We start from the raw sequence: 116,317 nt of genomic DNA on the forward strand, positions 1-116,317 counted from the left end.
TCTGATCACAAGGAGTGGAAGCAGGGGGAAACAGCTAGTCCTGCTTTGTCAAAAGGTAAGAAAATGCACCTGTAAGACTCACTAAATAATGCATTGTATTGTTTGATCCCCCTAAAAAAAAGTATGAAAACAGCAAATTGTCATTTTATGAGGGATTATGTTCCAGATTTCCTGCGCAGTGCAGTATCCAGGAGGTTCTTGGTCCAGACCAAGAAATATTCTGGCAACCAAACCCCCCCCCCCATTTAGACCAAATCTGTGCATATCAATGTTTCAAGAATGAGCCCAGTTATTTTGAACTGTTTTACATTCTGGAAACAGTTTCATAATCAAATCAAGACAACCACACAGATACAAACACATGGCATCAATGTCCTGTCCTGGTGTGATTGTCAGAATCAGTATGTAAATCCTCCATTCCCTTACTAAATTAATGGGCTGCATTAGAGTCAGCTACACTTATCCCTAAACCTGATGGGTTGAATCTCACACAACTACTTCTATCCATACTAATAAGGCACTCGCTGAAACACGAGCGACACATTAGCAATGTTTAGCCAATACTCGGATAGCGCACTGAAGTTGCAGTTGGTCCCACACACACACACAACTCAAACACTAAAGAGTATTCCCCTGCAGACACTACACAGTTAATACTACAAACTCATGTACAGTATATATCTTTTTCTAGCTTATGCTGAGATAAACAGAAAGATGAATGAGCCAAGAAGCAGTGCTGCAGTCAGCACTACCCTATTTCAGGATCAGCTGGTCTTAAGATAGCATCCACTGTGGGTTGAGATTAAGACCAAAACAGGCAATAAATAATGCACACGCAAAAACAATACTTAAGGCAAGAGTCAGCAGAGATGTAGATCTACTATTACTACTACTATTAATTACTACAGGGAAGTATGCTAATCTGTTAAAATGTTGTTCTGATCAGAATATAATCATACGTAGCGAAGACAACATATTTCTTTAAACACCCAATAATGCCAGCGGAGAAGATAATGAGAATATGAATAAGAGTCACGTACAGGCATGCATAATCAGCATCACAGCGAATCAGATCTAATCAGCAAGACAAAGTATCAGTTATAAAGACTTATCTGTCCTCCATACATGTTGGTATCTTCCAGATAAGAGGAGTAAATGTAGTGTATCATACTCACCAATCATAATCCCCATCAATGTAAACAGGGAGCAGCATTAATCAGGGCGATGCATTCAAAGATGATTATCTGGGAAGTACATGGTACAGCGTATGTGTCTCTTTAGTTTTCACGCCGGCTCTCTGACAGTCATTTGTAAAGAAATTAACAAGGAATGGAAGCAAAAAGGACTAAAATGTGTGTGTTTGCGTGAGTGGAGGACAGCGCAGGATGTGTCATCTGAGGGAGGAGACAGAAAAGGCTGTAGCAGCGCACACATGGCACACAACGACATCCTGACTTTGTCACTAACTCATGAGCGTAAACTGCACAGCCCATTTCATTACTCACACAGCCCAGTAACCCGGCCTCTATGGAGACACACACACTGCTCCTTCGTTATTAAAGCATGCTCAAACGCTTACAAGGCTGCAGCCTCACACACCGTAAGATTTCACTGCTCATCAGAGACTCTTGGACAAGGATGAAAATGGATTTTGACATGGCATCCTGCAAAAAAAACGCTGGCCTTAGCCCTGATATCATGTGTAAGAAGTCAAACACAAAGGCACCAAGTCTTGGCTCTGCAGCAATAATGGAAATCTGGGATACACTAATACAAATACGGATCACTAGTCACACACTATGCCAGTTCCACTATTATTCTCATCTTTCCACACAATGAAAATATGAAATCCTGAAATGCACTTTTGTATAGTCTACTTTCTGTTCACATTAGACCAGCAAGACACTTTTTATAAAACTTTCTATTATTCTATTACCTAAACACTGATTTCCCACATTTCAGCTTAATAAATGTCTTTAAATGACGTTAGCATTTAGCTTAAGTACAAGCTGTGTGAGGCACACACGTAGCCTCATGCACTTCCTGCTCATTTAAGAAATCTTTGTATATGGGCTGTTTCCAGGTCGAGCTGCAGAGACAGAATTAGACCCTTTCTTGTCCGCCAGTTGTGCTTGTCTCATGACATCATTCACTGTCTGTGACACACAGCCATCTCAGATTCATGTCATCTCGCCCTGTTCAGCAGCTCTTTGGTTTCCACATACAGCGCTGGACACAGAGAAAGATAAGAAAGATATGAAAGCATTGAATAAATGATCAGAACAAATAAAAAAGTAAATAACAGAGTCTTATCTATTCACGTTATAATGAAGCTCAGCTAGTTTATTTAAAAACTGTCTAGTTTTTAGCAAACATGGGATAATAATAATAATAATAATGATGTGAAACATATTTCACACTTTGTGGCACCTTCTGCGATAAACAATGGATGCTATAAAAAAAAATTCAATACTTTTCTTTCTTGAGCTTTTTTTCATCAGTTTGAAATTTAGCCGTTTTAAATAACACCTTCGTAACCCAAAGCTGACAGTTTCCTCCCTTAAGAATATATAACGGCAGCATCTTGGTATTGAACTTGTCAGACGGAGCTGTAACATCACAGCATTTAACACAACCACCGCTGCGCCTACTGAGTTTCAGCCACTTCAGCTGAAAGTTGACAGCGCCAGCAAAAAAGGCAAGGAAGGAGGGAGGGGGTGGGGACGGGAGATGAGGTTAAGAGGTTGAGTGTGGGAAAAGGAGGGGAGGAGAGGAGAGGGGAGAAGGGATTAGAGCATCAGAAGGTATAGTGTTCCTCTCAGAGATGACGGGCTGATGGCTGCTCCCACAGGACTGACTGGAGGAGTAATCCCACCAAATGGAAGAGTTTAACAGTTACCACCCACTGAGAGAGATGCACGGCGACACACACACACACACACACAGACACAGAGTCACACAAACACGTGCATTTACACAAACATCCACATGCAGGTACACAACATGCAAACAAAACATACAAGCCAGGAACAATATTTAGTATACATATACACGCAGACACACGCAAACACATGTGATAGTAACTGGGATGACTTGTGCAGAAATATAGCACATAAATATCAATAATTAGAAAAGGCAGGTGTGCATACCTAACAGAAAATAAGCCAATCATTTTTGCAGTGAAATATTTCAGTTCAGTGAAATCCTTGAACATAAAACATGTCTGAGGATTACACTGAAATAAAACATGCTCAGCCTGACTCAAACACGCACTGCCTGGTGAATCCTTCAGACTGCACCAGTGGAAGACACTGTGCAGTGGGGTGTCAGGTGAGGACGCCCGACACCCCACTGCACCCTCCTACTCTGAAGCTCTCTGCGCACATCAGCAAAATCAAGCGCCGTCGTGTGTTGCTGTTCTCCCGTGTCTGTGGCGGATTTGGACCGGTGTGACCCCGCTAACACATCAGTGCTCTAGTGGGTTCGTGCCGTGTTAGCTGGCAAGCTCAAATAATTAGAAGCACAAACACGCCAGAAAGAGGCAGACTAGAAGAGAGAGAGAGGCAGAGAGGGATGGGATTTTGGTGGGGTTGTATAATGATGCCAAGCTAGTGAAGGGTTTTATCTCAGTGAACCCATAAAGCATCAGGACAAACCACACTTTATTTGACCATTTCACATTAGAAATAAACACACAAGGAAATTATTATATACTATATATTGTCATTGTCCATCAAACAGCTTGATATTTCTGGAAATTATAGTTTCAGACATTAAGTTACTCTTATGAAGATAAATTAAGGACAAAAAAAGCTTGAAACAAGTGAAATGAAACATACAACCTGCCTGGCAAGAAGATATACTTTTTCAGATTAAAAAACAAGCACATATTGCCTTGATTTAAGATACTTCATCTTACTTAGATTTCACTTTGTGCACTGCATGTCCCAAACATTTTCTCATGTAGGCTTATTCCTCTTGAAATAACTTATAATACAGTACAATCATTGTACAAAAAAACTGTATGATATTGATGCTAGTACTCTTTTAGATTAACTAATTTGTCAGTTGTTTTCTTGATGACATGTTTAGTATTAATCTATTGTTTCATTATGTGCTGCCATCATTAATATTGACCTGCTCTACAGGGTTTTTAGGGGATAAACAATCGGTATTGTTTGCATTTGTAAAATTAGCTTTTTCTGTAATTACTATTGCATTTGAACAACCTGTCTGCTATTGAGTTAGTGGATTAGTGAATTGATTTTCAGTTCGGGGATTGAACAGAGATAGCTGGTCGTATGTCTCAATTATGCAACATCATAAATGGAGAGGATCTCCACACACGAAACACACACAAACTTCCTTCCATCATTTCCTGGAGACTTACCCTCACCATAGCCTTAACCACTACTTGCCCAACCTTAACCCTTACCCTACATAACTAAACCTAATGTAGTATAATGATTTAGGTTACTGGGATTTGTGTTTTGTCCCCATGAGGAAGGCAAGTCCCCACAAGATGAGTAAAACACACACACAGGCACACAGGCACACACACACACACGCACACACACACACACGCGCACACGCGCACACGCACACGCACGCACGCACACACAGGCATCCATGGCTCAGGGTCATATGAGAAGAACAGGAGTGACCTTTAAGTGGGTGAGGTGAGGCAGAAGAAAAGCTGTTCCCCCATCTCACTGACCACAAACTGTTTGTTCCTCTTTAGATAATGGACCTTCAACATTCAGGTAGGTTTCCTGAGTGATTGACAAACCGCCCTCCTGCTGACCTCGTCCCTTATTGTTTTCGACAGACTTGGTTCAATTGAAGATCTGAGCCACAGCTGGAGCATGAAACAGGCTTCATGGTCACAGTTAATGGGCAGCTATTGATCCTGGTAAAGGGCATCGATATGTGATCGAAGGTTCAGGACCACAAGTGAACAAACCACAAATGTAACCTTCATCCTAATTCCAAACCTAGCTCAAAACCTACCAATAAACTAGTTCTTTTAGTTCTTTCCAACACACACTAAATTCATTACTTTCATTACATCATCACTCCTCTGCCCGCAGTATGCAAGACACATTTCCAGCAAAGGTTGGAGACAGCAGAGTTTTTTTGATGAAAGCGATGAACGCTGTGAACGGCACTATATGAATTATCACAGTAGCAAGGAGACTGCATCTGCAAAAGAGTAGAGTAGCCGTCAAATTAGCTGCATTGTGCTTCAGGCCAGGAAGAAACAAAGCCAGTGAAAGAAGTCCCCATAGCAAATGAATCACAGTAATTAATCCAGTGAACATACAAAGGGTTCATTTGCACTCAAGGGGATATCAGTCAGTGCAGGTCTGTTCATTTTATGAATGGTGTTTACCTGTTCCGGACATGAACCCTTCACACAAAGAGTACAATATGTAACAGTTAGCCCAACATTCATTCAGTGGGTACTTAGAAAGCTAGCATAATGGCTAGCCTGATTAGCAGTGAGCTCATCGTATAAAAACTCGCTTCTGAATCACAGTCACAAAACTGCTGTAATAAAAAGATCACCTACAGACAATGCGCCAACAAGAGTATTTGGGAAGTGGATTAAAGATGCCTGCCAATATTTGCTTAGTCACAGGTGAGACAAATAAAGGCTCAATTTAGCAGAGTCAGCTGTAACTGCTATCGAGCTGTGCTAGTGTCAGACCAGTCACTCTCCATCTCACCTTCTCTCTGTAATTGCAGGTGTTGTTGTCTCACCTCCTCCAGCAACACCACTCTAATTAAAACAGGTTAATTGCTGTCCACGACAAACAAGGCTGGCGGCACCGCGAGTAATTAATACCATAGCATTTGACACCAGTAAGAGCATTTTGTCTCTGTCACACACATACGCAGGACCAGCTGTGAATAACGGTCACCAACATGTGTGGGAGAACAACGAGGAAACAAAGTACAGTATCATTATGTGTTCAGTCTGCTTACAAATTAAAGACAATTACACAATTACAGTATTATAGTTTACGCTCACACAAATTGGTGCATGCATGCATTCACCAGCTTGTTGTGTTATACCCAAAGTGGGGTTCCTTTGGTTAGTGTGAGCCGACGAAACTTGGTACAGAGAAGAGGTCAAGTGCACTGAGGCAGTATTGGCCACCATCGATTTATACAGCCCATAATCCAAAAAAGGTTGTGACACTGTGTAAAACATATACAAAACAGAATATGATCATTTGCTAATCCTTTTTATCATAAATTCAGTTGAAAACAAAGACTATATATTTAAAGTTTGACCTCATTCTCTTTATTGATTTTTGGAAAAATACGCTTATTCTGATTGATGCCATCAATATGATTCCAGTTTAAATGATCAGTCGATTAATCAAATAGTAAATCGTCAACTCGTGTTTTTTCGGAGATTTTACAGACCAAAGCAATGAACTGAGAAAACAGCCAGCAGATGCAGCGCTAGTCCTCTTCTTACAGTTCAGATTCCCTGAACACATTACTTTCCAGAATCTTTTCGCAAGTAGATGAATAATTAAGCAAAACATGGGGTGAAGTGTATAATTTCAGACGGGGTAATTCAAAAGAATGCAAAATATGCGCATATTAGCACATTAATTTCCCCCTTCATCTCGAACAGTGCGGGGGTCATAGCCCAGACTCTCTCCATTATCTGTAGCGGACAGACAGGAAAATGAAGGAAGAGCAGAGGAGTTAAAAAAAAAAAGAAAAAAGAAATCAGAAAAGTGGACTAAAGAGTGTGAGAGAGGACAGTCTGTGGTGCCTTCCAGTGTGGCCATGCACAATGTTGAATTTCTATTCTCTGTGAGATGAAGGGGAGCGTCAGTGACCCTCGCTCCCTCTTTCATTCCCCCCCAAGTCTTCCATCTCTCAACAAGAGAGGGTGTGTACTGGTCTTCATTCTGCTGGGAACCGCAGAACACTTCACACCTGAGCAGCACATCTCACACATACATATGAGAGTCTTAAATTGAAAACTCACACACACACACACACACACACACACACACACACACACACACACACACACACACACACACACACAAACACAAACACACACATTAAGTGCATTGGATCAACTCATAAGAAAGGAACTAATGGCAAAAGCATGACATCTGCACGGCGTGCCCATGCAAAGAGGTGACCTTGCAGATAAAAATATGTGCACATGTGAGCTGAAACTGATCTGTCCTCCTGGTTCAGTGATCAGACCCCCCTCAACAGACCGCATAGTATCTATGGGCTGGGACACACCCTTTCCTACTCCCCGTTCTCCCCACGATTAAAGCTGACAACACTACGGCAAACTGGTTTCTCCTCTTAAGCTTGTTCGCCACTTCCTCTCTCTGTAACTGTCTAAATATTTGCTTTGATAACATTTTAATGGGGAATGAATTTACATACGGAACCCAGAGTCTGTCTGCAGGGAAAAATCTGCATGAACGGACTCTGGGGGAACAAAGAGACGGGGGAGAGGAGAGAGGGGGCAATTCAGCACACAGATCAGTTCTGTTAACAATCAGAATCATACATGGGAGAAAAATGTACCATTTATATATGTAAAATATGTAGATGACTACCAATATATGTGTATTCTTCCTCACATGATTCCAGTATGGCCACTTTCACACAGAGCATAAACACTACTGTGTATTTATATGTTTTGAATACGGTTTGTACATTTAGATGTTTTTTAGGGCTTCAACTAATGATTATTTCCATTATCTATTAATTAGGTAGGTTATTTTATTTATTTTCATGGCTCCAGGCATGACAATTTCAGTCCACCACTTTGGATCCCGGGCGAAATATTTAGCCTCAGCCTTTGTGTTTTGTACTAATTATCAAACTTTAGCACGCTAACACGCTAAACAACAATTGTGTAGTAAACATCACACCTACTGCACATCAGCATGGAAGCACTGTACTTGTGGTTATGTTAGCATGCTGAAGTTACCATTAAGCACAAGTACAGAGCAAGTAAGAGCGTCATGACAGACTCTCAATTAATCGATTTTTAATGGATCACTATCTCCCAGAACCAAAATTGCTTATCCAACCAACAGTCCAAAACACAAAAATATTCAATTCACAATTGCATAAAACAGAAAAAATCCACAAATCATCAAATTTAAGAAGCTGAGAAAAAATGTTTGGCTTTTTTTAATTAATTATATAATTTGGAGTCAAAACAAAATTTTATGCCAATCGACAAATCGCCTGATGGACTGATTGTTTCGAGCACTAGTTTCATTTATGAGATTCTGTAAGTCATAACCAAAACATACAGTGTGGAAATAACAAATTTACAAAGCCTATATAGTAAGCATAATGTTGTGAAAAATATCTAAAAAATAAAACACAGGGAGTAGTTTGAGTTTTGCTCTTTGTTCACATGGGATGCTATTCCATCACTTGTTTGTGATGAACATATGTGATAATCCTGCCATTGACCATTCAGGAGTTAGACACAGAGGCATCTCTGGAATGTCACACAAGGTCAGCGTCTGGCAAGATACTCAGCTGCCAAATATCCAATCAAGTCCATCTCCCTGCCTTCCTTCACGCAGCAATCTACAAAGCAGTGTTGGAAATCCTACAAGCAATCGCCCTCAAAAGAAAAATAAGCACTGTCTCGAGTAAAAGTGAGAGTTATGGTCGTGCAGGGATAGCAGGTCACTGAGTTCAAAGGTCAGACCCCTAGACTGCTGTTTGACCATGGATGAGAGGGGGGTTGCAATGTCTTAAGTAGGCCTTTGAATCCCTCTGGAGTCATCTCTGCACAGCCTGCACAGTGTAGTCACATCCTACAGCCTGCTGAGGGTGGTCTGCTGGGCTCAAAGGCTGCTGAACCATTTTTATATACATGATACAGAATCCAAAAACTTGAACATTTCTTCTTTCAACTTTCTTGCCAAAACTTAGAGAGTAGGCGAGAGAACAGCAGAAAAGAAATTAGCTGTCAAATTTAAGAGCAATGAGGTGTTCAGGAGCTCCTTTCTCATGATCACATGATACAGAGCTCAGGGGGCAGAGGTTAGGTCACAGGGGCCTTGTAATTAGTCTGTCTACCAACCAACCATGTCTCATAGGATAGGCACCATTTATGGCATCTCACCCCTGACCTATGGCTCCTAGTCTCTAAAATATCCCCACAATGTCAGTGGTAGACGGTGTACCGGAAGGCGAACTCTCACCCCATAGAAGAGAAGAGGGTCACAGAGGAGTGAGCACCAATATACCTGCAGAGGATCTGAGGCTAGAGTGCAGAATAGGTTCCTGTGTTTGTTTCAAAACATGCATCTGTGTGCACGCGGTTACCAGACTGTGAGTACTACACTCACAAGAGAGTAACAACCGTAGCTTAAATCATGCAAACCTGTGCTGATACAATTACAACTGAAATAATTGGTACAACGCCAGTTCCAAAAAAAATGGGGATGATGTGTTAAAAGTAAATAAAAACAGAATGCCGTCATTTGTGACAACTGTTTTATGAAGTGTTCCTGAGCTCATGTAGTAACATCCTTTATCCAATCATGTGTTCACAAAGTGTTGAACCTCGCTCCATCCTCGCTTGTGAACCACTGAGCCTGTCCAGGATGCTCCTTTCACACCCAATCATGATACTATCACCTGTTAATATCAACCTGTTCACCTGTGGAATGATCCAAACAGATGTTTTGGGAGCGTTCCACAACTTTGCCAGTCTTTTGTTGCTCCTGTTTCAACTTGTTTGAAGTGTGTTGCTGCATCAAATTCAGAATCAGCAGATATTTACAAAAATAATTATGTTGATGAGATGAAACATTAAATATATTGTCTGTGTACTGTTGAGTACACAGACAAGTCTATGTCTCCTGCACTTTCCCAGCTTGGGATAAATAAAGTCTATCTATCTATCTATCTATCTGTCTATCTATCTATGTCAAAAAGGATTCAGTAAGTTATATTATTTACTTTGTACTATCATTATTATGGAGACTAAATAGACAGATTAAAAAAAAAAAAAAAGAGGCTGAAATATCCTGACTAGTATGGGTCAATCTCCAAAAACACTGGATCCTTCATTTCCCACAATGCATCTTGATAGTATCTTTCATTACCCCCTACGAACCGGGTAAAACCTTGTCTTTTAAACCCCAGTTTGTAACGACAGCTTTCTGTTATAGACATGTAGTAATCTCAAACTGAGATGATTCCAATGACAGCATCAGTTATTTTCCTCAAACTTTGGAGTGATCATTAATTGATAATATGCTGTATACTGTTAACTGCAGTTCTAACTACAATCCTCCAGGCTGAGACAAATTGCTCAGTAGTTGAAAGTAAATTCCAAACTTGACTGACAGCCATTTAGCCTCTGTCACATCTATTAAGAACCCACACACCTCAGTAATTGCTTTTCATTTTCCAAATGACTGATACCCAGAAAAGTGTAAAAAATATTCCATCTCAGAGAAATAACCTGCAGAGATTGAAGATGGGTGGGAAAGTAGTACGTATATAGTGTGCAGCTGTAAAACAAGTAGAAGCCTGTCCAGAGCGTTTAGCTTGAGTGCAGGGCCATACATCTACTGCTGCAGCCCTGGAGGGGAACAACAGAAAGCCACCTCCAGAAATGTGGCCACACCGGTTCTCAGCAGTGCTTCGGGGCGCAAAGCTGGATGCATATGGGAAAAAAAAGAATACAACCCTATAAATGCTCCCAGAGAAACTGCACGTACTAACAATGGCATAAAAACACATGGCAGAAAAGTGCACTTCTCTCCACTCAGGTTGAAAAGAACGAAGAATTTCTACCTCTTTCATCTCTCAGTGAATGCCAGTGGGGCAGCCGATCTGACCGTATACATGTGGGTGTTGGATATCAGTTAATAGCGGGACATTCTCCTCTTTCTTTTTTATACGACGTACACACACGTGCGCACACACACACTTACTGCGACTATAGGTTGGCAACAAAAGGTCTGAACCCTGTAAGACTGGTTCACCGGTGATTTTGTTAGACACACGCAAGACCACTGTGCCGTGCGAAGCCCTGAAGCCAAGGCTATTAAAGGAGAAACACACCTTAAGCAACCTGAAGGCTTGCCGTTGAGATGCAGTGACAGTTATGCTCTGAGGCTTACATAAGTATAGCTTATGTCTGTTTTGTGTTGGCTCGTTCTAGGGTTTGACTGGATATGAAGGCCTACGCTGTGAAAGTGAAGGCTGATGCTGACGTTTTTGCTGGTATGGTTTTATGAATATTTAGAAAAAGTCTCTTGGAAGTCCTTTGAAACACCACGTATATAAGAGACTGTTTTCATTTGTGACCCTGTATACTGTGGACCAAGTACAAATGAAACATTCAGAAAACAGGGATTACACTGATTATTCACAAAAGTCTAATGTCACGTTGGCGTGACCTTTCGAAATTATATTCCGTCAACAGCTGGACAGACAGATCTCATTGTCTTTCTCATTCTATTCCATTCTTTTACACCGAGCTTTGTTGGACCCTCCTGCTGTCACGGCCTCTCTCCCTCACTGTCAGCAGCGTTGGTAGTCTCTATTATTCATCACCTCCACTCCCAGGCTATTTATACCAGCTTTTACAGTCAGTCTGTCTTTCCGCTCTGCTGGCTGCATCTGTCTACACTAATACAGATATTTCAACCTGTGTGCGCAGTTTTGGGCTGCCTATGAGTTCTTGGCCTGAAAAGGCATCACTAAATGAAAGCACAGTGGAGAAACACATGTGCACACTGACTTCCATGCATAAAGGCTCATACATCCTGCTACCTCACACAAAAATAGAACCGCTTTATATATACAGTATCTCTATAAAAAATGTAGCCATGCCACTGTTAATAACGTACCTGATGAAAACTGTAAAATCACTGACAGTTTTTACTGAAAAATAACTGCAGATGCTGATTTTACCATTAAAATAACCAAATTTTTATGTAGCGCTGTCATCAATTCTGCTGCTTGCCTGCAAAGCTGTAGGCAGTAGATTATGTGCAACTGAGAAGAGAGCAGAGAAAGAGACACATCTCACGTCGCAATAGATTCGACGTCTTGCTACAAATTTTCAGAGCTAAACATTTCACGTATGAATTTAACTACACACACTCTGCAGCTCGCCTCTGGATCGCTCCCTGAGGTATTAACTCCATTGAAGGCCCTCCAATATCTCATTTCCCCTGGAAAAGAGCAAAGAGTGCCAAGTCACTTCACATGGTAGTATCTGCCATTCCCATGAAAAGAAAAAAGCTTTTAGAGCATGCAGTTTCTGCAGACATACGCCGGCTATCTGTAGGAATGGATGTGTGTGCTGTATGAGTGTGTCCTTGTGTGTTACTGTGTGTGTGTTGGCCAGTGCAGGGCACAGCTGTTCAGTTTAATATCACGGATGAAGAGCGAGAGGACCAAGATTCAATTTCCAACCACAAATTGTCATTTTATATTTTAGCGGGCATATCTGAGATGTTCCTGAAATGTTATGTTTTTATGTATGTGCAACAGCAATTAATAATTGAATAAAAATATCATTTTACAGTGCAGCATTGCACTGCTAAGGGCATTAACTTGTGGCCAGTTTCAGCCACCGGTATGTACTGCTACACTCCTACAATGTAAAAACATGCAAATTCCCAAAAGAGCATTGTTTTTATCTTGATGATAAGGACAAACGTGATCTGATTCGTCTGTGATGGAGTAACAAACCTGCACTTTTTGCAGTGACTTATGAAGAGCAGTGAGGCCCTCTAGAGGATAACACAGCTCACTGCACACTCCAGATTAAAGCTGATCACAGAATCTGCAGTCAGGACCTCCAAGTGATTCCCTACCTGAGAGTCTGAGGCTTGCAGTAAGTAGCACATTAAAAATCACCTCTTCATCTTAGTTGCTTTTAATGCTTCATGTTGGTTTTTTTTTTTTTGTTTTTTTTTTTTGGTAATGTCGACACTGGGCTAAAATATCCTATTGCCCAGAGTATTAACCAGGTCCAACGGTGCTTGAGATCTCAGGAGAAAAAAAATGTGTCCCAGTAAACATCTAAAAAATGTGTTTTTCTCACCTGAGGTTTGGTATGTCTTGTGATGGACTGCGCAGCATCATGACTGAAAGACCACCGGTGAGCACACATGGACCCAGATTAGAGAACAGGGTCCTGCTGTAAAACTGCACATTAAGCAAGTACAAACAAAAACAGTCAAAACTGAAGTTTAAATCAGTTGTGTTTAGCACCTGTCCATTTACCTTCAGTTCTTTATCTGGAATTTAAGCTCTCTGCTCCTCGTTTGTTACTTTGGCAAAGAAAATGTAGCTAGCCCGCTACTCCCAACTCACTCCTCATTGGAAAAGATTAATTTATTTCGTAATTTAAACACGCTAGAATTACATTTGCTTACTTTTCGTTAGTCAAATGTCGCACACACGGATCTTTGGTGGGTACAAACAGAAATAGAGAACAACGAGCCATAGAGAAGCTGGACTACTGAGTGGAGCCAGCGTTAACTGACCGTCAGTGTTAGCTGCGGTGACCGCTCACAGGACCCCTGAGGACCCGTACCCACAACCCCTAAACAAATCCCATGTGATGCTCGGAGTATAGCGGGGACAGGCTAGCAGCTAGCTAGGACATAACATGTAAATACACCAATTCATGTCTTACCTGAAAGGGTATTCCTTCTGTTTCGGCGGATGCCATCTGCTATGACTTACACCGGTGTGACAAAGAAATCTGTGACCGTCACGTTCTGCGACACCAGGTCCTCGTCCAGATACTGACAGGTGCGTTGCTCTACACACGGCCAGATTAACTTGTTTGGGGGCCCCTGTTGCCCCCAAGTTTCCATCAGGTACGGATCTGACGAACGCTTCGTAGGAAGGAGAAGTAGATGTGACTAAAGAATACAGTGAACACAGCTCACTATAGATGGCTGCTTCATTGTACCAAGTGACCCAGACACCAAACAGAACTCCTACACTCCTACCTATGTTTCTGTACATGTATGTTAGCCAGTTTAGTTTGTAGTCATTTCAGGAAGTGCAGCTTCAGAAAACTGCACTCTGTTAGCAAACTTACACTACTATGATCAGGTTTTCTTAGGGGGGGGGGGGGGGGGGGCTTTCTGGGGAGTTATTATAACATGGTTATTCAGATTTTAACCTAAGTAAATGCTACAGCAGGCATGCCAAACCTATTCCACAAAAGGCTGTGTGGATGCAGGTTTTCCTTCCAACTAATCAAGGGATCACTTAATTATCAACTGAAGACTGAGATCAGCTGATTAAATGAGTCCAGCCTTGTTTGCTCCTCCTTGGTTGGAACGAAAGCCTGCAGCCACACGGGCCTTTGTGGAATAAGTTTGACGTGTCCTGTACTACAGTGTCACCATTTGTAGAAAGAGACAGTAAAATATTTAATCTCTATTACCTCATCAATTTTGTAATAATGATCAAAATACAGCAATTGACCATACCAGGAACATACGCAGTGGCAGTTTAACTGAAATTCCTGATCAGGTCACAGAATACCAGCGTCATCACAGAGGTCACAGACCAAACTTCAGTTACAAAAGCAAACAAACCCACAACCGTAACTAACGCCAACAATGGCCCCGCCAATTTAGGGGAGTCACTAAGCCTTGCACAGCAGGGTCCTTGAACCAACAATGGTATGTAACCACTCATGTTAGATGTTCCACCTGTTTATGGAGTAGAAACATCCACTAACCAAAATATCACAGACACGAATCAGATTGACTGACAATTTAACGGTTAACTTTGCAAACTGTATAGATCTGTTTATTACTTGTGCGTTACCAATTCTTTGGGACCAAAACTAAACAGCAGACATATAAACCCATACATACAATTGTCATGAAGAACAGACAGGGTAAAGCATCAACTCATCTACTCTCTTGACTAGTCAATAAAAAGCAAGAGTTGTGAAAACGACAAACTGTCACATCAAGTAGCTAGGTTGGTCTTATTAAGTGCTGTGGGGGAAAAGTAGTTTCCAGTGCTCCATGTTCTGGCAGATTGTCTACTGGGCGATGCCAATGACTCCACAGGCCAGACGACCACCGGCGTTGCCCGTCTTTAAACTCTCCTCGTTGCCTCCTCTTCCCAGGTCATCGGCCTTCTCGTGGATCTAAAACACAGCACAGAGGAAGCAACGTCAGAAAGATTCTCACCATATGAGGAACAAAGAGGAACAAGTTAACTCTGGGCAAAAAAACTTCAGGCTTACTGGCCTCAAAATGTTTGGTGGAAGTGAAATGGAAAATGACACTTTTCCTTACCACCATGGTTCTGCCAATGATTGACAAGGGGCCAGTGAGGGTGAGCATCTTGTCCGTGATGTCTATCTTGGCAACATTATCTGATCCTGCGCTCACATTCCCCAGGTCTCCAACATGCCTATTTACATTTAAAAAAAAAAAAAAAAAAAAAAAAAATCAAAACACATACTTGAGTTGAACCCACCTTAACAAACACCCAAACATACATTGAACTTGCTCCTGTAATCATATGTTAGTCACAGAAAGCAAGGCTGATATTTTAACAGACACTAATACGATTCTCTTGACTGACAGTTTTGACTGAAGAAACTTTAAGTTCAGAAAACTACATACAAACATGTTGAAATTAAAGGTTTGTAAAAAGTAGACAATGTTTTTGTGGAAATGTTTTTGTTGCTGTTGTCCTGTGAAAAACAAACCTTAACATCCTGCCTAAGACCTGATCCTCATTTACAATCCCATATGTGTTCTGTTTAAGGTCCTCAAATTCGTGTCCTGTTCCACACGTTGTGCCAATATCGTGTAGCTTTCTTCAAGCAGACAATTTTCCTTTTATACAGGTGCAAGTAGTAAAATCAATTAAACCATTTGTAACAGCTGCTTACTATTTATTGTTCAATGAGGCACAGTCCCAATGTTTGCACAGACTCAGCCCGAGCCCACACATACAGATTTTTATTAGAAACAGGGGTTTTCCTTCTTCATTCTCAAAAAATAAATAAAAGACAAAATCTCATCCATACAACCACTGCTCTACTAATTAATTAAGCTGACTCTTATCACGAAGCGACAGTAATTATTCAACTTTTATGTTTCAGCAACAATTGATGGCTGTTTTATTCTGGCCGAGGACCTTTACTGCATGTCGTATCGCGTTCCCTCTCTGTCCCCATGAGTCCTGTCTGTGCCTCAACAATTGCTATCTAATAAAAAGGCAATGAAGTGTTACGTAAAGTTACTTTTGCTCCCCTCCAAAGAATAAAAGCCACAAAGTTCACTAACAGAAAGCAAATGACTAGAGCTGCTTTTCCATTAAACGCTTCTATTAATATTTTTCAATGAAGCTTCAAACCCCAACAACTCAATTTGACTAAAGTGATTCATTATGTAAATTCTGGAATTTTTTTTTTCAATAAATTTTGACTTTCAGACTTTACATCATAGAGTTATTGGAAACTGGATCACATGAGTCAGAAACAATCCTGCGCAGCCACCACAGGAATCTAATTCTTCAGACAGTTGAGTAGTAATATCAGTGTAGCCTAATCTTTATCAACAACAGTGCAGAAATTCCAGGTTTAAACAGAATGAGTAGACATGCATAAGAAAAGCAGCACAGCATTCAAATACTGATTTAGAACTACTGGGTACAGCCCTTCAAATCACTGCCAGTTGACTTCTGCATGTGACACACAGGCCACATGAAACTATGCAAACGCTGTGGAGTTGTTGCTGAACCAGAGTAAATGTGACTTATCTATTCAATCAAGCAGACCACTAACTTCCAGTACAACAAATGCAAAGTAATCCAAGCTTTCTTTTGTCCCTCGCTGTTATACAAACACTTACACCAGAACACATCCTCCCGTTTCATGCGGTTGCTGATCAAATATGTCTCTCAAAGTTTTACAGAGTCATCATTTAAAATCAATGGAAGCTTTAAATCTGAGTCTGGATTTTGATGAATGTTAATAATTTGTATCAGCTGTTATAACAGGCATTACCAGGCATAATGATGTGCTGAACATTAAAATGACAGGACTCACCTGTCTGCATCAGTAGGACCTGCATGATTCTTGTTGTTGGGATTGTAATGAGGGCCCGCACTGATGCACCCTGGGAAGGAGAAAAGAAAACAAACAATCTTTATCATGAAACACTTCAGATTCAAAGTGTAGAGAAGCTAAATCCAGACAATGCAGTAACATGAATTTGCAAGTTCTGCAATTTCAGAAATCTGATTAGATGCTCACCGTTTGTATTGTCTCCAAAAGCATGGACATGGAAACCATGATCACCAGGCGTAAGTCCTTTAATTTCTCCTGTCAGCTTCACAGGGGCTGAATCGTTCTAACAGATCAAGACAACATGATTTATCAGGAGAATACTAAGACAAAAGAGCTGTCAAAGCCAGGTGGCTCGAAGGACTCAAGGCTCACGTAAACAAAACAAAGATGATTTCCACCTGATTTGCAGTCCCTTGGCATTCTTGTTAGTAATCCAAAACTAAATATATTGGAAAATGTAAAGGAAAGCCGTGCAACTTGTATTTCAACGATGAGACGTCAGTACCAAAAAATGAAAGGGGGGATTTATCTACTACAAAGGACATTAAAATGCCAAGACAAACATAGACTTGGACATTTGATACTTAATATTTTGACTTGATCACACTGATCTTGTGTAGACTTCATAAAATTTACCAATAGTTGATTAATCAACTATAAAAATAGCTGGTGATTAATAGTTGACCACTAAGCAACTGATTGTTGCAGCTCTGGTGTAATCACCTGCTCTGCTTATGATAAAAGACTGACGTTTCTGCTTTATGAACAACTTGATTGGCTGTATCCAAATAAGTTCTCAGATACCGGAACTGTATTCTGTAAAATTAACGTAAAACCAGGAGGTGGCATCATAAAACAAAATAAAAAAATATGCGTTCAAACAGGATAGCCAAATAGACTCCATAACCAATTTAACTTGACTAAATGTTTAACCCCATGGTCAGATCATAATGGATGGTGGGGGCATTCAATACGAAGTGTAATTGTCTTTAGGCAGCCAAGCTAACTTCAACCTCGATCACACATGGCTGCTGTCCAAGCTCTTATCAACGAGGCCAAACATTCGTGATAACTGCAACAAGGAGGGCAGGCAGTGACTCAGCAAAAATGTAATCAGCCTAACGTATGCTATTGTTATAAAATGCTACCATTGGTGATGCACATTTTGAATAACTAGGTTTTCAGCCACAAAAGGAAGCGCTTCCTGGCTTGCTGTGGTTAAGCTAACCACACCAGACTGGAAATGTAACATACTGACACTCTAAACATTTAACTGATGCAACAGGCGTTTCCAATACACACTGTGTAGAATATTAACAGATGGCAGGCCTGGCAGGTACAAAGGTTATGGATTTAAAGACAAGCCATTGTGTTTTTTGTTTTTGCTGTTATATTAGCTAGCTAGTTCATTCACGTAAGCAGCCTATTTTGAGTAGAGTGACAAGTAGCAGGTACTGACAGTGTCCACACTTAACGCTTACGTTAATGGATGTTTTGCAACGTGCAGACTAACGTCTCCAATGTTTTGCATTCAGTAAATTTGCACAGTTAGGTGGCCTACCCAAAATTATCAAGGGTTTGCCAAATCTGACCAGGTTCGATTACTTGCCATTCAATTGTGGCATGTACCGTTAGCTAGCTAGCTAGATTTCGCTTTACAAACCGATGAAATTCAACGACTGGCTTGTGCATGGGGAACTTAGCTAGCCAACTTAGCATTTGAGCGCTACCGCTAAATCCCCGGGCAGATTCATTAAAATTACTGACTAGATATTTTCCTCTAGAAGCAACGTGGCACACATTACCTCCTGCTCAAAATAAACGACCCCGGTGGTCTCTCCAGCTCCTTTCAGCACGCAAACGGCTTTCATTACCATCCTCGCAGTAGTTCCAAAGGACGACCAAGTTTCTGTCGTACTTGCTCTTGTGACAACAAACGAACTTAAGTGCACGAGGGGTGGGCGTTTAGTACGGAGAGCCAATCGGAGTCAAATGCAATCACATATACAAAATGTGATTGGTCACTGACTATTACGTTGAAGAGCAGCCATAAAGCATGTGAACAGATCCCCAGCAATCGATTCACCAGTTAATATGTTAAAAAAAAAAAAAAATACTGTTGACTATATAACTGGCAGTTATGCCATATAATATGAATTATTTTATCATAATGTCAGATGTTTCTATATATATCCATATATATGGTGTCATGTAAAATAACTGAACTGGGGGGCAAGGCTGTCAATAGGCCTCTTCCATTCATAGGGAAAGTAGCATTGCTAAATTATGCTGATCAGTACAGCACTGGTACAAAGATTAATTCCATCCAACTGTGTGGGTTGCAGAGTTGGCTGCCCCATTAGTGTTTTGTTGCTGAGACCTAAACTTAACAAATAATAATCATAATAACTTACCTGTTTTACTAGTTGTAAAGGGTTAGCTTGTAGGCAATAGCTGAATTACTCCTAAATTCTAATAAAAATCTGACTTGTGAAATTTAAAGACACCATCACATCAAATGTGTGATGGAACATTTTGAACATCTTCATTTTGCAACAGCTAACAGCATGGCTTAAGCACAGAATTTAATGTGAACAAGGAAAACTATTTGGTAAAAAAATAGTTTATTAAAAACAATTTCCTATGGCTGAAATATTGAAGATTTTATGTCCATGTCTTTTGTATTTTTAACAAATCATAGAAACATCTGTCAACTTTCAAACCATTAGGAGTTAAAAAACGTTAAAGCAAACGACCTCTCTTGTTCCTTCCAAGTCAGTGTCTCTCAGGTAAACGACTCTCAGATCATAAACAACAATTACCATTACACCTTTGAATCATCAGTGATACAAGCATATTTACAGCAGTGTGTCCCAAGCAAAACTCATTTCCTCACTTTAGTTTTGCCCTTGGTGTCTCTGTGTTAAAATTATTATTATTATTACGAGTTGGGCTTGCAGAATCTGGGCTTCAAATGTTAACAATGTTAACTCATAGTATGTTTTCAGAGAAAAAGACACTAAGTTTGAAAGGTGAGTTTATCACAGACAAAAAAGAATTCAGCCGCAGGGTTACAGTTTGTTTTCATGTGGCAAAAACAAATTTAAATCCGAGTTCGACTGATGTACGAGGCAAATGGAAATGCTCTTTTGTCTGATCCGAGAGATTGCCCTCTTCCTTCCCTACACACGACAAAAACAAAAGACCACTATAAACAAAAAGCTTATCGAGTCTGCCTGCTAAATTGTTTATACAAAATGCTCCAAAATCCAAGCTTTTTTTCTTTTGTGGAGTACATTACTTTTAAAATAAACTTGTTTGATATCCCCGTTGAGTCTACAACAGGTTCTATTTCATTTTCTTAACTGAAAAATAAAAATATACACATTTATGCAAGGGTGCGAAATTTAGACAGCAGAAAAAATTACTAAGTATACACATCCTAGAATTTTGAATGGAATTTCACATCCACTTAATTTTTATGAAGCAGATGTTTGTTTTGACAGTCAATTTTTCAAAACTTTCTAAACCAAGATGAAAATCTACTTTGCCCAAGGAAAAGGTTTTTTGTTATGTTTTCCAGCAGTTTTTGAATGTCCGTTGTTCACCTGGGTGCAAGTCGATTTCTTTGCAAATGCATATACAGTACTCCTCTTTATATGTGCATACCTATACCTGTCTAAATATCCAACTTCTGAAACAAAGCCAACTTCTGTGCATAACATCATCAAATTACTTTACTGCCTGAATATTCCAAGGGAACTATACCCCGACATACCTGGACGTACTTTTCCTTTTGCTAATATTGTGCATGATTCGTTACTTTTGTGCATTTAATACTCTTCCGGTCTGAAATGCATCTTGGCCCATCAGTCACAATGTTTGTTAAGCTAAGAAATTTGATTATGCCACCATTAAAGTTCATGTCCTTTTGGTAGAGTCCTGACAATAGTTTGTGTTTGACCAAACACAGTGATTATATGCACACACAAAGAAAAGACTTTCCAAACAACTTATACATAAACTGACACCTGGATAAGTACAGTATGATCAAAGAATGTGAAGCATTCTTGGTTCCTGAAATAATATTACAATAACAGGAGTGTCGTTTTTTTCATAAGGAATTGGGTCCAATTCCTGTTATCAGTAAAATACGACTACAAAATTACAGTCAGAGTCCTTCAGAGACTAAACTCGGCTTCTTATCAGTCCCGTGTCCAGTCCTATGTAAGAGTCTCAGTACTTCTGGAACATATTTTTTAAAAACTTAAATAAAACCATGTATTGAGAGTGGATTTTTTTGAGCACACTGGCCAGTAAATGTGCACATGTCAAAGATTCAGTGATCAGTTACTGCACCATGTGTCTGGTGGAATGGAGACAATACTCATCTTTATTCTGTCTGAAATAAAGTGTGATTCAAAGGGTGAAAAGTGAGGATGAAAGTGAGCTCAGCAATTTGTGTGAGAAAAGTACCAGGCCTAATTATCGGTGAAGGTTATCTGGACATCCAGAAGAATGTCTTAACTAATTTGTACTTTTTCTTTTTTTAAATAACATACCATTTTCAATTCAAACACCTGCAAGCTACTAGATGGGATCTTAAGGCCACCATAGTCCTTTCAAAGCTATGCCTTACTGGCTGTGATACTGCAATGAGGAGACAACAAGATAAAAACAAAGAAAAATAAATGGTGCCTCTATTATTCAGTGTTTGACATGACATTTTGGCAAATTAAAAAAAAATAAAAATGAGTATTTTAACATGTTGAGGAGTGCCTGCTATCACACGGAGTAGGCCACAAAGTAAAAAATAAACTTGTGTCACAGAAATCAGTTGTTCCTCCATCTGCAAACCAACTTGACTGAAAAATATTAAAGTTGAGCTCAAATTAACTTAAGATGGCCAGAGCTAAATTAACATGCAAACACTCCATTGGATCTTACAACTTACAGGAAGGAGAACAGATCGAGACACAGATGCAACACCAAATTTGACCGTAAGCCATAATAGTCTGAAAACAACCATTTTCAAATGTGTGGGAGATGTTTGTTTTCAAGAAACGTGTTACTGCCCAGAAACTGTTAATTACCAATTGACAAACTGTGATTAGTTATTCATCTGCCAGGAGTTGAGGCTGGTTATCATTGTGAAAAACACCGTTTTAAATTTTTTTTTTTAACTTTCAGTGGTTCACAGCAGTCTGGCTGCAGGAGCAGCAAGCCAGTCTATGATGCTGCTTCCTGTTTTGATTCTGTGGGCTCACTTTGAGCCGAGGGTAAGGGCTCAGAGGGCATCGGCTCCCCTGCAGCAGTAGTTACCTCTGGGGTTGGAGCTAAAAGTTCTGATTCGTCCTTCTTTTGAGAAGCTTCCACACTTGGTTCTTTACTGGTTTCCGCGGTGACCACAGGGGTCAAGCAAGGTTGCTGTGTACTGTTAGAGGTCCGAAATCTATCCATGTTTTCCAGTTCGGCCAATCGATCATCTCTGTCCCACCGCGTGGTCCTCTCTCGTCGTTCTGATCGCCTTGGCCTGTCCCCTTCTTTACTTTCAGCTCCTCTCCCTCTTTCTCGACTCCCTCCTTCTCCCCTTCCTCTTTCTCCTCCCTCCCCTCTCCCTCGCTCCCTCTCACCATCATCACCCCTCCCTCGTTCCCTTTCGCTATCCAGGGTGCTTCGCCTCTCCCTCCAGTCCCGCCTGTCTCTGTCCCGATCACGGTCTCTGTCCCGATCGCGGTCTCTGTCCCATCCTCCTCCCCGGTGATTGCCTCCATCTTCCTGCCAGCCTCCGAGCCTGTCCCTCCCATCCATTCTATCGCCACCTCCCCCTCTTCCTCCATCACCAAACGGACGCCTTCCACCTCCAAAACCTCGGTCCCTCTCTCTATCCCTGTCTCGATCCCAGTCTCTGTCCCTCTCTGGCTCTCGGTCCCTGAATGCAGGCCTGTCTCCCCTGAATGATCTGCCATCCATTTCTTCTGGCCCCTCCAGGCCCCGAGGACCCCCTGGTCTGATAAAAGGAGGTGGAGGACCTTGAGGAGGAGGGCCATGCCCGTGTGGAGGGAAAGGAGCCCTCACATTATGGGGAGGGGGCATCCCAAAGCCTCCTTTAGGTGGAGGGGGTTCATGGTGCATCATTTGAGGGTGTGGCCCTCTGGGTATCATCTGTGGGGGCAAGGGGGGCATGTTGGGGTGAGGGGGTCGTGGCCCATGGGGTGGAGGGAAACGTTGCATGTGTGGTGGTGGGGGAACTGGAGGACGCTGGAGTGGGATTATACCAGGCCGGGCACCAAGCAGACCACCAGTGGGGGGTTGGAGGTTTCCTGGAGGTCCACCTACCTGGTTACCTGAAGGGGAAACAAATACAAAATACAGCTTTAAGTCTAATTCAACTTTCATTACTGTCCAAAAGCACCGTAATATCCCATTCACAACAAATTTGACCATTTAAAAAGCACTAACTGGCCTAAATATCTGGTCCTGCATTTCCACTTGATAAATAAAATACTGCGTGTCCACCAATCAAAGACTCTTGAAGCACTATTCTGTATTTAATAATGAAATCTCACCCAGTTTAAGATCCTGCCAGTTCGGCGAAGCTCAACAGTAATTTTACAGCAGAATAAGAAACAACAGAAGCACTTTGGTGAAAAGTCCAGAGAGGAAGACAAACTAACCCAAAGGTGCCATCTGGTTGTTGAAGATGTTCGGACCCTCCAGGACCTCGTCATTTTTCCTGTTGCCCAGACCTGCTGGGTCCTGAGGCGGGTCTTCAACTCCCCCTTTGGAAGAAGGTGGGGGACCTAGAGGCATTGCACCTGGAGGAGGAAAACCTGGGAGAAGAGGGGTGAGAGGAGTTAGAGCGCTTCCATGCCAGTCTGGTTTGGCACAAGCGAACTCTGGTGACAACTGACCTCTGAAAAGGTGGACTGGTGCAGTTTGCTGTGGTGGACCAACAACAAGATTTCAGATATCTGTACCTCACATAAATCAGTCTGCTCAAAGCTACATGTCAAGGAAGCAATCTCATGAGAAATCTGTATAAATTTCTATAGATTTATGCAAAATAATTTGGTAACTACAGGAACACGCACGTGTACAAGGCAAGCACGGGTGAGAGGATTGTCCACAATCAGAGAGTGAAAAGGAGTTAAAACAGCATTGTGTTGGGCTTGCGTTCTAGACTATGTATTTTGGCAGTTTCTTCTTAAAACGTGAGCAAAACGAGACGGCTCTATTTTGTCCCATTTTTTCATTACCTTCAAAAATTATTTTTTCATGAGCTCTTGTGACACCAGATAACACAAGTTAGCATGAGGAGGTGTGAAGTGTCACAGGAATTTGATTTCCACGCATGGGTCCATGAACAGCTGATGATGAAGGATGACATTCACAATAACTGGCCAGTGAATGAGTCGCCAGCCAATCCATATCGCTTCTTGGTTTGTTTATAGTAAGCCGGTGTGGCAATGTATCATTCAGGCCAAATGACTTGAACTACAGGTGTGAAATCAACCTTAATTTGTGTGTACATTGCTGATGAACATCATCAATGGGCACTGTGTCAGACAGAGAAACTGAATGAAAGCCAGTGAGAAATGGTTTGATGGCAGCTGTAATAGGTGCTACCTGGTGGCATCTGCATGGGATTGAAGCCAGGTCTGATGAAAGGAGGAGGGGGGACGCCTGGGGGGAAGGAAGGCGGAGGCATGCCTATGGGACCAGGAAAGACGGGAGGCTGGAGAGAACCCACACCAACCATTGGCTGCTGCATTGGAGGAACCTGAGAACATTTACAGGGATTTACTGAAGATTTCAAATGAGAAACTTATTGGTTATACTTCCCAGTGGCACTCTGGAGAAACACAGGAGTTAATCAGCTTCATCAAAACAACAAAAAAAAAACAAACAAAAAAATCATCTTATCCACACCAGCTTATCATACTACATACTTTCAACAGTACATCCATATTAACATAGCAGAGACAGATCAACACATGTCTGACGCTAAGAGTTTAAAACACTGGTGACATTGTGCAGCTGTTGTTTACCTGTGCCAGATGAGCAGCTGCAGCAGCCACAGGTAGCACTTGTGTCTCCTCAGGCTGCTGCGACTCTGAACGGCCGTTGTGGGTGAGTTCCTCCGGGATGTCAAGAGTCTTCCTCACACCACTCCACTCTGAAAAATAAGGACACAATTCTGACCCATGGAAAAGGCTAAATCGTGATACAATCACCTGTTGCCAATGAACCTGTTGAGCTGTGGAATGTTCCAAACAGGTGCACTTTCCCACTGTTTTCAATTAATTATGTGTCAAAAAGGACTGACAACTTATCGCATTCATTTTTATTTATGTTTTACACTGCATCCCAACTCTTCTGGGCTTAGGGTTGTACTACTTTCTAATGTGTCTGTCAGAGTTTTTACCTGGTGATAAGGTGTCTAAATCCAGTATTCCTCCTTCCTTTAGCTCCTCCAACTGAGCCTCTCTGATTTTAGACCAAGGTATGTAAGTGACACCCAGCTCCACGTCCCAATACTGTTTAAACTCAGCCTTTATGCCCTTGTTCAAAGCCCAAGCAATCTGTCAAGAAATAAACAAAAAAACAGCTCTTTATTCAAAAAGGAAATTCTCAGCTCTCTCTTTGATTTGACATTTTGTTGAGCAGTGCTTTACTAAGCAGCAATCTATGTGGCTCACTCACCTTGATGGCTTTCTGGTTCACTTTGTGAGACCCTCTGCTAAGCTTCTGTAGAGCCCTGAAGGCATCTTGCCTGTGTATCATGACAATGTAGGCACAGCCACGTGGAGGGATCATCTTAACACGAGAGGAGGACAAACAGATGAGTGAGGAAAAAAACAAGAAGAGCCTGATTTCCATTTTGTTAGTTGAGACTGTTTCATAAACAGGTAGAGCATTTGGCAAACATTTGGAAAATGACAGTCTGATTTTGGACAGCTAATCGTCTGTATTTTAATCAGCATTTTACTAACATAAACATCAAGTATTAACAAGAAAGCTAAGGCCGTGAGCTGCCGATATAATAACACACAAAATATACCATTATCAATGTACTATAAACTTTCATCTTTGGATGAGGAATGAGAAAATGATGTCATTCCAACAAACACAGCATGTATCTGATATTTATGAGTCCACTTACATTGATGGACTCTATTTGCCCAAACTCCTCCAGTAAACAGGCAACATCTTGCTGCTGTGTTCTCTTGTCTAACTGGCCCACCCAGAGGGTTGTACTGCAAACTGAAAGAGAGACAGAAAAAGGTAACATGGACAAAAACTTAGAAAGGTCAAAATATATGCAATACTTTGAATCAAAGGGAGGGAAATTATTTGAAAAACACAGCGACCTCATCCAAAGACAACAATTATGAAACTACTAAAAAACACACTACGCACATCTATCCACTTGAATAAATATGACCATAAAAAGATTATGACTCAACTGCTTAGTGTCTCGCTCTTGGGCGGCGGAAGCCCTTTCTGGCGTCGCTCTCGCTCCTTCTCCCTCTCCCTGCGCTCCTGCGAGCGAGAGCGTGGAGAATGGTGACGACGGTCTCTAGAGCGCGAGCGGGATCGCCTGTGCCTGGATCGCCGTGTACGGGAATTAGACCGTGACCTCCTCCGCTTCGGAGACCTGGAGAAAAAGAAAGACATTGCAACTCATCATAAATGAGCACTGAAAAGCTTATCTACAAAACACAAAATAGATGGTAAAGAACAAATTCACAGTGCTGACATATTACTTCTCATTTCAGATGCTTACTTGGAGCCTGAGTGTGACCGTCGACCATGTCTGCCATCCCTCATAGATGAACGGTCCATATCCATTGACAGATCCTGATGTGGTGTGGAAAAGACATGTTCATTATTTATCGGAAAGCTAGACTGGTTGCTGTTATACATTTAATTTTTTACCAGATACAGCTGTTTGTGAATTGTTCTGCCATCTGATTTCAATTTTAATGAAAATATAAATACTGGAACACTGAAAATGCATTTTACCAACTGAATTTACACTAAAAATGGCTTGTTATATGTTACATATACTTTGTACTATTCTTAAATGTACCTGTTGCTGGACGGTATTGTGAGGAGGGCATACTCCTGGGAAGCCTGGAGGCCCAGTAGAACCAGGGAGAGGCTGCCCTGGTAAATTGTGCCCCATATGAGGCATCATAATTGGGAAGCTTTGCCCTGGTGGTAAACCAAAGGCCTGGAGCTGGCCATTTGGAGGCAGAGGAACCTGAGAAAAAGGCGAGAATAAATGCTGTGCACATACAACAGGGTTTCCCAAATATAAGCTTCATTTGATAGAAAAATGTTTGTCCCTAACTACATTTATTTCCATATTTTTTACATATATTACCTCTTCTCATTAAGGGGATGCCTTCCACGAATGAGAAGTACAGTTGTGGTCAAAAGTTTACATACACTTGTAAAGGACATAATGTCATGGCTCTCTCAGTGGAACTGGTGCTTTACAGAGAGTTAAATGGGATAATGAAGAAGGAGGATTACCTTCAAATTCTTCAAGATAACCTAAAATCATCAGCCCAAAGGTTGGGTCTTGGGCACAGCTAAATGTGTTCCAACAGGACAATGACCCCAAACAAACATCAAAAGTGGTAATGGAATGGCTAAATCAGGCTAGAATTAAGGTTTTAGAATGGCCTTCCCAAAGTCCTGACTTAAACCCTATCAAGAACATGTGGGCAATGCTGAAGAAACAAGTCCATGTCAGAAAGCCAACGAATTTAACTGAACTGCACCAATTTTGTCAAGAGGAGTGGTCAAAGATTCAACCGGAAGCTTGCCAGAAGCTTGTGGATGGCTACCAAAAGTGCCTAATTGAAGTGAAAATGGCCAAAGGCATGTAACCAAATATTAGCATTGCTGTATGTATATTTATGACCCAGCAGATTTGGTCACTTTTTTCTGTTTACCCATAATAAAGTCATAAAAGAACCAAACTATATGAACGTTTTTTGTTACAAAGAAGTATCTGTTCTAGTTTTTCTATCAGAGAAAGAAACTTGTAGAAATAACTGGAAACTCAAGAGAGACATGACATTATGTTCTTTATAAGTGTATATAAACTTTGACCACAACTGTATATACTGTGGTGTTTGTATTTGTATATGTATTATTGCTACGTAATTTTATAATAACAATGAAAATAAAACAAAGATCAAATAATTAGATGTCTAGGCTTGTCAGGAGGTTCTTTTTCAATTGAAAATGTTTGTACTTATTACCTGTTGTGAGATGTCTTGTGACATGTTAATCATCTGCGGTTTAAAGTGCTCCATGTGCTGTAGGAAGGCTGGAGGCTGCTGCATTCTGTGATGATAAAAAATACCTCATCAGCTTCACAGCTTTTAGTTCATTTTTAAAAATCAATTAGAGCTTCCCACTTCTTGGCAACACACAGCTGATGGAGTATAAATAAAGGGCTTACAGGGAGGGCTGTGAGGAGATTTCATCCTTCCTTGCTTCTTCTCCAACTTCTGGCTCGTCATCATAGTCAAAACGGTCCAACAATTTCTAAGGGAGAGAAAAATAATTAATATGTAGTAAAAAGTCGACAAATTATGACGTTTTCAACGTGGAGCTTATACACCTTTACATTACTTGAGCTGTGTTATTAAGTGTCTAAACAGTATCTGACCTCTGCCATGTTGTTCAGAGTTCATTTACTTATCGAGAGCGTATGAAAATACAAAAACGCACTGCCACCTTGTCAAAGGCTGTCTTCTGGTGGGTGGGTTGGGTAGGCAGGGGAGGCTGCAGGGCGACCATGCCCAGGCCAGTGGTAACGTTTTGGGCCTGTGTTTCAATGTTATGGACAGGAGGCTGAGTGTTGGTGTCTGGCTTCACTGGCTGCTGCTGAAAGTTCTGAAGCATCTGTTGAAGCTAAAAATACCAGAGATAAAGAGTGAAAGAAGAGTTAATAGAGAGGTCGAAGAGGTGTGCAAGCCATGATAATACAGGCGAAATTACTGTGGTCAAAGCTAATGCCGGCCTGCACACGAACACATACACACACACACACACACCTGTTGACCCTGTGAGGACTGAAAGAGCTGTGCCACAGCAGCAAAGGCATCAGAGTTTTGCAGCTGAACAGCAGATGTTGTGGTGGTGGAGTTTGCCGTTACTGCAGTAACTGGCTCTTTGGCTGGAGGTGGAGATGAACCTAAGGAAAAAGAAACAGCATGGACATGTATGTTAGTATGTTAGTATTTTCAGCAGCATATATTGCACAGATTGTGTTTTATGCAACATAAATTAAAATAGTAAAATTACAAATTCTCCACCAAGCAAGCGCATGTTATCATTATACACTACAGAAAGAAACAACTTGTTTCCAAAAAAAAAAAAAAAAAAACATCATACAAAAACATTGTGGAATCACTACTGCCACTACACCTAGTGAACAAACAAATTACCTGGCTCATCTGTGCCCATGTAGGGTGCAGCAGCACTGCTCGAGCCAGCTGCCATGTCCAGGAGTGGCTGAATGACCTCAATCTTGAACACCCCATTCTTCTGCCACAGGTTCAACACCCGCACAAGCTTACTCTACAAAGGAAAACAAGAACGCAAGGAAACAGGTGAAGGAAAGGGAATTACAGGAGGCTGGCAAAATCCTCCAACCCCTATTTGGCTCTATTGGTGACTACAACACTACAATCCACAAGCTAATCTATGTTAGTTAATATTCATCACAGTGAATTTTCCCCCTGTTCTTACCCTGTCCTCTACTGGGCACAGGCAGAGGTTCTCAAAAGTTCCCGTAATGTTTTTGGTGAATCTTGGACCAAACACATCCTTGTCGGCTCCAAACTGGTGTCTTGACTGTCTGACGATGGAATCCACCACATACAGGCCTGCTACCTTGTACTCAGGCTTACACTGGAGAAAGCAGAAGAAGAAAAGGGATTTAAGTTTATTCATGTTTGCTGAGGAGAAGCTCAGGGATAACTGATCTGGGATGATTTAGACAAGCTTGTCTCACCTTTTTGATAAACTTTTCCACAATCTGGACCACATGTTTGTAGAGCTGAGAAAGATAGAAGCAAGTGAGCGAGTTAGCATGTAGATATTTGCTCAAATAAGGCATATCATTTTGGAAATACAGAGAATTTCACTCAAATATATATACAAGTAACTCTCAAACTGAAGAAATGCCAAGTCATTCTTACTTTCATAGCTTTGATGGCTGATTTGGTGATGGAGATCATCTTTGCCCGAGATATTGGGGGCTTGGAGTCCATCAATGAGAATAACTAGAGACAGAATAGAGAACAGATGAGTGAGACGGGGAGAGTCACGAAACAGAAAGACAGAGTGGATACTGCTTAAGGATTTTTAGTGGGGATATTCATTTCAATTGCTTTTGATATTAAAATCCTCATCTTCCCATGCCAAAGAGACACATTTACAGGGCAAGCTCTTTATAATCGAAGGTTTCAGTGTAGCGGTGCAAGGCAATTTATAAAGAGCAAAATAAAAAACAACTATAAACTATTTTTTCTGTGATAAAATAAATTAACATAAATTGACAACACATCCCTATTGGTGGTCCCAAAACTTGTTATCAAGGCAGTGGGCCTAAGTTTTGGGTGTGTACATATATATATACATAAAAGGCTTATCGCAAATGTCCTTAAAGCTTAAAACATGCTTAAACAAGATGAGTTGAAAGGACAAATGCGATTGGATAAAGTAAACGCTCTTCAGATGAGTCTGGGTGCCAAACAAGCAGCTTTTTACAAGACCACAGTCTAAGAGAGGCAGCATCACGGCTGCAAGTTTAGTGGTGAGTGAGCTAATGAGCTGAAACCTCACTCAGAGGGAGAATTTGTGAAGGAGTGCCTTATCATCACTGCAGAGCTGCTAGCACCGGACAAAGTAAAATTGTTCCAAAGTGTCAGTTTTTCTAGAACAATTCACAGACATGAAGTGAAGGGAAAACCTGTCATGCAAACTCAGTGACAGCAAGCGTCCAGCTACGATATCTGAATATGCTGCTGAATGTGCAAAACTTCTTTGTGCATTTGGCGAGAGGTTTCAGGACATGAAAAGTAAACAAAAGGAACTGAACATATCTGCTACACAATTAAATGTAGAAACAGCTAATGTTCCTGACAACCTACAACATGAAATCATGGAGCTGTAAAGTAACGATGAGCTCAAGGCAAGGTACAACAACCTCCCTCTGCTCCAGTTCTACTGTTCTAGCTGTATCTACACATCCTGAGGATTTCCCCACTCCGAGGAGACATGCGATCCAGTTTTCATCTCTGTTTGAGACAACCAACTGCTGTGAGCAGTTCTTCTGAAAACTGACTCTTGCAAAGATTCAGCTCCGCTCAAGACTGACTGACCCAAACCCGGAAAACCAGCTGCGAGTAACATCATCATCATTTAATTTGTTCCAAAGAGAAGCAGGTCCAGCCATCACAATCAGATATTAGTGTGATCAACAGTATGTTTTAATGGAAACAAGTCGTAGAATTAAACCTGATATCATACACTTTATCTTAGCCAATGAATATTCCAATCTTCACATGCTTATCATCATTTAATGGCTGATTGATGACAACACACAGTAACATAACTCACATTAGTATGACAAGATACACCCTTGCTAGAGTATGGTGCAAAGTAATTAATAAACTACACCATAGATGGGCATCTGCTTTTAAGGATGCTAAAGCAACTTAATAGCTGCATGGTGCACTAAGTTAGTGGTTTGCTTATTCAGAGTTAAACAACTTGGTCCGGTGTCCGAGAGGAACTAATTTAGACATCACTGAAGTGCATGTTTGCTCTTCTACTGGGCGTCTGTTGACAGTATAACATGACACACAGTATAACACATTTGTCACATTGTAACAGGCATTTGCATGTACACAAAAAACTACTTTCTCTAACTCTGTCAGACAGAAACTGCTATTGAAACTGAGAAGCTTTTCAAGAACCATCAGAAACTGCTCGTAACCTTACCTAACAATGATGAGTTGCTGCCATACACAAGTATCAGGACTAGCTAGTGATGATACGATTACAGGTTTTTGCCACTCAGCTATAGCCGGCCAAGCCACGGTAACTAATTCAAGGTTTATAACGCCCCTCAGAAGAAATGAGAGGAACCAAAAACACCAATGTTTGCCATTTACCATGACTTAATATGTATTTTGACTGATCTCTAACAGTATCAAACGTCAGTCCTCCTCAGGCCTTACAGTAACTTGACCTGACGACTTCTCAACAGACACAGGCTGTGCAAACCGTTGTACTAGTTGTGAACGTTTTGTTTGTACGCTTATAGTGTCACAATAACAATGGGAGAGTGTTTGCTCGCTGTGGGGTTGCCAGTAGCATTGTTAACAACACCGATGTTGGTGACCACGCTCCCACACGCTAACATTAACGTCAGTCTACGAAGTTTGTGCAAGGTTAATAGAACCAATGTTGGCTACCGTTGGGTTAGCTTGCTAGTTGGAAGAAAATGCTATCGTCAGTTTCAGTAACATTTTTCGCGCCGCAGGTGTAGCTACAACATATACGCTAAGTCAGCTAGCCCTCAGCCAGGTTAAGATGGACAAGTCCAGCTAGCTAGGCCCGCTGTTCGGTCTTGCTCGACTAGCTTCATTGCATCACAGCACCATGACCAGCACCGCCGGACTCGGTGACTTCATGGTCTCAGCGAGCCCTGAATGTGGCTTACCTCGTGGTTAAAAGCGTTAACGGCATCCATGATTGCCCAACGCTGCGAGCCTCCCCCTAAACTCCCGATACCACGCTTACAGCGATGTTTATTCAAGGAAGGGTCGGTACAACATGTCCGCTCCCGTTGAGCTAACGACAGTTAGCCTAGCATCGGTAGCGCTCGGGTCGGCGGGTACGGCAAAGCATGATGGGATTCAATTTCGTTGTTCTGGGCTTTGTCCACTGGGTGGCGGGGTGCTGTTGGGATTGAATATCTGGACAGGGCATGAGTATCCTTTTCTATTTGTCCGACTTGACCCATCAGGCCCCCAAAATTAGCTTTGGGCCCCCACCGATTCTTGTTCCTCCCATTCTCTGTGCATTGTGTAGGCCTACTCCACCCCCAGTCACCTTCAGGTACCCATCAGGTAACTCACAGTACACACAGCTTTTTCCTACTCCAAGATACCAATCAGTATTAAAGAGCTGGAGCACTACATGACCCCAGATTTAACCACTAAATCAAGTTGAAGATTGATATTACACCTGCTTGTTTATTACTGTGAAATTAAAAGTGATAATATACACAGCTGTGTGCACTATTATTCTTGTTGTCATCACCTGATCTTTCTGGGATGAAGATGGAGAAAAATAGAACATCTGCATCTACTAATTCCAAGTCAAAAAGTTATGGAATATTCGTGAAATAATCACTTGTATGGTGGTATGATGCTTCTCAGATTTATCCCTCTGTTATCTGTATTTTACACGCCAAGAACTAATCACAGACTACTTGCTTTAAGTCCTATTTTCAATAAATTAATAAATCTGGCCATCAGTTCAAGTTCTGTAAGACTCACTCTTGCTGTATGTTCCTGTAGTACAAAATAAGTCCAATAGGTGGTGGCATATACTTTTGGTTCCATGTCTGGGTATCTGTTTGAATGTCTAGAAAGCATGGTCCAGCAGGCAAGGCAAGAATGTGTGCATGTATTCTTCCCACTCCTCCTAGGCATCCATAGAAGGAGTGAACAAAACAGAGCACACCTACATATATAATTAAATCTGACACAGTAACAACACAAACGACAGGTTCATAAATCACGAAGTGAATCAACACCTCTCTGACACAGATTCCACAAAAAAAAAAAAAAAAACAACATTGACAAGGCCTATTTCACTCTATCTCATTATATGATCTGGTGTTTGTTATTTTGCGGGGCCCCTGCATGTTCATTGTACAGCAAAACATATTGTATAATATGACTCATATTAGGTCACATTAACCTGACCTGAAGGCAAATACAAGAAGAAAAATACGCATGCCTCAACTGTTGCCTCCCTGCAGGTCACCTCCTTTGAGTGATCAACACCATGTTAATTAGACTAGTGAACACCTCAGTGAGCGAGGGGGTAAATGTTCCTTTGTCTGCAAGTGGTATACTGGGGTACAACTTTCTATTGCTGGCAGAAGTCCAAGTTAAGCAACAACCAATAGCACACTGAAAAAAGATGGCAGGGGCTATGGTGCGCCTTGTATGAAACTGACCATTTCTCCCAGACAATATTTATTTACGATCATGTACTGCCACTAGAAATGTACACCTGTATGTCAGTGTAGTTACAGATTTGGGGGTTGCACAGGGCATGGATCATTTGGGTCTTTTACGCACGGTTTTACGCAAATGACAATACAATTACGACGCACACACTCAGAAATCACGTTACAGGAATTAAAAAAATAATCGAAATATTTATAGAGACAGTGTTGCTGTCTCGCTCTTCTGGCTACACATGTATTCTTTGTTCATAGCCGTGTACAGTCTGAGAGCGCACCATGCCAAACGGCTGAGCAGCGGCATCGGGTGGAGTCGTCCCCCTTGTTCTCACATGTGCTCCGCCCGCCTGCGCTGATTGGATTGGAAATCACCACCGACTACCACCACCGTTTGAGGGGCTGTGATAGTGTGTGTGTTTTTTTCTCACCCTTACACTAAGAAACGCCCACAGACGAGCCGGTAAAGTCACTTCAAACTGAATAACACGCTGCCTGCGCGCATTTAGGAGATGCCCATGTGTGCAGACGGGACGCTGAGTAACTGCCTACCTCTGACTGAGTTGCTGTTTTTTTTTTAAACAAACAACCCTCATACGTATTAAGACAGATTGCGTCAGTTAATAACTTATCATGATTGAGTTTGGCATTTTTCTCTGTGTCATTCAAATCTAAGCTGAGACACTAATCAAGACCTGTGTCGGAACCTGCTGAGTGCGCTCACTGGATGCTTTGGATGAACAGGTGGCGCAAAGCTTCGCTTCCTTAATTTGTTATTAGGGGCGAGACGCAGGCAGACCGGAGTTTACGCACTTTACCGGACGCTAAGCATTTAATACCTGGCTTTAAGCTGGGCGAGGGGACGAGCCGCGCAGTTTCCCCCTCTTGTTAAAAAGAGACGTTCTGCGAGGGAGCTGTGATGCCAGTTGCCGACAGCGACATGGTGGTGGACAGCAGCCACGGGTCACACGAGGGTAAAACCCCAAGCAGCGCCGGGAGCGACGGCGTCCTCCCGGCCTCCCTATGCAGTCCCGCAGCGGACATCCTCAAGAACTTTTACCACACCAAGCGGGTCGGGAACTACCTGATCGGGAGGAAGCTGGGAGAAGGATCGTTCGCCAAAGTTAGAGAAGGTCTCCACGCGTTGACTGGGGAAAAGGTGAGCGGGCTGTCAAAGTGGAAAAAGCAACAGGCTTTGGGAAAATGTGTGTGTCAGACATTATATTTTTAATGGCGTAATTTAAATGCATCTTGTCATCAACTTTTGAGGAAGAACAAATACACTTATCTTCCACGTTTCTATAACATCTAAAAATAATGCGTGGCATGCAGCGAGGGGTCTGATACGGTTTTGAGTTGCATGTCAGTGGGCAGTGTCAGCTGTCACTTGCTTGCATGTGAACCAAGAAAAAGTCTCCTTCGCCATACATTGTGATTGTACAACGTGCCGGTGCAGTCAGCCCTCAGCTCTCTCTGAGAACGTGATTAGCCTTGTTTGCAACGGGAAGCTTCGTTAATGAGCTCATGCGGCACCGCCAGCTGTTTGAACTCGGCTACCCGCTCAGCAGGGCTTGTTTTCCGGCCAAGCTCGAGCTAGAATATTTACCTTTGTGTGAGTGTGTGACAGAGACAGAGAGATGCAGAAAGAGCTGCCTGTCTTTTTGTGAGCATGGCTCGGACAGTGCGCTCCGTCTCATCTCCGAGCCTCCTGCTTTGTTTGCTGGCGGTGGTGATCTCACCGCTGCTGGGCGCGCAAGCCTGTGATAGGGACAGAGGGGCAAATTGTCCGGCCTATGAGAGAGCAGAGCTGCTGCTTGCATATGAAATCATGTCGTTGATAAACGGGCTTGAGCCTCATTATGATTCCGCCAGCGCAGGGCTTTGATATGCGGTTGCCTTTGTCTCTCCAGGCTTTTTTTTTTTTTTTTGAAGAGCAGCCAGGACATTTGCATATTAGACAACAAGTACCTCCTCTTCCTTATGTGTTCCTACATGTTGACCCATGTCTGTTTGTGTAAAGCATGCGGGTAAAAAAAAAAACACACAGAATGTGTGCCACTGAATTTAGTAATTTGCATCCTCAAGATTATCTCATCCTGTGCCCCCTCCCATACCCTTCCCATTCTCTTGCTGTGAGGAGAAAAAGAAAGCGCTCCTCTCCTCTTCCCTCGCTCTCTTTGTTGAGGATGATGCAAACACTGGCAATCACACAACCAAGCACATCACATGGTCCCCCCCTCTCTCTCTCTTTTTCATTCAGTGGAATAGAGGGTCCAACAGGCGCTGGAGGGAAGCGCAGGGCAACGAGTTTATTCAAGCAAAAAGGGGAGTCAGGGGGAAAGGAAACACGGGAGGACTCCCACATCCTTTTTTTAGCATCACTAGAAAGTCCTTGTGGATGCTGGGATGAGAGGGTGTGTGTGTGTGTTTAAAGGCAGGGGGTATGAAAGTGAGGAGAGGTGAGGGATGGCGCTGTCATGGTCAGGGGGCTTGGGAGGTCATATGCATGTGTTTTTGATGTCTGTAACCCACTTTCCCCTCCATACCCCCCCAACCCCCCTGTTTCTGTCTGAGGGGCGCCTGATAAACAACTGAATCCCCCAGAAGCCCCCTGGCTGGGCGCACCCCTCCCCCTCTATATACCCGACACCCCCTCATATAGACTAGCCTACTGTAAATACAGTGCCCCATCCCCCCCTGCACACCCCGCACCCCTTCTCTTATCCACTCTGCCTGGCGTAAACACGGGCCATCTATTACTGTATTGTGACAGCTTAACACACACACACACATACAGCCAGGTTTAATTAGCAGCAGTAAAAAGGTTTTCAGAGGTGAATCAATTATCAGAGATGAAAGGACGAAAGTAAAAAAGAAAGACAAGCTGAAGGACAGAAGAAAGAGAGGACACACACACACACACACACACACAACCACTTTGGCCCTCACCATTTCATTAATGGATATGGTGATTTGTTCCACTGGTCATGCCTTTCCATGTCTGTGGGTTCTCCTTGAGATGATTTGCTGTGTGGTAGCCATGCTCTTGAACTCAGTCTAGACGGGATACAAGGAGACACGGGCAAAGAATGAAATAGAGTAGATGGGTCCGTTATTGAATGTAATTAGCTCCAGAGGGAAGTTAAGTGTTTGTCATAAAGGTAAAGGACACGTTCCGAGGCTTTTTATGAGGAGACATCTCCAATGAGACAGCAAGGGCAGGAAACTTCTGACTCTGTACTCTTGTGGCTGTTGATAGTGAAAATGAGCAGGCCCTTCCTCAGTCTCGTTTCCACATTTGTCGCCATCCCTCACGTGTGTTTAGCTGCAGCTAAACTCTGGAACAAATGGGGGAATATTAAATGTCCATTTGGCCTCGGCACCTTCTCGACAGATAGGGTAACATTTGCTTTTCCCCTAGTTTATGTTGGTTCAGTAACCCTTACAACACACACACACTCACCTCCCCCTCCTGCACCCCGAGGGCCCTATAGCGCCTGTGTTGCCCCACATTGGGAGCAGCTGTGAGGGAGAGCTCAGTGTCGAGTTATATACCCTGCAATGGAGACAGAGTAGCTCATCACCTGTTACACTACAACTCTCCGAAATTCTTTCTCCAATTCACAGCAGCGTGGTAGTGCTCTATTCTGCCTGAGTTTTATTCAAAATATGAGGTGCACGGTTTATTAAACAAACTTTAGCCTCCGAGTCAGTGCTTTGTCTAAAATAACATGGTCACCTCATCCTCCGTATCAATTTCTCCAGGTGGCGGTGAAGGTGATCGACAAGCGGAAGGCCAAGAAGGACTCGTATGTGACCAAGAACCTGCGGAGGGAGGGCCACATCCAGCAGATGATCCGCCACCCCAACATCACGCAGCTGCTGGACATTCTGGAGACGGAGAACAGCTACTACCTGGTCATGGAGCTGTGCCCCGGCGGCAACCTCATGAACCGCATCTATGATAAGAAACGCCTGGATGAGAGAGAGACTCAGAAATACATTCGGCAGTTGGTGCTGGCCGTTGAGCACCTGCACAGGGCGGGTGTGGTGCACAGGTAAAATAATAATAATGATTAACAAACACTTAAAATAAGGCAAACAAATGCAGAGAGGAAAGAAGAGTATAAATGGCTCAGAAAATATTGAAAGTTTGTTATCCATAGCTCAGAGGGCTTTTGTGCTGTTACTGGGTTAAGATCTCTGAGTCAGACATGATCCTTTTTCTTTAAGTGTGGGTTAAATCCTTGTTGTGCACATTACTGTTAATCCACAAAAATCCATATCTGTCCGCTCAATAACTGCACTGCCAAACTTTGAGGTTTCCAAGAGAGCTGCTAAGAATTTCTTGAAATAAGTAATTACGATTAAAAAAAAAAAAAAAGATTTATACAAGAGCTGGATTTCCATGCACTCTGCACAGAGATTAGTCATTGGAGTGCGTTTCTCCTGCAGATAGCATTATATCTTCTGATAAAGTGTTTTGAATTGATTTAGGGAAGACAACATATAAACTGCATCTTGAAATCAAATTTCAGATATAAGTTTCACAAAGTTCTTCCCAGGAATTCAATTCTTTGTCGCTGAGAGCCTGGGAACTAAGTTTCTATCATGGCAAGATGGCCTATGTAGATAACTGTATAACAGGATTTCTAAGACTGAGGAGCGATATGCAGGCACACAATAGACCCCGAAAAATCAGCCAGCGTGACCCACATCGGGAGGGGTATTTGTGTATGTGTTGGGGCTGGCGGGGGGCTGACCTCTCCTGCTTGTGCATTGTATGATGATGGTGGTTCAGATAAGTTATCTAACGTAAACGCTGTGCAGGCATTTACATCGTCTTTTTCTCTCTCTTTGTTTAACAGGGACTTGAAGATAGAAAACCTCCTGCTGGATGAGCAGGACAACATAAAGCTCATAGGTAACACAAGAGCTCCGGCATTTACAGAATCTAACTCAGATTTGTCTTGTTTCTTTACCTCGTTCAGTGCAAAGCTGAACAAACAATTCATTCATAAGTGCAAAAAAAAATCCTGTAGCAAAGAACAAAACTTATGTTCCAGCAGTCAAGAATAAAAGATGGCCTTTGATGCCAGTTGCTGGAGAGTAGAAATAAAAGGATTTTCTCAGTTGGAGTGGGACATGCAGAGTGTCACAGTGTCCCACATGTGGTGACGCGTTAAGGGCAATTAAATATCCTGTTAAAACCCTTACGAGCTCTCACCATAGTGCTAATCTGCTTCTAATAATGTGTGTGATGCTGTGATGAGGCGACCCGTTTAACGGGTGAGCTGAAAAGACAGTAATAAACCCAGAAACAACACTCAATCGCCTGTTTTGTCCTCTCAGATTTTGGCCTCAGTAACTGCGCCGGCATCTTGGGATACTCGGACCCATTCAGCACCCAGTGTGGAAGTCCGGCCTACGCTGCCCCAGAGCTGCTCTCCAGGAAGAAGTACGGGCCGAAGGTGGATGTCTGGTCCATGTGAGTGTATTCTCCCTTTTCAGAAAAGTAATCAGTTGTCATCACATACCGACTTGTTTAAATATATTTATTTATTTCATGAGTGCACACAGAGCTGAAGCGTGTGTTTTGATCCCCCAGCGGTGTGAACATGTATGCGATGTTGACTGGGACTCTCCCGTTCACCGTGGAGCCCTTCAGCCTGCGAGCCCTGCACCAGAAGATGGTGGACAAGGAGATGAATCCTCTACCTCCCTCGCTCTCCACAGGTAAATACTGAAAGCAGGAATGCACACCTGTGTGCAGATAACACATAGCTGACAAGGAGCTTCTTTTGTGCTAAAGAAAAAATGAATCCATAAACACTGACAAATGCAATCAAAAATTACGTCGTCTGTGTCAAGAGACACAAGAAAGGGTAATTAAAATTTATAGATGACGAACTAACTCAGATAGCTGTATATAAATGAAATGTAGATGGTGATACAGTATTTCTTGGCAGTGTGACTTCAAGACAATTTGTCGTTAAACGGGGGAGAAAAATTCAGAACAACCTGTGAGTGCGAGCAAACCAAACTTCATTTGTAACTGTTCATAATTAGAAGTCATTGGCACTGCATCAAAAATATTTCTTGCCACAGAGTACTTATCATAATTCTTGAGAAGGGACTGTGCCACTGTTTTCTTCAGCAAAAAAAAAAAAAGATAGACTTCTTAACCTTTAACTGAAGTCATTATATAAGGAGGATTCTAATTGCAGTGGAACAACGCTGTTCCATGAATCAACATGAGGAAATGAAGACAAAAATACACAGGTGTGTATGCAATTGGCATCAAATTGTGGCTTTCATACCACAGATGCTTCTCTTCTGCGTGTCACAACGGTGTCACTCTCCAATATGCAAAGTAAGGGATGGATTATCATGGTTATCTAAGAAACTATTAATCAAGCTAATGACATGGATGCGTCAGCTTATCTGATAACGACATGAAAGCGGATGAGTGGGATGAGGGCCAAGTTTGTGGTCAGCGTATGCTGTTGTGTAACCTGCATCTCTGCCCCAGCTACTCATCAGAAACAGCCGCGAGTGGTAGAGGAGTGACGCGGTATTTATCGGGCAGTCAGTCAAAAGACTAGTCACATTTCCTAAGAAACTTAGGTAATGTAGTACCACGTTTCAGTAGCGGAAAACATTCCTCTCTACGCAGTCAGGTGATTGTCGTTGGCAGCGTGTGCTTAATATTTCTTCTTCTTCTCTCGCCGTCTCAGCTGCCATCTGTCTTCTGAAGAAGCTTCTTGAGCCAGATCCCAACAAGCGTCCCAACATCCATCAGGTGATGGCTGATTCCTGGCTACAGCTGGCCAACAAGAACACAGGGGCACCGTACCTCAACAGGTACCCACACACATTTTCAATACTCAGATTTTGTATTTTGCAGCAGTGTGTTGAGTATTTTAGCTTATTTTTGGCTATTTGTCGTCTGAATCTTTTTTATTATTATTCTTTTTTACGATTTAAAGCATCACAAAGCATTAACTTTCCCTTTCTGTGTTAGAATCCACATTGAGGAAATCAACCACACGGTGTTGCTGCATATGACAGAGAAGATGAGCTACAAGCACAGCGAGGTGCTGAGTGCTGTCCTCACCAACCGGGCCTGCCACACTTTGGCTGTCTACTTCCTACTCAACAAGAAAATGAAGAGACTCTCCAAAGAGTACAGGGTAAAGAGATCCTAGTTAATACCTGCCCTGTGCCAATCTAAACAACAGAGGCTGAACTCTACACAAAACACACTCTGCCTGAAATTCCAAAGTGTTTCTTAATGACACCTTACTATAGTTTCATGTGCATAGAAAAGGTTACCAGAGAGCAAGAATTATGAGGTGATATATCCGGTTACACAACATCAGGCATGTCAAATGCTAAAGGTTGTTGTAATGAACGCTTTGCTGTTTGTTTGTTTGTTTAGGAGATGCAGTTCCAGGAGAAAAAGAAAGGAGAGAAGCAGAAAAGTGAATACTTCCAGACCCAGTGGAGGAAGCACGTCGACAAGCTCACCATTCCCCCCAAACAGACGCCCGTCTACCTGGCCGTTAGCAAGGGGCCGAGCAAGGAGAAGAAACACAGAACAGGTGAGTACTCATACGGTGCAGTCTGAAAACATGTGTGCACATGCATTCAAAGCAGATAATAAGATACTGTACATTATTTGAAAAAGTGCCACTTTATTTACTTTATTTACCTTTGTTCATACAGGGTAGGTTGACTGAGCATGCATGTTCTTGTACGGCTACGACCTGTTTCATACATACGTAGTTACCCAGTCATCTGACGATCCATCCACCCCACCTTCCATCCATCCCTTGTTTGTCTGTCCATCCATCCAACCACTCACCCATTCATCCATCCACCTGAGAGGAAACATCCTGGATAAGTTGCCAGTCAAATTGTAGGGCAATGTTTTAAAAGTTAATTTACCTGCTGATGTCTGTGAGAAGTACGTCCTCTAGACACGAAGGACACTCAGAGAAAAGTATTCAGTTTTCAACCTTTCATTTAGTTGTATCTGCAGGAAATTGAGTGAAAACTAATATTCCAAATATTTGTTTGACAAACATCAAAATACAGTATTTCAGAAATGTTACAATGCTTCTCATTTCCTCCTCAGGTCTATTGCGTGCCATCACTGGAGGCCATCGTAATTCACCTCTGGCACCACCGGGCACCGTGGCTTCTTCTTCTATGGAGTATTTAGAGATCCATCCTCTCTTTCACAACACCCCTCAGCAACGCAGGCGCTTGGCCACGCTCCCGCAAGTCAACACAAGCCCAGAACACAACATACCCGCTCCGCCAGCGCCATCACCGATCGGCATGCATTCTTTCGGCTCCCTCTCCAAAGCGGAGCAAATTGAGGACACCCCGGCCTCGCCCTGGTACAAGCTGACCAACGGGACTCTGTCCCCGCCCCGCCACGTCTCTGCCTTCCAACCCGACTCCTCGTACTTGAAGAAGGCCACGATACCCAGTCCTCCCGTCCTCATCGTCAACCCACAGCCGAAGAAGAGCATCTCGTCAGATTGGTGTGGTTCTTCCGATACCAGCGGCAGCCCGCCCAGCACTGTAGGAAGCCCCCCAGGCAGCTCAGCTTTCAGCCCTCCAAAGTCCGCCTTTAGTCCCCTCAACCCCACCTCTGCATTCAGCCCTCCTTCCAACAGCAGCAGCAGTGATCCCGACAGCCCGACGCACCGCAGCAAGTTCCCCTCTATGGGAATCGGACAGATCCTAAAGAAGAAGGTCCAGCTGCAGCCGTTCACCTTCCGGCCAGAGCAGGTCGTTGAGGAAGTGGTGTCCCCGCCTCCCTACCCCATGCAGACTCTCCTCTGTGCTTCAGGTGCACTCAAGACCCTCTGCTGAGGGACACAAGACGAAAGAAAAATGAAAGAAAGACAGACTGAACTCAAGGCCCCTCTCAACATTTTGTTGAAGTTAGAGTGGTCTTCCAGAGCGGCCTTTTGAACTGTTCCTTTATTGCGACTGAGCCACTTTTCGTGACGGACATTTAAAAAAGAAAAAAAGAAGGGGCTTAAAAATGTTTTATCTCTTGTTACCGCTCTCATTATGTAATAAGAGGTGGTGACACTGAGAAGATGAGATTTGAAACAGATCCCTGAGGGATGACTAAACCTCGCTGTGTCCTAGATACAGAGAGGACACGGGACATCATGTAATATGGGCCTTGCCAACAAGGTGTACACACACATGCACATCCATACACATAAAACACTGTATTATACACTGAGCTAGAGATACTCTCTTATGTAATATTGCTGTAACTGGTTACTAATTGAGCCGCAAACTGATTCACACCAGCTAACAGACCCCGACCCTAACCCTGACTACATGTGTAAATGTTTTGTCTCTGTGAAAACTCTCTAAGATACCCACTGACTTCCAGCCAGCTGGCACTGTCTCCTCAATGCTGACTGGATGTAGAACCTCGCTGCACTATTCTTAAAAACCAAAACCTATAGTAACAATGGCGTTTACCATCTTTTACCTCACTGCATTTATTCATATATTAATGTACAACAGCAGTCGATTGTGACGTGCTTGTGTGGATCTTGCCACAGCGTTGCAGTGTCTGAGCGATAGTGCCATTAGAGTCAACACACTCAAATAGAGGTAGGTACTAAGAGTAGAGTCGTACTCTCACTTTTTATTGTCAAACTATCACTCAACACTGATAATAATTCACAGCTATAACTTTTTCTATACAAGTGTTGCATCACCTCTACAACCCACAGGGAAACTGTAAAACTGTCTTTTAGTTATGACTCTCTCACAGGAGGATGTGCTTGTTCGTAGTCAGTTTTGAAAAAAAAAAGAAAAAGAAAAGATAAAAAACAGAGCATCAAAAGCCTTATGAAACTGATCAACCTCGCCAGTGGCTGAGGATCTGAAAGTGGGAAGAACTGCTACTAGGATCACGTAACATCCATGAAAATAATTCACTTCCTTTTGTCTTAATGCTGTAGTCTGTGCAATAGTCTTAAGTGTTAACTGCAATGACGAGTATTTGCCAAGAGCTCTCTGAGAGCGATGTGAAAATTGTGCTTGTAAATAACGGTGCGACTCCTGTGTTCCTGTCACTTCTGTACGAAGCGATTCTATAACGTTTGTTGGCATTTTCACATGTCGGTGGCTTCAGAAAACGATTTGACTCTACAAAAAGGCTTCCACATGCACACGAGGCTTCTCACTGTTAAGGTACTGTAGAATCTCTTCCTGTCCAAATGAAAAGTTGCATGCAATGTTTCACGAGTCGAACTGTGCTGTCAGCATTTGAAGATTACGTCTTTGTACCTTTTTTCTGGTTGATACTGAGATTGATACAGACTCGGGGGTTCTTTTGTAAGATTTTTTAATGGATGGTTTTGTTTGAGTGTCGAGAGATTTCTATGCTGTATAAAGTATTTTAAATATTTATACTGAATCCATTATGTGTCTGTCTGGTCTTTCAAATGCACCTGCTTACTGTCTGGTTTCATTTGTGCGCACATGCCAATATACAACTTTCTTTTTTGCTGAAAAAATTCATGCACTTAAATTATTACAATTACACAAGTAATGCCACAAAAACCCACAGAATCCAACAGTCTTGTTAATTCATGTATAATTTACAGAGGAATAAGAGCCAGAGGCATATGATTTTTTCCTGAAGCTCTCAACTCCTGGAGGACTTAATGAAGATCGGCTTCCTCGCTATGGAAGTGTCTCTGTTGCTTTACAACCTCAATGTGCCACTTGTCTCACATGCCATACACATTTCCCACGGGACACCTGTGGTGGGTAAAAAAAGAAAAACGCACCCTTGCAACAGCTGAAGGATCCTGAGAACTGACACACACACACACACACACACACATTATTATATCCCCTCCCTCTTCACACACACACACACACTGTAGACACTAATCTACTCAGCTGTGGCCCCCACATCCCCATCATAAACCTCTTTGGGTGACACTGCCCTGACGAGACAAAGAAGGGGGATCACCAGAGCTCTGAGACAAACATACACAGGACAAGACAAACAGGGCCGTCCGATTAAATCGCCGTGGCTAAGCTGATAAAAGCCGAGGGGCAAGAGTGGCTCAAAAATGCATTAGAGCCGGAGCCTTTTGTTTATCAAAGACACGCGGACTGTTAGTCAAAACTCCCCGGGCGGTCCGGTGAGACAAACAGGCTGCGGCCATGAATACTGTGGCTTAACCGCAGCGCTGAGCGAAAGGGGTGTGCACCACAGGGCATGTACAGGTAATACCTGTACCTAAGTGCTGCTCTAGTGACACCTGTAGTAGGTGTGTACACACTGGCACGAACACACACAATATAAACTAGCTGCGGAGCTCCTAAACAGCCTCCTCTTGTGACTGGCAGATGATTATGTTTTAAGAAACACAACAGTCAGGTGAGGGATGGTGAAAATTAATAAGAATTTTTATAACCAATTTGTGAAGTAATTTGTCAACCAACAACGTAACCAACTTTAAGCAGTCACCTTATAGGCGCTGTAAAATTGTGATAGGAATTTTTGCTACTTTTGCACATTTCATGGATTAAATTATTAATGGCAGGAAGTAACAGACAGATTAATAAATAATGAAACTATAAGAAAAAGCAAATTGCATCATAAAACTGCCTTTTGGTGGATTGTGAATGCGGAAACAAGTTGTTAATCTACTATAATCTCAGGAAGCATTAAAGGAAAAAATCCATACTGATAAGATAAAGACAAAAAAACAAACATTTTCTTTGACGCACAGATTATTTCCACGTTAATCTGTGCGTAAACGGGTCAAGTTACAATGATGAGTCTGTGATAAACAAATATCCGCCCCACCATTCCAGCAGGGGTGGAAAAAAGACTATATTTTAATCATATTTGGGCAATTTTAATATTGTAAACTGTGTGAAACTATGTGAAATGCTGTCTAAAACAGTGCACCAGAGTTCTCACAAATGACAAACCTATTTTATAATATGAAATTAGAAGGTGTTTTGGAGCCATACATTTTGACACACACCTGGAGGTTGAGATTCAAACAACAACAGAGAATTTGTCTTGAGAGCAGACATATGCCACACCCTGGAGACATGTAGGCTTTTCTTCCAACTTTTAACAGTAAACAGCCACCCTCCTCAAGAGCTGCTAACCTGACTGATGGCATTCATACTGCATGTGTTCATAGGGGCTGGTCATGTTTTTGACCACAAAAAAAAAAATCCGGCTTCAGTATTCAAATCACTTTTAGCGTGAGGCCAAACTGACCACTTACTGTACAGCAGGACTTCATTTCTGTCAATCTGTTCAGGCTTAGATCCTGATGACACTAATCCTGTTTTCAGCCCCTTCTCGTCACATATACGCACACACACACTCACACCAGGGTGTCAATGGCAACGGGACGAGCCTTTGTGTCTGAGAAAAACAGGCGATTAACCTGCTACACAGCGATGAACGCAAGGGACTTGCTTGCCTGCCTGCCTGCCCACCGCACACACACGCACGCACACACACAGACAACCAGAGTATCCTGGTTCAACCTCACAGCCCAGTACTGCCTTCCTCAGCATCTCTGACACATGCAGAGGACGAGGAGGAGAGAGTGAGAGACGACGTGGCAGACACCGGCATACACAAAGATGTGGGGGGAAATAAACAAGCAGATGTTTCTAATGAGGTAGGAGGCTTTGAGCACTCAAAGGGGATTTGGGTTATTCCATCAGACGAGTCCGCGACTGGCCGACTATCCAGTTTGATCACAGACACAGATGAAGGTGATTAATGAAACGAGAGGGCTGGGGCTTATCAAAGATTTTTACGCTTTCGCCCTGGAGGCGCTGTCCGTAAAACAAACAAGCAAAAAAACTGGGCTAAGTTTCCAAGTTACTCTTGACACCGAGATCATCTTACACCCACTGATTCCCGGGATTAATTTGGGAAATCTGACCCCGCCAGATGAAGGGGTTCACTAACCTGACCTGTCGTCTAGCCTATCCGGTACAACGACAGGGTCGAGACCAGACTGTCTTAATGAGTCTAGGTCAAAAAGGAAGATTTTGGTGAAGCACATGTCAAGCAACCGACCATGTGAGGAAAAGTAGTAGTGATCAACCACGTCAAAAGTTCAGCTGGGTTCTCTATAAAGGTCCTCATTTTTTTTAGCTGTTTCATTCACATTATTTTTGTCATATTTTCAAACAGACATATGGTGGACTAATCTAATAAATACAATACATTGGGATAAAAATGAAAGAATGTAAATAAATGTTAATACATTTATATTACCAATATTGAATTATATTTGAATTAACTGCTGTTGAAATTTGACATGCACGGCACAGATCTACTATGACTACATGTGGTGAGGTTTGGATGGTGCTGTGGAAAATGAAGAGTTAAACCAGGAATTGGTCATAAACAGCGAGCAACTGGTGGGGTGTGGTTCTTTTGTAAGGGGAAAACCAAATGTTATGATGGGAAGGCAAACAAAAAACAAAAGCAACTAAATTAAAGAAACAAGTGCTGACTGAAATTGTACATTTTCCACCTTTTCACTGACAACCCCCCCCCCCCCCCCCCCCCCACACACACACACACACACACACACACACCTCAGAAGGTACCAAGTCTGACAAAAAAAATCACTTTCCTCCTTGCTCACTTTTATTACAGAACCAAAAATGGCATTGAATGTGTTTCTCCTAAACCCCTCAAACAGAAACATTTTCCTTCTCACAATGTAATCCTTTTCATTTCGTGGAAAAAAACAAACATATTTTGTAAGTTGGCACACAGGTGGCACTCCTTGAGATATATTCTCTCTCAAAAACAAGATCAGAAATTCAATCAAAGAGCAGAGCTCAGCCAATCGGATTTCAGTGTCTGTGGCAACAGCAGCATCAGTTCGAGCAGCCATTGGTCCCGTGCTTCACACAGGGAAGGCTGTAATTGGCTGATAGCATGCCGAGGCTTCATTGCCTCCATGGCAACATTGCTTCCTTATTGCTTAGGGAAGGTGAAAAGGAGGGAAAGAGGGGAGGCGACTTTCTCTCAGACACTACCTCTGCATTATTCATCCTTTGTCCCCGAGTGCTCGTAGGGTGTGTGTGGATGTACTGACTGATGCTCGTGTGTTTGTGTATGTGTTTCTATGTTGGTCTTGGCTCGGGTGCTGGTGATTGGTTGAGACTCACGGGGTGAATGGGGTGAAACCCGTGCAATAATTGCACTCAGCAGTGCAATGCATCCAGCAACACCGGGTCTATATATAAAACAGCTAAATGAGTTCAGAGGCCATTAGGTGAGCCGCTCAGTGACACTCACTTCAGAGTAGCCTTTAAGCTTTATTACTCTGAATGGAAGCGCAAACAAACAGGGACATTTCTCCAAAATGAGCCTGTTACAAGGCGTTACAGAACACATCCGGACAGTGGACTGGCCGGCCGGCTTGCCTTACCCACCCTCTGCGCTGGATGCATGCAGGCATCTCTACAAGGCGAGGACTGAATGAGGACACCACCACCCACCACCACCACAAGAAACAACAAAAACCACGCGGCTTGTTTGTTGTTGTTTTGACTTTTTTTTCCCCCCAGCAGTCGAGGGAGGGGAGAATCAGGAGGGGGGAGGGAGAAAAAGGGGCAAGGGTGGGGTTAGCAGTGAGAAAAACATCACACAGGGATTAGGGTGGGGGTTCATTCAGGACTCCTCCCCCGTGTATGCGTCTGAGCATGAGGGGGGGTAGAATCTGTTGACAGGCATGCCGGCCAGCGAGCTGGCTGGCTGTTCCTCTGGCGGTGAACACGATGACGAGATGGCAACAGGCACTCAGCATAGCACGTGCTCTCAGTTGCCATCGCAACCTGCCCTTGGATACAGCGTGCTGGTTGGCCGTTTCTAACTGTTGTTGTTCTGTGAGGCTGATGAAACCTCGTGGATGAGGGAGGGCAAGCGCTACAGCATGCAGCCGCTTTCCCGCCATGGTAGAAAGTGTTGCTAGGCACATTAGAGGTCAGTTGGTAAACAAACACGCAGCTTTTCATACATAATTCTCGTCCCCCCTCCTCGACCCCCTCAACCCCAAACACCTTAAACTTGCTGTTTAACTCTTAAATCCATCAGATACCTCTAATTAGAGACAAAGCAGGATGATCCCCAGCGATCTTACTGCACAAAGTCAAAGGAAAAGAAACATTTAAAAAGATTATCCTGATAGTTTACAGTTGTCTTATTTGGTTTAATCCTTTTTGTTCGACTGACAATAATGAAATGCATGTTTTTAATCACGCCTTCATTTTCGAAACAGTGGAATACTTTATTATACAAAAATACAAAAACAAGCTTGTACAACTGAGGACAGACAAAACAAAAATAAACAAACCAATAATGAGTCAGAGTAATAACAGGTAAAGGAATGCAAATTGCTGGAACGTTTTGCCAATATTCGAGTACAGTCTGTAGATAATTGAAAATAATAGTGAAACATAATCCAGTAATGTGCCTAACTGAGATGTAGGCAATGTTAAAGTGTGCATGTGTGTGTATTTTAAGAGGTAAAAACCTTGTTTCAATGCAAATTCACTTCTGGCCACAACAAGGCAATAGAAAAGCAAATCTAGCAATCCTTCAAGGCTCCATGCCTGAAGAAGAGAACAAAGAAAAGTGTGTGTGTATGTGTGTGGCCTCGAGTGGCCAGATCAATATGGCATTGTGCTGAGTGTGCAGCATGCCTGATGAAACCCTGCACAAATAAACATGCTGCACATAGCGCACATTCACTCTGCACTGAGAGAAACAGAGAAGACGGTGCCATGAGCCACAGGAGCCGAGCTGACAACATGATTGATTACAAGTGCAGCCAGTCTTTGTTTCACCAGTGGTAATCAGGACAAAGCGGAGAGGAAGCGGTGTGTGTGAGTATGTGTGTGCAGGTGTCTGTGCAGAAGGTGAGGCTGGGACAAAATGTGTTACTGAGGGAATGTGGCTATGATGAAACTTAGAGGAGGATGCGCTAATGTAAAGGTAAAAATGAGGAGTGAGGATATGAAATCCTCATGTCCCAACACCTGGGCCAAGCATCCACCCAGACAAGTCGATCCCAGTCCATCACCGTCAGCCCTCCTGAAGGCCAGCTTCGATCTCCTCCAGCCTGTGCGCCATGGACAAGGCCAGCATTTTCATCTGGGGAGGATGGTGGTCGGGCAGGAGAGATGGGGAAGGTTTTGAAAGGTGCATGGTTCAGGATGTGAAGATGAATAGCAAGGGCAGAAAGATGAGTGGAGAATGAGGATGGACAGGGTGGATATGAAGGGGTGACAACGGGGAAGAGGCGAAGGGGGGGAATAAACAGGTGGGAAATGAAGGGAGCAGCAGGAAGCAGTGAGGAAGAAAGAGGGGAGGAGTAAAGATAATTAGAAAAGCGGGACAGCGAGGGAGAATGACGAAACCCAGAGGGGAAGTAGTCAGGGATGGATGGGTATGGGGGGGAGGGAGGGAGGGAGGCAGGCAGCGGGAGGGGTGGTGGAGACAGGTCAGTGAGTGTACAAGATGAAAAACCCAAACAAGTGTCTACGAGTCAGACGGACAGACAGAATACATTAAGAATGGCGGCAGGGGTGACGAGCTCCTTCATCAGACACAGTACAGCCGAGGACAAAGAACGCTTGAGTGTTGGGCAGGGCGTCCTTCTTCATACTGGTGACGTCACCTGAACTCTAACTAGCAATGTCAAAGCAACTTTTTCCATACCTTACTTTAAGGAATAGAGCCTTTTTGTATTTGACAAAGTAAGTAGGGCTGCCACTGTGTTTATTTTGAATTCATCGATTCCTAATCTGTCAATTTCTTCTTCGACTGATTGATTGATTAGTCCATAAAACGTCAGCATAGAGTGAAAAGTGCCTGTAACAAGTTCCCTCATCCTTAGGTGACCTCTTCATTCCTTGTTTTGTCTTTTGTCAAACATTTTCAATTTACAATGATTGAACACTTTTTTGCCTTAATAAGTACCAATGACCAAAATTGGTGTTAATTAATATTCTGTCGATCATGTAATCAATGAATCTACTAATTAGTTTAGCATCAAAAAGAAACCAGGCTTCTCAAATGTTTAATTGATGTACGTTAAATAGTCTAAACACAAGCAGTGCTTCAAACATGTCTTAATAAACACAGTACGAATACAGTCTGGTGGGAAAAACTTATAATATCTTAATCACATGATCGACAGATTTCAATACTTGTTGCTGTTTGCTGGAGACATTTTAGTGGGCACTAAAAGGTATTGGATTTTGCTACCTACATGAGTCGTGGGTGGTACAGTTGTTCCATACCACTTATAGCAAAAAATGGAAGTTTAAATTTTGCCAAAACAGCTCAAACTCAGCGCTGACAGAAAGAAATGAAAGTAGAATGAGAGCCTTGATGATTTCTGCTGACAGACTCATTTTCATTCTCGATCTATAATCTTGTTACAATATGCCAATGGTTAATGGTGAACGACGGCTATAAAACCACCTGAAATTAATACAATCAGTGCGTCCCTGTATTCAGATTAATCTTCAGCCTGCTCACACAGGGACTAAACACAGTGAATGACGAGGTGGATTTAAGTGGTAACCTACATATTAACTAAAGAGAACATGAATTACGCCTGTACATTTCATTATACCGCGCCCTCGTGCATCCCTTTGTTTGAGAGACACATGGTGTGGCAGCAGTATGAAAGCAGTGACCTTAGCTTCATCTGATGCGGTGAATCAAAGAGTAGATTCATTTTGAGACGTTTTCTGTCTGTGGCTTGGAAACTATCCAAGTAACAGACAGAATAATGATGGTAATTGATGTGTTGATTCACAGACAAAGACAATAACTCTCCTTAATGACTTAACAGCACAACTGATGCCCTATTTTCTCACGTGCAGTGTTTTGTTTTTTTTTTTGTCTGGTTTAATAAGCAGTACAACCGTTTCAAAATAAACTGTTGCACAGATACCATCACATAAAACAATGGATCAACTGTCACCTTGCGGCAATCCAACTATCACGTCCCAGAAAACAAAATACCATACATACATCCAGCTATAGTGACAAAGACACTTCATGATCAAAACATGTTTTTCCTCCAACAAAGATTCCTCAACATGCTCCCTATCACATCTATTGTCCTTGGTGCAAGAGTGTGGAAGGGCTGGCAGGTACTCCTGAGCACTATCACCCCCTACTGGCCAATCTGTGGTTTTGTGGATATTTTTTAAACAAAGGATGATTAAAAAATAACTTTGGGAATCATTATACCAGTTGTTGAAAAATGTAAGTAACCTCTAAATTTTCATAATAGAAATACAAATGTGACAAACAACAGGGATATAATCACAGTTGAAAGACACAGAAAATTCTTAACAGAAATGCATTTAGGTGATAAGACTGAAACTTAAAGAAAATATATAATTCTTTATTTTAATGCAATCTAACATGGTATGGAAAATAAATCGCTATGCAGGGGATGACATGGACAGATGAGGTAATGTCTGATACAAACGTCTGGCCGTCACAGGAGTGAGGGCTTCCCAGAACTGAGCTGATGTCATCATTAGTACAACCTGTGCATTGGTAATCAATGACAGAGAGCTGCTTTAAAGCAATGCGAGAGCACTGGCAGCAAGACGATGCAACGCAGAGAGTAGTTAGTCACGTCGCAACTGGCAATGTGCAGGTCAGATTTGCAGTTTTTCATCATTTTCACAGAACAATACAATATTAAGGCCTTAACTTTAGCTGTGTTTATGTGTTACACACTGCAATGAGCTTTCGAGCGGGTATTCTGCTCAGCAGGTGAAACATTTTATTTCACAGCTATGCAATATGAGAGAAAACGGACAAAGAAAAGCAGCAGCAGTAAATTACCTCTGTCAGCTGTTGTTCAACAATGCCTCTGTACTCCAGTGTGACCGGCTGCTCATTGGGGCCCTCTGCTGCCAACATCTGGCTTGCAGAGCCAAACACATAGCTGGAAAAGATTCGAAGTATGTACCATTAACACCTGCACAGCAAATGAAATTCAATGCAATTCCCCAAACTTAAATACTAACGTGTAACGCTAATCACATGCAGCTTTTGTGGATGCCATATTTTGTGGTGTGGTACTAGATTGTTGGTTTTAAATATTAATGTTATCAACTATGAAATGCAAAAAGCAACAAGTCTCATCTTTTCAAATGGTTACTTAAAACACATGGAGACTGGCTTTAATTTCTTCTGCCTTTAGTTGATGGTGCGTATTCCACACACAACCGGCAGTAAATGTACTGAGATCATCTTCTCAGATAATGTGCAGAGCTGACGAGAGAAATTGCACCTGCATGCTTTTAATCTTGTTAATTAACCTCAGAGGTGTACAACATTTTTCACAGCATACAGTCATGTTTTGATCATCACACTTGAAAAATTGATCAAAATTACATTAAACAGATGTTAACTGATGCATGTGTCTTTAAATATTTTCCGACCCGGGCCCTGAACATACCTGTCGATGTCTGCTACATTGAAACAGAATGTAAATCTCTTGTGGTCCAGTTTCTTTGGCGTGGATGAGTAAACCATGCCAACCACAGACTGGCAGCCTCGACAGAACAGGTCCACGATCAAACTACAGAGGGAAAAATTACACACACACACAAAAAAGTCAAAATCAGCATGTGGGACAGACTTAGTTCAACAAGTTATTTAATAAAAGGACCAGTGCTATTGTTTTTCTGAGAAGTCTCACTTATAATTCTTTCAAGCAACTACAAAATGGTTGTAGTGAGTTTTACTTTGTTTTTGTTTGAATGACATGTGTTTTATGATGAGTTAACAAGGCAATGAAGCTCTTCTTCTTACAGGAAAAGAGAGAAACTTGAATTCAGGTGTACCCTCTTATCGCTTTTTAATAAGGAAAATATGTGTATGAATATTTCCCTTCTTGACATTTTGCTAGTTTATTTATTAGACTAATAAAGTTAAGAGTGCTTGTGAAGCGTAGCAAACCTGCTACTTGCATACATCTCTGAGTTGAAACCACGGTGGGGCTACACTATCAGAGCATCACCTCTCAGGTTACAAAGTGGTGATATGAGACAGGGCGGGCCGGGGCTAGCTGGTTAGCATGCTAACTTCAGTAGATATCTCTGCAACACGTCTTTGACATAACATCAGAACCGTTACTTCTTCAGTTCACTTGCCATATCTTACACTTTGCTTCAACATGTGATCATACTACAAGGATATGATCCACTGCTGGCGATTAAGCTATCCAACAATTTATAAAGCATTTCAAATCAGGCCTTCCTATGCTATACGATAAAATGCTGCTTACAAGATCAAGCATCAGTTATAATAATCAAATGATGTGATATACAGTGACAAGCAAAAGTTTGGGCAACCCTGGTCAAAATTTCTGTTACTCTGACTAGTTAAGCCGATCCAAAGGTCACAAAGCCCAAGCTCACAAAGTAGAAGAAGGCTAAAAGAAGACAGCAAAGCATTTTCAAGTAGTAATTCAGGTATTTTAGAAATAGTAGACAACAGTAAGGGCGGGGGTCAAGCTGAGGTCTGGAAGGCCAAGAAAAGTTTCAGTCAGAACTGTTTGTTGGATTGCTACAAAGGCAGATCAAAACTCCTGTTCGACTGCAAAAGACCTTTAAGAAGATGTGGCAGACTTTGAGGTGGGGGTGCACTGTTCTACTGTGCAAAAGAAAGATAAAGACGAAAAGACAATTGGCTTCTGCAACAGGAAAATGATCCCAGAGCATTTACAAGCTGTGATACTCGCTAAAGGGGGTGTGACTAACTTCTGACCATGCAGGGTGCCCAAGCTTTTGCTGCTGGCCCTTTTCCATCTTTGTTATTTCGAAACTGTAAAAGACAGAAATAAAAAAAGCACCTTTGCTTAAAATATTGAGTGTGTCACCTTTAACGATATGCTGTCGGGAAATCGGGTCATCTTTTACTGGCTTAACATTTCACAGTCACAGAAATTTTGACCATGCACACCCGAACTTTTGCATGACACTACATAATATTAAGCCTGACAGGCAATCCTGCAGCATAATGACTTTCAGTTTTGATACTTAAAGTGCTTTTGGCTGATATTACTTGTGTACTTTTACTCAAGTATGTTTTGAATGTGTTCATTCCTGTGCAGGACTTACCAGGGAGCTCCTTTGATTACTTCGTACAGGCGATTGTCCTTTCCAACCAAGACGTTGTCAGTGACCCCTGAGACCAAAGCATCACAAACATGTCAGCAGCACTATGCAGCATTGTATTCAAAACCTTCAAATGGGTAAAATTCCTGACCAATACACCTGCATTTGAAAGCACCACTCTTTCACACTTTTCAGTCAATTTGCTTTCTTGAAATGAACGAAGAAAAACTAAACTAATCTAAAAGCCAGACTCACGCTTCAGTCTTATTTGGTTCTGGCCATCTTCAGTGCCATCCCAGGACAATGAATCCCCGACAGGCAACTTGCACTTGGCGCAGATAAACACCAAAGGTCCGTCATCACCGTCCTCGTCCTCCTCCGCTTGGCCAAACAACTTGTCTTCGCCCGCGGTGGAGTCTGGAATGGACGCTTCAAACGTGTTGTTTAAACTTTTCTGCCGGTGTTTTAACGGCCTGTCTTCGACGACGGAGGAGTCAAGACTGAACTCTTCGAACCTGTTTATTAAACTTTTCTGTCGGTGTTTTAACGGCCTTTCTCTCGACGCCATTTCTTCTAACTGCTTGTATCCCAAACGAGCTGTTTCGAACTTACGCGGGTGGTTGACAGTGAAGTGGAGAGTCCCGAGATAACCAAACAACGCGAGATGTGTAATTTAGAGTACTTCCGCTTTCGTCTGCTAGAGAAGCGCCTACTAACAGACAACTACGGTGATTTTTGAGGAATGAAATGTAACACAAAAAAATGGGACTGAATGTGTGTATGCGGATGTAATTCAAGATTTTGTTTAGACTCGGGATGTTTTGACGTTTTTTTTATGAGCTGGTGGCTTTTATTTATTTTTTTTAAGAGTGGCTGTAAAGAGCCTTCAAACCAGTATAACCAAATCTTATCCTTGATCTTTTTTAAAAAAAGCTTTTTTTAGTCATTTTTCTCATGTGTTTCTCAGAATTCCTGCTCAGGGGAACCGACGTAAAGTATCTTGATCCGATCTTTATCTTTGGCAGACTTGAGGAAACGTGAACCGGATGAACTTTGTAATATATAAGCTATATTATCTTGTATTTACGTTATTCGTCACCCATCTTGTTTGTATTGATTTAATGCGCCACAAATGTTCGCCTATATTTCAATTTTATCTAAAAAAAAAAAAGTAAACATTTGTTGTTACTAAAATTATCTTGGACGTTGTTGCTCCAGCTTCTCATTGGCTGGTAACCCGGAAGTTATCAGGATGATTTTGGTTAGCGCGAAAGCAGAAAGCGAGAATTGTTGTAGTTTTTCCTCAGAGCTGCGGGACCACCTAAACGTTTTAAGAAGCTAGTTGTTGTGGTTTCAACTGACTTTCATTCGCCATGTGTGAAAAGATTAATAAGGTAATGTTCAGCGCAGTGTCTTTACTACTTTATAAGTTAAGCGACTTGGTTTTTGTTTACCATCCGGTTGCCTGTCGCTCCTCAGGTGAACAGCTGGCTCAGCACAGTGTTTGGAGATCAGCCGGTGCCACACTTCGAGGTCAACACGAGGACGGTGGACATACTGTACCAGCTGGCGCAGTCCAGTGAGGCCCGGTGCAGTGACACAGCTCTCCTGTTAGAAGACCTCAAACAGAAAGCATCCGAGTATCAGGCTGAGGGTGAGCAGATGACAGACACTAAAGTTAGGCAGTTCAATTAGATTAGAGTCAACAGTATCACTTATTTTCAAGGATAATTCCATCATTTTGCTCAGTTAAGATAGCATTGTGCGCTTGGAAGTAACTGCTGAGATCTGGGAACAGAGTGACACTATAATAAAGCCTAATGGGGATAGATGATCAGGCAGGTTGTAAGCACACTGGTTCCAAAATGTCAGTAATATTTCTTCATTACACAGGAAAACTCTGTGCACGGCAAGTACAATAAGTCTAAGATGAACCAGGAAGTTAGTCTGTAAACTACGTCTGATGTCAGACACTTTAGGTAATAATGTTACTACTCGCCTTTGTTTCTCCTTCAAATCAGTCCTGCTAACCCAGGGTTTTGTTTAAGACCTGCATGGTTATCAAAGCACTTTTGTCTCTTGTCCCATGGACTTAGTTTTAGCAATGTTGCCACTCAATGATCTCCGCAATTAACATGGGGAATACACTGTTATTATTCCTGGGAATGGTGGCTAAAACTACAAAAATAAGACCCACGTTCATTCAGGCTGTGACTTGTCAGTGTCTCGACATGCTTCACTTTACTGTGTACAGTTTAGTCAACTGTAAGACAACCCTGTTGACGAATTCACACCAGAGTATTCATCATTCAGCATTTCACAGAGGACTGTGTTTTCTCTGTCTAGGAGCTCATCTTCAGGATGTTCTTCTACAAGGCGTTGGCCTGTCCTATGCAAGCTTGTCAAAGCCTGCCTCTGACTACTTGTCTGCGTTAGTGGACACCGCGATGGTGCTTGGAGTCAGAGACACATCACTCGGCAGGTACACCGTCATTGCGCTGTTAAAGTCGATTGTCTGTTGTCTGTTGTCCTGTCAGGAGTTTCCCTGATGAACCTGCCTTGTCTAGCTTTATGCCTGCAGTGAACAACCTCACCAATGAACTTCTGGAAGCGGAGAAGGCAAACAGGAGACTTGAGAGGGAACTCAGGGCCCTCAGAAAGAGGCTTGGTGCTACTCTGGTGCTGCGGAGCAACTTACAAGAGTAAGAACATGGATGGGGAGGATGATTAGTCCCGTTTACACCTAGTCTACGCCTTGCTCTTTAAATTCGAACAATGTAGTTTTATGTTAGCTAAAACCAAATACCCATATCACTGTTATGTTGTGTATAGATGCCAGCATGTTGTGCAGATTGTGTTGACACCTGCAATTTAACACCAGGTCTAAATGGGGTCACTTTGTCATGTTGATATTAGTAGTTTCCACAGCCCTCCTGGGCTATCATGTGTAGGTACATGCCTGAATTCCAAATTCCAGCCATCTGCATGCTGTACTTCATCTGTAATCAGTGTTCTTAATTGTCCTTAGAGACGCCAGCAAAACTGTCAAATCTCAGGCAGTGGAGAGCGCTAAAGCAGAGGAGAGACTGCTCAACATGGATTTTGTGACGGCAAAGGCTAAAGAACTTGGCAACAGACGGGAAAGGGCAGAGGTATGTTGTGGAGTTGTACCTGTATTTGTAATAGCTGCACAGTGCAAGTTAAGTTGTCCACTAAGGTGTGGATACATGCGTACATTATTTCTTCTACAAAAACCATTCAAACCATTCGAATATCTATTTTTACGTTCATAAGAGGGCAAACCAATACAACGAAAGACATACTGCTTGTACAATATCTCAATTTAAACATGTAAAAGATTTACATACCTGCACATTACAAAATAGACAACTGAAATAACGATGTTGTTGAAGTGAACTCTGGATTGGTTGAAATAAACTCTTACTTCACCAAATCGGGAGAGGGGTGGCAGAGAGGACAGATATCAGAGAAATATTTTATATATGTAGATATGTAGATATTTTCACATCTAACCCAGGAATTACTTCCACCTGACATTCTGATCTAAGATATTTAAATATGTCAGACTTTTCACAGTGAAAAACAGCAATTTATGGACAACGGAAGCTTGTTTCTTGACTCCTGTCCGTCCTGCAGTGCAGTCACTGCAGCTTCTGCGGCGGTGCTGCTTTTTTCCCACAATTGAATAGTAATTTTCACAATTAAATGTCTGTTTTTGCTGCAATTTAAATATAAATTTGCATTGAGAATATTTATTGACAGCCCTTCTTTACACTGCTATTGAATAAAAGGCTTAAAAATACCCAGATATTTCAGAGTGCTTTTCACCCTGTTTTGTTTCAAATATTCATATCTTGGTGGGAGGTTTGCTTTAGGTAAGAAAATTAAGCAAAATTGTACTAATGACAAATTGCTATGCAGCCTGAAGAGGCCGAAATTATTGGTGTCCTCTGTCACCAGTGAGAATTAAAACAACAACCATGGCATAAAAATACTGAGTGAACGATGGAAAGGATGAGGAGAGTCTCCTCAGCCAGTGTCTCACAATGGGAAGGAAGACAAATTGGTGTGACAGGGAATATGTTATGCAGATACTGTGTATGAATTTTATTTTGTTAAGAAAGACAGAATGTAGTGACTCGGGTATAACCGTCTGTCACAGAGGTCGGGCGGCTTTAATTCTCTTCTATCAATCCTGCAGACTCAGCTCGTATCCAGGAATATGGACAAGTCCATTACCCACCAGGCTATTGTGCAGCTCTCTGAGGTAACTTCAAGCACCATTGGTACTGAAAACTCTTTCTGCTGTCAGGGTTTGAGAAGTGCCATCTTATTTTTCTCTCTGCAGGAAGTCACCGCGCTGAAACAAGAAATAATCCCCTTGAAAAAGAAGCTGGAGCCTTACATGGACTTAAGCCCGGTATGATTGTTTTCAGTTCATCACACAACAGCCCAGCAACCAAATGTGCTTTCACTTTATGCTAAATGCTAATGCTAAATGTTTTTGTGATGGCAATTATTGGCATGTATGTTCTTGATGTATGCATTTAGATATTTGGAATTAACTTTATGTTTCAGTATTATGCTTCATGAAATGTTTTTGCCTTCCAACAGAGCCCGTCTCTTGCTCAAGTGAAAATTGAAGAAGCAAAAAGAGAATTGGTGAGTGACTCAGGTTCATTCGGTGGTGGCTGAGATGCGGTTCTCGACTTTTTATTTTATTGCTTTTTTGTTTCCTCATTTTCAGGCTGCAATTGACTGCCAGCTTGAGAAGAACATGGATTTCAAGTGAAAATCTTTCCTGTTTTGAGCTGTAAATTTTCCTTGTTTGAAACATAATAAAGTAATCATGTCAATGTCTAGGCGACTGTTTGTTGTGTGTTGCAGCAACCAGACATCCGGGTCTCCTTTTACCATGGATATTAAAGTTTGTTATCTGCAAACTATGTTCTTTTAATATTCTAATGTTGTAAAATCAATATTAGGGCCTCGTTTGCGTGCTCAAAAACAGTGCTGGCAGGTCAGTTTATATTAATTTCAGGCAAGCTCCATGCATTTCTTATTACAACCTCCTGCTATAGAGCTCTAAATCTTTGTTACTCTGCTTTTATGCCTCTGTATTTGTCTCTCAGACGTAGTGGCCTAAAATAAGAGAAACATTTCAGAATGGTTCCCCCTGACAGCCTTACCTATACTTTTGATTTAGTCTCACCACCTCAAACAAATGACGCGACTGTCTCCCTCTTTAGTGAGAGAAGCCTCCCTGGACTGGACATGTGTGTTCCATCGCAGCCGATTCCTTTGCTTTAAAAGAAACTTCAAACATTTTAAATTGCCAGCCACAGTCGAGGAGAAAACATAAATCACGATCTTTCTTTCCTTCGGTTGGACCCGCTGGGTTTATCCCCTCCTCTTCCTGTTTGTTACTAAACATCATTAACACTAATCAAATGTTTTGTCTGTATGTTCTGGTCCCTGCTATCTAACCCAGGGGTTATGTTTCAACAACATGTCGTGTAAGGATGCATATTGATTATCCATCTGTCTGATGAAGCAAACACAGAGGAGTTTTTATTTAAAAGGCTTCAGTGTGTTGGAAATACTTTTTCCCTCTCTCTGCTTTAAATTAGTGTAAATAGTTGTATTATATTATACATATTATACTTAAATAGTTCTACCTTCTTCTTAAGTGTGAAGACATTTGTGTCATTAACTGGTTCTGTCTGAACTCTCCAGCAGCTTGTTTCTATAGGTTTACATCAGCATCTACATATTTCAGAGTTTGTTTCATCATACCTCTACAGTGAATCCAATGTTATGAGTACATTTACTCACGTGCAATTCTTTTTTTTTTTTTTTGGACCTACAAGGCTGAAGCTTGTCTTAAAAACAAAATGCACATCTCGAGTTTGACAACAAAATTCCAGAGGCTTTGGAGGGATAACAGCACATGAAAAGGGCTTTTGGAGCCACTCCCTGGGTGCCTAAAGCTAAAGTACAGAATGGAAACAACCAGGGGGGCCTGCTGTCCAGTTTGTATGCAAAATATCACCTCTCAGTTCTTCCCCCTGCCCGCTCTCCCTCTGTGGAGACCCCGACGTCTCCGTCAGTTTGACTGTTGTAGGCCTGCGCTGCGGTCTGACATGTAGATTGACCGGTTACCATGGAGTGGGTCATGGATGTGGGCCGGGGAGCAGTTTACCCAGTAGGCCCCCTGCTTCATTCAAAGGCTCCGCGGTCGGGGCATTGACAGTTTATGAAAAGAAACAGAATCAAAATATCATTCACTTGAAACTTGATCTTTGTTGATTAAAAAAAAAAACAACTAATATGATCTGACTTTGGGGACACAGACCCACACAAAGCATCATTAAGTGAATGTTTTGTCTGTTTTTTTTTTTTTTTTTTTAATCCCTGGCACCTTTTTTTTTTGCTTTCTCATCCAAGGTCTACTCTCTTGAACAAATGATGTGCTGGGCCAGTGTTTGTCTTCCAGGTGTATGTTAAACGTCTCTCCATCTCTTCCTGTTTGTACTCTACTTTATTCTTTTTTGCATGGGGCAGATATTACAGAATATGGCAAATATAGTGAGGTTGGATCTCAGAAAAATCTAAACAGAATAAATCAGTAAAAAACCCACAAGGGCTTATTTATTGCCTCTATCTAAACAATAATAATAATAAAATCACACTATAAAAAGTATATATGATATGATAAAAGAGGGAAAGAGAGAAGAAAGAGGCAGAGGAGTGAAAGAAAGGAAGGCACAGGAGAAACCTTACAGAATGAAAGCATTTTTCCATAATCCAAAAAGTAAACACGCGCCTCATGGGGGGGAAAGCTCCTGCCAGTGCGTCATAGCACTGAGCGTGTCGCCCCTCTTCCTTTTTAAAATAGTTTTACCTGCCACGCCCACTCTATGATTCCCACTCAGCTGTTACTGTAAGACGCATTTAGTTCCCACATGCGTTTATTCGCCAATCTGCGGTGCTGGGCTGCAGGAGAGTGGGACGGGGAGGGTCACCGCGCGTCCGATGAATCGCCTCGTCCGTCAGCTTTGAGCAACTTGTTGCGCAGCTGCTATTTCTCACCTCCTCTGCGGTCCAGCGCTGCGCAGGGATAGACGCGGTTTTTTGTGCTCCATCGGCTCCGCGGTGGCGTTTTCTGTGACGGGAGACAGATGGATGAGGCGGGGGCTTCCTCCCGCGGACCCGTGCCATCGTGTTTTTTTGTCCGGGAGCGGATTTTTCGAGTCGCTTTAATGTGACCTCAGGAGACATGCGATGCGGATCATGAGCTGGACGCGTCCTTGCCACGGACTGGACTGGAGCCACAGCCTCTTCTACCTGACCTTACTCCTGTGGACCAGGCGCATGAGTGGACTGGCTGACTTTTCAAGTAAGGAGATGGTGATGATGATGATGATGAGGAGGAGGAGGATGCACAGGGAGGAGGACGAGGACAAATAAGAGTGGTCAAAGATCACAGAAAGGTTTTTGTCTCAAGAAGCCTCCAAACAGAGTGAAAGTTGTCTAGTATTGGTGAGGTCTGTTGTAAGCGGTGTAATAATAGCTACAGTGGGGTAGTGAAACATATGTGTACAGATGATGTGTGGTGGAGTAGATGAGGTGGCTCCATTTCTCTCTACATACCAGCCACATGGAGACTTGGCACAGACCTGCACACCTGTCTGATAGACATAGTGTAGAAGACAGTGAGATGTCTTATCTCATGTTTGCTCATTGTAGAAAGAGTCCTGTCATATACAACTGGTGGACAAAATAATGCTTACACGGGAGTTAGAGACTGGCACCAATCTCTTAACTCACTGGAGTTAGATACCAGTTATTCTCTCTATATCAGGGCTGCCCAAAGTGGGGTCCATGGGCCAAAGTTGCTCCGCTGTGAGGTGCAATTTGGCCCAGTTGGAAACCTGGTAAATCACTGCTTATGCTGCTTAAGGTAAAAGTGTTCTTTCAATATGTTGGATCTTTCATCATGCAAGTATGGCAGGCAGAGTGACACTTTGCAGAGGAAAAACATCAATTAAGGGAACTTAGGATGCCAGAAACATTTTGCATCTTAATATAATTCATAATATATAAGGTGTTTGCTTTTGCCCCTATAATACGAACATGTCAAGAAAAAGGACTTTGAATCAGAAATGACTTAATCACATCTGCACGTAACGCAACAAAGGTGGGCCTGATTAGGTTGGATGCCAGTTGGCGGAGTTTGCCGACCAGGAAAGAGAACTGGCAGTCGGAGCTTGGTGATGGGTGAGTTTTCAAAGCAACGTGAGACAACTAACAGGGCTCCAAAGAGGCCAAACAAGCTGATCCAAAAAAAAAAATTCCATCCCTGGAAGTAATCTGTAAGGATTTAGTGGGGCCCCTGGAAACACACCCTCCCTCAGAGGGTCCCTTTGGTTATATGTTTGGGTGGATTTAAAGGGGCACTCCAACGATTTTGTAGTGCACTTCCATAAAGTTCAGGCACTCACAAGAGACAGGTTAAAAAAATAACGGTGAAAATTGAGATGACAGAGGCCAAACTTTTAGTGTCTATCGAACCCCACTCACCCAGTTTGTAATGCAGGCTTTCTGTTAATACATACAGGTCTCACACTCAAGCTGAGACAACCCTGATGACATCACAGGGTTATTTTACAGTTACACAGAGTCCCTTTAATGTGTCTCCATTAGCCTAACCAGTGCCTTTATGTGACAGACTACCTGTCCAGGATCATCACCAGCCACTCCGCTCATGCGTGCGACGGCCAGCCTCTGCGACTCCACTGCCCACGTCACTCCACCATCTCCATCCAGTCTGCCTTCTACGGGAGCGGCGCGGCGAGGCTGTGCGGCGCAGACCCTCCGCTCGGAGCCCACAACCACAGCTGTTCTGCTTTTACTGCTCTACAGGTGCATTTTATGTGTGGGGCACACAGCGCTTGTCACTCTCGCTGGGTCAGTTGTGTGTAGGTGGGCGTTCACCAGTCTCAGCTGATTTCCCGGAGGGGTTGTCTCCTTGTTTTGTTGTGAACACGCCACCGCCAGATGAGCTGGCTGGCGAATGCTGCTGACTGTTAAATGGTAATGTAGGTTGATGAAGGCACGGCGGCAGAGCGCACCACTCTTTTTGCTTCTGATTTACACTGTGCTCACTGTGCATTGCAATATCAAATCCCGTTGGCCGGGAAACGCTGACTGTCCCTGGCGTTTGCTGTGCAGAAGCTGCTGTCCGAGTGTCAGAGCCACAGAGACTGCCAGCTGCCTGTCACCCACCTGCTGTTCGGGAAGGACCCCTGCCCTGGCACTAGCAAATACCTCCATGTGGACTACAAGTGTAAACCAAGTGAGTTCAGCAGCTCGGTTCCCATTTGTTCCAACTCGCTCACAAGCTTTTTATTGTGAACTTCTTCATTGCCCCCCCCCCCTCAGCTGAACACAAAAGACATGTGGTGTGCGAGGGGGGGACGATGATCCTGCGCTGTAAGCCCCCCAAGGTTCTGAACATCTATGCAGCTGTCTATGGGAGAAGTCTGGGCCAGACTGACACCTGCCCCTCACACCTGACAAGACCACCCCCATTTGGTGAGTCAACGGGATTGTCAGTGTTGTCATATGGTGGCAACTAACACAATGAAGCCAGGAATACTGTAAAATGCCTTGAGAAACTACTTAACATAGACAAAGAGGAAAGTTTTAGGATGCCAAACGGGTAACAACAACATTTTAATATCATTTGATAATTTTCACATTATTTTAGTAAAACTACTCATAATTTCATATAATCACAGTTTTAATTAGCGGCATCTTCTGATGTCTTTCTTGCAGTTTCACTTCAATAAATCAGATTATACAGGAAATTTTCTGGATTGCTTTGTGGCACAAAAACAGGAAGTAATGAGCTACTATGTACCTGACTTTACTATGTAATGCATCTTTACTGTCTGCCATTTTTGAGTGTCCGAAATAAATGTATCCGCTAAATAATGCCCTCTAAAATTGCCCATTGGAACAAAAGAGTAGTCTCCATGGCAGGGACAATCCCACTGTGCAATGTGCCACATTTAAAAGATGCGAGGTTAAGCGATTCTCCATCTGTCAGAGATAATCCAAAGTGACAATGATAAGTGTCTGAAATCTCAGTTCACTGCAGTATTGAGTGTCTAGTATATAGGAAGCAGTAAATGAGTGATTTCAGACACAGCCTAGGCTTTTTTCTCAGCGGACATTTGGATTTGTCATTGTAGGAAAATCACAGGCGTTACTATAGTAACATTAACAGTTCTGTTATATTCGTATGTCCCAGTAAGCCATGACGGTGTGACAGTGAGCCAGCATGCACAATGCCAGAACCCTGAAACTGCAGGAGCTACCTGGACTTCATCATTAGCTTTATTATTTACAGCTGTTTCCTACGGTCACATGGCAAGAAGGCCAATGAGTAAATCCTCTGTGGAAATATCAGCTCTAATCTGCTCACTGAAATCACAAATTTGCTTTACAGCCCAAAGTGATGGGGATTATGTGGCCTTGATTAAAAAAAAAAAGAACAAGCAAACACTATACAAGAGGCTTTTTTTCAGAGCATCTATTTTTACATGACATGGCAGAAAAAGCACAGGTGTAACTAATAACATCCATAATGGCTGCATTCCATTTGGGTGTGCCGCAGCCATCGTTTGAAGTACAAATTTGCTTTTCCTGTTATCAAGTGTCTGCTGTGAAAAGGGCCTGTAGGAATTTATTATTTTGTAATCATCATTTGTTTTTGATTCTACTAAATTATACTAATTTTAACATGAAATGACAGAATGATTTAAACTTATTTGGACAAAAACTGTTTGAAGGCATTAAAGTAACTTGCACTGAGTTAACGGTTTCCTTTGCTGGGAAAAAAAAAAGTCACATGACTGCCAGAAAAGCTGATTTCATTGTAGTTAAACTGCAACCAAACTCCTGTTTGTTCTGAAGTTGAGTGAGCATTACACACACACACACACACACACACACACACACAAACTCAGTGTTTCTTAGTGACTGTCTCTCTTCTCTTCTTTGCTGTTCCCTACAGAGTGTCTGAACCACGACGCTGTACACTTGGTGTCCAAGTCCTGCTACAGCAAACAGAAGTGTGTTGTTGCTGTCAGCAACCAGACCTTCAGGGACCCCTGCTTTCCAGGAACCAGGAAGTACCTCAGCGTGATGTATTCCTGTGGTAGGACTCTTTCTGCTTCCTCATTCACAAGATACAATTACAGGCCTGGTGATGAATTAGAGAGAGGTTTCAAAATAGGAACACGATATTACGGATAGCTCACGTCACGTCTGTTTTTGTTTTGGCCTCATTCATTACGTGACAGTGGACGTTTGCGGTTTCCTACTGTTGATTCTTATCTGCTGATCTCAGCCATCAGCTGTTCTTATCATATCACACCCTAAAAACACAGCAGCAGGGAATAATAGGCCGTGGGCTCAGATCTGCGTGGTCGAGGCTGACATCCTGGAAAACTTCCTACGGTTGGCACAAATGCCAGTGAGGTCATGCAGCCACATTGTTCATGTTTCAAAATTTGGAGCTTCGACTTCAGTCCGGTGTTGGTGTCTGTTGGCTTCGTCTAGCACAAAAAAACGTGTGTCGACCTTGTAGACTGGTTATCAACACAACTGGACAAAAAGCATTCATAGTTTGAGGGAGATTCCATTGTGGGTGCAGTTTTTGCAGAGGTTTGGATATGGGAAGTGGCGTGCTGATGAATGGTCTCTTAAAAAATGGAGGTACTTGTACTTTGCTTGAGTCTTGTACTCCACTACATCTGAGAGGCACATTTTGTACTTTTTACTCCACTACATTTATCTGACAGCTTTAGTTCCAAGTTTTTTCTTACCTTTCCTATCCAGTGAAAAAATGAATCTCCAAATTTGGTGATTTTGAATTAGACTGTTTCTGACAAACTGAAGGATTAAGTGTTCCTTTATAGGTTGAGAAAATTCTCCTACTCCCTAAGCCAAATAAGCTATTTAAAAAGCTTCTTGGATTAGCTGGAAAACACATCATCACAGAGCTGAAAATGTCTTATTTTCATGAAAAGCTGACGTTTTAGAGATATGTGGTTCTCACAGGACAATGAGATTAAACTATTCAGCAGTATATAAAGTATTTAAAATGAGTCCGTCTTGAACATCTCCAGCAGTAAAATGCAACACATGCATGAATGCAGCAGTAATATTAACCCAGAAGCATCACATACACTGCCAGGAATCATTTTACTGCTTAATGACGACTTTTGCTTATGATACTTTTTTTTCTTTCATTTGAAAGATTTGAACCTCTTCTGTCTTTCTTCCAACAGTACCACAGACTTTACTAAGGGAGGCAGACCCTTACATATTCAGCTCCACCTCACCTCCCACTGTGCACACAGACAAGGGTAACTGCATAAATGCTGTTTGTGCAATTCCAGGTTTTCTGTGGCATTTTCTCTCACATCCTACTTCCTGATTTTTACAACAGCTCCTCCTTTAGATCTGGAGGAGCCTTTATCCAAAGGGTCAAAAAGGCCTGACAACTCAGGAGCCATGATGAGCAACTCTCTCCTGACCTACGCCTACATCAAAGGTAAACGCTGTTCACATGCATGCACACGCTCATAAATCCGTGATTTGTACATCAGCTCCCTTCATTTCCTGCACAGAGCACGCAGAAATGGCAGCGCTGCTGTTCACCTCCAGCGTGTGTGTCGGCCTGCTGCTCACGCTGCTGGCCGTGTCGGTCCGAGTGACCTGCAGAGGGCGCCGGCTCAGAGGTCACAGACTCGCACCCAAGTCTCTCAGCCAGGCCGTCGACTGCCAGGAGGAGGAGGACGACGAGGACGAGGACGAGGACGAGGACGAGGACGAAGATGACGAAGAAGGAACAGAAAGGTCTTTGATCTCAGCCGCAGAAAGGAAGGCGGTGGATGGCTGGGAGGAAGTGACTTATGTGAGCGAGGCGGCCGAACGCGCCGAGAGGATTGAGCGCAGGGAGATGATCATACAGGAGATATGGATGAACGCCTACCTGAATGGCAGCTCATGTTAACAGTGACGCTTGGATGCTGTTCAGCACCTTCAGGATTTTTTTCAGGATTCTCTGCAGCAGTCCCCGCCCCCTTTGACCCTCAACAGAACAACTGACTTTGTGTTTTTTTACATTGTAGAGCAGTCTTATGTGTATTTTGACATGCTTTGCAGAACCCTGCAGCTTGTGAAGAATGAAATGTTTGGGTGAAACTGCAGCACTAGCCATTTTTAAAGGATCAACAGGGTTCAAAGCTGTAAAAATGGGTGGTCACATAAACTCTGGAATTGTTTAAACGTTGTATTTATTCACATTCACCACCAAATGGAGCTGGGATTTCAGGTTGAAATACTGTTTACTGCCACAAAAAACGTCAAATCACTGTTTTCACAGAAGTCATACAGTTGCCACGTTCATTGAAGTCAAGTCAATTTTATGCATATAGCCAATATTATAAATTCTAAAGTGGCTCTACAATGTGTACAGCATACAGCACCCTCTATCCATAGATCTTTGATTCAAATATGGAAATCTCCACCCCAAAAAGCCAGACCAACGTAGTAACATTACAACATGAACAAAAGGGATGACAAAATTATAGCTAGACTGTAAACATATATGAAGAAATGTTGATCCAGGAGGACGTCAAGCAACTTCCAGACCACCAAACAGCCGTGAGCTGCGCAACCTCCTCTCCACCATGGAGAGGTGAAGATGAGGAGAGGCAGAATCTCCTTATCAGGATCCAAAACATCTGGAATGAGGCACTGACGGCCAGAGGAGAGGAGAAACGAGGAAGAGAGGAGAGAGGAGAGAGATGAGCACCCCAGAGACCGACCCCAGTGGTCACATGTACAAGGCCTGAAGCAATCCACTCACTGAAAATATGAGTTTTAACTTCAGATTTAAAGGCCTTAACAGAGTCAGACTGATAGCAGCAGGCAGGTTATTCCAGAGAAAGGAAGCAGCATGCTCATGTAGCCTTCAGAAGCACCTTAAAGTCTGATGTGACATGGATAGGGAGCCAATCAAATGGAGCCAAAATTGGTGCAATATGGTCACATTTTCTTGTTTAGTTAAGAGTGTAGCTGCGTCATTTGAAGACGTTTAACACCAGCTTTGCAATAACCAAGTCTGGATAAAACAAAGGTGTGACTTAAGGTCTCATCTGTGAACGGAAAAGAATCTCAGCTACGTTGCGTAGGTAGAAAGAGGCCGTATTGATTATTTCTTTAATGTGCGGATCAAAAGAGAGTGTGGGATCAAACGTAGCACCAATATTCTTGAGGAATCGCACAGTTGTTGAGAGTTACTGATGACCAAACTGTTGTCCATGTATGATCAGCATCTCAGTTTTCTCAGGATGTAGGAGCAGCAAGTTACGCGACATCCAGTTTTTCACAGCAGACAAGCCATAATTTAACCATTAGGGCCTGGTAGCTGAGACACAACCCCGTCTAGAACTTTTGAAAAGAATAGAAGGATAGAGACGGGTTAATAATTATCTAAACCCTGGATCAAGGTGTGGATTCTGGGGTAGAGGTTTATCCACAGCTGTCTTAAATGCAGTGAAGACAGTGCCAGACATAAGTGACAAATTAAAAATATTCAGCATTAGGTCTCACTGATGGTCAGTGATCTTAAAAATATAGCTGGAAGGGGTAGATGAGGCAGGTAGGATGGCTGCTTTAAGTAAGTTTGGCTACAGTGTCAAGAAGAAATCTAGGGCTGTGTTTATTGTTACTGATTAAGTGAGAGTGATGTGATGCTTTGGCAGCTGACGGAGCATGCTTGTAATTCCACACACTCTCCTGCAATGAGAGACAGAAAACTTGCAGGCCTGCTTAAGTCTTGCTTTGGTAGAAAAACATGTAACTGAATCCAGGAGACTAGAGAGGGGTGTCAACAGGGCCAGGACCACAGGAAATCGCCCAACAAGTGCAGTTCAAATTGAAGGACCCGTGTGGTGAGTGGTGAACAAATCAGTGCCAGCATTACAAGGAGATGCTGGTGTCGCTTCAGATTTAATGAGAAAGTGATCTGACACCAGCAACATGGACAATAATGGAGAAAATAATAACTAAAAAAAATATGTAGAAAAAGTAATTGAAAACAAGGAATAATAATAAAACATTTGGTTAAAGCAATGTTTCACAAAAACCAATCATATCTCAACTATGCCGAAGAATTGAATCATTTATCAGTAAAGCTTTGATAGACAGTGATCTGATATCTATAAATCCAAATTTTAAGGTCTTTTTGGAGCAGTGTTGACTGATATTTTTTTGTCCTCTCAATTTGATTATGATAGCACATCAGTGTTTTCCCTACAGTGTAACTACATTAGAGGTAGTTAGAACTGGCAGCTGTTCGTACCATAAACCCAAAGGTATGTGCTTCAATTTCAAGTACCACAACTGATCACTGTCTCTTTAGAGATCCATCTGAATTGAATGTACAAAATGTTATCGGCTCTTTCGACAGTTCCACGCAGTTCTACCCTCTCACTCTGACCTCCACAGCTTCCTCATCCCTGCTGGGACAAGAGTTGGAACGGCCATCGATGTGGCAACATCCTGCCTCAGAGCAGCAACGACTTTAAGATGTGTGTGTGTGTGTGTGTGCCACTGACGGGAGACAAAGAGAGGAAAGGTGTTGCATCCTTGTCCCTGCACTCCAAGGGATGTAAAACTGTATTCCAGTTGAATCACTACCTCTGAGGAGTTGTTGAATGTTTCATAAATATTAAGAGTATGAACGCCGTGTAAACAAACAGGCTACATTGGAAAACATCCTATTACTCTTATACCAGCAATAAAAATGTTCAGAAAATTTAGATTAAACTCACATTTAATTTTGTTCGCACAGTTTCAATACAAATGTAAATTTACAACAAGACTAAAACAGTCAATCAGTAAAGTTCAGATAAATCAGGTTTTTCATGTGACTTCAACGTGTCATACAACGTGTCCGGATGTCTTCTTCACAGATCAGTTCAGACATACAGGACATATCTGCTTTATCCAATATTCTCTGGAAGACCTCAAAAACAGACAGAAAGCAGATTTCAGGATTGTGATAAGGCATCTTAGTCAGTTGCATGTACTGGTCTTCATCTCGGCCCCCATTTGATATTGGTGAGGCCTTGAAACTGTTTTTTGAGGGCCTGTCTGTCTGACCACTCTGAGTCCAGGTGGCTATCATCGTCTGCCTCCTCCAGTTTCTGAAAATGTCACCAGGAGAAGTTTAGAGAGGATGTTCCGTGCAAGCAGGAGCATGTTTTTTTAATGTGCGCACCTATTTGTGCAGCCTTTCCTCACCTTGAGCTCCTCCTGCCTCCTGTAGTAATGCATCATCATCTGCTTCTGCTGCTCATCTGTGATCAAAGGCTCTCTCGCTGGTGCCCCCTGCCCTTTCTGAAGGGAAAGCCAACAGCTGAGTTAGCTATTCTCAAAACTGACATAAAACACAAAACAACAAACACACTGCCTTTCATATGCCACAAAAATGCTCACTTCAGATGAAAAAAGCTCTCACTTTCTGGATTTTGACCACAAGCTTCGTCTTTTCATTTTTGCCGATGTAGTCCTGCAGTTTTTTCCCCCTCTGCATTTCTTTGGCAGCCCACCATAGCTGGCACTCGTCCTCTGCGATCACCTGCAGAGACGCCTGAGGTATGGAGACAGATGGACAGCGCAGATGCCGAGGAATGGAGGGAGAAACAGAAAGGGAAAGAGATTATCAAATGAACAGTGAAGAAAGCTTCGAATGTACCAAACAATAGCAGCGTATGACCTTGTTGTTGACTGAAAACTATTTCCATCAGCCAATAACCACAAGGTAACTCTCATTTCTGTAACAGGTACAGCAGTTTACCTGTGTTCCTGAAAGGTCTTCCCGGTCCTCAAACTCCAACCCGATGGGGTCATGAGGAGGCAGCCCCATGGGATACACAATCATGACTGCACCCCTTAGCTGATCCAGGGCCTCTTTTACCATCTCCATGGTGACACAAACATTAGCTTGAACTTGTTTCTGAAAAATAAGGAGAGAGGCTGATCAAATAAAAAAACAAGGTCTATGGTGAACAAGACAACAAAAAAGTCTTTAAACTAATACTCACTTTGGAAACCAGGGCCTTTGCCTCCTCCACTGTTCTCATCAACACCTCTTTCATTTTATCATTTGGAGCTGGAAATAGTAGGATCGTCAAATAACATTCTGCTTGCATTAAAATAAAATTCCCTTTTCAACATATCTCCATGCAAATGAAAAGAAATGCTTGGCAAACTAACCTCTTAACAACACCATTTACAGCTGTACATACAGACATACTATCATATACCAGGATGCTAAATCAACCAGGGCATGGAAATTACATGCTTAAAATGTTTAACATTTTCAAATGTACAGTTTACAGAGCAAAGCTACAAACACATGCAAAGGACCCCTCAAATAGGTAGTCTGAATAGGATATTAACTGTAAAGGTTTTCCTGACATGCAATTTGAATAATTTGCATGCTAAACTGTGCAGCTTACAGTGAACAGTCATAGTCTCACCTTGTCCGTTCCTCCTCCCAATCTCATCCCTCCTGACTACTGGCCCTCCGCTGGGCACGCACTTGTCTTCCCATTCATCCTTCAGCCTCAGCTCCACAGTCTGCTCCTCTGTCAGCCCCTGCATGTTGGGCGGTAGCGTGATGCCGTGGTCTGCCAGCTCTGGGATCTCTGAGGGTTCATAAATGAACAAGCAAGTAAGTCCAGCATGTCACTGTATCCTCCTGGACTGAAGGATCTTGTTTACTAGGGCTCATAGAGGTGTCACAGGTAAACTACTGAGAGATAGTGGTGAAATGTTTACAGCCAACCAATACTGATAGTCACTTATTTATGAATAAAAACACTTTCTGGTAAATACCCTAATAAACGTGAAGAGTTAGCTGTTTGCTCAACCTCACTGGAGCTGTGCTGTTTTGCTAGCAGGTAGTGATCCAGTTGAAGTAGTGGTAAATTAAGAAAAGTGTGTGCAGCCGATTGAAGCTTCTCATCCCTCCAGTGTGCACAGGAATTTCTTTCTCACCTGAACATATTCTGTCCACTTTGAGTCTCCCGTTGTAAATGGCTGTAATTTGCTGGATCACCGTCTCCAGAGGCGCGTCCACGGAGGTGTTGAAAAGAAACTGGCTTTCATCTCCACGCTTCACATGCAGCTGCACCATCTTGAAAAGTCACGCTAGTTCGCCCCGTTTGCCCGCTAAAAGAGATGTTTAGGGACAGAAGTTTCATGCGACTTTGTCGTCGAAGGAAACCGCAACACGAAGAGTTGTCTGTGTGTAAGGCAGCGCACGGGGTCTTCACGAAAACAGTGTAACCATAGCAACAGTCGCGCGCGGACGCTTCCAGAAAACACCAAGCTAATGGTAGCTTTTAACAAGCTAGCTGATTTGGCTAGCTGTTGACATTCACTCGCGCAGTCTTTTGAAGGGTAATTTCTCTACACTGAATGGAAATGGTAACACTTACCTGTGCGGTGAAATGACAAGCTACACTGTTCAGACTGGACTCCCACCTTGTGTATAACCGGTAACATTACGAGCTGAAGCTTCCATAAGGACTCATCCGGGCACGTACTTCTTCTTGTGAACCCTTCACAGCAGGTTAGATTAAGCCAAGTAGTACCACTGCCCTCTAATGGTAAACTATGGTAACACTGACTTCTGAGCAATGAGGAGGTCCATAGTATGTGTCTTACGTCCCCGACTGTGGCCAATAGAGTGCAACTCAGTAGGAAGGAAATCTTAATATTATATCGTTGTATTGTAATGTGTTGCACTCTATAGGGATGGTTTGCCTTGCTCAAAGGCATTCCAGCAGGGTAGATGAATTAATTAAACCTCGGTTATCTTGTTGAAACATGTTTATCAACTAGGCTGTGCTGCTGCATTACACAAGGGGATATCCACTTGCCTAAATACGATGCACAACAATACAAATAGGAAACAGCACCAATTAGTTAACACTAGTAAAAAAGATTGGTTCAATATCATCAACATATGGATGTATTATGTTGTATTCTGATAGAATGTGAAATAAGATGATTTTGATGGCAAAATACAGACGACACAACACTAATGATACAGACGATTTAGTAGTTAAGGTGCTTTGTTTTAGGTGCAAACAACCCCAGCATGAGCCCTAGGTCCATATAAATTTATAAATATAAATTTTAGAGGCCATTTAGTCATTTGGACCTGAAAGGCTATCTAAATCAAAGAGCATATAGAATATACACAATTTTATTGTAGAAACATAAATGTTTCCATTAACAAACAGATGGCAACATGTCTGTACATGATGTGCAATAAAGTTACAGCTTGCTTTCAAAAAAAGACAAACAACCTTCAGGTAAACTTACATTTATTTTTGCATACATACAACATAAACTGCTTCGTACATAAATGTGCAATCGGCTGTGCACTTAAAATATGGAACATTGGATATTAACATGAATCGCAGCTTCATGTTTTCTCTTGAATACATACAGAATATGTTCAACAACACAGACTCTTATTTACTATGGATTATAGCCATAAAAAGGGACACCAACCTCACAAAAGGAGCAATTTGTTTCCTATAAAATCTCATCTTGAACATGACATGACACAAAGCGCTGGCTAGTCACCTACTTTTAATGTAGATACAGTATCTACTGCACACATTTGGATAACACAATAAATGCATTTCAGAGATGACGACATGTAAGCAAAGGCAACCTGATACACTTGCTTACATAGATAGCTACTGCTCTCAGTGCAGTGAATGAAGATTATTTTTTACGTTTTTTACACAGTGTTTAAACAAAGCGCAGAAGCGTTAGTTAGCTGGTACTTCCTTGGGTCAGATGTTTTGCCCTCCATGAATCATCAGAATGCTTTTAAGACATTTCAGCCAGTTAGGTCATTTCTGAAGGCTTTGGGGAGAAACAACATCTGAGTAGACTGACACAGCTGCTGTGTTGTGTTAGGGAGGATTGTACTCTCACTGATCCTTTTGCAAAACTATTGCTTGTCATCATTGTCAACAATGGCACCGACCAATACCAGTCAACGGAAGTGAAAAGAGTGAAGTAGGTAGTACAGGGGAAAAATACTGACACATCACCTCTGACAACACTACACACACCTCATGAATGATATCAGCGAGGCTCAGTAACAATTAATCTCAACCGGAGGAAACAGACATGGTTTAGATATTAAGGGTGGAGTTTGACACCCGACACTCAAATCACACTACTGTCTGGAATGTGGACCATGCCGCGCCTGGGAAGGACACGACTGGAAATAATCATCTGGTGATGCATTTGGGTCCGACTGGGGAACTCTCACTCAGGTGTTGGGTGCTTTGTGGGGGAAAAAAAAAGCAGGGGTGGGAATGCAGTTAAAGCCATGAGTGAGTGAATACAGTGATTCTTAGTTCAGAACCTGTGAGCAAATACAATGTGTGAAGACTTACTAGGGAAAAAAAAAACTCTGGTATCCCACTCTTAACTTTGTACATACACTCACATCCAAACACAAACACCACAACGGACGATATGCACCTCAAACACAACACATAACTTCTCACCACAGTAGCAACAATAGATTATTTAGAGTAAATGTTCCTAGAAATTAACTTTGCAATAAACAAAAGTTTAAGTAAAAAAAAGTGCCCTCTTATTATTACATGTCCTTGCCGTCATGACCACAGACCCAAATCGCATCATCTTCGTACGCAAACAGAAGCATATGCACGCATATGCCACATTCTTTGTATTTACAATAGTATGGTTAAATGCTCTGGATAAAAATCAAAAAGGATCAAACTACTCGAGAGGTGGAAAGGTCAAAAAGCCCTCTCATCTGTCCAATCCGCTGGCTCTCACCTCTGTCATTCTGCCATCAACAAGAATACAACCAAGACGGCACACACAGCATTTCAGTGCATATCAGTTACATTGTGCAAACCACTGGTACGTTCATCACGAACACACATACACACATTAAGCAAGTAGTTCCCATATGGAAAACATACATTTATACATAATCACTATGTATAGGTTTTGATACAGAGCTACAAAGAGCTATTTAGCTAAGCGTACCAGCCCATAGACAAAGAATGATGACTGAATAGAGAGAAAACAAAATGTCTATCAAGTGGATGAGATGATGTTACAGAGCATCAGTCCTGCTGCAGTGAACGGTTTGACTGTGACAGTGACTCGTGCCGTTCTTGTTCACACTGTGGTGTCGGCAAGGAGGCGATGACAAAACCCAGTGCAACATAAAGTACATTCAAGATAAAAGGAAGGGCACCATATGACTTTTTGCGCCGCTCAGACACAAACGAACAGGAAAAAACAGCAACTCTTTGCGAGTCAAAGCAATTGAGGGCAAATGTAAAACCTGCAGTGCATAGCCTTCTACGTATGTAAACTGATGAGACAGAGAAAACAGATTACACTCTACTCTGAGAAATACCGTTCTGATGTACAGATCAGTCAAAGTGGTGGATGTGAGCCACAGCGGCAGCCAGTGTAGCAAATGCAAACCGAACACTGATTCCAGTGAAAGCTCGCAATGCGCTGTGCGGCCACACAGACGTGTCTTGATATTGCACAGGTGGTTACACACATGACTTAAGCGTATAGATGTACTTTATATAATTATATACTGTAGACACAGGCACATGTTTGCTGCCATAAATAAAAATAAACATCAGAGCGATTCATATTAAAATAAATGTTAATATCAGGGAACGAGCGAACATCTCTGTGGTAATGTTGGAACATACGTTTAGGCTCATACTCTTCTCTATTTCTGCTCGAGTTATAAATCCAAGGATTGGTCTATACTTCTTAAATACTGTCTCTTTTGTACAATACACACACACATATACACATTTATGATAGATCTATACATATCTGGATATGCCCTTTACGTATCAAGAGTGATCCTATCTTTCTGTCGACTCCCTGGGGAAGAAGCAGTCGTCACTGGGTCCCTCTGGGAGCTTTGGGTTACTGGTTACCGTTCTCGTTGGGATGGGAGGAGGGAGCGTTGGGAATACTGAAGGGGCCGAGGACAACCAGTCGGGCTCTGAGTCAAACACGGAGCGGGAAGGCAGAGTCTGAGTTTGAGACACTAAGGAACTGGAAGGGAAGATGGGGGCCTGTGGTGTTTTAGTCGAAGGTGGGAAATCATCATCAAACGTCACCCACTGCTGGGTTGGTTTCCCTCCAGGGGGAGGCGGCTGACGACGAGGTGCAAGGGCAGGTGGAATGGAAGAGGGAGGTGCCAGAGGCAAGGTGGGGGCAGGAGACGGGTCAGGGGCAAGGGAGAGCAGAGGAGCAGGTGTAGGATTCAGAGTGGACGATGGTCCAAACAGGGACATGGTCCTTTGGAGCTGGGATGTAGGTGCAGCGGCAGGGGCTGCTGATGGAGCAGAGGTGGGAACAAGTGGCTGCGTGAGAGCAGACATGGTCCTCTGAAGGTTTGGTGTCGGGGCCGGACGCTGGATGCTGAAGTCCGGGGTGAGCGAGCGGTGCTGCTGATGCTGCTGCACCAGAGGGCCCGTGAAGGGATTGGTGCTGCTGGGTCGGGCAGGAAGCGGGTCAGTCGGGAAGGGCCCGGGGGAGGCGCGCAGAGTCTCCTGCGAACGGCTACGAGACGGGACCGGAGGAGGTGGGAGTAGAGAGGAGGCAAACGGTGACGGGGTGGACAGTGAGGAAGAGGAGGACGATTCAAGAGCCTGCAGGTCTGACAGGGCAGAGGACTGGAGGGAGAAGGATGAAGGGAGGGTGCTGGAGGACAACTTAGAAGCAGGGACGGAGGGGGGCGTACGCAAAGAGGAGCCTCTGGTCAGGGACTGGGTGGTGTGCCAAGGGGATGAGGAAGAGGAGAAAAGGTCAGATGCGAGTGTGTCGAGGGGGTCGGGCTTCCATTGTGCTTCTCTTTGGATTCCGTTCAGTCCATTAGTCTAAGGAGGAACAAAACAAAGAAAGTGCCATTCAGCTGTCACAACAAAGGCTGTGAGAAAACACGACCCATGAGCTAATTATTACAGCAGCGTTTTACTCACGAATGGACCACAAGTTTCGAACTAATTTTAAAGATACCCTTTGGAGCTTTCTTGTAAACAAACAGTTACACATTTACATCCAGTGTTTTTTCTTAAACCCAGTGTGTCTCCTTAACAAACCTACTGAATGCATCTCCTTCCTCATTAAGCATTTGCAAAGCCAATGTTTGACTATTCTGAAACCTGCACTTGATTGGCAATCGAATCATGTATCGCCAGTTGATTTGATGCTCAATGTTTTTCAACTGATATTAAGGTGATTTTAACCAATTTACTATGAGAACTATGATGCTATACAAATAATCTCAAGAATCTGGACCCTACTGTGCATTCAGAGATGTTTCTGGTGTGGCGGCACCTCTGAGCCCTTATTAACATAACCATGAGTGAAAAATTTGTTTTAAATCCTTAAGTATAAACAAGTTTGCCATCTCTTGATAGGACGATGTGAAAATACAAATGATGGCCCAACCCGACTGCATTGTTTATATCCATATTTACATCAGTGATCAGTCATTTTGTCCGTTAACATTTCTACATTTCTTGGTGAATTACCACTGCTAACGGTCAATCAGCGGAATATGGGGAAGTCATACAGCCCGCCTCTTTGATTTGATAAACATGGGCAATCTTTAATTTCACATGGGCCAAAATGACATGCCACTGATTAGATGTGCTAGACAGACACTGATCCAGTAATTTCATGTTTTATCTGTTTGTTCATGTTTCATGGCTTCCATACACTACACATTTGCATTACTGCCGACTGCCGTCTGCCGTCTGTAAGAATACGCACTGAGTCACACACACAAGGGTTTCTGCTCATCAAACTACTAATCCATAATGCCACTAGGCAGTCAAAAACTCCACAGGGTACCTTTAATCAGGCCGACTTAAAAACATTTACAAACATGTACAGTATTGTGTTGAAGTTACTACACTGACAACTGATGTATGCATCACAGTCGACATACTGTACCAACTCCAATAAAAATAAATGAAATAATAATAATAAAAAAAAACGTCCAATCAAATTATGAAGTCATTGCATATGTGCTCACTCTCAGGACCTGAACCACAGTGAACACATATGAAAGGACAAGTGAGGGGCAAATGGCCAACACAAACATCACATGTTCATCTGTCTTTTTCATGTCATTTATGGTTTGATGTGTTGACCAGCGAAACGAAAACAAATAATGCTCCATTTTGTGAGCCTAGCACAAAACAATGCATGGCCTTGCAGTGGACTAAAGGTTAAAACAACTTAGGAGAAGATGTAATAGGAAGGAATATCAATTACGAAATGAGACAGGAGGTGGTTACTGGGAATGAGAGGTAGAAACATCAGAGAAGAGGACTGTTGTGCTATGGAGGATGAGACAAAGAGGTGTTTTAATATCAGGTACCTGTCACCCTGAGGGCTTCTCCAGCTTGTGAGAGAGAGACAAATGTATCAGAGAGACAAAAGCAGGAAGAATGACAAAGACAACTACGCTCATTCGATGTGAGACAAAGGAGCAGAAAGAGGCTATCTTCTCACTGTCACAGTCTCCACCTACAGCACTCTTCATAATTTAGCAGAAAATATCTTGTCTAATGAGCAGAATTTGAGCAAGAACATGATTTAACTACATGCAAGCAGAAACATTTCAGTGCACTCGATAGATAATTATTATTAGTATTCTTTGCTCAGTTGCTGACATTCCAGTAATTCAAGGAGAAAGAAGTTGGCACCAACCTGTGCAGCTGGGGCTGTCTCAGACTTGGCAGCATCAGGTGGCAGAGCGTGAGAGGAGCGGGAACGTGGTGGGGGTTTAGGAGAGGCTAGACCCTGCGGAGGCCCAGCAGGGGCGGCAGCTGCAGCAGCAGGAGGAGGAGGCCCTCTAGGAGCTGCAGCTTGCTGCGGCTGGAGTGGAGCTGGAAGTGTGGGCTGCATCGGTGGTGGGAGCTGGGACTGAGCTGAAGGAGCAGCTGGTTGGGGCTGCATGGGTGGCTGCATGGGTGAGGGAACCTGGGGTCTCACTGGAGCGGGCTCTGTAGGAGGCGGGCCTGAGAGAGGAGGAAACAGAATTAAGACTTAAATTCATCCATCACATTAACAACATTCTGGTGTCGATAACCCAGTATGCTGCCTTCTGTGAAAACCCATGTCCTTACCGAGAGGCAGGTCAGTCGGTTTGGCCTGGGCACTGGGCACAGGTCTTGGGGCTCCGGGGTGGGTGTCTGGGATGGGCCGAGGGGCCCCGGGATGCACCTCTGCGATGGGTCTGGGTGCTCCAGGGTGAGAGGGAGGTGGTGGGCGGGACTGAGGGGGCATACTGATTACCCCAGCACGAGGAGGGATGTTCTGGATGACAAAGAAGAAATAGAACAGGAAGACACAAAAATGAGTAAAAGAACAGTCAAACTCATTTTGTTATGGATAATCAGAGTTGTAAACTCACCGGTCTGGGAGCACCTCCAGGACCAGGAGCTCCCACTGCTGCCTGGCCTCGACCTGAAAGAGTTACAACAGACACACCAGCTACATTACCACCAAAAATATTTCCAACTATTTCGTATTTATCATGTGTGCTCTGCCCCCTATGGAGATATGTAAGGGATAGCAGGAGTTTTACGGAGATGGGAGGTTCAACTTTTACAAGGACTTTACTAAATCACACACGACTGCACTGCATTCCCAACCTAACCTGCGACAGACCAAATTCCCTATGGCTGACTTCATTATTAACGATGACTCAGTCATTCCTGAGCTGCAGGAGGTCTGGAGGAGAGGCAGGCCTTGTTCTGTGAGCCAACTGCTTACCACACAGCTTACAAGCGCACACCTTCACTATTCTCATGCTGAACCCCTCTCAGAGCCTGCGAACATGTTCCCACGCGACTTAGATGTCTGCTCCTGCGTAATTCTTCACTGTACAGTCACCAAACGAAAGTCAACCCTGCTAACCACACACCCCCTTACTGTGACAGAGGCATTCAGTCAAACACACACACACCATACAAATGGGTTGGGTGAAGACAAGCCAAGTCACTGATACGCTGAGCAACCAAACCCTATCCTCCACCCTGGTACAGTCTTAATTTGTGTCAGGGCATAAACACATAACACAGGACTGTAGTAGACAGAGAGGGATAATCTTAGCTCCCTATCACTACCCAGTACGTAAGTACAAGAAAATTCCACACAAAGATGGGCTTCATGGGAAAGACACAAGCCAACATAACTGAGTAATAATCCTCTGTCTTCATTGGTTCATTTACGATCAGTGACGCTATGTCATGCTGTGTGGCACTCACCTGCAGCAGCATCTGGCCGAGGAAGAGCGGGGCTTTTTGGTCCTTTGCAGCACAAAGGAAACCAAACCACATCATTGTTACACACAATGTGTTCACATGAAGCAGGTGTTCCCAATGACAACACTTGATAAGAAGCACTAGCAATAGCGTGTGGTGGTAACAATGCTGCAGAGCAGTGAAGCCTGACATGCTGTGAGACCTGCCTGAGGGGGGTTTTCCCATTAATGATACTGGATTAGTGTGGCTGAGCTGACAATTTAAAATCTGGACCAAAGAGATTTTCCTTTAACTCAACTCATCCCCTGAAAGACTATAATCACCAAATCAATACTTCATCCATTCATCCATAATGAAAGAGTGCACACTTGTGAGGTATCCTATGTGGAACCACTGAGTCAGGTGACATTTGCAATGTGTGTAACCTCATTCCTCCTGATTTTAATGTGACGATTGATTAAAGTAGCCTTGCTAAGATGCACATCCTCCCTCTTGCACAAGTTCTGATATTTACTTTCAGTCCCCAATAAAAATGTTGACGATAAAAACAATAAAAACAATTGCATTCCCTGCTTATTTTGCATTCAAATAAGCAAACACATATACATATGCTTTGTCTATGTCTACCAAACACATCTCTCCCCCACACACACACAATACAAGACTAGGATGGCCCACAATGATGCAGAATTTGTCAACAGTGACCCATCAATGTCAGAAAAGCATCAATAACATTGATGACTGGGTGTGAGACTATAAGGGATCAGATGATATTAAAAGACACATCGCCAGTTACCTTCACTGCCTCTCCTACCAAGCAGTGGGCTGGGACACTTGCCACAGTCTTAAAGTCAAATAGGGGAAACAGCATTTTTAAAGTCAAGTACGAGAAAAAAAACATTAAAAAAAATAGATTAAAATAAAAGATTTCAGCTGCCATGTTGGTGGCACAGTATGAAAAAAATACATCACGATCTACCAGCTACTCCCACATTAAATAAATTCACGTACTACAAAAGTACTCACATATATACCTCAAGAGAGGGATATTACTGTAAAATCACATATTATGTGGACCTATGTGGTCATTCACCAACTCTCAATTCAAAAACCTCATGAGCACATACTTAATCTAGGAGCTGCTCACCTACAGTCAAGCATGACTCAGCAATCGCTTGGCCTATTTCCACTTCTAAACCAAAGGACAGCCCAGTGGTGTGTACATCCAGTCACGTGTAGGTTGTTATGTTGACGATTCAGTGAATAAACACACTTTTTTTAGTATCATACAATCAATTGCAAACTAACTTTGTACTATGCCTATTGGGCTGAAAAGACCTCAGTGAGCTGAATCACATCTGTGGGCAGGCTATTCTACGTCAAAAGGACAAGCCAAGAGACAATAAAGCAGGAAGTTTGAGGAAAAACTGTAGTAAAACTGCCAGAAGTCATATATGAAGCCTAAAGTCAGGTTTTACATGCTCAGGAGCGCCTCTGTGACAGTATTGCTATGTGTTTCACTGGACTATCGATGATGACTGCTTGTTGAATCAGCACTAATGCAATTTGCTTCTCTGTGTGTAGCATCAGATGGAAAACAGCAGCCACTATTTTAAATGCTTCAGCAATGTCAGCACATAGACACACAGTTCCACAGCGATCACTTTACCTCCAGAGTCCTTTCTAACTGGCAGAGGGCTCATGCCTCCTTCAGGAATGAGGCGAAGCAGTGGGATAAAGGTGAAAATGTTAACACCTGCCTAAAGTACCCCATACCATACCATTCTGAAAAATTAAGTATTTAGCAGCTCTGACTAAGGTTGTAGGCTATATTTCTGTGATTCAAATGTGAGATGATTAGGCTTTAATCAACTGTATCCAAGAAAGTAAAGGATGACACTTTACCTGAAGGTGGTGGCGGGCGTTGAGGGGGTGCCGGTCTGGCTGGGGGGGCCTGGGGACGAGGGGGAGGTGGACGTTTGGGCTCCATGCCTTGAGCTGTGGGGGCACCAGGCTGGAAGTCAACAGGAGGCCCTGGAAGGACAAAAATTAAAGAGGTGAAGAGAAAAGCTGTTTAACTGAGGAACAACTTTAACATGTTATTTTTACACTGGTATAACATGTATCAAGCCATGTGCCGTCCTACAATTAGTTCTTTGTGCACAGCTTCAGATCAAAGATAAGATGAGGCAAACACTGCACACATTTTAATACTGCACCGTAAAACGTGTTTCAAAAGGAATTTACTGTAAGACACACCACAAGCTTTCTAACACTAAACAGAAATTAATTCATCACACATTACATTTTACCTGGAAATTCTCTCCTCATTGTTGATGGACTTAAATCTGCTTCCATGCATTACAAACAGAACAAAATTACAGTTTATATTCCAGCAGGCAGAGACTGGAGCCTCAGCAGATGATTGGACTGTACTTTTAGTAACATGATTTCAGGTGTGCGTCATGCTACTTTTACCTTGTGATGGTCGGGAGGGTTGCCCACGGCTAGGCCTGCTGGGGGCTGACGGTTCACCATGGGTGGGGGAGGGACAGGGACTACTGCGGGGGGAGGGGAGGGGGGAGGATCCGGGGCCAGAGCCTGCTCCAGGCTGCAGGTGCTGTGGAAGGATCTCCTCCACCTCATCGTCTACATCACCTGGTACACAAGACAGAAAAACATGAATATAAACTCTCATTTATAATATCCACATTTTCATTACGCATCAGGACTGCTGGTCACTCCTCACCTTCCATATCGTAATCATCGTCGCCCATGTCCGTGTCCTCAGCGAGCAGGGTGGAACTGGCCGAGGTGGGAATGCTCCCGCAGATCCTCTCCACACTCATCTCCTCCTCCAGACTCTTGATCCAGCCTGGACTCTTCAGACGAATGTCAATCACCTTTCCAAGGACCTACAATGCAACCAAGAGACATAGACAGGAGAAAGGTAGTCATTGGTGAGAAAGTGTTTCAGAAAAATGACAGACAAAATTAATGAGACCCATCTTCAAAGCACAGGAATGATTAAAATTACTTTGAGTTAAAACTGCTATGCTGAGATGGATACACACTTTACATTATAAGTGTTATGACTAATGGGAGCAATCCTATAGCTTAGAAGTTATGTATATAATCAGTGATGACTTACAGTGGAAGCGCTGAGAGACAGAGCAGCAAGAGCAGAATAACCTTCCAGGAAAGTCACCCACATCTTCTCCTCAACAAATCTACATAAACAAGGACATTGTCAATGCAGTCTAACTGTCTGAAGGTGATCCAGGTCTGTCTGTACGTCTGTGTTACGGATGTCAGGCTCACCTGATGAGGATGACCTCTCCGAACTGAACAAACTTGTCCAGCAGCTCGTCTATGAGTGCATCGTCAAAGTAGTCTTCGGGGCCGGAGGAGCAGAGCGACACCAAAATAGTGCCGTCCGGAGGCCCCTGCAGGGCAATGACGTCTTTGTAGACCTGGTGCCGAGCCTCCGGGTCAACCTCCAGGATGTCCACGTCTATTATTGAAACCACAGGTCTAGAGACAGGCAGGAGACATTGAGGTGGTGTTTGATAAAAGAGAAATAACATATATTTGTTTACAGCATTGTTATATGTCAGGGTCTACGTGATCAGTTGGTTCCACTTGAAAACACAACACAGATGTGCCATGAGAATGAAACGCAGCAAACTTACATATAAAGTATATGCTGTCACGTACCTGTGGTCTGAGGTCTTAAGCTCAGCCCTGCCATAGTACTTCAGAGTCCCAGGACTCCAGGGGTGATCTGGATCTTCCTCATTCTCCCCAGATGTAGAAGACGCCCCTACTACATTCATCTCCTCAGCTGCAAAACATAGGCAAATGCATACATGAACAAAAGCACACAAACATATAAAGGATCCTTATGATTTATTCTACCACACAGAAAACAGAAAACAAAAGAAGACAGGCAGGACAGTGGGACAAAAAAGATTAAAATATATTTTTGTCAGCGTTGTAATGCTGTCTTCAGTGAAGAGGTCTGAGATAGAGGTGAAGGAGATTATTTGGGCTGGTTAGATTTATCCTTAGTGACTCTCGTCTTACCTGTTTTGTCAAAGTTCCACTTCCTCCTCTTCCAGAGAATGCGGTCAGTCCAGGCTGGTGTGCGGCACTTTTCACTTGTGTCATAATCCTCTGAGAAAAGGTCATACTTGTAGGTGGGGGCGAAATCTAACTTTCCCTCGATAAAACCTCGGAAAACCTGTTGAGGACACGTCTGCATTAGCACATGCTATAAAAACCCAGGCTCGGCATTATGGGTCACTGTTTTTGTGGAACGGAATCAGAAGTCATTAGTGATCACATGTCCTTTAGATCATACCAAACCAGCATTCTTCTGGTCCAGCAACTGGTCCCCAGCTGTCAAGGCATCCCAGTTCTGCTGTTTGATCAGCTCTTTCACTTCCTCGTTGGGCAGGCTGATTCGATAGTTAAAGTCTCCACACCAGAAAACGTAGTCGTGAGAGTACAACAGACGACCCTGACGAGCACAAGATGAATGCAGTTATGCTTATGATACGGGGAAAAAAAACTATTTTAAAATTCACTTGTTGATGTCATAGTTCTTACCATGGGGAAGGTGAGTCTGCGTGTAATCTCGCTGTAGTCGTCATTCCTCTCCTTGACCTGTGATTGGCCAGCAGCAAAGTGGGAGCAGACGAAGCAGATGCTGGTAGTGTGGAACAGCAGGCGGATGGCCACACCCCCTTTATTGCCTGTAGCTCCGCCCATTCCGGTTTTTACAGTATCAACAGCAACATCCCTTGAAAATGTATTGAATGACAATCTGTGACCATACCTGTGATTTACAGTATAGTTAGGAAGGCCTCTAATGAGAATGTGTACAGTTCATACCTGATGAAGGGGGCGTGCTGTGGGCGGATGAAAACAAATAGACACACTCCCACCAGCTGCTCTGAAGCAAGCAGCACATACTTGTGGTCCCGTGATATGTTTTTCTGTAGCTCAGCTGCCCAAAGTTTCTGGTTAGTAGTGCTGAGACAACGACAGAAAGATGTGTCATAGTGCAGAAAAAAAGAAGCAGAAAAAAAGAAGCAGAAAAAAAAAGTCAGATGAGCCAAGAACAAAAAGTGAGTCAAAGGGAATAACATTTTATCATGTTGAATCTTAAGATACTATAACATCCTCAGTTTTTTTTTCAGGATATAAAATCAAAATAATTCACATCTGGACATGTCATATTGGGTTTGTTGAAATCTTAATGACCTTATTATCTCAAATTCAGGATCTGAAATAATTTATGGCCACCTTTGAAACAAATGTTCTTGTACACAACAAAGTTGGGTCAGTTATCTCAGGCAGGAAGCTGGCACACATACCTGGCACTGACGATATTGCCAGCATTCAGCTCAACCATCTCCTCAAAACCAATGGCAAAGATATCGATTGGGTTGGCTTTGCTGTCTGTGAAGAGAAAAATGACAAAAAGTTACACATCAGTATCTGATCAAAATGATGAAAGACTTTGTGAGTAATATAGCCATTTCATTTTTTTGCATTGCTTTGCATCTTAAAAGCAACAATTTGACATTTTGGGAAATACTTTTACTTGAGAATTTTTGCAAAGAGGTAGGAGATGATACCACTCTAATAACCATCATAGCTACAGTACATCAGTGACTTTCTGAAGTCTTGCCATTAATGAGACAGCCTGCAGAGACTCTACAAAGTTACTGCCATCTGGCACATAACCTCAAATCCACAACGGGTTGTTTTTACACTTTTTAAAAACAAATGAGATATAATGTGTTAAATGGTAGGTAGGCTGGCGTGCTCGTAGGCAGAGTTTTTATGCTAAGCTAAGCTGGCTGCGGCTTCAAATTTAGTGTATAGACATGAGAATGGTGTCAGTCTTTTCCTCTAATTCACAGCAAGAAAGCAAATAAGCATAGCTATTCCATTAACCTCATAATAAAGATCAGCAGTCTGAAAATTTCCTGAGACATTTACCACCACATTGCAGATAAATAAACACAGACATACCCTGGAACTCAGGGTGCCCTGCCTTCTTTGGAGCATCCAACAGCCAGTCGTTGAGTGTCTGGTTGCGGAAAGCAATGCTGCGAAACTGTTTACCCCCGTTGACATTCCAGGTGCCGACGCACACTCGAATCTGCTTGGGCTTTGTGTATTTCTGGTAGTTTTGACACATTCCCAGCAATACTCTTGGGGAGGCTGTAGAAGGAGGAGAGTGGGATTAGAGTGTAAAATGTTTGTGTGTGTGTCTGCAGGAAGGGTGGCACACAGGAAAACAAACCAAAATGGTAAAAAGCAATAAAATATATGGGAGAACATCCAAATACAACAGAGGAAGACTGAAACAATGACCTAAAACAGGGGTGGTGAACCTCCACGAGACTGTATGATCCGGCCTGTGAGGCAATTTATAAATATAAAAAAGCAACTGAGAAATACAAACAATTCTCTAGACGGCAATTACTTTTTTCAACAATAAACGAAAATATCACAAATATCCTTCTGAGTGGTCCCTGAACACAACACTCACATTGTGCTTGATATCACGACAGTACGTCATAGCGACTGTCAAGAAAACAAAAGTAGAAGCGGAGTGTTGCGCCCTTCCGTGAAAAATTTGAATTTTTTTTAAAGCTCTAAAAATTAAAATAGGATAGGAAAAAGGTCCTTCACCCCTGTTCTAAAACATGGGACATGGGAGAAAGGATACAAACCAGAATTGTGTGCTGTAATACAGCATAATCAACAAATAATCAACATTGGTAATGGTTGATTTCTGTGTAGAATTTTCCACTCAAACTGATGTTAAATTTCATTGCAAAATTCAGCATCCTTTTTCTTTTTTACCACAATTGCAAAGGCCGGATGATATGCAACTGACAGGGTTAAACCACTACCAACATTGGATTATAAATGAATAAAAAATAATGAGTTCCAAACACAAATGATAGGACAACTATATGACAGGATGAAAAGATCCATCCGCTGGGGGCAGTCTGTCAGTTACTATACCTGATTGTAAGACGGGCTCAGTGACTAAGATTTTGCGCAAGAGCAGGGGAGGGAGAGAAGGGAGAGAAGGGCGGGTTAACCAGTGCTTCAACAGATAATGCTAGCAGAGCAGTTGGTCAGTATTAATCTCAGTGGGACAGAGAGCTGACACGTGGAGATTACACTTCCCACTTGAGCAGGCAAACCCTTGTATTGTGTTGAGAAGCCTCTGACGAAAAGGGTTAGAGATACGGGTCAAAACTTGTCAAAATATTCAAAGAATTCCCCCCTCTGGTCGAGCAGAAAGGAAATTATATTGTTGTTGTTACAATTACAAAGCACAGAAGCTGCAACATGTTATATGGAGCAAAGATGTGATCTGTCGACTCAATAAAATACATCATATTACCCATGTAGAGAATTACCGTAAAGACTGGAAGTGGTGAGCAAGGCCCGAGCTTTGTCAGCCAAATCACTGTTGAGTGTGGAGCCCAGCCTCAGTATGTCTATAGCCTCTTGCTTGGAGCTGTCAAAGAAGTTGTTTTGGATGGTCCTTGTCACAGAACGAGCTCCATCTTTTAGCTTCCCCGCCTACAGACAGACACGTAAACACAATATATTAAAAAGGATTCGACAAAATCATCTTAATTATTAGGTACACTCTCACTTTGAACAAAGTCTGTACTTCCCACTCCAACCACTGAATAGAAGAAAAGAAGGACCACATCAGAGATCCAAGTCATATAGATTTTTGAACTGAAGGATCAAACCTGCTTCACAGGGTGCAACTTGAAAATTTCACTGATTGATGTGTGACGTGGTCTGATTTGATTGATTTCTCCAGGCTCATCAAATCAAGAAGGCAGATGTTGCCCGATAATTTAGGCAACAATTGGAAATGATACTGTAGAAAGAATGACCACTCAGCAATGGAGGACGATGGATATTTTCCTTTTAATTAGATTTCTGTACATCAGAGATCTCCATGGAACTTTTGAGAGTTGCCAGGTAAAGACAGTTTGCATCACCAAGACACCTCAAGGGAAATAAAATCAAGTTTTATTTAAACAAAGAGGTCCCATTCTCATCATAATTTAACCCACAGACACTGAAATCAATAATGCACCAGAAAAAGACCCACAGCTCAAAAACAACATCAACTGGCTTGTTCACTTACCACACATGTAGAGAGTTCCAGAAGACAGCAGAAAAAGACAGCACACAAGAGTTAAGAAACAGAAGCACACAGTTCTACACGCAGAGAGGATCACCTGTGCATGCAGACCTCTGCACTGCAGGCATGATGTACAACTAGCCATTATCATTTTTCCCCTTCTATGACTTCATATATTAGGCTGTTATGAGCACATTTGATATTGACATCAAGTTAGGTGAGCGAGAGACTGTGAACCTCCCTCAGGTTTGGTGTACCAAAATACTAAAAGTTAAAATAAAAATAACTGAATTTGCAGAAAGGTTTTGTTTAAGGGGGACCAAACTTAAATATCTATATCTTACATCAGCTCAAGCTTTATTTTCTTTTTAGTTGGACGAGCACGAAGTGTTTATTACATCGTCTATTCAATTAAATGCTGTCATTCACAGTTCATGTCCTCAGCCAATGTCAAAGGCTGGGAGGAGGTTGTTACAAGGCTGAGCTATACTCTTAGAAACCATTAGAGCTTGATGAGGTGCTAAAATTCATAAAATCTGTAAAAATAATGGAAGTCAAAGGGCAGGTCTAATAACATGCTGAGCATTACATTTTGCCTCAATTAATAAATTGGTATTTACTGTGAACTTTTATATTTGAGTGGATTTAGTGTGCCCATATGGTATACCTTGGCCTTGCCATCCAGGGCACCGGTGCCGGCGTAGATCTTACTGATGGAGTCTCCGTTGGCAGACCACATGGTCCTAAAAACCTCCTGGAACCTGGCCACCAGCTGGGGTTTCTCCGTCAGACTCATTTCCTCCAGCTGCTTTGGCAGCATCTGGTGTGGTGAGGAACCGGGGGTTAGACTAAAACCATCACTAAAAACACAATGGACTTATTCTTGTTATTTTATAGCAAAAAGCAAGTGTCCTACCTCAAGGGCAAAAAATGCCTGGACACTGTTGGTTCTATCCAGACAGTCCAGGCAGTTGGTCCTAATAGTTCCACCCTGAGTCCTAAAGAACACATTCTATGATGTTAGGAGGCAATAACAAAAATGAAATTATCTACTACTTCATACATGTCGGTACTGATTTCTCACCTTGCAATGCCCATCTCTCCAGAGTAGTAGAAGAACCCACACTCCTCGATGAACTTGCTGAGGTAGGGTTTGAGGACACTGTGAAGTTTGTCTGTCTTGCCTCCCTTCACATTTTGATGGTAATCAAAGTTCACCATTTTCACTGCTGCTGCATGCTCTGATGCCTTCAGGTGACTCTGAGAGTGGCACAGAGAGGAAAAGGACTTATTCCTCGAAATTTAAACTGAATGCAAAAAACAGTGCACATGCAAGGTGAGTTGCCTGTACCTACAAAGCTACATTAGTTTATCTTTTGTTTGTTAAATCTTTAATTGTAAAGATTGTAATCTGTGAAAAAGCAGGTCATGTTTTAGGGGCTAGGGCTCAGCTAATATCTTCAAAAACTAGCGACCTTGCTCCCTCAGTAATAGGAAAGATATATAAAGTAAGTTTTACCAAATAGATGAAGTATTTGCAACTTAACTAAAGGACTACGTAAAAGTGCTTTGTGAATAAAACAGCCCACACTAGATGTCAACAGGACCGAATCTTATGAACTATAATATATAAAAAGTGAAAATGTTGTTGTGTTATTGCACTTGAATCCCTACTTGAAGTACCAACATTTCCAGCTATGGCTAACCAGGAAATGTCTGTAATATCATTTAATGAAGTGTAGTTTTATACCTCAACAAAAAGTTTCCTGTGACTGGTTTTGTGACATAAGAAATTGAACAACTAGGATAAGAGAGAATTCCTGTGTGGTTTTACTAAGAGAAGAAAGGCATCAACTGTTTTGACACACATATTGTTTGCTGCCAGTGTGTTCTGGACTAAATCCGTTTTGTTAGGAACATCACGAGGGCTCCGCTCACCTGAAACGCTTTGCTGAGCATGTGTTCCCCTTCCTTGCTCCCGAGCAGGTTGATGATCACCTGTTTACCGTACAACCTCCGCAGTGCAGTGAAGTGTCTGGACAACGCATATACACTCACATAGTCAGCATTATTAAAGTCTAAAATAACATCACAAACTAATGGTGCACCTATCCCAACATTTATCACAACATATTAAAGCCTTAATTCTTGTTACCAGCGTTTAAGCTTGATCTCTCAGTTTATCACTCAGCAGCACAGCAACGTGCATCTCAACACCTGCTACATCTCTACTGCACAGACACAATACACACTTTTTAACCACCCAGGACTATAAACCCACTGACAGGCCTGTTTCATGATTTTCTCAAACGCTACTTGTACAGCACGTGTGGTTAAGGAATGGAAATCACTTTGAATAGGGAATGACACATCAACAATGGCATGCAAACGTGGATTCAAGCTTCACTTTTAGACTCGACAGTGAAATATGAATGTGCAATGTATACATCTTACTGCTCATTTGGATTTCAATGCAGCTGTGACACCTGCACCTAAACAGCTGAGGGAATACATTACATAAATTATGTTTTTTAGGGTGGTTATGTGCTCTGCAATGTTGCAGAGACTGGAGGGACAAAGGAAGGGACATTGCCAAGAGGAGAAATTTGAATGAGCTCAAGCCTCTATCTCAAATTGGTTTAATATATTATAGATATCTCCAGCAGAGAGACAAGCAGATCTAAGCTATACTCCGCCACTGTGGCCATGTTTAGAAAGAGATGTTATTGTTGGCCCTGTGCTATCTCAGGAATTTCAACAGAGATATAATCATCACTGCAGAAAACTGACTAGATATTACAAAGGAAGAGTTGTAAGTCCCGATCTGGGAAGCTTTTGAGGAAGAATAGCTGCCAACAACTTGCTTCCTGCAGTGTGAAAACATTACTAATTTGTTACAAAATGGTGTACCATCTGACATGCTTGTCTTGCCATGTTACTAAATACAAGACACTAATAAGCAGAGGGAAAAACGTGACATTAATACTGAGCTCAGCCCTGCTGAGTCCATCCTCTAAAGTCCAAGATGTCTAGAAATGAAAGAACCACAGGTGGTCTTCATAGCTTTCCAGCAATATGTTGCCTTGAACTGAGTGAACAGCATTGTTGCTCTGAGACCAATCTTTTCCTTCGAGGGCCTGGGTTTAGTCCCACTGACGATCCATCTGATGTGGGCGCCCTTAAGTAAAGTACTGCTCTGTTGCTGACCATGCATCTGTAATGTGTCTGCTGACATGGAAAGCAAAGGACAACTTTGTCCTTCAGGCAGCAAAATTACAATTCAATTTTTAAATGAATTTGTCCACATATTATACTATAGTTAGAATGATTAGGAGAAAATCTTTCCAGACTTTATGTTTATAGCACCAAGAGATGTGTGTATATACAAATAGATTTTCTGGTATCAGACTGACTGCTTCATGAGCATTTACTCTTCAAATTATGCTGTGGTATTTGTAAACGGCTATTTTCTGTAAGAAACAAGGCGAATTTTTTAAATAAACTGTATTTGTCACTGCCCACCTGGCTTCCACTATTTACTGCCAGTTAAGACAAGATGAGTAACCAAGTGCCTGATCCATAGCTGCAGCATAACTATTTTTGCAACTTGTTGAGTAGAATTTGGAAGAATACAACTACAGAGAAGACACATTTGGCATGAAATGAGAGAATAGTCTCTGAAAGAATAGAAGGTGAAAAATTTCAATACTTTGTGTTGCTAAATGTTGAGTTATAAAAAGCTCTAATGCACGCATGCACAAACTTAATCACACACACAGTAAAATTATTTCGCTGCAAAAAGAGACGTGCAAGAAGACAAAGACAGACTTTTGCAAAGAAACTGTCTGCAAATATAAAATACAGGTTATTAAGGTCGACAGCTAATCAAGGGCTACTAATGTGTCCTTTCTCTTGCCAGCAATAAAGCGTCCTCTGAGGACACACTTCAATTAACATCTTCTCCTTCAAGAATCTGGAGCTTTTCTCTGTTGTGGGTTGAAACTGCAGGAGACGTAGCATTATGGTGTCTCCTCTGCTCCTTAGGGGAGCGGTAATCTGTTGGAGGCCAGATAAAGCAGCTGAAAACTGCTACGCATACAGAGAACATTTAAATTACCTTTCAAATGCTGGAGCATTTGCTTCAAATCCTCTTGAGAGTTTGACACGATGAGAGCCGACCTGCAGAGCAGAGACAACGAGAGAAGACAAAAAAGAGGCAAGTCACAATGTCCTTCTTTACTTAAAATCAAATCCTTTACAGGAAAGTTGGGCGAGCACACACACGTTGCAGATGACCAGAAAACCTGGTGGTGAAGGATGAACTTGGGACAGAAATTTCGGATAACATTTGAACAGTGGAAACAAGACCTTTAGTGTGGCAAATCAGAGAATGGTACAGGACAGCAACACAGGGGCAGCAGAGGGAGATTTGCTCATACAGAGACAAAGACACTGAGCAGCAGAAAAATCATGTCAGCTGTCATCTCTCAAACACCTTTTTAAAGCCTCTCTGCTTGCCTTTGGTCTCATCAATTCTCCTTTGTATCACGATATAATGTAATGTAATGACAAAGTAATCGCGGGGAACACAAAATAGCCTACAGAGAAGTAAAGCAGTCATGACCACACCTTGGCAGGCTTAAAAGGACCCTTGCTCAGTGGCTGTTACTCAGAAGTCTACTCACTCTGCACTGCAGGTCCAGACTTGTTCCCTTGTTGCTCCCTACACATCTGTGTCTGTGCGCAAACATTACCTACTTTTCCGTATTAATCTGCGCTTGCTTTTCAAATCTCCTCTTTCTTGTGTCTAATAGCTTCTCATCAAGAAAATTAAATGTCATTCATTCCTGCGTCATTCAGTTTCTTCCCCTACTTCCTTCTACTGGTCACTCAGTTCAGGTCACAAGCGACATGCATGCAGTCTGGCTCTTCACCACTCAATCATTATTACCACTGCATTTTCTCTGGAATCATTTTTGTGATCTCTTGAGTGCACTTTGACTCTTACTGTGTCTTTATACTCCAGTTTCTCCCTTTCTATTGCACCACCTGCTAATGTTCTCCTCTGCTTTTTATTTATCTGCTTGAGTGTTTGTATGCGACTATTTTGTCTAGGTCAGTATTTGGCAGGGCCAGACATTTTGCTCCATGCTGCTGCCATTTTGTCACTCTCTCTTCTCTCTATTGTTGTGCAGGTCTATGCTATGCATATTTAATAACTTCCTGAGAAGGACTCGGGTTACAGGTGTACACCTCAGACCAAAACCTGTTCACATTTTACTCCAACTAAACAGATAACATCTCGAGTGTCATACATATTTCATGCCACTTCCTCGGTTTATCCTTGACAGAAAGAAACTGGCAGTTCACTATACATCATAGTAATTATTGAATTCATTAGATGTTCAAATGCAGACGATTAGATGGACTATTTAGTGCTGATTAATGTATAAATCATATTTGTGAATATTATTGTGATGCCACATCTGATTATTTTCCACTAGTGATTAATCCCACTGATGGATATTTGCCCAAAACAACAATACAAAAATGATCAACTAAGATTTTGGGATCAACCAGGACTCTAACAACTTATCGATTAACAGGGGGCAGCCCTATAACTTTACTGATTTACATCTTTCCCAGCAGGGTTTTATGATACTATGTGACGAGTATGACTGAGACAACTATTTCTAATGTACACTAACTGTAAAAAGGTGAATGACCCTTCTTCTGGAAAAAAAAAAAAAAAAAAAGTGAAACTATCCATCCTGCTCAGGGAATGAATTAGAGAGTATGGGGAGGAGAAAATAAGCCTACAAAGCCACAATCGGTAAAAGGGGGCTAAGAGCTAAAACAGTGCTTTAAAAGCAGGAGGTCTACAGTTCTGTCTGAAAACAACTCCGAGCCCACTACCCTCTGTTTTGACCAAACCATAGATATCGTGGACTGAATAGGTGACAAATATGGTCTTGGCCTCTCTGGATTTAGACTTAACAGCTAATTTTTTCCATATTATCAATTAACACCTATCCAGCTGTCTGGGGAACATTAGCGGACTAGGTGAAAGAGAAGTGGCTTGGGGATGTTTTCAGAACAGGCTCTCACCTGACCAAAGAAGTCTGGGAGCTGAGGAAAACAGAAAAATGCCCTTTACCAAACACTATATCTATCATTAACCTCCCCCACGTCTGATTTAATCCACTGGTCTGTGCAATGTCAAGACAAGGGCAGGAGGATCCCACTGATGTTGTTTATGGTGTACCCTTAATGGGTGATCCTAGTTCCTGCTTTAAATCTCAAAAATAACATTTCCTTGACAGGTACTGTGTTTGGGACCTGGATAAAAATTCATCATGGGATTGCCTTGGTTTTCACCCCTGCCCTTTGGCACTGCACAGAGAAACCCCCCATCTGCAGTATTAAAGCACCAGCACCAGCAAAAGCACAAAAAAAAAGAAAAGTTATACCAGGTGGGGGTTCTCATCCAGCTGTTTAGGATGCCGATTCTCATTCAGTTGCAACAAAACACCCTTAATGGACTTTTTCTGAACACAGCATGGATAAAATGTGTTAAAACTAGAATAAAGATATCCAGTTTAATTACGAGGAGAATTTTCTTCCCCATAACACTGCTGCAACAGACACAAATACCAACAATATATTTTAATGAAAGTTCTTTTTTCTTGTTTTGCAAGAGCTCCGTGTAGGCTTCATTAGAGTTCAGTGTTTGCTTACGCTGTCCAATCAACTGAGACTGTGTGAGTCGTATCTACAACTGCAACATTTACAAAATGGTCAAGAGCTTCTACATAAACACGAGGGATATTATATGATTTTCATATAATATGGCTTAATATTTGAAAACCTCACATTCATGATTCAAAGCTGGCTTTCTAGGATAGACTTAGCTTCCATTACCTGGATTCCTGGCTGTTCCCAGAAAAGAGGAATGGACCCACGGATCTGTATAAAGGATGAGACTTTGTCATCCAGGAAAATAACCTGTTCAAAAAAAGGAAAGTTTGGTTAAGTTCATTGGCAATGTGACAATGCACACATGTAGTTGAAAAATTATAATCTCAAAACAGACATAATCACAACGCCCCATGATGGACAAAAACAAAAAACACTAAAAACCATAAGGGGACAAAAAGAACAAAAGCAGAGAGTAAAAACATTTACACTACAAGAAACTAACAAAATTATCATTTCCATATGATTACATAATACTGAGAGGGAAAGAGTTCACAACAGGAAATGTAAAGGAGAAATCAGACCGTCAGGCAGTGTGTCATATGTAGAGGGGCTAAATTTTCCGCACTGTGCTGACAGTATATTTTTGGGACCCAAATCATTAATCAGCATGACTAAAAGTTGTCAATACTACAAGGGCTGGCCAAAATGACCAGAAGACCTGACAGTACAATATAATCCAACACAAACACCACGCGATTACCAAAACACATCTGAAGCTACTAATGCTCACTTTCTATTCGGGCACATTGAATGACCTCTATGGTAATGTCTGAGGCAGCAAATATCGATGTGGTTGTACTGCATTACACTGTGTAATTACAGTAGTTCTAGTTACTCTGTCAGACCTACAGCTTCATGTTAGTTTCCTGAAACAGGAACTATCAAAAAGGGAAAATGCTAACCGAGTCATTTTTTCCACAATGAAGAGCTATAACCCTTCATATTCAAATATACATGTGTCTTCTTACAGTTTCTCAGCAATTAAAGTGAAATACTGACTGAACTGAAGTTTACTCAATAAGGAAGTAGTACTATAAAGTAAAAGATTTCAGACTGAAACTTGACCAATAAATCAGTGTGCAGATGTATTACCATCACCACCCTGGTGGTTTTCCTAGTTTTTCTAGAAGTTTCAATGTTAACAGTGCATCTATAATTATCAGTGTTAAACAATGTCATTATTGACGGCTGACGGCACAATATGCTATAGCAATACTCCTTCACTACAAGGCTGCACTAGGTTTGCTCCTGAGCAAATAGATAACCAGTGTTTAAATAGACTGTATTAACCAAGGTCATGTGATTCTATAGCCAAATGTGGATATGTGGAAGGCCAGTACTTGGACTATTCAGCCTATCATTTATTAACAGTATGCAGAGCAACATCACAAAGATTCACACTGAACAGGGGCACCAGGCAAGGATGCTCACTCTTGTCCTCTTTTCAACATTTTCACTGAACAGCTAGCACAGTTTATCATTACAAGAAACCATCAATGTATCAACAATCAAAATGACAATACACCCAAGATAAATGACCAGTATTCCTATCTGCCCACTAGTACCTGGTTCAAATCTGAAGGTTCAATTATTTCCCAATTTTACAGGAAAAAAAAAAATCCACCTCGAAAAAAAAAATAGAAACCATATAATAACAATCCCAAGAGATGCCAATCAGGCATAACCTGGAAAGATATAAAACAAACCTTGTGCAATACTATTAAAATTACAGACATATCATTCTTCAGGCAATTAATCAAACATCACTCTTGTTGCAGAAATCTATACAATAGCAATGATTCTCACACATGGTTGCAACTTCCACAAAACTGCAAATTGGACACTTTCACCACTTTGGTCAGTTTTCACCCCAACTCTACAATAACTCAGATTTTCTACTGAACAAAAAAAGAAAAGTCTCATCTTTCCCTCTTTAAATGAAAAAGGCATAACACACATCTTAGGCACATCTTTAAAGAGTAATACCCTGGCTTCTTCGTCCAGAAGTCTGGCATTGGAAAGACACACTTTTCTGCAATCTGCAAGTCAAATCTCATGATAAATTTTGATCAATCTCCCCAAAGAAAAAAATAGACAAAACAAAAAAATCTCCCGTTGAAGGTCTTCAAACTGATATGCAAATATGACACAACCATCAGTGAACTGGCAGCAAGCTCTATCCATTTTATCAATCCTGATGCCGACTTCTCGACCCAAATCCGCACAAATGTTTTCTCACTCACTAAGAACACTAACACATAGCTCATACAGTACAAGATAAACCACAGAGCGCACATAACCGGGCAAAACATGCTTACAATGGGATTGGCACACTCTGAAACCTAATCTAACTGTGGAAAAAACAAGCCTCACGCCTATTCTAACACTACCTGGCACTGTACTACCATACCATGTGCAGCTACATTCTTCTCTCTCATAGTGTGTAACTCTTTTGTTTTATTATACTGCTCTAATAAAGAATAAAGTAGACAGACAAAAAATGGCTTTTCAGTGTGTGGCATAATATGTTTGTAACTACTTCCTTCTCTGTCTCATGTTTTGCCTTACTCTGCCTGGCACCTGACAACAGTACTGCAACGAAGATAAAGAAAACTGATGCAAACTGCTTTCTGATCACCAGCCTTTCATCATAACACCTCTCAAACAAGAAGAGAGATTCAGAAAAACTGTCAAAGATCTTAGTCACCTGTTCGGTCTCCACAAAGTTGGCCACCTGTCCATCATCATTTGTTCCTCGGACGTTGAATCGTGTGCCGGCTCGCTCTGAGCTGAGGCGGGAGAAGATGCAGGCCTTGGCCTGTCTGTGCCCTGCATAGATGGTCCTTATCTCCACACCCCCACACATCAGCCTCAACAGCCAGTCATCACAGTTTACTCCATAGTGTTTCAGGTGCAGGTGCAGAGATTGGTTCCTATTGATTTATGACATCAAGACAAACACAACAGCAAACACACAAACAAATTCAGTGTGAGCAGTGAATTTTCACACCTTAGTTGCAAATCACACAGCCCTCCCCCCGACCATATCACACACTCAGAAGAAACTATTACACCACAAAGACAGTGCAGATTGCAAAACATGCACTTAGTTCATAACTACTAATTCTGACATTTTTATAGCCAAACACCCGTCTACTAGTCTCCTTATAACCTGGGAATATTAATCATTTCACACTCTTACCAAAAGAAACGGTTATCTGTAGTGTCTTCTAGGGTCCTGCGATGTGCGTTGAGACTCAAGTCCATACTGACTCCAGTTGAAGACCAGGCAAAGTAGAAGTGTCCTGAGTTCAGAACCTTTCGCACCTCAGCGATCCGGTCCTCATCACCTGGATCATTCTTCAGTGATATAAAATCTGTCTGTGTGACTCTGAAAACCTCAGAATCCTGCACCTTCCCTACAGAGCTGCATCCTGTCACAACCACCAGACTGTGCAGCATGGAGTCACCTGCAGAAGTAATGTGGCAAAAAAGAGAGGATGAACACATGATATGTGGTGGATTGTAAAGAAAAAAGGAGGCAGTATGTTGACAGACATAAAGGATGTGTTAGGAAGAAATACAACAAAAGATTAAGCTTTAAGAGACTGGACAAGAAATGGTTATTTCAATTTTGGCACCACTCCTTTATATGAAATCACCAGCCTGTCAAATCTCAACCATCAAGACTGAGCTTTAATCTTTTACACAGCTTTTTCCTTGTTGTGATAACAAGAGCATTCAAGGTCATGTAGAGGACAGGAGAAAGCAGCTTATAAGTAAGCAGAAACAGGACTACAAAGCAGAGGGCCCTCACACACACAAGAAACTGGGGGCCAGAATCTAGACTGGAAACAGGAAATTTCTGCAACAAGAAGCAACGAATAGAGAAGATGTTTCTGTAGCTTACCCAGGTTTAGGCGGAGGACACCCAGGATTCCATAAGCATCAACAATCTTGGTGTATGTGTTTTTAATGGCCTCCTTCTCTGCTGCCGCTAGAAAACAAAAGCAACACAATGTAAGGAAAATACCTGCAATATTCTCTCTTGACACCTGCAGTTAAATATAGCCTGTGATTTTATCATAGCACAGAATCATGGTACATCACTTGATGGTCATTATGTCTCTTATAGCTGTCTTTCCCTGGTAGCATCCTTATTTGGGGTTTAAAGAGTAGTTAAATAATCTCCCACGACCATGCAATCAATCAAGATGCCTTACACAGAACAGCAACAGCCCCCGACTCAAACATGAGGCATTCTTCCCTGGTCCTAGTTTCCACTATGACACTGTAGGGGGGTGGGTCCAGTTTGTGGTAGATGCGATATCCCTTGCTGAATGCCATTGTTGATCCAAGATGTATAAACCTATGTTATGACCTGAAAGTCAAAAAACAATGAATGAGAGATCAGATCAGATCAGATACATTACCAATAAGACACAACATATGTTCATTTGAAGACTGCCAGTGTGTATGACGCTCTATTTGTTATTGATGGTGAGGTGTATGGTCTGACCACACAGCGCTCGCTTTTAAGGTTGTTTGGATGAAAAAAAATCAGACTTCTTATGTTGCATGTACCGAACATAGTGATTGAACGTTACAAAAACTAAATGTAGACAATTGTACACCACTCTGACTGCAGATAGTACAAAATTTGGGTTTAAATGAATTCCTACTCATTGAGGAAATTGCCATATTATTAGGCAATAACGTTACAAACTGCGTGATTCAGATTGACGAAACAACTTTCATTGCGAAATCAGAAGCCTTACGCACTATCAATTACAGAAATAGACGAGGCCCACACATGACAAACTAATATTATTTTGATCTGAATATCGCAGGTGACTGGAGATTATAGGCAGCAGGCGCACTGTGAGCGATAACGTTAGGCCGAGGGACTGTAATATCATCCATCCTGACACGGTCAGTCACGACTTTATGTAGTGCAACTGCAGCGGGCGAAGCTAACGCTAACGTTTACCCGCCAGCTAGCTTTAATGCTAGATTTTGTGCGAGGGGAAACCAACTGACGTTAGGAAAACGAGAGGGTTACGATAATAAAGCACAAAATAGAGGTCGCAGTCTTTCACCTGTCTGACGCTAGCTAGCACCGTTAGCTAAGTTAGCTAAATTAATCACAGAGATAGCTACGATCCGCTAGCTGACGGTATTTTGATGGTGGAACTACCTGCACGTCCGGGATGTCAAGCTGACATTTACTAAAACAGAAATTCGAGCTACTCGGACATGTACAACATATAAACCTGTACAAACATTCAAATTTCAGCGTTATCTTACAATTATAGGTTCGGTTTAAATTACACATTGGAGGGACTATGGATTTCGACTTACCGTCTCCCCCCGCCGGCTTGTAACTCCGCTGTCACAACAAAATCCTTCCCGGTGTGTTTGCAAAATGGTACATTCCAACGCAAAGCACGCCTACCTCGTGTTAACGTATATGAAATGGTAGCACACGCTTACCTACAAACGAAAAGGAAGCATTTAGAGTACGTGAATAAAATATTTTGCAAATTCAATCCAATGCGTGTCCCTCGTACACATTTAATATCCAATAAAAGTCTGTCAAATAAAGTCACAAACTGTTCTCGTCCGCTTATACTCAAGACTGACAGTTCCTCCGTCGAATAAACGCAGCCGTTCAGGACTGCTGTCCAATCGTATACGGAGAGGGGCGGGGCCTAGCGTTTCATAATATCTTCGTCATGTCTGTATTAAACAAGACCTCCGAGACCGAGTTCATAAAGAGGATGGCTTGCAAGGGTGAATTTAGTCATCACAGCATGATCCGAAGGACCATCTAAAAGTAGGTGTTCTACTGCATATTCTTGTGAACGTCGTGTGATATGGCTAAGCTGTTGTTGTCTGTCTTTCTTGCATGTTGTCTAGACATTGACCCGAAAACAGCTCATCCAACAGCACACCGTAGCCATAGACAAAAACAAACAAACTGTACATTACAGGGATATTATTTCATATGCCTCTTTATATTTCAAAGTGTCAGAAATTGTTCGATCGACAATGTAGTGCAAACTCTTGAACTCTCGATTATCATGATAAGGCATAAACAACAACAACAACAACTAAACAAATACAAATATTATCTGTACCACCTCTTAGACCCTATTTTATGACTTGAATCAGTTTTGTGCTGTTTAAAGATAAATATTGTGGATGGATAGTCACACTCTGTAACACCCCCACACTGCACCTGCATGTTGAAGTGAAGTGCTGAAGGTTGAAACAACAGAAGAATCTTCATCAAACTGTTCAATATTCTAAATCAGTTATGTTTTTAAAACTGTAGTACAAAAATGAAAGTGTCCCATTGTTATACCTCATATCAGCTAACCTGTCTTCTTACCCTAAGATGTGTGTTCTCTTTTTCAGGGAATTTTTTTGCAGCCCCTCAAAATGAAGGGTCTTTACCTCGTGGAGCCTGTGGTTGCCCTGTACGCCTTCTCCAGTTTTCTCATCTATCCTCTCATACAGCAGTATGTGTACCGGACTCTCTGGCAGCAGATGACAAACACCACCTTTCCCATCTCTGACAACACCTCCAGATGTGCAGCAAACAGCAGCGGCAACCAGTCAAGCTACCATAAGGTTAGTCGTGAATGGCCGGATGTAAGAGAGCATTTATTCTCAGTTCAAAATATTTGGAGCAGATTGTGGTTGAGTTTGCCCTTCCACCTAAAGTATGCTAAGAATGAATGTAATTATGTTAACATTTCCTGTTTTTTTTTTTATGAAATATCCAGTTCTCTATGCATTTGCAGTCTACAACATTATTATGCATGCATGTGTGTTGTTGTGTCATGGTCTCTGAGTGTTGATGAAAAGAAAAAGTCAAGCTTGCTAAAGTAATTCACAGTTCAAGAAACAATAATGCTCTATGCATAGGTGCTGTCTATTGATCTATAGCCACTTTTTGTATCTCAGCAACTATCCGTTCAACCTTTACTGTCATGACTCAGCATAAATTTTCAGGAACCCTTTCCACGTCTCCTCTTGCAACACAGCTCATGTTGAAAAGAACTGATTCAGCTTCTGTGCCATAACGTGGTATGCAGGGGAGACTTGTGACTAAAGTTTACTGTTCTGAGCACATGCAGGCACTGACTGACATTCTGTAGCAGCAGCACTTTTGCTAAAGAGTGATAACCTTATGAAATCACTCATCATTTCAGAGCACATAGTCACTTATTAATTCACGCAGCACTTGATTCTGCAGTACACCAGGGCATACTGCATTTATTAGAGGAAGTTTTAAAATAAGGTATCTAGTAACGCTTTATTTTTATCTTGTATTTGTAGTGGAAGAGTGAAACATAACAGGGAAGTGAGAGCAAACACACTGATCTGGAAAAACCTGTCACTAAATAGCCACTATTGCACCTGTTGTGTTGTTGAAAGGTTTGCTCCTTTTGGCCCTTAATAAGAAAACCTTGAATGGAATATTTGCAAAACGCACAAATCGACATGCATCCATTCTATGTTGGTTTCATGACTGTGGATGGTCACTATCCCTGTTTACCTTGTATTGTTTGTAGGATAGTTGCCAGCTTGAGGGTTGTTCTTCTGCCTTCTGAGGCCTAGTATTACAGCTGAATGCAGACAGTCCAGTGTCAGTTCATGCATAAAATGCATTTTTCACTTAACCATGCTCTCTCTTTCTGTGTTTCCAGGAGGTACAGAGGCAGGCATCTCTCTTCTCCCTTTACTCAGAGCTCTTATCCACTATCCCCTCTTTGGCTGTCACTCTCATGCTTGTGGCCTACAGTGATCGTGGGGGACGCAAGATCACAATCATCATGCCTCTGATTGGCACGTTGATCTACACCTTGGCCTTCCTGACGGTGTCCTACTTTGAGCTCAGCATTTACTTGCTCATTGGCGCCTCGCTTCTCAGCTCTCTGTTTGGCGGCTTGAGCACATTTCTGGGGGGCTGTTTCGCCTACGTAGTGGACTTGTGCAAGGATGATCGTCAGAGGACGCTGCGCATGGCTGGACTGGACATGATGATTGGCCTGTTGTCTGGGGTGGCCTCAATATCAACAGGCTACTTTCTGAGAGCTGCAGGCTTTAACTGGCCTTTCGCAACTGCTGCGTTGTGCCAGTGTTTGATACTACTCTATGCAATATTCATCCTAGAAGAAACCGTGAAGAAGCCTCCCACTGATGCAGTTGTTGTAGATGGGGCCCCTCAGCATACAGCCTTGAAACAGATGATCTATGGGGTCTACCAGATGTTTGCAGGGGCCAGCTGCAGGTCTAAAACTGTCTTGATCCTCCTGATACTCATCTTCACCAGCTTCTCCTTCGTCTATATGGGTGGGATTTCCTTGGTAACATTGTACGAGCTCAATGAGCCACTGTGCTGGACTGAGATTTTGATTGGCTACGGCTCAGCGCTGTCCAGCACTGTGTTCCTGACCAGTTTTGTGGGAGTGTCAGCGTTCACGTACTGTGGTATGCCCTCGCTGCTCATTGTCCTGATAGGGATCCTGTCCGTCATGGCAGGCATGGCCCTACTGGCATTTGCTAAGACCACGTTACTGATGTTTGTAGGTGAGAAAAACTTCCATAACAACTGTGCTGCTTAAACCAATGATGTACATTAGTTTTGAATGTCCGTGACTATCAGTTCAGTACTGCTGAATAGCTTGAACAGAACTGGAGAATTATCAATTAGTTTTACTTTCTACTACACAGTAAGCCAGATTTGGGAATTGTGTTGTGAAATATGTGTCATACAAAGGATTGTGGCCCTCTAGCCATGTTTAATGACTTTAATACCTTGATAACCATCATTTATGTAACAACATAATATCTTCTTAGTTAGTTCTTTATTAAAAGAAATGAGTGGGTGTAAATAGACAGGACGTATTATATCAAAAATAAGAAACATATTTGCAGACAGAGTACACTGAAGAGTAATTAAAAAAAGAACCATAAACATTACAGGCTAGTTACACAGGCTACTGATTGACAGAACCAACCTTTCCTATCACATTTACAAGGCATAGAAATGTTAATAGGGCAGTATAATTATGATATATTATCGTTATATTGTTTATTTTAAATTGTCATGTAGCCATTACCCAAATGAGAAAACCTAAATCAGTCACTTTTATAATGTTTGGGATATCATATCCAAACATTAAAACAACTATGAAATATGATTTTCCTTTATGAATGTATTTTGTGATTAATTTAATGTTGTTACGTTATAGTCCCTGCTTTATGATGAATGATATAATGTCTGTCTCCTGTTGTTTGTTCGCCACAGTGAGGGTGCCATTGCTTCTGTCTATCATGCCTTTCCCCGTTCTGCGCTCCATGATGTCAAAGATCATCTCAAAGTCTGAGCAGGGTGAGTGGGTTTAGGGCTTTACAGGAGCCACAGGCCCGTGTCTGGGTGGTTTGTAGAGTCAGAGTCCATGGAAGAGTGGCCTGTCCCAGCAACTTCACGATGCACTTCATAGCAGAGCACTCCAAGTTGCTGTTCCTTATTTCAAGTTCAAGACCTTTTATTCATTCCTCAGGGGCAATTGGTTCTGCCTCTGTTGCAATAAACACAACACACAAGATAAACACACTTGCATAACTTACATAAGCACACATGATAGAAAAAAAACATAAAAATACATGAGTAAACAGGGAACACATGAAGTATAAAAGTTGCACTATTAGTGGAAAAGAAGAAGAGAGATCAGGCATGGTTGGAGGTGTGTTGGTGCTACCTGTGCTTTACAGAGAGGAGCAGTGAATTGGCAGGTATGGCTATGAAGGAGAATTTATATCTGTTAGTTTTGTCTGATGGCTCTCTGAGGATAAACAGAGGGCAAGGCAAGGTGTGGGTCACATCAGATTTAATGGATTCTGATTTCTGTAACAACTGTTTGTTGCACAGTTCAGTTAGACTTTTCTGCTGAGTGCCAGTAATTTAGTTTTTGTGTTGGAGGTTGAGAGATGCGTACCAGCAAATGAAAGAAAAAGTGAAAACTGTCTCACTAGAGCAAAGGGGAATCTTGGAACCAGCCTGATTTCAGGCGTGTCCTGTTGTTGGTCACCTTATCACAGTTTTTCTCTCCTTTGTGTGGTTTTGCAGGGGCCCTGTTCGCCTGTCTTTCCTTCCTGGAGAGTTTAACAACCAACGTAGCGGGTGCAGTTTTCAACAGTGTGTATGCTGCTACGGTGGCATGGTTCCCTGGCTTTGTCTTCCTTTTGTCTGCAGGACTCTGTGCCATCCCTTTGTTTGTCCTAGGGTAAGTTCATCATGTTGCCAATGCAGATGACACAGCAATAAAGGACCTTATCAGCATTTTACGACAGAAATGTTAGTGTAGTCCACACAGTTAAAGCATACAATCATGAATTTCCAAACTCATTAACTATTGTACATTACAAACACTATTGATTACTTTTAATTTTCCCGTGCCATTAAAAATCAATATGTTAAGTAATAACATGTTGCAAGCAGGAAGCTTTTTTCAAAACCTTTCACCTTCCAATGGTAAAAAAATAATAGTGACCTACTGAAAGGATTGCATTAATGATCTATGACAGCAGTGTTCTACCCAAAGGTATTTGTTCATTCTACAATAAAAACAGAGCAGCTTATGCTTCAGGTGTGCAACTGTACTCTGTGGATAGAGTTGCATTACAAACACCTCTTTTTTTCTGCTAAGTCACTGTTTGCCTGTTTTGCTTGAGGAGGCAAAAGCTTGGCTCGATTTGAATAAGACCCAGTTCCTCATTCCTGCGGTCATAACATCCAGCTTCCCTCACCAAACTGTTCCCCCTCTTCATATAGTGAACTAAATCTCTGCCGAATGCAGTAATGCACCACCGACACTGATCCTCTGTCATATAGAAAAGGAAGGTGGACACTTGGTATGCTGTGTGCTTACATTTGTTTCACTTACACTGAGTTGACAAAGCAGTGCTGCTGAGTCAGTCTGGGAGATAAAACTCCTCGAATGAATCCACCTCTGTCACATGCATCGCTGCTTCTGTTACACCGTGAATAGTGTGAAATTTACTCGTAACTGCCACTCTGTTCTGTTTGTGCAGTTGTCCTTTTGCTTGAGAGGACGACTGGTGATATGATTCCACAAAACTGAAGTGCACCTTGTACTGTTTGTGTATGGGTCAGGTGACATTATATTACTACAATATGGGACATGTGAGCAAAAAAAAGATGTTCCAATTGGGTTATGTCTTGTAACACTGGAAACATCAGTGATTTTGAAAATATGTATTGGAAAAGTCTCTACTTCAGGGGAGCTAATGCAGGTGTGTAGAGAGGAGCTATGCTGAAACTGCCGACCAGTTTGGTTTGCATTGGTTGAGACAGTAATGCATCCCATGTTGTTCTGCCTCTCTTAAGCCTGTTTTCCCACTTTTCAGGGTGGTGGGACTGATAGGAGTGGATGTTACCAAAGAGGTTAGAAAGCCAGAGGCTGCCATCTCAGGGGAGGAGGATCCTGTTGATGATCACAATGACAACAATCCTCTCCTTACCTGAGCCACATGGACTGCCAAAACCTCACCAGCACTTTCTTCACTTTTTTCTAAAGCCATTTCAGTCAAAGATAATTTTTTCCAATAGTATGATGGCTTGATGAATCTTAGCTTTTGTTTGCTGTGGTTTTTGTGCTACTGAATTTAAATATGTTGAAAATAAAACAGAGAGTTGTAGGAAAACAATAAGGGACATTACAGTATGATGTTAAATGAAGAATTGTGTGTGAGCCTTCTTAGACATTCTTTATACCTCAAAATGGCCTGACTGTGACATTACCAACATATTCAAAAGAAGTTTATGTGTTCTCATCGAGCTTCACAGTGTGATATGATTTACATTTCTAAAAATTAAGTTGCAGGTATGCAATTCCAGTCTGTCCCCCCTTGTCTCTCTGTCTCTGCTTTTACAACCCTCATTCCAATAAAAGGTGGGATGCAGTGTAAAACAACTCAAACTAAACGTGATCATTTTCTCATCTTTTTTTTAAGAGTCCAAATACAATATATTTAATATTTGACCTCATCAGCTTCATTGATTTTTCTTAATATCTCCTTATTCTGAATTTGATGCAGCAACACATTTCAAACAAGTTGGGACAGGAGAAACCAAAGACTGAGAAAGTTGTGGAATGCTCAAAAAACACCAGTTTGGAACAGAGAGTGTCATGACTGGCTGTGAAAAGGGCACACATAACGCATGATTGTGTGAAGAATATTACTACATGGGCAAATGATTACATTCTGTTTTTATTAATGTTTTACACAGTGTCCCAACATTTTTGGAGTATAGCACAAATCTTGTTTAAAATGAAAGATAATAAGCAACTTAAAAACAAAATTATGCATTTCAGTCACTAAAACCCACATGAAGTGATGTAAAAATTAATCAATAAATCTGATCAAAGCCAGGCAGGCAGAAGTAACTCTCAGAAGAAGATAGGAGGGTTTTTTTAAAGGACCAATGTGTAGAATTTAATGCCATCTAGTGGTGAGGTTGCAAATTGCAACCAGCTGAAAACCCCTAGCCTCTCCCCTCTGTGTCCAAGCCTGTGCTCCTGTAGAAACACAGTGGTACAACATGGTGGTCTGAATGGACAAGTACCCACTCCCTCTATAGATATAAAGAGCTCATTCTAAGAAAAAAAAAGGTTCTTATTTTCAGGTGATTATAAGCTGATAAGAACATACATGTACAATTTATATTCAATTTCTGCCATATTCTGCTGATGGAGCCCCCTAAATCTTACACACTGGACCTTTAAAAGAACCAATCAGCGCTTTAATAAATTAGTGGTTTCTGTTTTGTTTCCCAGGGGAAAACTTTCCATAAGTTTTGTTTTTGTTTGTTTTTATGGACATATGAATTGTTTTTGACTTTAGTTACCACACAGATGGATCACGTGTGAGTGTAATGTTGTATAGACACAGTTCCAAATGTTGTTTCATAGTTCTCTCAAGTGTAACTGAAAATGAAAAAATGTAGTAAATGTCTTTTTTTTTTTTTTTTTTTTTTAAAGATTATTATGTGGAGGTTTTGGTGTTTATCTCAAAAGTGCAAATAATCTCAAACATTGTGAGCCTGTGATGTCTATAATCCTGTGCCTTTATGTGGATGTTAATACCTTTGTGTGAGCAATATTTAAAAGAAATAAAGAAATTAAATGGAGGACCAACCATCAGGAAGACTATGCCGTTGAAGAGAGAAATGCATGAATCCTTCCTTCCCTGAAACTACGAATGAAGATGTTCTGTGTCTGAAACAGCGATAATGAGAACTAGTGAGGTCCTTTCCCTTGCAACAATCAGCTGAATCAACTAATTAGGGATTCAGTCAATAGGAATATGCAGACTTTGTTATCATGTCTAATGTTGGGTTTTGCAATGTACAAATTAATAATTAAAAAAAAAAAAAACTCCACCGGGAAGTCTAAGCAATAATACCTTCAATATTAAGGTTCAGCGTGAATCTTGAAAGTTAGCTACTTGTCAACCATCCAAAAGGATGGATTTGACACTAATCTGTGCTCATTTTTTACACTGTCTGTGACATTGTGGAGGTTTAGGGCTTGACTCTGATATAAATCTGCATGGTGAGTCACAGCTCTAACATGTTTTGATACATCTGTGTTCAAAGGAAAGCATAAACTGATTCAAATTCCCATGCAGGTTAGCAGCAGAAGTCATGCTGTCTTTTGTATGTTGACCACTAGGTGTCACTCTTGTCACACTTACAGGCAAACTGACTACATCTACAATATCATCAGCCAACACCGTAGACATATAAAGCCCTATATAAAATACCAGCTGTTGTAGACATGGACATAAAGGACAGATGTTTAGGTCTGTCTTTTCTTATCCTCTATGCTGTCTAATAAAAAATGACTGACAAATGTAGTTGTAAATCTCCCAGACTGCATGTATACACTCCTTTTCATTATGCATACCATAGTGTACTCCAGATTACCTGTTTTCAAAGGCAACAAGGAGACTATTGACAACTCTGGGTTTAATTATAACAAATGTAATTATGTTGTCAGCGCAGCCATGGTTTAATAATTAATTAGGAGCTGTCTCCACACAATGTCATGGTCCCTAATACAAGAAAAACATCAGTTAGAGCAGAATTGCCAAAGAGTCGCCAAATGCAATTAATTTATCTAAAGCTGAATCAGAAATAAAGGAGTCAGGCCTTTTACTCCATAAGTGCATGCTCGCAACACTTCACTTTTTAACTTCATCATTCGTCTCACACCTCAAATTACTGAATTTGTTTTTCCTGCACTGAGTTTTCCAAAGTTCCCACCTCCTGTCTTTGTCCTCTACAGAGAAGGGCCGTCATTGTGCATACATGCATGTGTGTAAAACCCATTTTTCCTCAACTCGCCCTGTCTCTAAGAGAGATGTGAGATTCAAGGAAAACCTGTAAGCATGCAAACGGTGTGTGTGTGTCTTATGGATGATGAATGGACATCAGAAATCCTGGCAGGGATCCCATCAGATTGCATGCTTAGTTACTGGACCGTTAGTGGAAACAGAGAGGCATGTAACCAATGCCTGCCACCACAAAAGATAAATGAGATGGCGGCGATGCAATGCAATTCCCCCACGTGAATCTGCGCAGAAGATACCACATAAAATCAGATTAGACATACACATGATGCCTCACAGGCATAGTTATCAGCTCATCTTTAAAATCGGGCCTGTATGTTGTTGGGATGTTTTGTCTACACTTTGATTCTATCTTTTAAACTCTGTTGTGAGATGTGACTTCCACAGGAGGATGGGAAACCTCCATGAGAGAAACCCAGCTTGAATATCCTTGTTTAAGACGAAGACCAAGCTGGTTCAGCGTGAAAACATGTAGCAGACCTCCTCTCACTTAAGAGAAATAAAATCTTGTTGCTTTTGAACATCGTTGAAGCCGAAACATGGCAGTGAAAGTGCGCACAGTTTCCGTTTTTCCACGTTCTTAAAATTTATACATGGCACGTCAGTTTGAATTGGCTTCATTCACGGAAACCCAAATGACGTCTGGTCGTAATGTGCAGTTATTTGATTTCCACCCTCAAGTCTTGAGAACCGTGACTGCAGCTTGATTGTAAGGTAATGTTGACACTGAGTTCGGACGAAGTTTCTCAGCGCTGGAGGTTACATGAGGGATCATCTGAGGCAGGGTTCGCTTGGCACCAAGCATGAGGTTTTCTGGTTAGCTTAAAGATGGAGGTGTGGTGAGCAGGGACGGTTTTCCCAGGGGTGAGGCACTGAGGGGGTTGCCGGTCATGGCGGTGGCTTGCGTGTGTCTGATGTGCATGGGGTCGTTGAGGATCGGGGGTCTTTGGTTTCTGGTTTCCAAACCAGCTGAATCAGCAGTGTGATCATCTGCGCCACATCACATCACCAATAGCTCAATCTCTGATGTTGATCCAGTAAGTTGCTAACAGACCTCTCTTTATCTCAACCTTCTGCTGCACGGGAGGAGATAATTCACTATAATATAAAACCCCATTTGAGGTGGTTTGTGTGACTGAAGCTCAGGGGGGAGTCGAGGGGCTTCCCAGTCTGGGGTGACTTGATCATTCGAGGAGCATTTGATCACACCAGGATCTGCTGCACATTTATTTTCAATCTTTTCACACAGTAAGCAGGCTCGGCAGCACATTAACGACACTATAGGACAGATTCATATGGACAGTTCATAAGAATGTGGGTTGATTTTGATGTGCAAGCAGATCAATTTCTTTCTTGCTCTTTATTTACCCGGGAGAGATTTTGCTGAGCAAGAAAGTGGTTTCTGAGCCGCCTTGAAATCTGTTTTCAAGTGAGTAGCTTCGCTGGAGCAGATGCTGCTCAAACGCTTCCCTCAAAGGCATCTTGACGGTTGAGGTAGTGCAGGAGATTATGACACACTTAACATATTTTCCCAGGCAGGTTATGAACTTTCGGGTTAGCCTACATGTCTGCTTCTCTATGTTCTTAATGAGCTTATTGTTTGCAGTTTACAATACCACAGTTAGGACTGTACTAGTACTGATGCGCTGATCTTTTTCAATGCATTTGTGTACGTATGCATCATAGATTAACCTCCAAGCCCAGATGGATACTTACAATACATTTCCAAGATGTGTTTGCAGTTTTAATGGAGGTACGCTGTTTGATTGTGGATGTGTAGTTGCAGGAACCGCAGTAGAAATGTATTCGGGACATTTGGTTCCACCACTCGTCAGCTGGAGGTCGTTTTCATTCCTCTTCCACTTCTTTTTCCCTCCGCAAAGGTCGCGCTGCTGTTTGTTTTCCCCTGCTGGCAGGCCTGCCATGCACTGTGCAAGCTGTGTGTCGGTTAAGCGTATTTTTTCTGAAGCTCTGATCGTTCGATGCTCCTCACCGGCTATCTGCATGTGCGTATGTGTTGTAGGTTGCGTGTGTGCTTAGCTGGATGTTTGTCAGAAGTCCAGCTTCGTCCCTGAACTGTAATTACTGCCGTTTCCTGCTGTGCTTTTTCTATGAAGGGTTATAATCACTTGTCGTACGTGAAACAATCTTCCCATCACTTTTTGGATTTTCAACTTTCCCCTCAATACTTTTGCGTGGCTGTTCCTCTTTTGGATTTATCCGTTCACATTACTGAGATCAACACATTTGCCAGCCTGTTTCTGTCCCATCTGGATCCCATGGCTTCATGTGGTTACCCACTCCTTCCACAGATGTCTTTTCCCTGCCTTAACTGCCAATAATGTCGATTCCCCCTGTCGGTCCTACTACCTCCCTGCTTCACATCCTCCATATTTTCTCTCCACTGCTTCACCTAAGAGAATTGACTGGCTTTTTAATGATCTGTTTCAAATGTAGATCTGTAACTGTTGTTATTGGCACATGCCTTAACAGACTTCTCTTCTCTCCTTTGCCATCTCCAACCATCCTACCATTCATGCTTCAAACCCCAGAAATGGTTTCACAGTCAAATCTTCACCTCCCCTACGCTGCATATTTACTGTATGCGCCTCCTGGCCTCTTCCACATACACTCAGACACACAAACACAGCCGCAGCCAAATGCCAGTACCTCCATTCAGCTGCTTCACTGCCTTTTGATGGGCTATCCCACTACACAGCAACACAGCACCACTCCAGAGGGGTGCGTGTGCGCACACACACACACACACACACACACACACACACACACGCACACACACACGCACGCACGCACACACACATAAACTTCTTTTATCTTTAGCACATATGTGACATTTCAGAAAAACTTCAGGTTTTTACTTCTTTGACTGTCAGTCTTTGAATGTTAGCTCTGAAATATGATGATTTAAAACAACTGTCACTTTGTGTTGCTAAAAGCTACATCATAAATAGACCTGCGAAGGGATCTGAAAGGATTCAGATTCGAGAAGTATAGTCATTACTGGATAAGATTCAGATAAAATACAATCAAATCTTAGTACACAGAACTCCTATTGATTGATAAGGTCACTGTATTGCAGTTTGTCTGATTACCTGGCATTGATAAAATCAAAGTATAGTTCCGGTTGTAGCTTTTAGGGGTGATATGAAATGAATACGAAACAATTATAATCTACAATTCTACATTATTGAAATAACCCAACAACCTCACTTTTAAAGCTTGTGCTATTGCTTCATTCTATAAACATGGTGAGTTATATTGATTATCATCCCACCCCTGCTTATGGGGACAAAGCTGAAGGTTGTTGTGCAGTGGTGTTGCCCCGCTGAGGCCACAGCGATTACAATTAGCTTATGAAAGCTATGAATGTCATTTGTGCAGAGCAGTGTTCCAGTCTTTACCCACATAGGCTGCTGGTGATCTGGAGTCTTAAAGAATGGCAACCACCCCCCTCACTCGCACATCTCTAGAACAGTGGCAAAGGAAAGGTCACTGTGACAATCAATACACTGCTCTCCGTTTGCCTGGTTCTGCTTCAGTGAGTCAGACTAATCAGCCTGCTGCCCGGATTGGAGGAGATGTCAGGACTTGATAATCAGAAGAATGGAAAGAAGAAGGCTTGACTAACAGTGATCTATGGGCCACATTCAGTGTCTGTACATTTACGGGATTACAGTGAGCATTGCTGATCCTTCTGGCACTGTTGTTGTCGTCACTATCCAAGTCATGATTTCTTTAAAGTCTTCGTCTTTCCAACTGATGAGTCCAGATTCTTCTCCCTTTTTGGTCTCCAGTCTCGTTTCTCTGGTCTCAATTTTCCTCGTGAAGGTTTTATTGTCTCTTTGGGTATATTGACAGCAACTTGCGTCTTAAGTGGGTTCACACTAATTGCATTTGGTTGGGGCGTGCTCTTAAACACACACAGACCAGAGCACACAAACCGACTAAGAGAGGTATCTCTGGTCAAATCAGAAGCTCTCCTGTTTCATTATAGGAGCCACAGAGCCAGTAAGCCTTCTGTTTAGCCACACTGGCAAACAGTAACCCGGCATGCTGTGGAGTGATGTGTGAGCGCACAGTCACATCTGTATTTATCAGATTTTCTCTGACCCAGCCCATGCCTCTGTTCTTTGCAATGAGCTCATTTTTACAGCCTGCAGTTGGCTACGTCTGGTTTTCACTGGTCTATTAATAGGCTTTTTCATTTCAGTTTGCATTAGCACGGTTTCCACAGCGTGCACAAGCATCAGGTTTCTGATTACGGCCTTGGAGTGGAAATGGCCCACAAAAAAAGTTAAAAATCAGTATAAGCAGTGCAGGATATATCAAGCTATTATCCTCTAGATATCCAGGAAGTCAATTGCCCAGAACGTTCAGTCTCTGCACACAAATTAGAAATGAATAAAATGAAAAAGTTGCTGTTTATATATTAAAGGACAATTATGCTGTTTTTCTATATTTTTGTAACTGTCAACAAATCCCATGAAAAGACCCAAAGCAACAACATGTTGAGAGGAAGTCTGTATCTCAATGCTTTCTGGCTTCCTTACCCTGTCTGTTGGGTTGGTCACAAATATTTGGTTTCATTTTTGAAAAAAGGCTCAGTAATTTCCTGAAACCGATGGGCCCTGTCATTTTTAGCAAAGGTTACTGAAACAGGAGTAAATAGGGCATTTGGAAGGGATTATTTTCAGTGGTGGATTAATATACATTTTGTGCTATAG

The 116,317-nt window shown here is 42.2% G+C and overlaps 9 protein-coding genes across 13 annotated transcripts; 4 read left to right on the forward strand and 5 right to left on the reverse strand.

Annotated features, from left to right (window-relative positions):
• Positions 1-14,808: 14,808 nt before the first annotated feature.
• On the reverse strand, positions 14,809-19,053 carry sod1 (superoxide dismutase 1, soluble). The gene is made up of 5 exons (XM_041951726.1): positions 18,928-19,053; positions 17,309-17,405; positions 17,102-17,171; positions 15,336-15,453; positions 14,809-15,184 (listed from the first exon to the last, which is right to left on the reverse strand). The coding sequence occupies exons 1-5, from the start codon at positions 18,997-18,999 to the stop codon at positions 15,077-15,079; spliced, it is 465 nt and encodes a 154-aa protein (XP_041807660.1). The 5' UTR covers positions 19,000-19,053; the 3' UTR covers positions 14,809-15,076.
• Positions 19,054-19,727: 674 nt separating this feature from the next.
• On the reverse strand, positions 19,728-33,025 carry scaf4a (SR-related CTD-associated factor 4a). The gene is made up of 19 exons (XM_041952879.1): positions 32,886-33,025; positions 30,355-30,438; positions 30,168-30,212; positions 29,903-30,064; positions 29,599-29,731; positions 29,206-29,345; positions 28,886-29,062; positions 28,608-28,693; positions 28,405-28,489; positions 27,219-27,392; positions 26,913-26,986; positions 26,593-26,783; positions 26,289-26,389; positions 25,829-25,942; positions 25,551-25,707; positions 25,174-25,301; positions 24,752-24,905; positions 23,800-23,955; positions 19,728-23,469 (listed from the first exon to the last, which is right to left on the reverse strand). The coding sequence occupies exons 1-19, from the start codon at positions 32,913-32,915 to the stop codon at positions 22,352-22,354; spliced, it is 3,309 nt and encodes a 1,102-aa protein (XP_041808813.1). The 5' UTR covers positions 32,916-33,025; the 3' UTR covers positions 19,728-22,351.
• Positions 33,026-35,236: 2,211 nt separating this feature from the next.
• Positions 35,237-44,847, forward strand: hunk (hormonally up-regulated Neu-associated kinase). The gene is made up of 9 exons (XM_041952491.1): positions 35,237-35,580; positions 38,187-38,479; positions 39,290-39,345; positions 39,774-39,909; positions 40,030-40,157; positions 41,159-41,285; positions 41,446-41,614; positions 41,863-42,025; positions 42,562-44,847. The coding sequence occupies exons 1-9, from the start codon at positions 35,341-35,343 to the stop codon at positions 43,308-43,310; spliced, it is 2,061 nt and encodes a 686-aa protein (XP_041808425.1). The 5' UTR covers positions 35,237-35,340; the 3' UTR covers positions 43,311-44,847.
• A 4,911-nt stretch (positions 44,848-49,758) lies between these two features.
• mis18a (MIS18 kinetochore protein A) lies at positions 49,759-56,240 on the reverse strand. Its single transcript, XM_041952884.1, has 5 exons — positions 55,905-56,240; positions 55,653-55,719; positions 53,987-54,109; positions 53,368-53,470; positions 49,759-50,643 (listed from the first exon to the last, which is right to left on the reverse strand). Exons 1-5 carry the CDS (start codon positions 56,215-56,217, stop codon positions 50,575-50,577), a joined length of 675 nt encoding a protein of 224 aa, XP_041808818.1. The 5' UTR covers positions 56,218-56,240; the 3' UTR covers positions 49,759-50,574.
• Positions 56,241-56,790: 550 nt separating this feature from the next.
• haus1 (HAUS augmin-like complex, subunit 1) lies at positions 56,791-60,530 on the forward strand. The gene is made up of 9 exons (XM_041952889.1): positions 56,791-57,043; positions 57,129-57,303; positions 57,996-58,131; positions 58,217-58,351; positions 58,678-58,801; positions 59,872-59,937; positions 60,019-60,090; positions 60,285-60,332; positions 60,418-60,530. The coding sequence occupies exons 1-9, from the start codon at positions 57,023-57,025 to the stop codon at positions 60,460-60,462; spliced, it is 822 nt and encodes a 273-aa protein (XP_041808823.1). The 5' UTR covers positions 56,791-57,022; the 3' UTR covers positions 60,463-60,530.
• Positions 60,531-62,670: 2,140 nt separating this feature from the next.
• eva1c (eva-1 homolog C (C. elegans)) lies at positions 62,671-68,970 on the forward strand. 2 transcript variants are annotated; one of them, XM_041952885.1, is made up of 8 exons: positions 62,671-63,069; positions 64,402-64,595; positions 64,905-65,028; positions 65,115-65,267; positions 66,754-66,897; positions 68,033-68,110; positions 68,194-68,298; positions 68,375-68,970. In XM_041952885.1, exons 1-8 carry the CDS (start codon positions 62,955-62,957, stop codon positions 68,758-68,760), a joined length of 1,299 nt encoding a protein of 432 aa, XP_041808819.1. In that variant the 5' UTR covers positions 62,671-62,954; the 3' UTR covers positions 68,761-68,970. The 2 variants fall into 2 exon arrangements, with proteins under 2 accessions (XP_041808819.1, XP_041808820.1); XM_041952886.1 differs by having other exon boundaries at positions 68,206-68,298.
• Positions 68,971-71,603: 2,633 nt separating this feature from the next.
• cfap298 (cilia and flagella associated protein 298) lies at positions 71,604-74,372 on the reverse strand. Its single transcript, XM_041952784.1, has 8 exons — positions 74,264-74,372; positions 73,821-73,994; positions 73,301-73,468; positions 72,863-72,930; positions 72,616-72,774; positions 72,277-72,408; positions 72,060-72,155; positions 71,604-71,962 (listed from the first exon to the last, which is right to left on the reverse strand). Exons 2-8 carry the CDS (start codon positions 73,957-73,959, stop codon positions 71,852-71,854), a joined length of 873 nt encoding a protein of 290 aa, XP_041808718.1. The 5' UTR covers positions 73,960-73,994; positions 74,264-74,372; the 3' UTR covers positions 71,604-71,851.
• A 774-nt stretch (positions 74,373-75,146) lies between these two features.
• Positions 75,147-102,611, reverse strand: synj1 (synaptojanin 1). 4 transcript variants are annotated; one of them, XM_041951696.1, is made up of 29 exons: positions 102,483-102,611; positions 101,345-101,502; positions 101,032-101,118; positions 100,324-100,591; positions 99,829-100,054; positions 97,284-97,367; positions 96,833-96,910; positions 94,480-94,541; positions 92,301-92,397; positions 91,447-91,622; positions 91,279-91,360; positions 91,030-91,182; positions 89,614-89,770; positions 88,205-88,396; positions 87,541-87,625; positions 87,056-87,196; positions 86,771-86,963; positions 86,523-86,681; positions 86,246-86,402; positions 85,877-86,003; positions 85,481-85,693; positions 85,311-85,389; positions 84,909-85,074; positions 84,638-84,817; positions 84,065-84,193; positions 81,307-81,359; positions 81,020-81,209; positions 80,601-80,911; positions 75,147-78,757 (listed from the first exon to the last, which is right to left on the reverse strand). In XM_041951696.1, exons 2-29 carry the CDS (start codon positions 101,466-101,468, stop codon positions 77,735-77,737), a joined length of 4,992 nt encoding a protein of 1,663 aa, XP_041807630.1. In that variant the 5' UTR covers positions 101,469-101,502; positions 102,483-102,611; the 3' UTR covers positions 75,147-77,734. The 4 variants fall into 4 exon arrangements, with proteins under 4 accessions (XP_041807630.1, XP_041807629.1, XP_041807632.1 ...); XM_041951695.1 differs by having other exon boundaries at positions 89,614-89,779; XM_041951698.1 differs by lacking the exon at positions 96,833-96,910.
• A 247-nt stretch (positions 102,612-102,858) lies between these two features.
• On the forward strand, positions 102,859-110,550 carry slc46a3 (solute carrier family 46 member 3). Its single transcript, XM_041952287.1, has 6 exons — positions 102,859-102,957; positions 103,542-103,757; positions 104,840-105,722; positions 106,444-106,527; positions 107,266-107,422; positions 108,567-110,550. The coding sequence occupies exons 2-6, from the start codon at positions 103,566-103,568 to the stop codon at positions 108,682-108,684; spliced, it is 1,434 nt and encodes a 477-aa protein (XP_041808221.1). The 5' UTR covers positions 102,859-102,957; positions 103,542-103,565; the 3' UTR covers positions 108,685-110,550.
• Positions 110,551-116,317: the final 5,767 nt, after the last annotated feature.

The sequence above is a fragment of the Chelmon rostratus genome, chromosome 14 (assembly GCF_017976325.1).
Source record: "Chelmon rostratus isolate fCheRos1 chromosome 14, fCheRos1.pri, whole genome shotgun sequence".
In the NCBI taxonomy this organism is placed as follows: Eukaryota; Metazoa; Chordata; class Actinopteri; order Chaetodontiformes; family Chaetodontidae; genus Chelmon; species Chelmon rostratus.

Bases quoted from the DNA above. Each gene is read 5' to 3' on its own strand.
- sod1 (XM_041951726.1), bottom strand. From the start codon at position 18,999: ATGGTAATGAAAGCCGTTTGCGTGCTGAAAGGAGCTGGAGAGACCACC. The intron at 17,406-18,927 runs GTAATGTGTGCC...TTGATCTGTTAG, and splicing joins TCGTTTATTTTGAGCAGGAG to AACGATTCAGCCCCTGTGAA. The intron at 17,172-17,308 runs GTGAGCATCTAA...TCTCCTTCCCAG, and splicing joins TTTTGGAGACAATACAAACG to GGTGCATCAGTGCGGGCCCT.
- scaf4a (XM_041952879.1), bottom strand. From the start codon at position 32,915: ATGGATGCCGTTAACGCTTTTAACCACGAG. The intron at 30,439-32,885 runs GTAAGCCACATT...TTCTGTCTCTAG, and splicing joins TTAACGCTTTTAACCACGAG to TTATTCTCATTGATGGACTC. The intron at 24,906-25,173 runs GTAAACAACAGC...AAATGTTCTCAG, and splicing joins CAGCTGCTCATCTGGCACAG to GTTCCTCCAATGCAGCAGCC.
- hunk (XM_041952491.1), top strand. From the start codon at position 35,341: ATGCCAGTTGCCGACAGCGACATGGTGGTGGACAGCAGCCACGGGTCA. The intron at 39,910-40,029 runs GTGAGTGTATTC...TTGATCCCCCAG, and splicing joins AAGGTGGATGTCTGGTCCAT to CGGTGTGAACATGTATGCGA. The intron at 41,286-41,445 runs GTACCCACACAC...TTTCTGTGTTAG, and splicing joins GGGGCACCGTACCTCAACAG to AATCCACATTGAGGAAATCA.
- mis18a (XM_041952884.1), bottom strand. From the start codon at position 56,217: ATGGCGTCGAGAGAAAGGCCGTTAAAACACCGACAGAAAAGTTTAATA. The intron at 54,110-55,652 runs GTAAGTCCTGCA...TTCCCTCTGTAG, and splicing joins GTAATCAAAGGAGCTCCCTG to TTTGATCGTGGACCTGTTCT. The intron at 53,471-53,986 runs GTATGTTCAGGG...AATCTTTTCCAG, and splicing joins AATGTAGCAGACATCGACAG to CTATGTGTTTGGCTCTGCAA.
- haus1 (XM_041952889.1), top strand. From the start codon at position 57,023: ATGTGTGAAAAGATTAATAAG. The intron at 59,938-60,018 runs GTAACTTCAAGC...TTCTCTCTGCAG, and splicing joins CTATTGTGCAGCTCTCTGAG to GAAGTCACCGCGCTGAAACA. The intron at 60,333-60,417 runs GTGAGTGACTCA...CCTCATTTTCAG, and splicing joins AAGAAGCAAAAAGAGAATTG to GCTGCAATTGACTGCCAGCT.
- eva1c (XM_041952885.1), top strand. From the start codon at position 62,955: ATGCGGATCATGAGCTGGACGCGTCCTTGCCACGGACTGGACTGGAGC. The intron at 66,898-68,032 runs GTAGGACTCTTT...TTCTTCCAACAG, and splicing joins CAGCGTGATGTATTCCTGTG to TACCACAGACTTTACTAAGG. The intron at 68,111-68,193 runs GTAACTGCATAA...TTTTTACAACAG, and splicing joins CACTGTGCACACAGACAAGG to CTCCTCCTTTAGATCTGGAG.
- cfap298 (XM_041952784.1), bottom strand. From the start codon at position 73,959: ATGGTGCAGCTGCATGTGAAGCGTGGAGATGAAAGCCAGTTTCTTTTC. The intron at 72,775-72,862 runs GTGAGTATTAGT...CTTATTTTTCAG, and splicing joins CAAAGGCCCTGGTTTCCAAA to AAACAAGTTCAAGCTAATGT. The intron at 72,409-72,615 runs GTAAACTGCTGT...TCCATACCTCAG, and splicing joins AAGACCTTTCAGGAACACAG to GCGTCTCTGCAGGTGATCGC.
- synj1 (XM_041951695.1), bottom strand. From the start codon at position 101,468: ATGGCATTCAGCAAGGGATATCGCATCTACCACAAACTGGACCCACCC. The intron at 91,623-92,300 runs GTGAGCGGAGCC...TGCCACTCTCAG, and splicing joins TGCTCAGCAAAGCGTTTCAG to AGTCACCTGAAGGCATCAGA. The intron at 91,183-91,278 runs GTAGGACACTTG...TCACCACACCAG, and splicing joins AGGCATTTTTTGCCCTTGAG to ATGCTGCCAAAGCAGCTGGA.
- slc46a3 (XM_041952287.1), top strand. From the start codon at position 103,566: ATGAAGGGTCTTTACCTCGTGGAGCCTGTGGTTGCCCTGTACGCCTTC. The intron at 106,528-107,265 runs GTGAGTGGGTTT...GTGGTTTTGCAG, and splicing joins CATCTCAAAGTCTGAGCAGG to GGGCCCTGTTCGCCTGTCTT. The intron at 107,423-108,566 runs GTAAGTTCATCA...CCCACTTTTCAG, and splicing joins ATCCCTTTGTTTGTCCTAGG to GGTGGTGGGACTGATAGGAG.